The following is a 121,896-nucleotide window of genomic DNA, read 5'->3' as shown; positions in this document are numbered from 1 at the left end:
AGAAATAAGATTCAAAATGTGTGCCTGGATTAGCCAAGAAATGCCTACTTTTAGTAAGGGAAATACAGGTTTCATGCAGGGGTCTTCCATTTAAGACCACCCATTATTGACCCGTACATGGGTACACAGTCATCTGAATTCTTATCTGATATCTTTTCCATGATTTAGACAACAGCAGTGGCAGGCAGATTGTATTTTTTATGAGAGAACTTCTGAAAAAGAACTTCCTGGAAACCCTTTAAATATAAGAATACATTTCTTTATTATAATCCTATTCCAATTAGACAAAATGCAATCAAATACCAAAAGTAGACAACTCTAAAAAACAAAAAATGATGTATTTTAATGTGATTTTTCTTTATCTTTACAGGTTTTGTCCTACTTGGTAAGATGTATGTAACTCTAATAAAGATTAGTCTTGAGAAGATAGAACTCACAATGTTTATAATACATAATATATTATAATTTTTATGATATAAGAATACATAATAATTCTGCTTCATTGCCATTACCTCATTTCTATTCTTTTTTACCAAATGAACAGAAGTAAAAATGAGAGGAAGATGAAGCTGTATCTCCTAAAGTCTCAGTTTTCTTATCCCATTCACACATCTCCCAGATAAGCCCTTCTAAAAATATCTTATTAGTAGAAAAGCCCATTAAAGAGAATTCACCCCCTCATGCTAATCAGAATTAAAAGCTATTTCATCAGCCATGTCTTGACAAAAAAAGTTTGAGTTTAATAAATTCACATTTATAGAATTAATTCACTATACTGATAAAGACATAATGTGTAAATCCAAAAATTTTTCTTGTAAGAAGTGGTCAGTGTTTAATAAGATGCTGGACTTTACGCTTGGTAAATACCTCCAATGAAAGAATGTCAACTGAATTTGAACTATGGAAATGCAACAAGGTGGAGCAATCCACCGTGGGGGGAGGGTGTGGGAAGGGGCGGGGGGAATCCCAGTGCATAAAAAATGTATCACATAATGCAATGTAATTCATTTTTTAAAAAATGAAATGCAATAAAAATATGTTAGAAAAATAAAAATAAAAACAAACAGACAAAAAAAAGTGGTCAGTGTTGCCTGAAAGAAAATAAAAACTTGCCATTTGAAGTGTTTTCCATTATTAATGAAGAATCTGTTTTTTTGATGTAACTGATTATTTTAAAGCACTACATGATTACAGTAAACATAAATTAATGTATCATTATCATCTTTCACCCTTTATGTAGCAATAAATTATTCGGCCAAACAAAAGTTACTATTGTTAAAAACAAAATGATACAAGTGCATACTTGGAGTAGCACTTAGCTATTCCAGGATATATCTGTCTAATTCCAGCATTTATCTTTTCTCATTATTTCAGTAAGACTATATAGTTTTAGTGGTCAAGACATTATTTAAATGCTATTAAAGAAAATTAGATCTTTCCAACTATAGGTTATATCATTTGTAAGGTAAGAGTATCTACGAACTGATATTTGAGTTATAAATTCTAATTTCATCTTTTGTACTTTGAGAAAAGAGATTAACAATCTTATCCACATCAAAATGCTTGTTTTGAAGCATTGATTCCATCTCTTCAAATAGTTCTTTCTCCAGTTTCCTCATGTTGTCCAACAAAGTTTTAGCTTTTTCCTGAATAATTAAAAATATAAAAATAAATACAACATAAGTCAAATCAAATTCCAACCCACATCTACATACAAGTTTGTTCATTTTGAGTTGTTTCTGGCTTAGTTTCTCTCTTATTTTTCAGTTGAGGAAAGATCTCCACCCGCGCCCCCCCCCCCCATCACTCTGCCTTTCAACTAAATAAAATAAATTTCTTTATTTAAAAAAAAGGAAAAAGAATACAATTCTTTGAAAAAAATCATTGCTGTAGATTGAGTTAATACATTAATATCAAGTTATTATTTTAATAGACAAAAACAATTATACAGAGTAATCTATTAGCAAGATTTTTTAAAAACAACAGGACAATTGGAAATCTCATATTAATCATGTATGGAAGTCTACTGAAAATTGAGCTAAGTTATTTTTATGAGTTTAGATCTTCTATATTTAAAACCAGTATTACTAGATAAGGGAAACAGACCAGTATTGTTTAAGGGGTCAAGGAACTAAAAGCCGTTTTCTTTGGGACTGCCTCCATGTTTCAGCAAGACAGAAAAAGGAAAGAAAGGAATTATTAGTATTAACGAGTTACCATGGTAACTAGAAAAACAGAAGGCTAAAATAAAGTTACTAGAAAGTGAGCATAATTTTAAAAATCTGAACTATCATGGAAGAATGGAACAAAACAGATTTGCAACCTTAATATAACCTTCAGTACGAAACCATACAATTTCTCTCTCTTTGTAACTCCCCTGTGGGTACAGGGTCCCAAGGCATTGGGCCATCTTCTGCTTTTCAAGGCCACATATAGGGAGCTGGAAGGGAAGTGGTGCAGCCAGGACACAAACCAGCACCCATATGGGATCCCAGCACGTGCTAGGTGAGGATTTAGCCACTGAGCCATCACAATGGGCCCAATAAATAAAATCTTTCAAAAATAAATAGATGAAAGTACTATTGTAATTTTAAAAAGGAGGGGTACAGTGCCTTGGCCTGGTGGCTCGGGTTCTCGCCTTGAGCGTGCCAGGATCCCATTTGGGCGCTGATCCGGCAGCCCTGCTTGCAGTCCAGCTCCCTGCTTGTGGCCTGGGAAGGCGGTCTGGGACTGCTTGGGGTCCTTGGGGCCCTGTGCCAACGTGGAAGACCTGGGGGAGTATCTAGGCTCCTGGCTTTGGGTCTGCGCGGCATAGGCCGTTGCGCTCACTTGGGGAGTGAATCCTAGGACGGAAGATATTTCTGTCTCTGCTCCTCTCTGTATATATATCTGACTTTGCAATAAAAATTTTAAAAAATACTATCATGCTTGATATTAGTTACTATTATGTTTAATGTGCTAAATTTCTCTAAAACAGACCTCTTACATTACTAATTGAAGACAAAAGATAATAATGCTCTTTTGCACTCTGAGCTTCTAAAAATATTTCCAAATCTATTTTTTATATGAAGGAAGGAAAAAAGCTGAGAGCCTGAAATTCAATAAATGGAATGAATCAAACTTTCTATTTGATATGAAATTACACATAGGATCAACTAATCATACCTTATTATTATCTAATATTTCCAATGCCTGTTGATGTTTTTGGTAGAGTGGGTGTCTTCTGTCAGGCTTAAGGTGTGGTTTCTTTTTTACTGGGTCTTCAACTTCAAATGTGGGTGAACTGGTATCCAACAGTTGTGAAATATGTGGCACAAATATGAAAGGCTTAAAAACAGATCTAGAAAAGAGTCTTCATTAAATTGGTATGTCAATATATTTAAAATATTTAGCATCACTTTAAGACTTCCAAGATTCCCTATGGTTAGCAGTTTGCTATCAATGATGTTACATGTTCATTGTTCCTGTCATATTGGTGAAACCAGTGTTTGCCTTCCCTGATACTCTTGGGATATTCTTTGGAACTTTGTGTAGCCTTATATTCTTGTGAACTTAACAAAGGGCCTGGTGCATAAACAATGTCAATGAAGTACTAATTGACCATTTCTTCCTTCACCCTCCACAGCTGAAGGGTGATATTCAGTATCGGAGATTGACATCTGGACTCACGATGAAAATCATACCAATGTCAATAAGGTTCTATTCTATTTTTCTTGCAAATATCTTTAATAATATGAAAAGCTATTAGTAAGAAACAGTGAACACAAAAATATTTCTAAATGTAACATGCATTAAATTTTTTGAAAAATATTACTAGCTTATATCAAGACAGTCAATAAAATCCTCATTAAGGTATGACTTAAACTATTAATATTTTACATTTAACATGTGTGTATTTTCACAATATGAGTGCATAAGTAAATCCAGCACAATGATATCATATAACCTTCTTACTATTACCAGTAACCTAATGTTTTAATATCTAAAATTTGAATAAAGAGAACCAATTATTTTCTTTTCTTGACAATGTTAAACATTTGTGAGTAAAAGGCGCAGGGGTAAGTGTACACAAGAAACTATTAACATTTTATTCCCATTTTTAAAAAATGAGAACATCTATGTACCTATGGAAATTACAGAGTAAAACCTGAACAGAAAATACATTTGGAAATTTGTCTAACAAAAATATAGCTTGACAAAGTCATCAACTAATGGTTCTATCGTACCCTTTGACCCCTTGCTTGTTTATAGCATTCTGTACTTTACCGGTCAGGATCGGGAGTTCCTGTAAAGAAGTGAACACAGGGCAGGCTGGGGTCTTGAGGTAAAACAGAAACCATGCTTGCAGTTGTCATGAATCCACCCTCCATATTAATGCCACTTGGTTTATCTCGAAGAATCTCCATCATTGTTTCAAAATTTATGTTTCCTAGAGAAAACAATTTTTAAGAATCATCAAATATATATATGCATATATCCATAATATACAATGTGAAATATGGGTCTTGGTATAAATAAAATAAGATTAAAACAATATCAGTAGCTGTCAAATTTATTCCATGGTGATGGGAATATTTTAAAAAAACATACACAAAGTATGCAAAACCTCAAAACTACTGGAGTAGACAGGAAAAACTCCCTAAGAGGAAAGAATCAGTAATGCAGTAACACAAATCCAAATGCTCTTGTAGACATTTGAAAGCCACACTGAGTCAGTAATGAACTGACTATCTCAACAACTATTACCCAAGTCTATCCATTCTGGCAGACAAATATTAAAGATGGTATTGTGCTTAATTTCCAATCTTTCACAAGACATTCTTAACAAAATAACAAATCAAGGGACAGCACTGTGGCAAAGTCGGAAAAGTAACCAGATGGGTGCTGGTTCAAGATCTGGCTGCTGCAAATTCAATCCATATCCCTGATAATGGCCTACGACAAACAAAAGAAGATGGCCCAGGTGTTTTTCAGTCCCTGTCATCCAGGTGGGAGGCCGGATGAAGCTCTAGGATCCTGTCTTATGCCACTGCAGCCATCTGGAGAGTGAATCAGCAGATAGAAGATTCATTCATTCATTCATTCATTCTCTCTCTCTCTTTCTGTAATTCTGATTTTCAAATCTTTAAAAAATAAAAACAAATTATTTTCCTATAATAATTTCTGTGCCTGACATCAATGGCTTTATATAAGACTATGAATTATAAAGTGAGTAGGAATGAACACAAAACACACATTGGGTTCCTGGAATTTTAATGTGCACCATTCTGCTGAACTAATTTAATAAAGTTTTAAGCATCTGTGGGTTATGATGAAATTTTGTAGTAAAATATTGTACATGATTATAATTTACTTTCTGCTCTCATTTAAATTTTTAATATTTTAAGGGAAAAAAAACTGAGAAAAAATAAGAAAACAGAAAAAAACCTCTGTGGGTAAACATGTGTTTCTGGTTATAGAGAGGATCAGAATCCAGTATTTGGATGGTTGAACCAAAACAATTTGAAAGTCAGTGAGCCTCCCAACAGCTCTGCTTCTTGCTATCCATACCCATAGTCAATGAGGAAGCTCAGAGCTGACTGACCTCATGACAAAAGAAAAAGGTCTTAGCCTTCCCAAAGCAGTCCTCCAAAAGGAGACTATTTTTCTTCTCACAAGTGTTCTATTCTCAAAAATTTATGACTACCAATTTTCTCCTGAATAAAATTAAGACTCCTTCAAATTAAAACTTACAACTAAGCTGGACTAAATTGACCTTTTCATCCCCATCTATATGCATTTATGATCTTCATATTGAATCTAGCTTTAACATAAGATTAAAAGATCTACAGAGATAAGGATGGTGTTTTTCTCTAAGTTTCCGCCCATTTACCAAGTATCTATTAAGTGACAAGCACTGCATCAGGTACTGGAGATATAGATAAATCTAAATAAATAGAAATAAGTATTTGTGAATGTAAATAAGCAAAAATCTCCTGATCCATTTTCAAATGAAGGTACCACAGTTAATTCAATGAGGATCTTTCCAGAAAAGGTTCAGTATAGGTTTAACCGTTTTCCTTTGATTAGATACAAGAAATTTTTCTGAAGATTTTATTTATTTGGAAAGCAGAGTTAAAGAAATAGAGAAAGACTGAAACAGAGCTCTTTCATTTGCTGGTTCTCCACTCCCCTAATGGCCACTATGGCCAGGGTTGGGCCAGGACAAAGCCAGGAGCCAGGGGCTTCCAGATCTCATACATGGGTAGCAGGGGCCCAAGTATTTAGATCATTTTCTGCTGCTTTCCCAGGTACATTAGCAGGGAGTTGGATCGGAACTGGAACAGATAGTACTGGGACTGGCACCCTTATAAGATGTCAGTTTCACAGTCAGAGGCTTAACACATTATGCTGTAACACCAGCAGACAAAAAATTATAAGTTTTTTTTTTTTGAGGGTTGATTTTTTTTAATATAGATTTTTATTATATTATTTATGTATCTGAGGTGAAGGGGGATATTGAGGGAGAATCCCCACCCAGTCTCCCACCCGCCCAAGGTCCCAGATGTGGGGCATGCTGAGATACTTGCTCAAGTGGTCTTAATAGTCTTCCAGTTATGGATCGCTGCCAGTCATATCCCTCCCAGCTCGATTAGGTCATTGAAGAAGCCACTGATTGTCACAGTCCATCATTGAGTCTTCGTTTGCCCAGTATTTCGCTGCCCAACGTTTAGCTGAGGTGGTTGGTTGACCTGTTCCGTCCTCCGTCCTCTCCTAGCCAGGGCTCTGAGTCCAGCAGTTCGATTGGGGAGATCACCAAAGAGACTTAGAGGTATTCCCAGATCAGATTCCCGCATGTTCCAGCTAGCACTGGTTCCAGCACAGTCCATCGCCACAATCAGTTGGTGGTTGCAATCGCTGGGCTGGCTCCGTTCTCAGTCCCGACTTGCACTGGAACCAAGGGTGTTGCAGTCCAGCCTGGTTCTGCCCAGCATGCACTCGACTCTTTCATCAACCAGTGGGGTCTGCAGTCCAGTCGGGGCGACCCACAATAACCGCCACCAGGCCCGCCCCTCACCCTGGTCTGCAAGTATACATAGCAGACTAGTCCAGTCTGTCCCACTTCCCATATGGCTCCAGTACCTGTCAATGGGCATTAAAGCTTAGTTCCCTCCAACCAACCAACTCTCCAGCCCTCACGGATATTGCTGAGTGCCTCTCCTTCTAGCCACCCCAGCCCCTGTCCTAGTTTTCATGCCCTCTCGTGGGAGTAGTGACCCAAGAAGCGGAACCACACCACTTCCCTCTTGGGTCTCTCTCAGCCCCGGTTTATGATTTCTTTGGGTGGTTCTGTGGTTTGACTTGACAGAATTAGCTCCCAGTGCCAGCTTCTGCCAGCTGTCTGCGGTTAAGCCCAAACAACGTTCACCCACTCCAATTTATGCTAGAACTGGCAGGAATAATCAGCCCAAGCTGGCTTTTCCCTGTTCTAGTCCACGTGCGGCGCTCAGGTGTTGCAGCCCTGCCCAGTCTGGCCTGTCCCCATCCCATCCCACACTATCCAATGAGAGTAGCTGTCCGGCGAGGGGACCAGCCCCTCCATCCCCTCGCTGCTCTACCCTCTCCCTTCCTGGTTCTCACGCGTGTTGGTTGGGTGCTGCATTCTAATCCAGTACAGGTAATCTCTCCCTGGAATTCCGTATCATGCACTAGTTTTAGTCGCGACCGAACTTGGCCCGACCCACACTCTCCTCTGGTGCCCGGGTTTGCCAGTGGATGACATGAACTGATTCAGCCTGGTCCGCCCCTGACCCATGCCAAATGTATGCCAATGGGAAACTTTCCATGGCCCATTCGGGGCTGTTTCCTATCATACTTCTTGTGCTTATTTTGCGCATACCAGGGGGTCCATGAGCCAGCCCTTCTCAGTTCACCTTCTGTCCTAGCAGGAACAGTGGCTTTTCATGGCTGGCTTTCACCCCACTCTGGTTCCTGTTGCTGGATGACTCAGCCCATCCATGGCTCGTTCATACCCATGTATAGCTCACACATGGCTCAGTAGGGGACTGAGACCTAGCCAAGTCAGTCCCACATCCACCCTGGTTCTCCAGGACACCAGATGGTGCTGGGGTCTGGCCCAGCCTGGTGCATCCAATCCCTGCCATACTAGCGTCATGGGAGACCATGACTGTTTCCTAGCTAGAACGCAGCCCCCATTCCAGCACTCGTGTCCTTGGTGGGAACCTCAACCCAGTTAGGGTGTCCCCCCCGCTGACCAAATGGCCTGCTCCATGGCGGCAGATCACGCACCCAACAGTGAATGTTCTGACTCAATTGTCTCAGGACCTCTCCTGTCTTGGCCTCTACCAGAGACACCATGGCCCAGCATCCCCGATGAAAGTAGACCTGCAGGTGCAAGCGCAAAGAGTTACATGTCCCTATCACTGGCAGTCGCCAGGGATTCATGTTTCACCTATACTAAAGTTGGCCTAATTCATGAGTGTCCCTGAGCAGCTATTACAAATAATAAAATCCCCAGAGCTCGCCGCTGGGCGGCCAACAGGCAGAGCCTGGCACCAATTGGTGCACTGGCCGCCCTAAGCGGCAGGACGGAGCTGGATTAGTCCAGCTCCCAAATTGCCCTCATGGTTTGCGAACATATGGGGGTTCGCTTACCGGAGGGATCGTTGCTCCATGGGCATGGAGAAGACTAAAGGCTCGTCCACCGCCTTGCGGGGTGGTTTTGGTTGTCTGAATCGCTGCTTAGGTAGCTACTTGAGTCAAGGACGCTAAGTCACACTGTCTAAGGCAGAGGCCAGGACAAGTGAGGGACTGAGATAAGCTGAGTCAGAGCAACCACTGGCAGGCGTATGATCTACAGCTAGGAACAGGCCCAGTTGGGGAGGCATGGGGACACCTTAACTGGGTTGAGGTTCCCACCAAGGGGCGCGTGTGCTGGGATGGGGGCTGCATTCTATCTAGGAAACAGTTGTAGTCACCTGAGGCACTAATGTGGGCTGGGATTGGATGCACCAGGCCAGTTCAGATCCCAATACCATCTGGTGTCATGGAGAACCAGAGGGTAGATGTGGGACTGATTAGGCTGGGTCTCAATCCCCTCTTGAGCCATGTGTGAGCTGTATGTGGGTATGGATGAGCCATGGCCGGGCTGAAACATCCAACAACAAGAACCAGAATGGGGTGAAAGCCAGCCAGGAAAAGCCACTATTCCTGCTAGGACAGGAGGTGAACTGGGTAGGGTTGGCTCAAGGACTCCCTGGCATGTGCAAAATCTGCCATTGGGAGGGGTTCTGATGGAGGAGCCTGGGCAACTCCTCTAGCAGGACACAGTCCCTGCAGGTTAGCGCAAGAAGCATGATAGGAAACAGCCCAGAATAGGCCATGGAAAGTTTCCCACTGGCACACATTCAGCATGGGTCAGGAGCAGACTAGGCTGAATCAGTTCATGTCATACACTGGCAAATCCGATCACCAGAACAGAGTGGGGGATTGAGCCGGGTTTGGTCGCGACAAAACAAGTACACATTATGGAATGCCAGGGCGTGGTTGCCTGTATTGGATATGAATGCAGCATCCAACCAGCACACGTGAGATCTAGGAAGGGAGGGGCAGAACCGGCAGGGGGATTAAGGAGCTGGTCCCCTCGCTGGACAGCTACTCCCACTGGAGAGCGTGGGCTGGGATAGAGACAGACCAGACTAAGCAAGGCTACATCACCTGTGCGCTGCATGTGGATTAGACCAGGGAAAAGCCAGGCTGGGCTGATTATTCCTGCTGGTGCAAGCATAAATTAGAGTGGGTGAGGGATGTATGGGCATAGCCGCAGAAGCTGGCGCTGGGGACTGATTCTGTCAAGTCAAATCACAGAACCACATAAAGAGTGCATAAACCGGGACAGAGAGACCTGGGAGGGAAAAAGTGGGTTCCCCCTTCTTGGATCACTCTTCCCGTGGGAGGGCATGAAAACTAGGATGGGAGCTGGGATGGCTAGATAGAGAGGCACTCAACAACACCCGTGAGGCCTGGATGGTTGAGTTGGTTAGATAGAACTAAGCTTTAATACCCATTGACAAGTACAAGAGCCAAATGGGATGGGGGACAGACTGGTCTTCTGCTACACATACTGGCAAACCAGGGTAGGGGGTGGGCCTGATGGGGGTTATTGTGGGTCGCCCCAACTAGGCTGCAGCTCCCACTGGTTGATGTAAGGGCCGAACCAGACTGGACTGCAACACCCACTGGTTCCAGTGCAACTCGGGACCGAAAACAGAACCAACCCAGCAATTGAAACCACCAGCTAATCAGGGTGATGGACTGTGCCGGGCCCTGTGCTTGCTAGAACATACAAGAAACTAGTCTGGGAATACCTCAAAGTTTCTTTGGAGATCTCCCCAATAGAACTGCTGGACTCAGAACTCTAATCAAGAAAAGACAGACGACAGAGCAGATCATTCATTCATCTCAGCTATATGTTGGCAGCGAAATATGGGGCAAATGGAGACTTTATGATGAACCATATCAATCAGTGGACGACCTCATCGAGCGAAACTGGCAGCGATTCATAACCGGAGAACTATTAACACCACTCGAGCACATATCTCAGAGCATGCCCCACATCCGGGACTCGGGGTGGGCGGGAAACCGGGTGGGGCTTCTCCCTCAATATCCCTCTCTACCTCGGATACATGATGGAAACAATATGGACATAATAGTATTACCCACTTCCCTATCCCCCTGAACCTTTTTTTTTTCTTTTTCTTTCTTTAACTGTAATTAACTATGTAAAGATTGTCAACAACAATACAATAAAATAGATTAAAAAAAAAGAACAGAGATAAAGGATTAAATTCATTTTTACATAAAACATTACAGAAATAAGGAGAAAGAGAAGGACCAAGACTAAACAAATTGCTAGTTTGCCAATACCGAGAATGAAGCCAGGGTATTAAGACAGATATTGGGCCCAGCACAATTGACTAATCCTCCACCTCTAAGTGCCAGGATCCCATATGGGCACCGGTTCATGTCCTGGCTGCTCCACTTCCCATCCAGCTCACTGTGGTATGGGAAAGCAGTAGAGGATGGCCAAAGTCTTCGGACCCTGCACCTGCATGGGAGATCCAGAAAAGCTCCTGGCTCTTGGCTTCAGATTGGCTCAACTCTGACCATTACAACCATTTGGGGAGTGAACCAGCAGATGGAGGATCTTTCTGTCCACCTGATCTTGAAATCAACCAAAACAGTACAAAAGTAAATAACAAACTTTATATACCAATATTCCTCATGAAAACAGTTGCAAAATTACTCAACAAAATATAGCAAATAGAATCTAGCAATATATAAATAGAACTACATATCAGTCTATATAGAAAAATAATTTACAAACTTCAAAATGAATTACGCATGATAAAAACTCAGTAACTACCTTAACCTGATAGTTTATAAAATACATCTGCAAGGATTCCTTAAAAAGTCTATGTAAACTGTGCATTATGAAAAAAGTGTACATAGCTTCCACACTTTTGGATCAAAAATATTTATCTTTTAATTCCATTTGCCCACAAACTTTTGAAGTCTTCTCAGACAAGTAATTACATCTAATATTATACTTAATGGTAAATGCCCTACATATTTCTCCTTAAAAATGAGACCAAGACAAGGATATTGAACAAGGCAAGCAGATACATCACTTTTATTCAACATAATATTAGAAATCTTGGAGACAGCATGATTGCACAGTGGATTAAGATGTTCTTTGAATGCTAGCATCCTATAATGGAGTTCTGGTGACAGTCCTAGCTGCTCTATTTCTCATTCAGCTCTCTGCTAAGACATGGGAAAGCGTAAGATGGGTCAAGTGTTTGGGTCTTTGTCATCCACATAGAAGACCCAGATTAGCGTTCCTTACTTCTGGCTTCCATCTGGTCCAACTCCAGCTACTGCAGTCATTTAGCCAGTGAATCATTTGATGGAAGATCTTTCTCCTGTCTCTCCCTCCATGCCACTCCGTCTTTCAAATAACTCTTTAAAACAAAATTGGGGGATGGGCCCGGCGGCGTGGCCTAGTGGCTAAAGTCCTCGCCTTGAACGCCCCAGGATCCCATATGGGCGCCGGTTCTAATCCCGGCAGCTCCACTTCCCATCCAGCTCCCTGCTTGTGGCCTGGGAAGGCAGTCGAGGACGGCCCAATGCATTGGGACCCTGCACCTGCGTGGGAGACCTGGAAGAGGTTCCCGGCATCGGATTGGTGCGCACCGGCCCGTTGCGGCTCGCTTGGGGAGTGAAGCATCGGACAGAGGATCTTCCTCTCTGTCTCTCCTCCTCTCTGTATATCTGACTTTGTAATAAAAATATATCTTTAAAAAAAAAACAAAACAAAATTGGGGGGGGCTTAGCATAGTAGCCTAGTGACTAAAGTCCTCGACTTACACAAGCCAGGATCCCATATGGGTGCTGGTTCTAATCCCAGTGGCCCCACTTCCCATTCAGCTCCCTGTTTGTGGCCTGGGAAAGCAGTAGCAGACGGTCCAAAGCCTTGGGACCCTGCACCCATGTGGGAGACCCAGAAGAGGCTCCCAGCTTCTGGCCAGTGCAGCACTGACTGTTGTGGTCACTTGGGGAGTAAATCATTGGACGGAGGATCTTCCTCTCTGTCTCTCCTCCTCTCTGTTTATCTGACTTTGCAATAAAAACAAAATAAACCTTTTTTAAAAATTAGTAGTTTTAGCCAGTGCAACAAGATAAGAAAGGAAAAAGAATCGATCAGCAACAGGTTCCTAGAAGTGAGTTTAGCAAGATCACAGGATAAAATATCAACACATATTTACAAATCAAAACAAATTTGAAACGTTACAGTTCTCCTTTAAAGAACAATTGATCATGGCTCTGGTTTTTTGTTGTTGTTGTTTTGTTTAAGGCTCTGTTGAAAGAAAACTAATGTCACTGTTTTATTTAGGTAGACAATGTAAGTACTACGGGGATTTAATTTTCTCTTCTGGAATCTATTCTAAAGAAATAACTTTAACAGGCAGACAAAATGTAATGAACAGAGATGTTGATTGCAACATGATTTACAGTAACAAAAACAAACAAAAAATCCTGAAATTACCAACTGGTGAACAATACCATTTGTTTCTTGTCTGTATTTCCCTTCTACTAGCCACTACGACAGAAAGTCACAGACTGAATCAATAATGTCAGCTGCTGTGTGGTCCTATACTTCCCATAAAGTAAATGGTCACTAAAAATTTCTTTAACAAAAACAAAGTCAATAAGGAAGCATATTGATCAATGTGTCCTTTTATGTTCTTATATTATTATTGCTTTTTAATCTAGTTTAACAATCTTTGTCCTTTTTTGAAGTTTATTCTTTTATTTGAAGGCAGATTTACAGAAACAAGGAGAGACAGAAAGAAACATCCTCCATCCACTGGTTCACATCCCAAATAGGAGTGAAACCCACTAGTTTAGGTAGACAGCTGGGGCTGGTGACAGGCTGAGCCAGGGTGGACCACAGAACTCACCTGATAGGAACCTACCTGACATTCCCAGGAGTTGGGGCTGGGAGGAGGCCGGGTGGGACCTCCTGCACATGCAAGGGCCAGGACTGAGGGCAGACAATCCAAGCAGGGCCACTCCCCCATTTGGCACACATGAGATTTGGGGCTGGGAGAAAGCTTAGTAGGGGAGTTAGGGGATCTCCCCTGCTAGGTGACAGTTCCTGCTGGGGAGCACAAGGACCAGGGCTGGGGTAGGTCAGGCCAGGCCAATCTGCAGCACTCCTCAGTATTTGTGTTAGGTCTTAGAACAGGCTGGGCCAGGCCTCAGCACCTGCTGCCCCACCTGTCAGTTAGAGATGAGACTGTGTATGGACCAGACCAGGCCAGGTCGAAGTACCCACCAACATGAACAAGACCCAGGGATGGCTGGGAACAGGCCTGGTAGAACTCTGGGGACTCCCCAGCTGTGCTGCAGTTTCCACTGGCGAATGTGAGAGATAGGAATGTGGGAAGACTGGACTGGGCTGGACTGGGCAAGACTGCAGCACCCACTGGCATGTATGTGGGCTGGGTCTGGGGTGGGCCAGACTGTTACAATGTGCAACAGCCAGGATACATTGGAACAGACCAGGTTAGGCTGTGGTACCCACTGGTTCACATGAGAGCCAGGCTGGGCTAGGATGCAGCACCTATTGGTGAGAGCTGGAATGGGTGCAGACCAGTTGGGATAGGCCACAGTACCTGATGGTGAGTGCTAGGACTAGGGGCTGGCCATGTCAGTCTGTCTTGTAGCACCTGCGGCCACACACAAGATCTACTGCTGAAAGTGGGCCTGATAGGGGACCTGAAGAACTCCTCTGCTAGGTTGCAACTCCCATTGGTGAGTTCAAGAGCTGGAGCTGACAGCGACCTAGACCAGGCTGGGCTGCAACACCTGTTGGTATATGTGTGAACCAGGTTTGGGGGTGAGTTGGGCAGGGTCAATCCACAGTACACTTTGGCATGAGTGAGAGCCAGGACAGGGTGCAGGCGAGGCTGGCTTGGACCACAACACCTGCCAGTTCACATGAGGGCTAGGAGTGGGTCAGGGTGGGCTATGTTGCTGCACTCCCTGACATGAGCTGGGACTGGGAGCCGGTCAGGCTGAAACAGGCTGTAGCACCTGTTAGCATATGCTGGGAGTGAGGGCAGGCCATCTCAGATTTGGCTGTTAGCACCTGCTGGCACATGCAACGCCTGGGGCTGGAAGTAGGCCTTGCAGAGGAACTTTAGGAACTCCCTTGTTGAGCTGCTGCTTCCACTAGTGAGCCTGAGAGATGGGACTGGGGGTGAGCCAGGCTGGAGATCAGCTGGGCTAAAGTGGGCTGGGCTGCCATGCCTGCTGGCACGCAAGAGAGCCAGATTAGGTACAACCAGCTGGCAAGTGCCAGACTGTGTGCATATAAGGCTAGACCACAGTCCCCCTGGCAGGTGCAAGATCTGGGGCTGGGAACATGCCTAGCAAGGGAACTGTGGGCATTCCCCTGCTAGGTTGTACCTATCACTGGTGAGCACAGAACCAGGGCTGGAAGCGGACCAGGCTGAGCTAAGTCACAGCATCCATGGGTGTGCATGGGAGCTGGATGGGTGACAGACTGGGCCAGGCAAGGAAATAGCAGAGACTGGCGCATGCAAAGACCAAGGCTGGGGTTGGGCCTGGTGGGAGTTAGCAGGGATCACCCCAGCTAGGTTGGTATGCCTGAGGAATGGCAGGCTGGCTGGGCGTCATGTGAGATATGGGGCTGGGGTGGAACAGACCAAGCAGCTGCACCCACTCATATGTTCATTGGCTGATACCAATGACAGAATGAATATGATTCTGCACTGACTGCTGCACACAAGAGTCAGGTCTGAGGTCACCCCAGGTGAGGTTTCTTGGAGATTCCACAACTAGACCACTGGACTCAGACCCTGGCCACAGGGAAAAGTCACAGGCTGTGTAATCTGACATTAGAGTGCATATATCAGGGCTGGTTCTCCCCACTTGCTGATACCTGTGCAGTGGACAGCATGCCCAGAGGCACATGGGGGACATGACGGTCAGCTCATCTAGGCTAGTAGGGGATGTCAAATGCTTCATCAGAGGATGGAAGGCAGAACAGGTTGGACAGTTCTCCTGGCCAAGCTTTACAGCATGTTTCTGGGTCTGTGAATGCACTAAGGTGGACTTTATCAACAAATAGACCTTTGAAAGGTTTTCTCAACCCTGGAGCAATGAAATCAATAAATTCTCAAAACTATCAAAACCATTCAAGTAACACCCTTGGAACACTTTTCCTGACATCGGGGTCTCTAAGGCATCATCAAATGACCATTCCCAATTCCCAGGTGCTGGTGTAGTTTGACAGCAAGAAGCAATCCTCTCCTCCTCCCATGCAAACAGTAGAAAAACAAAGCTGAAACTTTGTCCCACCCACCTTCCTCCGTACTTGACTCCCCACCCTAATCAGAGGCCCATGTAGGCATGCATCCTTCTCAACTATGTAAACAATATTAAGAACAAAATTTAAAGTTCATACTGGTGGGGCTTGGGTCGGCTGGCCCATATCCTGCGGCCTGCCTTTTAAATGGGTGCTAGGTTCATGAACCCCAGAGGCAGGGGATCTAGCAGGGCTCGAGTCGCCTAGCCCGGGTCCTGGGTCCTGCCTGTGAAGTGGGTGTCCAGTTTGTGAACTCCAGGGGCAAGTGATCCTGTTGCCTGGCCCGGATCGTGGGGTCCACTTACTAGGTGGGTACTGGGTTTGTGAACCCCAGGGGTAAGGAATCCAGCAATGCTTGGACACCTGGCCTGGGTCCTTGGACTCACCTGAAAGAACATGTCCTACTTAACGCAAAAAGTGGAGCAGTGGACGCAGGCCCTGTTGTATAAGGAGAATATGGCACCTCATTTGGTGCTATAGCAGAAAAACAGAACTAACTGGACAACTACCCCAAATATATGATGACAGAAAAAACTTTCAGTGAACAGAGCCAATCGACATTGGGAGGGTGACATCATCCTCAGATCAGTGAAACTGGCAGCATTTCAGAACTATTCAAGCCACTTGGACAGAACCCTTGGATTACATACACATGGATACTCTGGGTTGATGAGATAGTGCTTCCTCATCCCTGGGTACTGGGACATGTGGAAAGTCATGAGTGGTTTCGCCTTTTGTCTCTCCCCTTCCCCCAAGAACAACAAGAAGAAATAGCAAATTTGGAAGCAATGAGTACACCCAATTTTCCCTAAACCTCATCCTTCCCACCCTGATCAACAATGTAATCATTCTTTAAAAATTAAATTTATTGGGCCCGGCAGCGTGGCCTAGCGGCTAAAGTCCTGACCTTGAGCGCCCCAGGATCCCATATGGGTGCCGGTTCTAATCCCGGCAGCTCCACTTCCCATCCGGCTCCCTGCCTGTGGCCTGGGAAGGCAGTCGAGGACGGCCCAATGCTTTGCAACCCTGCACTCATGTGGGAGACCTGGAGGAGGTTCCTGGTTCCCAGCTTCGGATCGGTGCAGCACCGGCCATTGTGGTCACTTGGGGAGTGAATCATTGGACGGAAGATCTTCCTCTCTGTCTCTCCTCCTCTATGTGTATCTGACTTTGTAATAAAATAAATAAAATCTTAAAAAAAAATTTAAAAAATTTATTTTTAAAAGTTCATACAATAAAATAAAATAAAATACAAAGCTCCCAGCAAGTCTACATCCAAATAGTGATTTGTGATATTTTAAAGTAAAAGAAAATTGACTTCCATATAAAATAATATTCTACCCTCATATACTCATGAAAACTACCAGCTATTTTATGTTAACAATAGATTTATATTAAGTCTACAGTCCCTTATAAAGTTTCTCCACAATATTTTTAAAACAATTTGTTGACTTTAAACACAACTTCCTGTAAGCACAATATCTTTATTACTTTTGAAAACGACAGGAAGAAAAACAAATGGTGCAGCTAAAAAGAGGCCCTAATACTAAAACTCAACAATAAAGGAAAAGCTTACCATTACATCTCTCTATCAGGCACATAGCTTCAGTACCCAGTGAGATTTAAAAATGATTCAAATCTGAATTCTTATAAATGGCAAGTTTTAATATAAAAAACAGTGTCAGAATCGTAACACTGTGATAATGCAGGTATTATAAAAATGTTTTCTGTATTCCAAACCTACAATTCTCGAAATGAAAGGAGGATTTACATGATCTCTTGAGGAGGATAGCTATAAGTAATCTACTAGCAAGCATTGAATAAGTATGGAGACTGCAGTGGCAGGGTTCAGTCAAATAAATGCAAAACACAGGGTGCAATTTCATTGCAATTTAAACTAGTTATTTAAAATACATGAGTGAATACAGATACAATGTGGATATACATGCAGCACAGTTAATAGCTCTCAGGTAGGAATAGTTGGAAAGAAGAGAGGTAGTCTCTTCTATCTAACAAAATCATGGAAAAAATTAACCATAATGTACTGGTTGGCAATTTTCTATAAAGCACTGGAAAGACATTTATTCTTTTGACAAAGCAGAAAAAGCTGTATGAACTGTAATTCACACTTTGGGAAAAAAATAAGTTTCATGTCAGATGCATTCATTACTACAGTCACATATGCATGTCAGATCTATGGTTCCGTGGTCAAAATGACAGAATTAATGAGTAAGAGGTAGAGGCTAATTAATGTATAATTGTTCCTGTTTTACTTCCTTTAGTCCAATTATTCTAAACCTTTAAATTCTTAACACTTTATTTCTATTTACGCATCCACTGTTTCTTGTCATCATAAAAAGATGATTATTTCTGTTTATTTGAAAGGCAGAGAGATAGACACAGAGCTTTCAATCTCTGGACTACTCTGTCAAATGCCTGCAACAGCCAGGGCTAAGGCAGGCTGAAACCAGGAGCCCACAGTTCAGTCTGGCTCTTCCACACAGGTAGCAGGGACCCAACTACTTGATCCATCACCTGCTGCCTCCCAGGGTGGACCCTGAAAGGAAGGTGGAGCTGGAAGTGAAGCAGGGACTTGCACCCAGGCCCTCTGATATGTGACAAGGGTGTGCCATGCCCAATCCCACCTCTGTGCCAAATTCTTACCTTGGGTCTTTATTTTCTAAGAATATCTGTTATTTTTACACCCTGAGCCTCTTATCTTATTGCCAGGGGGGAAAAAACTAAACAATAGTGAACTTTGTTAAACTGCCAATAAATTATAATTTAATTCAATGCACCTAATAACCTTTGTTGATTTATTCAGCACTTATCAAGTACATACAACAACTAGTACAAGACCCTATAGTGGGTGCCAAGAAGTATATGTATATTTTTTTTTCTTTAAGTTTCACAGGAGATAAATGAAGAGCACAAACATGACTTATGTCAACCATAAAATGGTGATGTAACATGACAACATAAGCAGGGGACCCTGCATAAACATGTAACAAGCAGGTTGCTGGAACCACTGCACCTGATCTACTTCAACAATCTTAACTTTGAAATCCTTGGCATGGCCTGAGTATAGCCTTTTACAGATACCAATCCACATGCAAAAACAAAAAGATGGACCCCTACCACCCACAGGAAGAGACACAGATTGAGTTCTTGGCTCCTCAGCTGAGGCCTGGCCCAGACGTGGCTGTTAGGGGCATTTGAGGAGTAAACCAGCAGATATCTTGGAGATGTCTATGTGTTTTTGTCTGTCTTCCTCTGTGCCTTCTAAATAATATACACTACCACAACCACCACACTGAGAGAGAAAGAAACAAACAAAAAAGCTCAAATCTGCACTTGATTCCTGAATAATTGTGTGTGGGGCTGACTGCAAGCAGCTTAGCTAAGGATAAAAGAAGGCAACTGAAATTTGAGCTGCTGAGCTGAGAATCTGCAGGTTGAATACAATCAATGAAAGTGTCTTCCAGAATTCATCAATTTCTTGTTAGTTTTGGAAGTTTATAGCTTTTAAGGAATCGGTTCATTTCCTTTAGTTATTAAATTATGAGCATAAAGCTGTATGAAATATTCTTTTACTGTCTTCTTAATACCTGCAGGGTGTACAGTATCTCTTTTATTCCTGATACTAACTATTGTGTCTTCTTCCTTTTTTGGTCAGTCTGTCGAGAGGTTTTTTTTTTTTTTTTTTTTAAAGATTTTATTATTATTGGAAAGCCGGACATACAGAGAGGAGGAGAGACAGAGAGGAAGATCTTCCATCCGATGTTTCACTCCCCAAGTGAGCCGCAACAGCCGGTGCGCGCCAATCCGATGCCGGGAACCAGGAACCTCCTCCGGGTCTCCCACACGGTCGCAGGGTCCCAAAGTTTTGGGCCGTCCTCGACTGCCTTCCCAGGCCACAAGCAGGGAGCTAGACGGGAAGTGGAGCTGCCGGGATTAGAACCGGCGCCCACATGGGATCCCAGGGCGTTCAAGGCGAGGACCTCAGCCGCCAGGCCACGCCGCTGGGCCCGAGAGTTTTTTATAATAATGCTCTCTTCCAAAGAATCAGCTTTAGGCTCAATGGATTCTCCTTGTTTTTCATTTTATCGTTTTCTTTCCTTTATTAATATCCTTTATTAGGATTTATTTTGTACTTTTTTAGTTTCTTAACATTAAAATGTGTTTATCACTAAAATGTTTATTTATTTTCATCTAACTTAAAGGCAGACAGACATATATAGAGAAAAATTTTCTACCCACTGATTCATTCCCCAAATACACACAACAGTCAGGGCTAGGCCAGGCTGCAGCCAGGAACCTGGAATTCCATCCAGATCTCCCATGTTGGGGAGCCACCATCTGCTGCCTCCTAGATGCACTAACAGGAAGGAGGAAAGCTAGCATTCACAGGTGGCTGATAACCCATTGCACCACAGTACTACAATGTCCACTCTCAAAATTCACATCTCTGATTTGCATCTTTTTGCTGTCTAACATAAGCATCTAATACTACAAAAAAGTATAAGCACTAATTTCACAACATTCCACAAATTTTAATATGTTGGTTTTGACTCTCATTCCATTTAAACATTTATATTTTACTTTAAAAATGTATTTATTGTAAAGGTTACAGAGATTTATATATATGTATGTGTGTGTATATATATATATATATATATATATAGAGAGAGAGAGAGAGACAGAGAGAGAGAGAGAGAGAGAGAGAGAGAGAGAGAATGAGAGAAAACTCTTCTATCAGCTAGCTCACTCCCCAGATGGCAACAACAGCCAAAGCTGGGTTAGGTGAAAACCAGGAGCCATGGGCCTGGTGCAGTAGCCTAGTGGCTAAATCCTCGCCTTGCATGCTCCAGGATCCCATATGGGCGCTGGTTCATGTCCTGGCTGTGCTGCTTCCCATCCAGCTTCCTGCCTGTGGCTTGGAAAAGCAGTGCAGGATGGCCCAATGCCTTGGGATCCAGCACCCGTGTGGGAGACCCAGAAAAAAGCTCCCAGTTCCTAGCTTTGGATCAACCCAGCTCTGAGCCTTTTGGGGCCACTTGGAGAGTGAACCAGTGGATGGAAGATCTTTCTCTATCTATCTTCTTCTCTCTTCCCAATAAAAATAAATCTTAAAACACCAACAAAACCACAGGATCCAACAACAAAACCATACTCCCTCGGGTATCCCACAGAGATATAGGGGCCCAAGCACTTGGACCAGCTTCTGTTGCTTTCCCAGCCCATGTGCAGGAAGTGCAACAGTCAGGACATGAACCAACATCTATTTGGAATACTGGTGTTCCCAAGCAAGCAGTGTTATCTGCTATGATACAATGGCAGTCCCCATTTGGGTGGATTTTAAAATATACATCTCTGGGTCTGGCACAATGCCTTAGTGACTAAAATCCTTGCCTTGTTTCCCATCCAGCTCCCTGCTTGCGGCCTGGGAAAGCAATTGAGGATGGCCCAAAGCCTTGGGACCCTGCACCCACATGGGAGACCTGAAAGAGGTCTGGGCTCCTGGCTTTGGACTGGCTCAGCTCCGGCTACTGCAGCCATTTGGGGAGTGAATCATCAGATGGAAGATCTTCCTCTCTGTCTCTCCTCCTCTCTGTATATATGACTTTGCAATAAAAATAAATAAGTCTTAAAAAAATAGCAACTAGTTGGAACTGTAGGTTTAAAAAAGTTCATAAAACTAACATACAGCTAGGAATCTTTCAAGTGTCCAACAGTTGGAGTATTGAGGCCTCATGCACAGCTAAGGAAAACTGTGTAGGGTGGAAACAACTAAAATTTTGCTCATATGATGGGTCCTCTAATTCATTTTTTTTTTCAGATCAAATAATCATGTGGTAGGTGTAGAAACACAAGGATGCTGGGATCTTCTGTGGTTTCCAAGAGACTATTACCTGTAGCCAAGGGCAACAGGAAGCACACTGCAGGTTTGGACTTTAGGCATGGAACAGAATCACATTTTCAGATCTGTAGTCTTGGGGAGGAGTCCAGCTCATGCTTGCCAAATGAGTCTTTCACCTAGGTATCTCAAAGATACTGAAACTCTAGCACCTGGACCTTATATCTGGTCCCGAATCCTCCCCCCTTTTAACTGTCCAACAAGGAGTTGAGGAAGATTCTGTAGGATGAAGACACCTCAAGTCTTGCTCACACTATGGTCTTCTCTTCATTTTTGGTATCGTGATTTCCTCTTATTGTATTTGAACTTGGCCATATTAATTAACCTTATGAAAAAAACTGCACAGATTTAAAAATTTATTGTAGACTATGGTTGTAGTATAGCACATTAAGCTACCTCCTGTCATGCCTGCATTGCAAATGGGGACCAGTTCAAGTCCTGGCTGCTCCACTTCCCATCCAGTTCCCTGCCAATACTCTTAAGAGTAGTACAAGATGGATTTTGAAGCAGAAAGAAGAAATTATTGTATCTTATCCATTTGTCTTCTTAACCAGAAGTTCTAGATAATGACTTTTGTCAGAAGAATTTAACCAATAAGAGTACTATCTGAAAGTAAAAGGATAAAAGCAACACAGCAATTAAAGAAGTCTTTTTCGAGGTTTCAATGAATTCTGAGAAGAAAAGTAATTGAATTATGTTTTAGATATATTTACAGGAACTTAAAAAATTAATTTGGGATCCACTAATGTGTTATGACTCAGGGAGTTAAGCTGCTGAAAGCAGTTCAGGCATCCCATTTGCGGACTGTTTGATGTCCTGGCTGTTCCATTTCCTGTCCAGCTCCCTGCTAAGGGCCTGGGAAAGGCAGCAAAAGATCGCCCACATGCTTGGGCCCCTGTAGCCAAGTGGAAGATCTGGAAGAAGCTCCTGGCTCCCGCTTTTGGCCTTGCTCAATCTCACCTGTTGCAGTCATTTGAGGAGGGAACCAGCAGATGGAAGAGCTCTTTCTCCTCCTCTGATGCTGACTTTCAAATAAATCAACCTTTAAAAAATAATCTGAGAATTTAAACTTTACTGTCAAAAAGAATCATTACCCTCTCACAATTGTGTAATAGTTCACTCACCTCAAAAATAACTTACAATATCATCATGTTTTCAGTTTGAATAAAAACCATATTTTATTAAATATATTTTCTCAAAGTGGATTTTATCACTCCTACAGTGTCTCTACACAAAATATGAATTATCATTCCTATAGTATTTGAATGCTAAAGTTACCTTTGTGTTTATTCAGCAGCTTGTAGCCTTCACAGTATCTGCCTGACGAAGCATTCATCTTGGCTGTATCGAGATAAGAGTATGTGGCAGCAAAATCAAACTCTTTCTTGCCATCCCACCAGCCTTGCTGCTTAGCATAGTTTTTCATGTCCGGGTGTTCCTGATCAATCTTGGTTGTTATAGAGAGCTGATTAGAAATATTACGAACTCCCTCTATTTTCAAAGAAAAGGAGGGAAAAGAGAAAAAAAGTTAGATTGAACAGAAAGTATCTATACATAACCATTCTTAATTATTATTTAATGTAAATATACTTAAAAATTTGTGCAGTGTGCATCTGCATCTATGCGAAATGATACCTGAATTACTTTTTTAAACTAAAATTTTTTAGATAATTGTGGATGTACCTCTGCCCAGTTTTCTCCAATAGTAACATTTGCAAACTGCAACATCTGAATCAGAATACTGGCATTGATACAACCAAGAAAAATAATACTTCAAAATCATAAAGAGCCTTTGTGTTGTCCATTTATGACAAACACACCCGCAATCATTCACTAACCCAGGCAGCCATTAGTCTATTCTCTTGTCTCTGCTATTTCAAGAATGTTAAGTAAATGGGGTCATACAGTATAAACTTTTGACTTTTTTACTCAGCATGATTCTCTTAATATTCATGCAGGTTACACAAGTATCAACACTTTATTCCTTCTTATTGACAAGCAGGATGCCATGGCATGAATGGACTGCAGTTTGCTTAATCACTCAGAAGTGAAACTTCTAATTGTTTCCAGTTTGGGCCATCAATGGAAAAACTGCTATAAATATTTGTGGATAGGTTCTATAAATGAATGTAAGCTTTATTTCTCTGGAATAAATGTGCACACTGCAATTGAAGTATCATAGGGTAACTGACCATTTAGTTTCTTAAGTAACTGTTGGGGCCACAACGATGGCTCAATGACTAATCCTTCACCTCCAAGCATCAGGATTCCATGTAGACACAAGGTTTCTGTCCTGGCTGCTCCAATTTCCTTCCAAATCCCTGTTTGTGGCCTGGAAAAGCTGTGGAGGACAGGCTAAAGCCTTGGGATCCTGCACCTATGTGAGAGACCCGGAAGAAACCCCTGCCTCCTGACTTCTGATTAGCTCATCTCCAGCCACTGTGGTCACTTGGGGAGTGAAACAGCAAAAAGAAGATATTTATCTCTCATCTCTGTAATTCTGACTTTCTAATAAAATTTTAAAAAATCTTTTTAAGGGGGCCCGGCGGCGTGGCCTAGTGGCTAAAGTCCTCGCCCTGAACGCCCTGGGATCCCATGTGGGTACCGGTTCTAATCCCGGCAGCTCCACTTCCCATCCAGCTCCCTGCTTGTGGCCTGGGAAAGCAGTCGAGGACGGCCCAATGCTTTGGGACCCTGCACCCACGTGGGAGACCTGGAGGAGGCTCCTGGTTCCCGGCATCGGGATCGGTGCGCACCGGCCCGTTGCGGCTCACTTGGGGAGTGAATCATCGGAAGGAAGATCTTCCTCTCTGTCTCTCCTCCTCTCTGTATATCTGACTTTGTAATAAACTGAATAAATCTTTAAAAAAAAATCTTTTCAAGGGCCTGATGCGGTGGCCTCGTAACTAAAAGTCCTCACCTTGAACGTGCCGGGATCCCATATGGGCGCCGGTTTCAATCCCGGCAGCATCACTTCCCATCCAGGTCCCTGCTTGTGGCCTGGGAAAGCAGTAGCGGATGGCCCAAAGCTAGGAATTCCTAGATTCTGGCTCCTGGTTTTGGATCGGCTCAGCACCGGCCGTTGTAGTCACTTGGGGAGTGAATCAACAGATGGAAGATCTTCCTCTCTGTTTCTTCTCCTCTCTGTATATCTGACTTTGCAATAAAAATAAATAAATCTTTAAAAAATCTTTTTAAAACCTTATTTTATTTGAAGAGCAGAGATACAGAGAAAGAAAAAGATCCATACACAGTAACTCCCCAAATCCTGGTAACCAATTGGGTCTGGGTCACAGAAAGCCAGGATGTGTGAACTCAATTTGAGTCTCCATATGAGTGGCAGGAATTTAACTATTTGAGCTACCACTTGATACCTCCAAAGGTTTGCAATAGTAAGAAACTAGAATTGGTGCTGGGATTTGAACCCAGGCACTCATATAGGATGCAGGCATTCCAAGAAGCACTGTGCTAAACACCTGCCCTCCGTCTCCGTAGTGCTATCATTATTTTTCATTTGAGCCATTCCAATTGAAATATAGGAATCATTTCACTGTGGGTTTTGTTTTCATTTCTCTTTCAGTAAATGATGCTGAACATCATTTCATGTGCTTATTTCACATTTGCACCTCTCCTTAGGTGATATTTCTCTTCATATCTTTCACTGATTTTCCAACTAGATTGCTTACTGTTGAGTTTTGTTCCTTGCATATTCTAGATATCACCCTTTCCTAGGAGTTGGTTTCCTAAAATCAAAATAAGTAACTTTAGAACAGAAATATAAACTCCAAGAATATTGTTGTGCAAAATACTAGATAGAAAAAATCATTTTAAAGAGATAATAGCACATGGCATAAATAATAAAAAATTATAACTGGTTTAGAATGACAGTCTGCCTAGTGAAAATCAATTATTCTAACAAAGTTGTTCTTGGGATGTTCTCATTATAAAACCCACATTTGAGGGGCCAGTATTGTAGTGTAGCACGTAAAGCTGCTATCTGCAGTGCCAGATTTCCATGCAGGTACTGGTTCATTTCCTTACTGCTTTACTTCCAATTAGGCTACCTGTTAATGGCTGAGAAAATCAGCAGAAGATGGTCCTAGTGTTTGGGCTCCTGCTGCCCATGTGGGAGATCTGTAACAAGCTCTGGACTGCTGGGCCTGACGTGATAGCTTAATGACTAAAGTCCTCGCCTTGAAAGTGCCGGGATCCCATATGGGCACCAGTTCTAATCCTGGCAGCCCCACTTTCCATCCAGCTCCCTGCTTGTGGCCTGGGAAAGCAGTATAGGACAGCCCAGTGCTTTGGGACCCTGCAACCATATGGGAGACCTGGAAGAGGCTCCAGATTCTGGGCTCCTGGCTTCAGATTGGCTCAGCTCCAGCTATTGCGGCTGCTTGAGGAGTGAATCATCGGAGGAAGATCTTCCTTTCTGTCTCTCCTCCTCCCTGTATAACTCCCTTTCCAATAAAAATAAATAAATCTTTTTAAAAAAGAAGCTCCTGATCCTGACTTTGAGCCGGCATAGGACTGTCCATTCCATTCATTTGAAGAGTAAACCAGAAAGTTCCTCTGACTTACAAATAAATAAATCTTTTTTAAAAAATTAGAGTTAATAATGTCATCAAAGTCAGAGAAGAGGACTTGTCTATATAATAGATGACTCCCTACAGTTTAATGATTTTGTTATTGGGCTCATTTTGTAACATAAAGAGAAACTAGTTGGCAAAGATAGTCTATAAATAGATAATCAGACCAATGAAGCTATTTATTTTGGATGGCAAGGTGATTTATTTATCTGGAAAGACAGAATAATACAGAGGAGGGTAAGAGAAGGGGAATAATAGATATCTTTCACTGATTTACTCCACAAATGTCCATAATAGACAGGATAAAGCCAAGAAGCAAGAATTCCAACCAGATCTCCATGTGGGCATTGGGAACCCAACTACTTGGGTAACCACTTGCTGCCTTCCAGGAACACTAGCAGGAGGCTGGATAGCAAGCAGGGCAAGTGGGACCTGAGCGGACCCATACTCTGATATATGACAAGGGCATCCCATGCAGCACCGAGCTCAGTCAATAGAATGTATTCATTAATTTCTCTCATTGATTTAACACATTTAACAACAAAAGAAATGGAGCCAGCACTGGGGTGTAGCAGGTATAGGTACCGCCTGTGATGCTGGTTAGAGATTAAGCTGCTCTGCTTCCAATCCAGCTCCTTGCTAATGAGCCTGGGAAAGCAGCAGAACACAGCCCAAGTGCTTGGGTTCCTGTACCCAGATGTGTTCCAGACTCCTAGCTTCAGCCCAGCCCCAACCCTGGCCACTGCAGTCATCAGGAGAACGAACCAGTGGATGGAAGCTTGCTCTCTCTTCTCTTTCTTCCTCTCTCTGTATAGCTCTGGCTTTCAAATAAATAAATAAAAATAAATACTTTAAAAAGTTCTTGATGATTCCAGCAAGCCAATTATCACATTAAGAAAAGTGGTCTAGGGCCCGGCATGGTGGCCTAGTGGCTAAAGTCCTTGCCTTGAACGACCCAGGATCCCATATGGGCACCGGTTCTAATCCCGGCAGCTCCACTTCCCATCCAGCTCCCTGCTTGTGGCCTGGGAAAGCAGTCAAGAATGGCCCAATGCCTTGGGACCCTGCACCGGAGTGGGAGACCCAGAAGAGGTTCCAGGTTCCTGGCTTCAGATCAGCACAGCACTGGCCATTGCAGTCACTTAGGGAGTGAATCATTGGACGGAAGATCTTCCTCTCTGTCTCTCCTCCTCTCTGTATATCTGACTTTGCAATAAAAATAAATAAATCTTAAAAATAAAGAAAAGAAAAGTGGTCTAAGTTCAATCTTCTCTATTATTAAACACCAAATATGTGAAACAAAATACAAAACATATAAAGCAAAATATCAAACAAAATGTCTTCCAAAATAAGTGGCATGCCCAGAGCAGTAGCCTAGTGGTTAAATCCTTGCCTTGCATGCTCCAGGATCCCATATGGGTGCTGGTTTGTGTAACAGTTGCTCTAATTCCCATCCAGCTCCCTGCTGTGGCCTGGGAAAAGCAGTAGAGGACAGCCGGAAGCCTTGGGACCCTGAACTCATGTGGGGGACCCAGAAGAAGCTCCTGGCTTCTGGGTTTGGATCAGCTCAACTCTGGCTATTGTGGACACTTGGGGAGTGAAACAGTGGATGGAAGGTCTTTTTCTCTCTTTCTCCTTCTGCTTGTAAATCTGACTTTCCAATTAAAAAAATTAATTAATGAAACAAACAAAACCATTTATTAATAAAAAAAGTGGCAATGTGTGCTTCTGGTAAACCATGTCCAAATCCTCCATAGCTCAAGGTGACCTTCACTAAGTCCCTCAGGACTCCTCTGGCTCACAGTGACCTTTCCCTTCTCAAAATGTTCACAGCATCTATGTACCATTCATGCCTTATTTAACATTTTCACACATATATCTTATCTCCCTAGTAAACCTGGGAGATTCAGGAGTCAGGCACACAAGGAGCACGTGACTGTGCTTTGAACAATGCTCTGCTGAGAGAACATTAAACTGAGTACCAGGAGAGACAGATTAAAATTTCAAGACTTTAATCCACCACCTTGAATTTCCTCACTTGAAAAACAAGATACTTGAAAAAGTTCATGCAAAAGTACAATTTTTAAAAATGTGTGGCTAGGTATTGGGTGCTGGCCTCCATATTAAAGTGACCGGGTTTGAGAGTCCTGGCTTCATTTCCAGTTTGGCTTTCTGCTAATGTGTACCATGGGAAAAAGCAGCTAATGATTCAGTATTTGGGACCCTGCAATCTGTGTGGGAGTCCTGAATTCAGTTCCAGTCTTCCTGCTTTGGCCTGGCCAGCCCTGGCTGATGTGGGCATGTGGGGAGTGAACCATTGGATAAAGCAGCTCTCTGTGTCTGTCCCAGTTTTTTTTTTCCGCTCCACCTTTCAAAATTAAAAAAATAAAAAAGATAGTGTGTAATGTCCATGAACTTTTAGAATTATTTTCACATCATCAAAACCACAGGAAAGGAAAAGCAAAATATTCTAAAACCATCAAACTGCTCTGTTTGGTTTCACATAATTATACTAGAGTTTAGCACAATGTTAGAAGAAATAGTAATGAGTTATTAAAAAGTAAAAAAAAAAGTGCACCATAAAGCAGCCAAAAGATTATTGTACAAAAAGTATATACCAATAACATGAACCTGATATCCCCAGAGATAACACCTCTTTTTTTTAATCTTTGAAAGCTCTTTGTAGTGCTCTTTCACCATGATTCAATCCTTCATGGCACACTGGTTTATAAATTTTAGAAGATAATTAGATACAATAATCACAGTTAAGGGTATATTTTGTTCACTGCAATACAAACCACATCATGAAAAACTTTCCATACCTTGCACTTTCTCTGCTGCCCAGCGCCTCCCTGCAGTCTCTAGAATCCAAGCTTCAGTCCTATCAGCTATCAGGAAACTGTTGTGATAGCTGAATTCCATCACACCCTCTGTGCAGTTGCCACCCTGGCCATGTTTTTCTAATAAATCAACAATAACATTGAGGGCTTTTTCAGCTGTATCAGCTCTCTCAAGGCCAAGTCTAAAATAAAAGTATTACAGTTCATAGATTCAGTGAAATTTATTTTTCTTTGATAAATTTCATGATCATGAGATTCTGTGTTTATATTTAAAGTAGAAATTCTTTCAAATTAACAGATAAAATAAAATCTACCTCTTAAAACATGGTCTTTTGAAGCTAGCTTAGAATCATGAAAATAAAGTTTTTAGACCCAGATGTGTTCAAATTCCAACTTGCTAACTTCTTCACAAGTTGTCAAAAAAAAGAAAGTTATTTGTCTCTGACCCTTAGGTATCTCATTTGTAAAACGATGCAAATGTATCACATGAGCTATTGTGGAAATTAGTTAAGGCATGATTAGGTAATTCACATTAATTTTAATTTCCAACTCCTCCCCTTCTCCCAAATAATGACAACTGAGAGTCATGAAATTGCATACTGGTAGTCTGAAGCACATCTGACACACTGTAAAGTATCAAAATCCAAAATTAAAAAAATAAAACTGGCAAGAGTTACATTAATATTTAAATTGAGACATATTCTATGGTGTAAAAATGTAACAGAAAAATAACCTCACGAGGTCCATGCCCAGGAGTGCTTCTTCATCACAAACTGGTTCTCTTCCCCACACAGCTTCATTCCCAATGCAAACTCCATGTTCATTGGCTCCCATTTCCGCCCCCCACAACCAAGCTGGGCGACTAAGTACCACAGCATACGTTGCAGGGGCTTGATCAATCTCTATGTAAGTACACTGTTTTAAAAAAAAGTCACAGAAAAAACATAGGATCAACAATAGAAAGTTATCAAAGTCCAAGCTTTTAAAATTAACCTGAAGACATGACCATTATCAAAGAGGCAAAATGAAACATTTGGATAACCAATTTGAAAATTTCAATTATAAAGACACTACCCCTAAAAGATACTATGAATTAAATCAGATATTTGCTGAATGTTTCCCACTATAAAGCACTCTATTGAGAATCAGTTGTAAAGACAAATCAACATAAATCTTGCTTTCAAGAAACTAAGACTTCTATATTAGTTAAGATAAACCACAATATAAAGTAAAAGGGCCATGAAGAAGTGAGAGTCACCCACCAAGTAGGCTGACAGTAGGAAAAGGAATGAGAACCATTGCATTATAAGACAGGCTGTGTTTACGAAGAAATAAAGTAGAAATGCTAACCCAGGTGAATACTCTGAGCAAAAGAAAAAAAGATAGGGGATAGCAGTACTATGACATATAAGTCAAGTCACCACTTGTAATGTTGGCATCCTATATAGGCACAGGTTTGAGTCCCAGCTGTTCTACTTCTGATCCAGCTCCCTGCTGTTTGCTCCTGGGAAAGCAGTGAGGGATGGCTCAAGTGAGTGAGTCCCTGCACCCACATGGAAGACCTAGAAGCAGCTCTGGTTCCTGGCTTCACTCTGGCCCAACCCTGACCATTACAGCCACTTGGGGAATGAACCAGTAGATGGGAGGTCTTTCACACTCTCTTTGCCTCTCCTTTTCTACCTGTGCCTTTCAAATAAACATAATGCTTAACAATATGGTCCCAAACACAGATAGCATCTACCATTTAATACATCTAAGTATTAGAATAGCAGAAAAACAAAATCCAAAAAAAATGTAACTTAGCAAATAAGATACAATAGGAAACTCTTTAACTGCATGTTGATATGTTATTATGGGACCCAATAAATCCTTTTATTTTTATTTGAGCCGCAGCGCACATCTGCTGGTTCACTCCCCAAAGGCCTGCAACAGCTGGGGGCTGGACTAAAGCTGGGAGCTAGAAACTCAAGCCATGTCTTCCAAGTGAGCAGCAGGAATCCAGTTACTTGAGCCATATGGCTACTTTCAGGAATTGCTTTAGTAGGAAGCTGGAGTCAGGAACTAGAGCTGGGTATCAAACCCAAGCCAATGTTACCAAAGACATGGGCATTAAAACCACGAGGCTAACTGCATGCCCTAACTGTTATTTTCAGTTTACTTTTGCTGTTTTACAACAATCAGAATCCTTTCTGTCCATCTAACCCTAACTGCCAAATTCATAGAAACAACTTTATGCTAACAAGATGTGTATTTCACCTACCTTTACACGTTCTCCAAGGCTATGAATTGCAGCAGGAAAATAAACTACTTCTTGCACTTCATCACAGAGTCTATCTGAATTCTTCCCAAAAATAATTCTGTTTCCAACTGTTGCTGGAGGTAATGCCACAAAAGTGTCACAGGAACAAGGCTGCATTTTTTAAACTGAAAATTATGTAGAATTTCTAAATAGAAAGAGAAACATTTTAAGTAGATATAAATCAAAGAGTTCTACTTTATGATAAAGAAATATCATTGCAAAAACTAATAAAGGGTGCTCATTAAAATTTTAAAAAACATATACTGTCGTATGGCTTGCACATTCATCATGTTCTATAAGAATTACCACGAATGGGCCCGGCGGCGTGGCCTAGCGGCTAAAGTCCTCGCCTTCAGCGCGCCGGGATCCTATATGGGAACCGGTTCTAATCCCAGCAGCTCCACTTCTCATCCAGCTCCCTGCTTGTGGCCTGGGAAAGCAGTCGAGGACGGCCCAATGCATTGGGACCCTGCACCCGCGTGGGAGACCTGGAGGAGGTTCCTGGTTCCCAGCATCGGATTGGTGCGTACCGGCCCGTTGCGGCTCACTTGGAGAGTGAATCATCGGATGGAAGATCTTCCTCTCTGTCTCTCCTCCTCTGTATATCTGACTTTGTAATAAAAATAAATCTTAAAAAAAAAAATTACCACAAAAATGACAATGAGAACTACCTGCTTCTAGTCTACAAGGCAAGTTTATTCTGCGAGATTTTTTTTCAACCGAAAACTTCTCTGAATTTCTTTTCACCATTTCCATATTTCTGGAATCCCTGTTCCGAGTTCTACTGTAATAAAGGATATATTCTACTCTGTGTACATAAACGTGAGTCTCCTTATTGGATAGTGAGATCCTTGGGGGTTGAAAGTATGTTTTACTAACCTTCATATTCCCATCACTGGAATTCACCTTTTTAAAAAGATTTGTTTTATTTATTTGGAAGGCAGAAAGATAGATAGAAAGAGATCTTCTGTTTGCTGGCTGCTCCCTCCCTGCAAATGGTCACAATGGCTGCGGCTAAGCTAGGCCAAAGCCAGGAGCCCAGAACTCTATCAGGGTTTCCCACGGGGGTTGCAGGGAGTTAATCCGTATCTGAGTGCCTTTTAGTCTTGGCTGCTCTGCTTCCGACCCAGCTCCCCGCTAATGCAGATGACTGCCCGAGTGCTTGGACCCCTGCTACCCACACGGGAGACCAGGCTCTGGAGTCAAAAAACAACTTGAGCAAAAACTCTCTGCAAAGAAGGTTAGAGTTCACCTTTGTTTCTGTACTTTTCTTTGCCTATTTCAACCTCTTATGTCCCGGGTCTCCCTCTAGTTGTGGTCCAAAACTTAGTCCAAGCACTCCATGAGCTGTGTGGGCTGTTTAAGCCCTCTCCTCAGGCCTCCGATAACAAGATAACTCTTAAGGGGCTGCTATGAGAATCTAATCAGACACCATGTGATGTGTTTACACAGTCACAGAAGGTAAAGTACTTCAATAAAAGTTATTACCGTTATTATTGAAACCAAAGCCTCATTCTTAAGTCTCCCCACCCCCCCGACATACAAACACCGGAGGACTTGGTTGGGGGTCACCTACAGCGGTGGTAACCCAGCCCACCCCAAACCCTGCAGGCCAGGGTGCAAGAGTTGTCACAGACAGCACCGGGCTTGAAGTGCAGGCCCGCGGCAGGGACGCTGGCACAGGGCACCACAGCCTGCGGCCAGCAAACCGCTACCGGCGCGGCTGGGCCCCGGAGCCCGGCCCGGGAGCCCCTCGGGCCGGCAGGAAGCCCCTGCAGATCGGCCTGTCTCCGTCCCACCTCAGCTCTGCTCCGCCCTCCCCTCACCTGGCCTCGAGCTGCCTGGAGTGACAGGATGAAGCGGAGAGGGAGGGGCAAGCTACCGGAAGCTGCCTGCTTTGACCTCGGAAGTTACGGCTGCGACCTGAGGCGCGGTTCCGCCTCGGCGGCTGCGTTTGTTTACGTCGCTCCCCGTGCTTGGGGGCTGCTGCCTCCCGATCCAGCTCCAAGATGGGGAAGTCCTTCGCCAACTTCATGTGCAAAAAAGACTTTCACCCTGCCTCCAAATCTAATATCAAAAAAGTAAGTGGAGAGACCCGCGGCGGGAGCCGGCTCGCCGCTCCCGGAGCTGCCGGAGATTCGGAAGGAGCGGGGGTTCCTGGTGATTCCCGGGAAGATGGTCGGTGCTGGCGTCCCTGGCTCCCCGCGGAGCAGCAGCGGGGAGCCGCCTTAGCGCTCCTCTCTGTCCGATGTGGAGATCTCTTTAATACTTAATCTGTTACTTCGTAACTTAAGGCAGACCCACATCGATTTCCATAACTTATGAGGTAGTGTAGTTCAAGGATTTGACATGCTGGGCACTTAATAAGATGTTGGTTGCCTCTACACAATAATTTGTGAAACGAATCGGTTAATAGTTTTTTGTTTTGTTTTAATAGCTTTAAGGGTTGGTATAATGTGATGGCAAATTCTGATCCTGGCTGCTCCAGTTCCAGTCCAGCTCTCTGCTACTGGCCTGGGAAGGCAGCAGAGGATGGTCCAAGTGATTACACCCGCGTGGGAGACCCTAACGAAGTTCCTGCCTCTGGCTTCATAACCTGGTCTGTTGTGGCCTTCTGAGAAGTGAAATAGTGGATGGAAAATCTGTCTAATTTTCAACTGAAATATAGTAGTAAACAAAGCCAATTATATATGTAAATATATGTAGTATATAACGTCTCATTTAATATATATATATACATATAGCTTCTTATTTATTTGAAAAGTGTGTTATGTATGTTCTCTTGCTTAAGTATGCAATGGAGCATCTTTGAAAGAATATACAGGGCAGGCCCAGCGGCGTGGCCTAGCGGCTAAAGTTCTCCCCTTGAACGCGCCAGGATCCCATATGGGAGCCGGTTCTAGTCCTGGCAGCTCCACTTCCCATCCAGCTCCCTGCTTGTGGCCTGGGAGGGCAGTGGAGGATGGCCCAAGGCTTTGCGACCCTGCACCCATGTGGGAGACCAGGAGGAGGTTCCTGGTTCCCGGCTTCGGATCGGCTCACTTGGGGGGTGAATCATCGGACAGAGGATCTTCCTCTGTCTCTCCTCCTCTCTGTATATCTGATTTTGTAATAAAAACAAATAAATAAATCTTAAAAAAAAAAAAAAGAATATACAGGGTCTGGCGGCGTGGCCTGGCGGCGTGGCCTAGCAGTTAAAGTCCTTGAGTTGAACGTGCCGGGATCCCATATGGGCGCCGGTTCTAGTCCTGGCAGCTCCACTTCCCATCCAGCTCCCTGCCTGTGGCCTGGGAAAGCAGCCGAGGATGTCCCAAAGCTTTGGGACCCTGCACCCATGTGGGAGACCAGGAGGAAGAGGTTCCTGGTTCCCGGCTTCGGATTGGCTCACTTGGGGGGTGAATCATCGGACAGAGGATCTTCCTGTGTCTCTCCTCCTCTCTGTATATCTGATTTTGTAATAAAAACAAATAAATAAATCTTAAAAAAAAAAAAGAATATACGGGGTCTGGCGGCGTGGCCTGGCGGCGTGGCCTAGCAGTTAAAGTCCTTGAGTTGAACGTGCCGGGATCCCATATGGGCTCCGGTTCTAGTCCTGGCAGCTCCACTTCCCATCCAGCTCCCTGCCTGTGGCCTGGGAAAACAGCCGAGGATGTCCCAAAGCTTTGGGACCCTGCACCCATGTGGGAGACCCAGAAGAGGTTCCTGATTCCCGGCATCGGATCGGCGCAGCACTGGCCGTTGTGCTCACTTGATGAGTAAATCACTAGACGAAACATCTTCCTGTCTCTCTTCCTCTCTGTATATCTGACTTTGTAATAAAAATAAATAAATCTTAAAAAAAAAAGGATATACAAGAAAGTATCATGTGCTGAAGAGTTACCTAGATTAGACATATTCATATAGAACGATATTTGTTCTTTTTTCTTAAATTATTCAGGGACTAAGTTCAGAGTGGATCTCAAATCTGATATTTTTCTTTTTTAATATTTATTTATTTTTTTATTACAAAGTCAGATATACAGGAGGAGAGACAGAGAGGAAGATCTTCCATCCAGTGATTCACTCCCCAAGTGACTGCAGTGGCCGGTGTTGCGCTGGCCCGAAGCCGGGAACCAGGAACCTCCTCCTGGTCTGCCACATGGGTGCAGGGTCCCAAGGCTTTGGGCCGTCCTCCACTGCCCTCCCAGGCCACAAGCAGGGAGCTGGATGGGAAATGGAGCTGCCGGGACTAGAACCGGCTCCCATATGGGATCCTGGCGTGTTCAAGGGGAGGACTTTAGCTGTTAGGCCACCGTATCGGGTCCAAGTCTAACATTTTTTTTTTTAAGATTTATTTTTTTATTACAAAGTCAGATATACAGAGAGGAGGAGAGACGAAGATCTTCCGTCCGATGATTCACTCCCCAAGTGAGCACAACGGCCGGTGCTGTGCCGATCCAGAGCCGGGAACCAGGAACCTCTTCCAGGTCTCCCACATGGGTGCAAGGTCCCAAAGCATTGGGATGTCCTTGACTGCTTTCCCAGGCCACAAGCAGGGAGCTGGATGGGAAGTGGAGCAGCCAGGATTAGAACCGGCGCCCATATGGGATCCCGGCACGTTCAAGGCGAGGACTTTAGCCAACATTTTTTTTTTTAAAGATTCTTTATTGGCAGTTACACAAAGAGCGAGAGATCTGTCCGCCGATTCACTCCCTAGTTGGTAGCAACTGCTGGAGGTGAAACAATCCAAAGCCAGGATCCAGAAGCTTTTTCTCGGTCTGCCCTGTGGGTTTAGGGTCCTAAAGCCTTGCGCCAGCCTTCCCGGCTTTTCCAGACCATTGGCAAGGAGCTGGATGGCAAACAGTGCAGCTGGGACTCGACCCCGTGCCCATAGAGCATACTGGTGCCACTGGTGGAGGCTTAACCTGATATGCAGTGGATTTGGCCTTAAGTTTGACATTTTTGCCTGACAGTTTAACTGTTTGAATACCATTATATAGAAATCAGACTTTTCAATTATTATCTTGTGGTGATGCCATTATGAACAAATTGGACTATGCTGTAAACATAGATGGTAGTGTCTTATACTTAAGAACGTCCTTAAGTATTTGAATTCAGCTATGTAATTTACATGTTTTAACCTCACTAATTTAGGTATGGATGGCAGAACAGAAAATATCATATGACAAGAAGAAACAAGAAGAGTTGATGCAACAGTATCTTAAAGAACAAGAATCATATGATAATAGGTAAGAAATTCCTATTGCTAGTGTTTTTAAAATAATGAATAATGAATGAATCACTTACTGAATCATCTATTAATTTAGCTTTTTGGAATTGACTTCACGAATATCAGGAGCCTGTTCTTTTTCTGTGAACGCTCGTCTTTACTGTCACATGTGTAAAGGGCCATTTTTTGTAACTTTATCCATAATTCACATGAAATTTTACCCATAATTCACATAAAATAATGATTTATGTAACTCAGTAGAGTCTGTGAGCAGGTCTCATATGAAGCAAAACTTAGAGAAACAATAAACATCCATACTTAAACTGCTGAAACCTGTTTTTTTGTTTGTTTGCTTTTAAGTTTTACTTCTTTGAGATGCAGAGTGACAAAGGGAGAGAGTGTGAGAGATCTCTCATCTGCTGGTTCACTACCCAGATGGTCCAAGTCAGTGCAGAGCCCAACTCAAGCCAGCTCCTAAGAACACCATCTGGGTCTCCTATGAGGGTGGCAGGAACCCAACTTCTTGTGCCATCCATCATCTGTTGCTTCTCAGGGTACATTAGCAAGTAATTGTATTGGAAACAGAGGTCAGATTCCATCCCAGGCATTCCAACCTGGGATATGGGCATCCCAAGTAGTTGCTTAACTTGCTGTGCTGAAACATCTTACAAAGGGATTTTAATATGCGCTTGAAGAAGCATGGGACAGCTTCGAAAGTGTCTTTATTCTACCTGCACATACTTGTTCTGTTAATAGTATGCTCATAGCTAAAATTCTTCATTGTTTCTTTTGGCGTGGTACCTGCCTTGTAACTGTTGTCATTTTGTATTTACCAGTCTTAACACTGAAACTAATTTCTCTTGGCTAACCAGTCAAATGAGTACTAGTGCTGTAGTTATATAGGTTATACAGAGTTAAAGAAGTTTCATTTGAAACTAGAACAGACAGTAAAAGTTCCACTCAGTCATTATTTTTCATCAAAATAAGAAATCTGTACCAAGTCATACCAAAATGTTACTGTCTTTTAAATTGCACATTGAGAGAAAAATTAAGGAACCAGAAATCATCAGTGTGGTTGGATGTTGATGAAGATAAGAATGTCCAGTGCTTAGACAAAATGCCAGCTGTGGAGCTGCTGGCCATGCATCTGTAATTTATTATTGTTGAAGTGTTTATTGCCTCCTCAGGAGTTGCAGCTCCTTATATGTTTGCTATAGCTGAACAAAGGAAGCAGGCATTTGTAAGCTTCTACCGAAATTAGGATTTCATAAAAGACTTTGAGGCGATTAATAAAGCTTAGTGTCTTAAGAGTGCCAAGTGATTTTGGGATGTAAGTGAAGATGCTGCTTGTGAAGCCCATATCCATATCCATGTCAGAGGCTGGATTGGAGTCACATCTCTGCTTTAGTTCCAACTTCCTGCTGACGCAAATGCTTGGAGGCAGTAGGTGAGAGCCTCGGTGCTTGAATCCATGTCATCTGTGTGGGAGACTGAACTGAGTTGCTGCCTGGCTCTGACCTGATACAATCCAAGTTGCTATGGGGCACATGGGAGATTCATATTTTCTCTATCTCTTTGTCTTTAAAATAAATAGGATAAAATAAAAATAGATAAAATAGTCAAAAAAGAAAAGGAAAACCTCAGTGCCATTAGATACTTGTCTTGCTAATGTGTATGTAACCTGGTTAACTGTACCTACTGTTTCATACAAGAAAAAAGTGTTGGAGGGACGTCTATGAGTGTATGAAAATGTAGTTTCTGCTCTCAAGGAAAGTCTAGTAAAGGATATGAATCTAGAGTTCAAAACTGAATATAGCAACTCATGTATTTTTTTGTTTTTTAAAGATTTACCTATTTTATTGGAAAGTCAGATCTACAGAGAGAAGGAGAGACAGAGAGGAAGATCTTCCCACCGCTGGTTAATTCCCCAAGTGGCCGCAACGGCTGGAGCTGAGCTGATCTGAAGTATAGAGCCGGGAACTTCCTCCAGGTCTCCCATGTGGGTGCAGGGTCTCAAGGCTTTGGGCCATTCTTGACTGCTTTCTCAGACCATAACCAGGGAGCTGGATGGGAAGTAGAACAGCTGGGACATGAATTGGCGCCAGTATGGGATCCTGGTACATGCAGTGTGAGGAGTTAGCCACTAACTATTGCGCTAGGCTTCCAAAATAAAATAATTTTTAAAAACTATTTTAAAAGTAGGATCTCTGAGATGCCACAGACACTGATTCCATTGTATTAGCCTGTTGTACAGTTTTTAAAAACAACTCTTCCTCAGTAAAGAATTTAATCTCATTGATTTTGACTCTAATAAGTGAGAAGTATTTAATCTTTTATAATTAGGAAGGACTAACTTTCTAACTTGATTTCAAATTTATGATGGCGTGTAATATTACAGAGCTATCCCTGTTTCAACAGTACTTCAGAGTTAAATCAAACCCTGTAAGACTGGCCATGTCATTTTTTGATTCTCTGTTGGATGAGGCAGAATCTCTCAGGTGGGAAGAAGATCTCAGAACTTGTAGAGTTAATTAGGAAGCAACACTATTTGTCTTCCATTCAGAAACTTCAAGTGTCATTCAGCCACTAAAATAAAATACTGGGACTTTATCTCCAACAAAGGTATTTTACCTTCGTGCTAGCACTGTGGCACACCTGTTTAAACCATTACATGCAATGCCAGCATCACATATGAGCACTGTTATGAGCACTGTTTGAATCCTGGCTGCTGCACTTCCATGTCAGCTCATTGCTGATGTGCCTGGGAGAGACGGGAGAGATGGCCCAAGTGCCTGGACCCTTGCACCCATGTGGGAGAGCTGGATGGAGTCCCAGGTCCCTGGCTTAAGCCGTGGCAGCCACTTGGGGAGTGAACCAACAGATCTCTGTTTCTCCTTCTCTCTGCAACTCTGCCTTTCAAATAGATAAATGTATGTATTTTAAAGTATTTTATCTTAATACCTGTAAGGCTGTTTTTGGAATGGGTAGCTTACAATTCTTTCCTTCTATGTAAAATTATTAACTTTGTGTCCTGTTTAGGTTGCTTATGGGAGATGAACGTGTGAAGAATGGCCTTAATTTCATGTATGAGGCCCCACCTGGAGCTAGAAAAGGTATTTCCTCTTTTTTTTTTTTCTTTTGGCTTTGGTATGAGTTAAGATACATTGAGAGCTGCTATGATGAATAGTTTTTTTAAAGTAGCAGATAATCTGTGAGGATGATTTAAAATAATAGCACAGTAATAGAATAAATACTAAATTTTTTTCTTTATTTAGTAATATTTTATGTTTTGTCTTTTGGGTAGGGAAAAAACTCAATATCGTAAGTGCATTTTTCTGCAATAATTTGCATATATTTCTCTTGTCCTTTCTAAAAATAATTATACATCAAAAATATCAGTATAAAGCATAAAAGTTTAAAATTTGGAAATAATGTGCTTATTAAATACTGTATTTTGTTTGGGATTGTGTTTTCTCCTTCCATGTTGTGAAATTTATCTTGTGAAACAACAAAAGTCCAATCAGTAAATTCTCAGAAATCACAATTAAATACCATGATGTTGTAATAGGCTCCATAAATTTTTACTGATGTTTTTTCCTAATTTTTTCCCCCATACTTTTGACATGCAATCAAGAAAATAAAGAGGTAAGCACTATTTTCTGTTTGTATTAACTGCAATTGATTGTGATTTTATAGAAAAATTGAAAGAATTTTCTCTGAACATTTCCAGAAAGAAGAAACAGAAGGAGAGACTGAGTATAAGTTTGAATGGCAGAAAGGAGCCCCCCGAGAAAAGTAAGGACTGGTGTATTTAGAAAATACATATTTGTTTATACTTTGTTTTTTAAAATCACAAATTATTGGACTAGATAGACTATAATGAAATGTTTAGAAATACTAAGTAGATCTTTTAGTTTTCTATACTCATGGAAGCAATAATATTTTTTAGTATTCTTAAAACTGTGAAGTTTTCCAAATTAACTCCTGTTTAATTTATTGTTATTTCTAATATTTTGTTTGTACATTTTCTCTACTTTATAGATACGCCAAAGATGACATGAACATCAGAGATCAGCCATTTGGTATTCAGGCAAGTGACACATAATTTTTTCTTTTTCTTTTTTGTTTTGTTTTGTTTTTTGTTTTAAAGATTTTTTTAAATTGGAGAATCAGACATACAGAGAGGAGGAGAGACAGAGAGGAAGATCTTCCATCTGCTGATTCACTCTTCAAGTGGCTGCCAACGGCCAGAGCTGAGCCAATCTTAGGCCAGGAGCTTCTTCTGGGCCTCCCACACGAGTGCAGGGTCCCAAGGCTTTGGGCTGTCCTCCACTGCTTTCCCAGGCCACAGGCAGGGAGCTGGATGGGAAGCAGGGCCGCAAGGATGTTGAACCGGCGGCCATATGGGATCCCAGCGCATGCAAGGCAAGGACTTTAGCCACTAGGCTATGGCACTGGGTCCTCTTTTTTATGATATTTGCATAGTTGATCAGGGTTGGAAGGGTAAAGGATTAGGGGATAGTGGGTGAAACCATTGTTTACACATTTTCTTTTTCTTCTTCCTGTATGTGGGGGGACAAGGGGATACAAGAGGAGAAACCCTGCCCAGCTTCCCAACCACTGCATTACACACGGGATGGGGAACTGCCACCCAATGTGACACATAATTTATAGGAATAATTTCTATTTCATAAGTAATAGTTGTCCAAAAGGAATTTGAGGTGAAAAAGGACTCTGTGGCTTGTACCAGGTAATATGAGAAACAGGGAGAAAATATATAGTAGGACTAATATAAGATAGTATCAGACTTTTGTAGTGAGGATTATAATAATATTGGTATCTGTAGTTTCTTTTTAAGATTTATGTATTTATTTGAAAGAATAACAGAAGGAGAGAGAGCAAAGAGAGATCTTGAATCTACTTGTTCCAAATGACCACGACACCAGAGTTGTGTTAGACTGAGGCCAGGAGCCAGTGTCCACCATGTGTGGCAGGAGCTCAAACCCTAGGACCATCATTCGCTGCTTTCTCAGGTGCGTTAGCAGGAAGCTGAATTGCAGGCAGAGCAGCCAGGACTCCAAGCTGAACCCTGACATAGGATGCTGGTATTGGAAGCAGCTACAGGCCCAGTCTCCGAGTTTTCAAAAAATTTGGGGAAATCACTTAAGGTTAAGAACAGATTCTAAAGCTATTATTTGTTGAGAACTAGAACATATTCACTAGAAGACCAAATTCTTACCAAAAAAAAAAAAAATTGTATTGGATGGGCCCAGCGTGATAGTGTACTGGTTAAGGTCCTCGCCTTGCACACCCGGGATCCCATATGGGCGCCGGTTCTAATCCCGGCAGCTCCACTTCCCATCCAGCTCCCTGCTTGTGGCCTGGGAAAGCAGTCAAGGATGACACAAAGCCTTGGGACCTTGCACCTGCGTGGGAGACCCGGAAGAAGCTCCTGGCTCCTGGCTTTGGATTGGCTCAGCTCCAGCCGTTATGGCCAGTTGGGGAGCGAACCATCGGATGGAAGATCTTCCTCTCTGTCTCTCCTCCTCTCTGTATATCTGGCTTTGCAATAAAAATAAATAAATCTTAAAAAAAAAATTGTACTAGAACTTTACCTTATGTGATCATTTACATTTTGTCTGTGTCTATTTTCCTACTAAAATAGCGAGTGGAGCAGCTGCAACAGAGACAAGCACCTATTCTGAAAAGCCTAAACTGTTTACCGTCTGAACCTATACAGAAAAACTTGGCCAACTCTGGGTTAAAAATTTGGATCATGAGTGGGTGCAGGTTCTTGGCATGACAAAGCTGTTGTGTTTAGAACATCAGCATCATGTGTCAAGTCCCAACTGTGCCCCTCAGCTCCAGCTCCTTACTAATGTGGTTGGGAATGATGTGGGAGACCTGAAGGTTTTGGCTTCTGACTTTGGCTTGGACCAGTCTTGGCCTCTGCAACCATTTGCGGAGTGAACCAAAAGATGAAGAAGTTGGCTTTCTCTGTCTACCTCTCTCTGTTTATTCAAATTTTGTTTTTTTGCCTTATTTTTAGATTTTTAGTTTTTATTTATTCAAAAAACACTGCTACAGAGGGCAAGAGACAGAAAGAGAGACTCTTTCCTCGTTCACTCCCCCAGATGATAACAGCCAGAGCTGTGCCAGCCTGAAGCCGGGACTCTGGAACTTCTGGGTTTTCCACATGGCTGCAGGGACCTAAGCACTTGGGCCATTTTCTGATGCTTTCCTAGGTGCATTAGTAGAAGGCTGAATAAGAAATATAGCAGCCAAGACTTGCACCTGTATTCATATGGATTGCCATTGTCACATGGAGAGGCTTAGTCTGCCATACCACAACACTAGCCTAGTCCCTCTCTCTTTTGGTAATACTACCTTTCAAACAAACAGCAAAAGCAAAGCAAAACATTGCTGGGGTGTTTGCATCCAGGGCCATCAGAGTATGTGAATTCAAGTCCCACCTCCAATTCAGGCACACTTTCCTATTAACTCAGATCTTGAGGGGACAGAAGTATTGGGTTTCCCATACAGAGAACCTAAATTGAAGTCCAGGCTCCTGGGTTTGGCATGGACCAGTCCTGGGTATTGCATTATTTGGGGGAGTAAAGCAGTAAATGGAAGAGCTGTCTGACATTCAAATAAATAAATAAAAGAAATTTGAAAACTTAGCAAGCAGCCATTTAATCTAGCATTTAATATACCTGTGTTCCGGGGCTTCCCCTGTGGTGCTGACAGCCCTTAATGGCGCTGACTTGATTCCTGGCTACTCTACTTCCAATCTAGCTCCCTGCTAATGTGCCTAGAAACACAGCAAAAGATGGACCAAGTGCTCAGACTTGTACACTCAAATGGGGTACCTGGTAGAAGCTCCAGGAACCTGGCTTTGGACTTACTCGGCTCTACCTGTTATAGCCATCTGGGGAGTGAAACAGCAGATTAAAAATTCTCTCTCTCTCTCTCTAAATCTGCATTTCAAATAAAAATGAATGAGTCTTAAAAAAAAAAGAAAGGAAAAAAAAGAAAGAATGGGACCTGGCACAATAGCGTAGTGGCTAACGTCCTCACGTTGCACGCGCTGGGATCCTATATGGGCACTGGCTCTGATCCTGGCAGCTCCACTTCCAATCCAGCTCCATGCTCGTGGCCTGGGAAAGCAGTCTAGGACGGCCCAAAGCCTTGGGACCCTGCACCCGTGTGGGAGACCCGGAAGAGCTCCTGGCTCCTGGCTTTGGATTGGCTCAGCTGCGGTCGTTGCGGCCCCTTGAGAGTGAATCAAAGAATGGAAGATCTTCCTCTCTGTCTCTCTTCCTCTCTGTATATCTGCCTTTCCAATAAAAATAAGTAAATCTTGTTTAAAAAATGAAAAGAAAGAATGAAAAGCCCCCATTAGAGTGCCTGGGTTTAATTCCCAGCTCTAACTTAACTCTGCCAGTGCAGACCCTGGAGGGAGAAGAGATGGCTCAATTCACTGACTTCTTTCCACGCATGAGGGGGACCTGGATTGCATTCATGTCTCCTCGGTTTGAGCCCTGCCCAGCCCTTAATGTTGCAGGCATTTTGGAGTGAAAGAATGAATGGGAACATTTTGTCTCTGTTTTTCAAATAAATAAATAAAATGAATTTTATGGATTGAAAACTTTAAAGAGTCAGCACATCAAAATTTAACTATGATTAATTCTTTTTTATTTATTTATTATTGTTGCTATTTCTTTGTTGTATTGCCATCAAACAAGAGGCAAAGAGAAACTGGATTCAGCATAGTTTTTGGGAAGAAATTGTAGTGAAAGGTTTTAGTGTTTACATTAAAAAAATTACCAAACATAGTACTAAAGTCTCTTTGTTTGGAGTTCTTTTTTTTTCTTCTTCTTCTTTTTTTGAAGATTTGTTTATTTATCTGAAAGACTGAGTTACAGAGGGAAAGGCAGGAGAGATCTTGATCTACTGGCTCACTCCCCAAATGACCACAGTGGCCAGAGTTGGGACAGACTAGATGACCCAAACTAGATGGCCAAAACTAGAGCGAAGAGCTTGTTCCGAGTCTCCTACCCATGTAGGCGTAGCAGGGATTCAAGCACTTTGGCCATCTTCTAGCCCAGGCACATTAGCAGGGAGTTGCACTGGAAGTGGAGTAGCTGGGGCTTCAATTGCCATCCATATGGGAGGCTTGCACCACACCCACTAATAGTGCTATAGAACTGGCTCCCTGTTTTTGTTTTTGTTTGTAGCTACTTATTTGAGAAGCAGAGAAAGCATTTCTATCTGCTCGTTCACTCCCTAGATGCTCACAATGACTTAAGGCAGAAGCAATCTGAAGCCAGGATCCAGAAGCTCCATCTAAATCTCTTGTGGTTGGCAGTGACTTAACTACTTGAGCCATCACCTACTGTCTCCCAGGGTGAGCATTAGCAGCAAGGTGGAATTGGAAACCGGAGCCACTTCCACAGTGGGATGTGAGCATCCCAGATGGTGTCTTAAATGTTTGCCAAATATCTGTCCCTGGATCTTTTAAAATGTGAATCTTTTAATTTAAACTTTGCCAAGATGTAAGATGTTGAATATTGGCCAGGTTATTTTGTCTTAGTAATAAATGTTATATTCACTGTTTCTCAGGTTCGAAATGTGAGATGCATTAAATGTCACAAATGGGGTCATGTCAACACAGACCGAGAGTGTCCTTTGTTTGGACTTTCTGGAATCAATGCAAGTTCAGTTCCTACTGATGGCTCAGGTAAGCAAGCACCTGACATGTTTTATTTGTTTTGGAATTTATGTCCAGGACAAATAAGTTAAGACGATATCATATTTGTTTCCTTAATCTTTCTGGATATAATGTTATTTTATTTTAATTTGGATTTTAAGTTTGAAATTTTCGGCCAGAGTTCCTATGGACTTTTTAAAAGATTCATTAAAGACAGATTATCAGAGTAGTAACCTAAAATTAGGAGAAAGAAATGGGTATTTATCATACTCATATCTCAATGAATTAGGCTGGAGATACCCAGCCTATAAAAAAATAGGTTGGACAGGCATGCCACAATAGCCTAGTGGCTAAATCCTCACCTTGCATGAGCCATGACCCCATGTGGGTGCTGGTTTGTGTCCCGGCTGCTCCACTTCCCTTCCAGCTCCCTACTTGTAGCCTGGAAAAGCGGTAAAGGATGGCCCAAAGCATTAGGACCCTGTACTGTGTGGGAGACCCAGAAGAAACTCCTGGCTTAAAATTGGCTCAGCTCTGGCTGTTGCAGCCACTTGGGGAGTGAACCAGTGGATGCAAGATCTTTATCTCTATAAGTCTGTCTTTCCACTGAAAATAAATAAATAAAAAAGAAAAGGCTGGACAGAAGGCTTCAGCTGTCATCTTTTTAAATGACAAAAACAAATTGAGTAAAAAAGGAAGCATTAAATGTGTTAAACCTGATTTTTACTTGAAAGTTGTAACAGTATAACTCAAGATTTTTTTTTTCTTTTAATGGCCACAACAGCTAGAGCTGAGCTGATCTGAAGCCAGGAGCCTCTACCAGGTCTCCCATGCAGGTGCAGGGGCTCAAACACTTGGGCTGTTTGCTGCTTTCCCAGACTGTAAGCAGGGAGCTGGATTGGAAATGGAGCAGCTGGGTTATGAACCAGCTCCAAATGGGATGCGGATAACAAAGGCAGAAGCCCAGCCTACTACACCATGGCACTAGACCCAAGGATTTATATTTTTGGGCTGTGGAGTTTTGTTTGTTTGTTTCAAGAGATCTTAAATGAAACACTAATATGTAGACATGTGAAAATACTTGAAAAATTTTGAAAGGTTAATTTTGTCCAAAAAATGTTTTACGAATATATGGAAAATATGATATATTTGCATAGGTTTCAAAAAATTGCATAGGTTTCAAAAAAATTTTGCACCAAAACAAACTGCACTTCTAATTCCATTTTTTATGAAACTGCTTATGCTCTTGCAATTAGAGTTGCTGTGCTGAGGCAGTTGCTGTGGGCGTGAAGCCCCTTGCTGTCAGCCCACCAGGTGTCTGATGCATCAGGGCTGTCACTGCCACCGCATCCAAACTGAGGGTCTCTCTCAATGCGTGCAGCGTCCTCTCTCCCGTAACCAGACTCAGGCCACAGGGCTGAGGATGCCGGTTCTCATACAGGGGCTCAGGAATTGGTCCAGTGTTCATTTTTAAGTTTTTTTTATTAATAAGTTTGACAGCTTGTGTTTCATGGAATTTAGAGCAGAGATCAGAATTTTTAGAAAAAGTACAACTAGAATATAATGGTTGATTTCTTTAAGGATAGTTATTCCAGTAAAATAAGTTAAGAAACAACTTTTTAAGTAAAAGGGAAACTATTTGCTCACTGGTCTCTCAGTCTCTGCCAAAAGAACATTCCCTGACAACACCTGCTGTCCCCTGCCTTACCCCTGTCCAACTGGTATTAGTCATAGAGCTATGTTATACCTGAAAAGTTTGTTCTGTTTCCTGGAAAGTTTGTACTCTTGCCATCTTTCCTTCACTGCAGCCTTGATATTTCTGCCCAACTGAAGAGTTGGTGGGACAGGCAAGGGAAGTAGCTGTCTTTGTTCCTCAGCCTGCTGTTATTCTGATCCTGCTTCCAAGAGGAGGAGTAGGGAAGGGCAGGTTCTGGACTTTAGTAAACAATGGCCTGATTTCTCTGGAGTGTGTTTTGCAAAGTCTACTCACAACAACCAGAAGGACTTTTCTATTTGGTTAAGCTCTTTAAGAATACTGAAAACAATTCAGCTCCACAGCGACATGCCCCCACTGCTATGTGAGTGCACATATTATGAAGCTGATCATTGGCACTTCTCCAACACTCCATTTGTATGTTTTAACCTTCTATTAACTGGATCGCTCACGCCACCACAATTGAAGTTATTGAACTCCACATATAGTGGGGGTTTGAAAGAAGTGCTACCTGTGGTAAAACCAACTTTTTCAGAATAAAGTAGAAAAATTGGTTACATTGTTGGCATCTATAAAGTTTTAACATTTGCAACCATGTTTGAGAAATTTACATATTAGTAATTCTGTATCTTAAATAAAGTGATCGCTTGGGTGGAAGCAATCATTGAAAATATTAACTTCATTGAACTACTATGGCTTCTATGCATGAGGTTAATAATCATAATGAATAAAACATTCATGAAAAAGATGAACACAAGGAAACAACAAAAGTCATAGATGATTTACAAAAGAAGGAATTAAAATAATCATTAAACATGAGAATGCCATCAAATATTTCACACTAGTAACCAAAGAAATGAAAACTAAAATAATATTTTATCTTTTTGATGATTAAATTTAGTAAAGAGATGAAAGAATGGTATGTCCAGTGTGGAAGCAAGTATACTAAAGTGTAGTAAAATGAACATTTTAATTTTTTGTTAATGACGGAGCAGACTATATCTTTTTTTCTTTTTTAAGATTTATTTATTTTTATTACAAAGTCAGATATACAGAGAGGAAGATCTTCCGTTCAGTAATTCACTCCCCAAGTGAGCCGCAACGGCCGATGCTGTGCCGATCCGATGCCGGGAACCAGGAACCTCCTCCGGGTCTCCCACGCGGGTGCAGGGTCCCAATGCATTGGGCCGTCCTCAACTGCTTTCCCAGGCCACAAGCAGGGAGCTGGATGGGAAGTGGAGCTGCCGGGATTAGAACCGGCACCCATATAGGATCCCAACGTGTTCAAGGCGAGGGCTTCAGCCGCTAGGCCACACCGCCGGGCCCAATAAAATCTATATCTTAAGAGCCATTTGATGATATATATCAAGCTCCTCAAACCATGCATGTCCTTTTACCTAGAAATTCACTCTCTACTAAATTTATAAATGATGTGGTAAGACAATGCCCAGAGATTTACATCGGTGAAAGACAAGAGCATTTTGCAGCGGAGGCAGAGGAGCAGCCTTCCCTTCTGAGGTGCCATGGCTTCCAAGAGGCCCTGTGCTCAGCGCTGAGGAGTGCAGGTGGCGCAGTGTGGAGCTGCTGAGCTGCCTGGGACGCAACCTTGCCCTGATACTCTGAGCTGAGGAACTGAGGCTTGGTTTGCTAATATCTAAACCAGAGAGTATGGTAATGCCTATCTCATCAAGGTGCTGTGAACACTGAGTTCGTTGTACAAAATGCTCAGAATAGTGCCTGACACATAGTAAGCACTTTGGGAAGTTTTTTTAAATTTTTAAAAATCAATTAACGCATCTCTTGCCAAACTTGACTACTTTACAGCCAATAAGACATACATTTATGGATATAGCAGTAGGTATATATAATGCTGTATCTCAAGATGTATGAAGATACAAGAAATGAGTAATAGCAAAATATGGGAACCAAAGCATTATTGTTGAAAAGTGTGCAGAGAGGGGCCAGCATTGTGAAAAAGCAGGATAAACTACCATTTGTGACACCAGCATCCCTTTTGGATTGCTGGTTCATATCCTAGCTGCTCCAGTGCTGATCCAGCTACATGCTAATGCACCTAAGGTGGCAACAGAAGACAACCCAAATAATTGGGCCTCTGCCACCCATGGGTCTGGTAAGAGTTTCTGGCTCCAGGCTTCAATCTTGCCCAGACCTGGCTGTTGCAGCAATTTGGGAAGAGAACCAGTAGATAAAAGGTCTATGACTTTTCCTCTCTCTGTTATACTTCCTTTCAAATAAAGGCATAGATTAAAAAAAAAAAAAAAAAAAAAGGAAACAGGTTAAGATAAACTACAAAATGTTAAGCTTTCAGTGATAACCGTGAAAATGGCCTTCTAGAATGACTTTTACAACCTGTAAGATTTAAAATATATGCCTTTTTTAAAATTGATTTTTATTAGAATGACAGATCAGATTTACGGAGAGAAGTAGAGACAGAAGGATCTTCTGTCCACTGCTCCACTTCCCAAATGGCCACAACAGCCAGAGCTGATCCAGCCTGATCTGAAGCCAGAAGCCAGGAGCTTCCGGGTCTCCCATGTGGGTACAGGGTCCCAAGGCTGTGGGCCACTGCTTTCCCAGGCCATAAGCAAGGAGCTGAATGTGAGTGGGAAGTGGAACAGCTTGGACATAAGCCAGCACCCACACGGGATCCCAGTTCCTGCGGATTTAGTGATTGAGCCATCATGCCAGGCCCCAAAATGTATACCTTTTACAGTAAGAGGATGACTCAGAAATAGCAACTGTATTTGAAAATTAATTCATTGAGCAAAAGTTTCATGTTTAATTTTTGAAATAATTGTATTTGGCAACTATATATTTGATACCTTGCACATCAGTCAGTAAGTTTCATTTTTGAATTTTATGTCCCAAGCTCACAGAAGACACAAGCCCTACTTCTAGATTGTAATTCAATCATAAACAACACTTGAGAAACACAATAGCAAGGCCAGAAAATTGTGGCATAGCGGGTGAAAGTGCTTGCTGTCTGTGACAATCACATCCCACATGGTCACCAAATGGTGTTCTGGTTTTTCTGCTTCACTGTAGCACTGGGAAAAGCAGTGGTAGATTGACCAGATGCTTGGACACCCTACACATGTGTAAATCTGGGAAAGGCTGCTCGCTCCTCCTGGCTTTATCCTGGCCCTCCTCTGGCTGTTATGACCATCTGCAGAATGAACCAGTGGATGGAAGTCTTTATCTCTCCCTCTCTTTATGACTCTGACTTGCGAAATAAATAGTTAAATCTTTTAAAACACACACATACACTAGTTTGTTATCTAGTCAAGGAAACGGAATTAAAGTATTATGGAAGAATTTACTTAGCAGAGAATAACTATTAAATTATGTAGTTAATATAGACTGAGAGACTAAAATGACCTTAACAGAATTAAAATTTAAATAGGTTGACCAAATTAGAAGAAAAACATAAGCACTGAAGATTTAACTTGAATGGCTTCAGCTATCTAGAATTATACCTGAATACCTCTACACTGGGCCAGGTGCAGGCATTGTGGTACAGTGGTTATGCTGCCCCTTGGGATGCCTGCATGTTTTATCCTAATGCCTCAGATCCATCCCACCTCGGCTTCTGATCCAACTTCTGTGCCTGGGAGGCAGCCAGGGATGACCCACCTACTTGGGTTGTTATCGCTTGTGTGAGATCTGGGTGGGAGTTCTGGTTCACAAGTTTGACCTGACCCAATACTGGCTGTTTGAACATTTAGGAAGCAAAGTAGCAGATTGGAGATCTCAGTTTTACTTTGCCCACAGCTAGCCTCTCTCTGTCCCTCTGTCTCCACTCTACCCCTCTGTTGCTCTGCCTTTCAAATAAAGAAATAAAACATTTTAAAAAAAGTTTGATGATTGATTCTGCAAGCCAGTGAGTGATTCCCAGGTATACCAAATTGAAAGCTTTACTTAACCTGTTTTACTTAGATGTTGATTCCCAACTCTGATCCCAAGGGACTAGAATCCTAAGAAGAGAAGTCTAGAAACTGAGCACTAAAATGTTGTTCATGATCTGAATGTTTCAGAAGACCACTTTTAGCAAAATGGTGCCAAGGAATAGTGTATGTGTGTGTGTGTGTGTGTGTGTGTGTGTAAAGAGAATATTATAAGGCCCAGCACAGTGGTCTAACAGCTAAAGTCCTCACCTTGCATGTGCCAGGATCCCATATGGGTACCAGTTCTAATCCCGGCAGCCCTGCTTCCCATCCAGCTCCCTACTTGGGGCCTGGGAAAGTAGTCTAGGATGGCCCAAAGCCTTGGAATCCTGCACCCAGGTGGCAGACCTGAGGGAGGTTCCTGGCTCCTGGCTTCGGATCAGTACAGTACCAGCCGTTGTGCTCACTTGGGGAGTGAATCATCGGACGGATGATTGTCTTCCCTGTCTCTCCTCTCTGAATATCTGACTTTCCAATAAAAAAATAAATAAATAAACCTTTTGAAAAAAGAACAAGAGAGTGTTATAAAGGAAAAGGAAAGATGGTGGTATATTCAAAGAGCTTTTTTTTTTATAAATAAAAGGAACACATATCAGTATTTCTAGTATTATGAACTATCTAACACTAGGTGAATAGCAAAATGAAATTTATAATATTAAGTAAACTAAATTATTTGAATCTATGATTCTGGCATAAAATTATAGGCATATAAATTAGGACTAGGAAGAAATGTGAAAACCTAAAATTATTTATTTAGTGAAATTATGGGTAACTTTTTAAATTCTCCTATTAAAATATGATTAATTAAAATTAGAAAAGAAGCCTAAAATTTATGCTTTTCACACATTGATTACCATATGATATTCTTTAGAAGACTAATGTTTTCCTTGATACTTTCATATTAAATTTATTTACAGAATAATTGGAACAACTTAAGAAGGGAATGTTGTAAAGGATGTATTCATGATGAGAAATAATTAGTAAACTGAATTCTTTGCTTTAGTCTTTATAGAATAAGATATTTGGAAAATTTCTAGTATAGTTTTTGTTGCAAATTCACAAGGTGTGAGAACAGAAAACTGACAAACACACAGGGCACTTTAATTTCTTACATTCTGTGTCTTACTTACCTAAGAATTTCTGGAGACATTGAACTCTGTGATAAAATATAAATAAGTTACACCAGCTATGATACTACAGAAGATGTGAAAGACTTATTTATTTGAAAGAAAGTGTTAGAAAGAGAAAGAAATCTACTGTTTAATGCCTCAGATGTCCCACAGCTGAGGCTGTTCCAGCTGAATCCAGAGTGTCCTAACCACTCCTTCCCCAGGAGCATTAGCAGGGAGCTAAATCACAAGTGAGTCAGTTGGGGCCAGCGCCCTGGTATGGTAGGTTAAGCCTCCGCCTGAGGTGCCAGCATCTCCTATGGATGCCAGTTTGAGTCTCAGATGTTCCACTTGTGATTCAGCTTCCTGCTAATGAGGATGTTCTGAGTCATTGGGCCATCCTGCACCAAAGTGGGAGATTCAGAGAAAACTCCTTACTACTGGCTTCAGACCTGCTGGGGAGTGAACCAGTTTTTGGAATCTCTCATGCTTACTAGCTCTCTCTGTCTCTCTCTCAAACTCTGCCTTTCAAATAAAAATAAATAATTTTTAAGTGGACCAATCAGGACTAATATGGGATGCTGGTGTTGCTGCTGGTTACAGTTTGCTGGGCCACAACCCTCACCATCAGGATTGAGAACCATCAGCTTAGGGCCATTTTCCGTGTGTTTATTTAAATTATGTTGTATGTATTATAAAATCATAGATTTATGCTTAGGAAATAATCATGGATACTTCGCAAAGATTTAGTTGCAAAGAATTTTGTGTGTGTGTGTGTGTGTGAAAGAGAGCAAGAACTCCTAAATATCTAATTATAAGATATGAAGTGAATAATTGTAGAATATTGTTGCACTGGGAGAATATTGTTGCAGTGAAATACTATATGATACAGTAATGTTGAGTGATATGAAGACTTTTCAATGTTACAAATGTTGTTTTCAACATTTCACCAAAGTTTGTTAAATCTTCAGGCAGACAGAGATACAAATACTGTAAGAAAAAGGATTGGAGAAAATAGACCAAATATTAATAGTAATTGTGTCTAGGTTGTAGGATTACCTGAGATTTGTAGGCTTGTCTTTTTGTTTATCTGTATTTCCAAAAGCAAAAGTACAGTAACATTTATACATTTTTAACTTCTTATTTCAGAATAGTTTTTAAATTTTCAAAGTAAAAATTGTAGAATTGTACCTACTCCATACTGGCTTCCCCTAGTAACATCTTACTTTAGCATATTTGTCACAATCTGTAAGCCACACCCACTTCTAGTTTTTTAAACCCAGACTTCTTTTATCCCTCCTGCCCCTCCCAGGCTATAGTAATTAACATTTTGTGTTCATACTGAGTTTTTCTAACCTCATAGATGTATAAATTTTTTAAATAACATTGTTTTAGAAGAATTAAAAAGTATACACAGAAATAAATGATTAAATTAGAATTGTGCGGAATAGGTGCAGCCTATTCAGAGTGTCTGGATTTCATCCCCACGTCTGACTCCTGAGTCCATGTCATAGTGATGTAGAACCCGGGAAACAGCAGGTGATGGCTCAGGGAGCTGGTTCCCTGCCACCTCAGTGGGAGACCTGTTCTAAGTTCCTAGCTCCTGGCTGGTACAGGCATCTGGGCAGTGAACCAAGAGATGGAATGCTTTCTCATGCTGTCTCTCTCTCTCTCTCTCACTCTCTCTCTCTCTCTTTCCCTCCTTCCCTCCCTCCCCCTCAAATAAATGAATAAATAATGAAAAATTATATTGCTCCATTAATGCCTTTAAAGTTTGATCCGAATTGAGCAGTGCTATTTAACTGCAGCTAATAGAAACTATTAAAGGTTTCTTAAAAACAAAATCAGAATCCTGCTATATCAAATAGGAAAGCAAATAATGATGTTGTACTCTGAATTTAAATGCAGTGAAAAATAAACTAACCAATTTCCTAATCCACTTGCTGATTCAAACTAAAAAAAATCTTTTCATTTAAAAAAAATCACCTATTGAATAATGTCTCACCAGTGAATAGAGATTATTTTTGCAATAAGGCAATTTCAGTGGATGTGGTTATCATGGGATAATCACACCCCTGGGGTACAGCCTTGTGCCTGTAATCTCCCAGGAGTGTAATTATTTCATGATAACCGCACCCCCTGGTGTTACATTATTTCTATTATGAAATTCTTAGTTTAGTATATAAAGTAACTTACTTTGATCACTGGAAACCGTGAGGTACTGTTAGAATGTTCCAGCTGTGAGGTTTACAGAGACCAGCTATAAGATTTACTTCTCCTTTACAAAGTTAAATTAGGCAATCAAAATGCTTCTTTGGGCTAAGCTGGTTTAGAATATGTTTTCTACTGATCACCTTAACTTTATAAGTTTTCATCCACTCTGGATACCTCAAAATTATATGTAAAACGTGTAAGCTAAAACATTTTTATATTACAATATAATGAAATGACTAACCTACCTGCCTCCTCTATAACCCTGTTCTTATCATTGACTCTTAGCACGTCAGTCACTTTGCGTTTTAATGTATATTAAAATTAAATGCTTTTTTAAAAATCCACAGTGGGATATTTTAAACAGAACAAGTATTTTTAACAGCTAAATGGAGTTCCACAGTACTGGCTTTGGTTAGCCCCAGATAATGTGACCATTTGGGAATGAATCATGTCCTCTCTGTCGCTCAGCCTTTCAAGTAAATCTTTGAAAAGTAAAAATAATAAAGATGTGTGTGCTTTCATGTATTCAGATATTTCATGTAAAATTATCTCAAGAAAAATATTTGTGCAGAGAGAACCTGATACAGCTCCTGGAAGTATAACTCGTGTAAGTGTGGGGGAGTGTCACTGAGGTTTGGCTTCTAGGAATCTCTAGTGTCTCATATTAGTCCATATTTTGCTTCCAACAATTAATCAACTACTTTTTTTTTAATTCCTTCCAGTTGCTGACTTCTGTATCAATTACTGATGACAGAACGCTGTTAATTCTTATTTTAAAAAATTTTGGGGAGCCAGTGTTGTGGCTCAACAGGCTGATCCTTCACCTTCAAATGTGTCATCGCATATGGGTACTGGTTTGTGTCCTGGCTGCTCTACTTCTGATTCAGCTTCCTGATTATGGCCTGGGAAAGCAGTTGAGGACGGCCTAAAGCCTTGGGGCCCTACACCCGCATGGGAAACCCAGAAGAAACTCTTGGCTCCTGGCTTTGGATTGGCTCAGCTCCAGCCATTGCGATGATTTGGGAAGTAAGCCAGATGAAAGATCTTTCCCTCTATCTTTCTTTCTGTCTATGAATCTGCCTTTCAAATAAAGATAAATAAATCTTTTAAAATATTTTTTTTTTTGCTTTATTTGAAATGCAGACAGACAGACATAACAAAGATCTCCTGTCTTATTTCACTCCCCGCTTGCCCACTACAGCCAGTGCAGAGCCAGGCAAGTCCAGGAGGTGGGAACTCAATCCAGGAATCCTATATGGGGGCTGAGACTCAGTTCTTCAGCTATCATCTGCTGCTTCCCAGGATGCAAACCAGTAAGAAGCTGGAATCAGGAGCAGAGCAAGGACTTGAACCCACATACTCTGATACAGGATGCAGATGTGTCATATAGTATCTGAACCACTATGCAAAACAGCCACCCCAAACTTAACTGTTTTAACTGAAAGGTAGACTGACACAGACAGGAGAGACAGATGTCTTCCATCCACTTACTTCTCAGTTGGTTTTAGCAGCTAGATACAGGCCAGGCTAAAGCCAGGAAGCATGAATTCTATCCTGATCTCCCACACACCTAGCAGAGGCTGATTCCCAGGCCATCCTCTACTGCCTTCCATAGCGGGAAGCTTAATGAAAGCAAAGCAGCCAGGACCTAAACCAGCACTTTGGTATAGGATGTTGATGCTCTAAGCACCAGTTGTACTTGCTGTGCCACTGTGTTGGCCTCAAACTGTAGCTCCTATATCATGGATCTCCCAGTCTTCATAGTAGCAACTCACCCTGTGTTCGCAATTCTCTGATAGATTTAAGACTTGTGGATTTTCTTTTTTTTTTCCCCTCCCCCAGCTTTTTTCTTGTTGTGAGGATAAGAAGTTTCAAGCTGTACTAAAACCCCGAAGTTTCAATAGAAAAGCAATATAAGGGGATAGGAGAGGTACAGTTAGTAAGCCGCTTCTTAAGATACTTGATCCTGGGCCCGGCGGCATGACCTAGTGGCTAAAGGCCTCACCTTGAATGTGCCGGGATCCCATATGGTCACCGGTTCTAGTCCTGGCAGCTTCACTTCCCATCCAGCTCCCTGCTTGTGGCCTGGGAAAGCAGTCAAGAACAGCCCAATGCCTTCGGACCCTGCACCCATGTGGGAGACCTGGAGGAAGTTCCTGGCTCCTGGCTTCGGATCGGCACAGCACTGGCCGTTGTGCTCACTTGATGAGTGAATCATCGGACGGAAGATCTTCCTCTCTGTCTCTCCTCCTCCCTCTGTATATCTGACTTTGTAATTAAAAAAATAAAAAAATAAATCTTTTTTAAAAAAAGACACTTGATCCCATATCAGAATGTCAAGACTACTCCATACTACTGACCCAACTTCCTAATACGTAACAGACCTGGATCATCCACAACACTGGATAGGCAGAGGATGATGGTCCACGTACTTGGGATCCTGTTTGCACGGGAGATCCAGGCAGTGTTTGGGCTTCTAATTTAAGCTTTTGCCCACTCCTGGCTCTTATGGACATTTGTTGAGGTAACCAGTGAATGGTAGATTGCCTACTTTCTGTATCTCCCTCTTCCTCTTCTCTCTGCCTTTTAAATAAATTTTGAAAAATAAAATAACTTTTTAAAAAAGTCTAACATAGGGGTCAGCATTGTGGCATAACTAGTAAAGCCACGGCCGGTGGTGCTGGCATCCCATGTGGGTGCCTGTTCACGTGACAGCTGTTCCCTTCCGATCTACCTCCTGCTGATGGCCTGGGAGAAGCAGTGGGAGATGGCCCCAGAGCTTGGCTTCCTGACACGCACATTGGAGGTCCAGATGGAGCCCCTGGTCCTTCTGACCATCTGGGATCCAGACAGCAAACCAGCAGATGAAGAGATTCTCTCTGTATAGATATTTCTTTCTCCCCCCACCTCTGTAATTCTGACTTCCAGATAAATCTTTTTTATTATAGTTTTTTTAAGATTTATTTATTTTTATTGGAAGGTCAGATGATATACAAAGAGGAGAGACAGAAAGGAAGATCTTCCGTCTGATGATTCACTCATCAAATGGCCGCATTGACCGGTGCTGCGTTGATCCGAAGCCAGGAGCCAGGAGCTTCTTCTGGGTCTTCCATGTGGTTGCAGGGTCCCAAGGCTTTAGACCGTCCTCGACTGCTTTCCCAGGCCACCAACAGGGAGCTGGATGAGAATAGGAAGCAGGGCCACCAGGAATAGAACCGATGCCCATATCGGATCCTGGCATGTGCAAGGCAAGGACTTTAGCCACTAGGCTATGGCTCCAGGCCCAAATATAATCTTTTTAAAACTTGAACTCATATAATTAAAAGTACAGTGTAAAAGTGGATTAGCATTAATTATTTAGTTAGCATGTTTCATATTTACTAATCATTTTGGAGATGGTTAGGTTTAAGTTACTATACATTTGTTATTTTTTCATAATTTTTGGACTAGCTGTAATTTTTTTTTTAAAGATTTATTATTATTGGAAAGCCAGATATACAGAGAGGAGGAGAGACAGAGAGGAAGATCTTCCATCCGATGATTCACTCGCCAAGTGAGTTGCAACGGCCGGTGCGCGCCAATCCGATGCCGGGAACCAGGAACCTCTTCCGGGTCTCCCACGCGGGTGCAGGGTCCCAAAGCATTGGGCCGTCCTCAACTGCTTTCCCAGGCCACAAGCAGGGAGCTGGATGGAAAGTGGAGCTGCCGGGATTAGAACCGGCACCCATATGGGATCCCAGGGCATTTAAGGCGAGGACTTAGCCTCTAGGCCACGCCGCCGGGCCCAAGACTAGCTGTAATTTTTAAAATATGCAGAATTGACTAGATACACTGTATCTGATTTTACATTTTTAAATAAAAGTGCATTTCTGATTCAAAATAGTATCACTGAGTGTACTACTAAATTCAAAATTGCTTTTGCTTTATATTCCTTGAATGTAAGTTCTAGTCATATCACAAATGAGTAAAGTGAGGATACTTGGTATTTCAAGTGACTCCACTCAATGTTGTTTATACCATAACTTTTAACATGTTTAAGCATGTGAAGGTTAATAAACAATTAAAAATAACAAGTGTGATTTTCTATTTGTTGCGAAGATTTGTTTGTGTAGCAGACCTCTTTCCCTGGGCTAGTTTTCTCTAACTCTTGCTTTACTTTTCTGGGGGAATGTTATGCTGCTCCGTAGCACCGACAGAGGTTTTCTGTGACAAGAGCTCCCACATGCTGCTCCTTTGTCTTTTCATCATCCTTCATGTTGGAGGCGATTTTGTTACTTGGGATCACTTGAAAAATTTACAAGAATAATTGTCTGATCATAAGCTTTGCTAGAAGGAGGACCGTGCTGGGGGGCTCTCTGTAAGCAGAAAGGTGATGAACTCCGTTGCCCTCTGACAACCTCCCCTGGATCCGTTACAGAGTTCTCGCAGGCAGCCTTTCCCTGAAGAGAGTCCTGCCAGTGTGTCTAGCATGACTCCTGCTGTAGCAGGCTGGAAATGCTCCAGCACAGTCCTGCTGCGGAAGAGCATTTGTGGGCCCAGTATCTCGGGAAAATTAACCTCCTCCTAAAACAAGCGGTGTTTCAGTCCCTCTTCTGTCACGGTAACAGGAGACTGACATTGGTTTGTTTGGATCCAACCCACTCCTGAAGGTAACTAATCAGTCCCAGGAGCGTCAGAGTGTAGTCCCAGGAGATAGCTTAGTCCTTTGAGGAGGTAGATACCTCAGAACTCAAATGATTTGTTTATTTGGAAAGCAGAGTTACAGAGAGAGAAGGTGACTTTCATTTACTGGTTCACTCACCAAATGGTAACAACAGCCAGTCCTAGGATGGCATGGAACCACATAGGTGGCCGAGGCCCAAACATTTGGCCATCTGCAGCTGCTGTCGCAGGCTCATTAGTAGGGAGCTGGTTTGAAAGTAGTGCAGCCACGACTCAGAGGGGTGTTCACGTGGGGTGCTGGCATCCCAGGCAGCTGTATAGTACAGCATAGCACTGTCTCCCCCGTCACTTGTCAACACCATTAGTATCAGAAATGAAGCATGTTCAGACAGCATTAGGCAGTTATTGTAACTAATAGATAAAAGATGGACCGTGGGTGCATGTTGTGCCACAGGTTAAGCCACCGCTTGGGATGTCTGCCTCTCACATCATGGTGCCAGTTCAAGTCCTGGCTGCTCTGCTTCTGACCACCTTCTTGCTGATGCAGACTGGGAGGCCACAGCTGAAGGCTTGGGTGCTTGGACTCTTGCCACCCACACAGGATGGAATTCCTGGCTCCTGGCTCCTGGCTTTAGCTGGCCCAGGCCTGGATGTTACTGCCATTCAGAGAATGAACCAGCAAATGGAAGTTATCCTGCCTCTCTGTCTCTGTGTCTTTTAAGTAACTAAAAATAAACATATAGGGGTGGCCAGTGTAGTGGCACAATAGGCTGATCCCTTCGCCTGTGATTCCAGTATCCCTCTGGATACCAGTTCCAATCCTGGCTGTTCCATTTCTGATCCAGCTCCCTCGTTATGGCCTGGGAATAGCAGCAGAAGATGGCCCAAGTGCTTGGGTCCCTGCAACCTCCTGAGAGAGCCTAAAGAAACTACCAGCTTCAGACCAGCTCAGCTCTGGCCTTTGTGGCTATTTGGAGAGTGAAGGTATTTGGGGGTGGGAAGGGATAAAGAAAATAAATATATAAACATTTTTTAATGACTGAGGTTAGGGTTTAATTTAATTTTCTTTTTAAGGCAAGGGAAAGCTAGTTAGCGGAAAAGAAATATTGACCTGTGTGATTTTTTAGGAAAGCCAGTCAAGTCCTAGTTCCCGGAAGGTTAAAGAGCTGCTCTTCACTGGGACTTCACATTTTGGTTTATTTTACTTTCGATGATTAATGGTGGTTATGTCATTTCAAGCTATTTCTGTCCATTAGAATTTAATGATTCAATTTATTACAGTGGCTGTTCCTTGAAATGTATCTTGACATGAACAGATTAATTTTCTTTTTCCTTAAGGATTATTTATTTTTATTGGAAAGGTAGATTTATAGAGAAGACATGGAAAAATGTTTCATCTGCTGGCTCACTCCCCAAGTGGCCACAGCGGCCGGAGCTGAGCCGACCTGAAGCCAGGAGCTTCCAGGTCTCGTATGTGGGTGCAGGGTCCCAAGGCTTTTTGGTTGTCCTGTGCTGCTTTCTCAGACTACAGGCAGGGAGCCAGATGAGAAAATGGAGCAACCAGGACATGAACCAGAGCTCATATGGGATCTCTGACACTTGAAGGGGAAGGATTAGCCAGTTGAGCCTCGGCGTCAGGCCCTGTAATCCTATTCTGTGGGTGAATGCCCTGTATTAGAGGCATGTAGAGCCTGGCAAGGCTGTGCCTCCTGAGATTTCAAAGGAGCATGAGGAAGCTCAGTCAGACCTAGCTCTAATTTGCATGACTTTTCTTATTACCATCATTCCATCTGTTCACGATCGGCCAGCTTCAGGGAAAGGAAATTAGTTTGTGGTTACCTGGGATAAGGAGAATGAGTGAAGCTTAGTCCACCCAGTAAATATTAATTCTTCTGCCCAAATCAATTTAAAGAACTTAACATAAACCTTCATCTATATGTGTTCACCTCACTTAGAATCCCTTTATGCTTTTTACTTTTCCTAAATTATTTTTTCTTATTTAGAGCAGAATGGCACAGACAGAAAGATCTTTCGTGTGCTGGTTCACTACCCAGGTGCCCACAACAGCCAGGGCTGGGCTATTACAAAACCAGGAGCTTGGAACTTCATCCTGGTTTCCTTTATGAATGGTGGGAACCCACAGATAGAACATCCTTTGCTGCCCTCCCAGCACATTCACAGGGAACTGGATTGAAAGCAGAGCAACAGGGACTAGAACTGGCACTCTGCTGTGGTGTGTAGTGTCCCAAGAGATGGCTTAATATACTGGGCAACAGTACACACCCCACTTTTCCTAAATTCTTTGAGAGTTTGAAAACCAAACCGAATTTCTATTTCTTTCTCTTCATACATTTCTTATGAAAGAGAGACCATATCTCAATTTATTTTTGTATCCCTGTGGCCTTTTATGAAATATGAGCACAGTAAACAGAAATTGAAGCCTTGGGCCCAGTGTGGTAACCTAGTAACTAAATCCTTGCCTTGCATGTGCTGAGATCCCATTTGGATGCCAGCTCATGTCCTGGCTGCTCCACTTCCCATCCAGATGTAGAGCAGATAGGGCTAGAGCAGTTGGATCAGAAGTGAAGCAACATGTGAAACGCTAGCATTGCAGGTGGCAGCTTAACTTGCTGTGCCATAGTGCCAGCCCACTTTGCTAACTATTGTAAATCTATTTATTATCTCTTCTGGGATAATGTTTAGTGATTAAGTACACATAGAGGTGTGTAAGTTCAGATCATCTACACAGGGCTTTTGTCACAGTTCAGTCTGTAATACACTGATACAGTTAGAATCTGTACTGTGATGCTCACACAGCTGGTTTAAAATATCCTGTGTAACCTCTTTTTTAAAAAAAGTACAATGTACCACTCTTAAGTTTGAACTTGATACTCCTATGTACTTGGGAACCTAACATCTCTGACAAGATAGAGAACATTGCCATCACCCTGGAAAATGTCCGTCTGTCCCTTTTCAGGCTGCACTCCACAACCACTGTTCTGATCCCATATGTTAGTTGTATCTGTTCTTGAACTTAATATATCATTCCTTGTCTGACTTCTTGGATTCAACACTTTTTTAAATATTTATTTTATTTACTTGAATGGCAGAGTTCAGGGAGAAAAAAAGGAGAGAGATCTTCCATCTTCTTGTTGCTCCCCAAATTGCTGTAATAGTGAGAGCTGTTCTCTGCTGCTTTCCCAACTGCATTAGCAGGGAGCTGAATTGGAAGTGGAGTATCCAGGACTCAAACCATTGAACCCATATGTGATGCTGGTATTGCAGATGGCGACTTAACCCATTACACCACAACATTGGAAATGATTCAGTGTCTTTTTGAAGTTTATGAATATATAATTTTTTTGTAAGAGCAGTCATATTCCCATAAAGCAGAATGCTACCTTCTCATATTTAATGTTTATCAGAATTCAAATGATTTTTCTTAGCCCTCTGGATTATTTGGTAACTACTGTGGCCAATGTGTCGCCACTAAAACATTTGCATATAAATTGACAATTTCAGTAATAAAGATATAATCAAATGCAAGTTGTTCTTTAACTCGTGATTGTTTAAGGCAAGGTTGTTGCTGATAAACAGTAATTTTTACTAGCATACAGTAAGGAGAGTTCCTTATTTTCTTGCCCTTGTGAATTTTTCATACACATAGGCTAAAATGAAATATTTAATATTTCCTGTAAATTGTGTGTTTTAATAGAGGTCAGTTTATTGTCTCCATTGTGACCCTGGGATGAAGGCAGTAAGAAAGCCCAGCGTTCCCGCCTCCATGCAGCTGAACTGGCATTGCATTAGGAAAATTCCCAGGATGGAGCATTTTATTACAATTCAGTACAATTGGTTCTTGCATAACCTTTAGAAAATCATACATAAAACATTCTCATCTATATAAATAAAAATCACCCACACACTTTATTAATAGCTTCGTTCATTTTTCCCCTGGAACTTAATGCTGCTTGTTCCTACCATGCCCCTTATTTTAGCCCCTTTCAAAGATGACTTTCTAGAAGCATTCTTACAGCAGAAATGGTAGGATAGTATTGGGAATCAGACAGAAGTGTAAGATAATTCCTGACAATTCCCGCTAGACATAGATTTCCCTCTTGATCAAATACTATGACTGGTACATCTTAAGTGTCCTTTTCACACTTAGTGACAGGGAGTGGCTCATTCACTGGAAACAGTTCAGGAAGGAACACAAAGACAGAAGATTGTGCTTTCATGGAAATAGTCATATTTCATTTGGGATAACATTTAAGCATCTTTCAAAATACATTTTTTAAATTATTTTTTATTGAAAAGGCAGATATACAGGGAGGAAGAGAGACAGGAAGGAAGATGTTCCATCGATGGTTCACCCCATAGGCGACTGCAACGGCCAGAGCTGAGCCAATCCAAAGCCTGAGCCAGGAGCCTCTTCCAGGTCTCCCACGCAGGTGCGGGGTCCCAAGGCTTTGGGCCATCCTTGACTGCTTTCCCAGGCCACAAGCAGGGAGCTGGATGGGAAGCAGGGCTGCTGAGATTAGAACCAGCGCCCATATGGGATCCTGGCACACTCAATGTGAGGACTTTAACTGCTACGCTATAATGCTGGGCCCTCAAAATAAAATTTTAAGATCATATTACTGGGGACTGGCACAACAGCCTAGTGGCTAAAGTCCTCACCTTGCTCGCACCAGGATCTCATATGGGTGACAGTTTGTATTTCAACTTCCTGCATGTGGCCTGGGAAAGCAGTCAAGGATGGCCCAAAGCCTTGGGACTCTGCACCATGTGAGAGACCCAGGAGAGGCTCCTGGCTCCTGGCTTCTGATTGGCTCAGCTCTAGCCATTGCGGCCACTTGAGGAGTGAACCAGCAGATGGAAGATCTTTGTCTCTTCTCCTCTATGTATATCTGGCTTTCCAATAAAGATAAGTAAAATTTAAAAAAGAAAAAAGTGTGAACAGAACACTCCTGACACTGCACTCCACTGCTACTAAAATGAATAAGATACCAAACATAAAAATAGGTGTTTTGCATTTGGATGTATTTGTGGAGTCTGTTTTATGCTTGTATCTGTATAATCAATTTTTATCTGCTCATTTTGAGTTCTCAGAGAGCTGCAGTCACTTCTGCCAATGTTATTTTAATAGCTACTGTTACTACTGTGATAACGAAGTATGAAGATGTCTTGTTGCTAAATGTAGTTCAATTAAACATAACTTGTTGAGTCTGGAGTCTAGACATAGTGGGTTAACTTGCCACTTACACCACCAAAACCCATTTGGGTGCCTGGATATTCCACTTCTGATCCATCTGCTTGCTAATATACATGGAAAAAGCTGATGGAAGCTTGCTCTCCCTACTTCCCCTAACTGTGCCTTTCAAATAAATAAATATTTTAAACACACACACACATACCACAAAAACAAATAAAAATAGTCATACCAGAGGCCTACATGGGTCTGCATGTGGCTATAGGCCCCAATGCTGGCACCCCCAAGCACATTTTTTTTTATCACAACTGCTATTGCTTATCTTTTGCATGGTAACATGTAGATGAACATGCAAATAATAAAAGCCCAGTAAAGCAGTAAAAAGAAATAGAGAAATCAACTAGTCAGTAAACTAGAGAATCCATTTTTGAAGGTTTCTTTATCCTTTCCCTACCCTTATGAATTCTTGTCTGCAGTAACTGCCTTACATTACAGGAGCAGACCCAGAGTGGTCCATTTAAGCCAGAGTGATAATTTAGGCCAAAGTCTTTAAGTAGCTGCCATTGAGAGGTTGTTGTTAATTTGCTACCTGCAAAAAGGCAGTGAAGCAAGGAAATACACAGGAAAGAGGAATGATCGACCTTGCATAACCTAATGTTGAGATAAGGGAACAGAGTTTAAAAAATGGTATTTCTTAAAATGTGTTTGTTGTTAGTCCATATTGTGAGACCAAATAAAGCTTATTTTTCAGTTTGGGATTTTACAAAAGGACCTTATGAAAAGTAAAATCAAGCACATCTATTTGTCAGTCTAAAATTGCATGTCACCACCTTGTGCTCACAGAAGTGTCAAAGTCTGGGTATAAGCACAGGTAAGGTTAAAGTGCCTGATGGTTACCTATAGGTGTGCGTGTGTGTGTTTGATAACAGCAAGCATATAGTAGAGTATTTCATGTTGATATTGATATTTGCATTTTGAATTGGCATCTAGATAATAAAGTTGCTGATATGCTTTAAAAGTGTCTGTTTTAAATAAACTTATACTGAGAGAATAACCATTAAAAGTTTAATTGTAGTTTTTTCTCATTTTGTTTTGATTTAATATTAAAAGCTGTGAACCAGAGAGCATCTAAATGTATCTTTTGCAATATGACAAAGTTACATAAGAAGAGAATCCCCTTGCACGTAAAGAAAAATGCAATTATTTTCTATTCTGAATCTCCAGACTGCTGTTTTAGAAAATCATATCTGATTATTTGCTCAGCAGAAGATTATTGAGTTGATTTAGCTGTGATTTTACTTAACAAAGCTTCAACTGCATTCCTACTGTGGAGTCTGTGAAAGGTAGCGAGATATAAACGATACATTCAAACTGTGATTTTTGTGAACAGGACCATCGATGCACCCCTCGGAGCTAATAGCGGAGATGAGAAACAGTGGGTTCGCACTGAAACGAAATGTACTGGGGAGAAACTTGACCGTAAATGATCCATCACAGGTAATGATCTTTTTATCAGTAAGCTGAAAATGTCTATAAATCTAAATGTGATTGCTTGAGAATTGCTACTTAACGTTTTCCAATATGCATATATCCATAGGAAAGTAAGATAAAGCAAGGAAAATACCTAAGATATGTTTTGATTTTGCCACTTTATTATTTTAACCTAAATGAGAAATTGTTTATAAACCTATATTTTAATAAAATGAAACTGCCTCTCTGGATTTCTGTGGATAAAATATCTAAGTGGTGATGAGCTAGTGGTTTTCTGCTTCCTGCTAACTTATACCTGACATGACAGAGGGCCAGTGGGAAGATGTATATGAAAACAAACCCCCAAAATTGTGGAAACAACTCTAAACTTCTTTATTGAACTGTTCATAATACAGAAAATGTTTGCATTGGAAAGGCTATATGAGTGATATCATATATTTGATATTGTACTATTGATATTTTGAAGGTTAAAATTATAGATACATTGGCCTTCCTATAAGACTAATGGCTTAGATTTTACATTTCATTAAATTAACAGTGAAATATTTAAACAAGCAAGTATCTCATTAAAGAGATGGAATTGGGAAGCCATGCTATACGTGAGGCTTTACCTGATTTCCCTATTGTCCTCTTCCTAACAAAGTTTGCTCGTGCTGGCAGAGCAGTCGTGTTAACCTCTTAGTGCAGGTGAACCACAAGAAAAAGTCTAAATTCCTTCCTATTTCCCAATTCAAAATGTCATAAGCGTCTACATACTATGAATATGTCCGTATTACCAAACTTATTTATAAATGTTTTCTTTCCTGTCTGATAACTTATCTGAAAAATGCAGCAATTTAATGATGTCTTGCTTTACATAGGAGTACGTTGCAAGTGAGGGTGAAGAAGATCCAGAAGTTGAATTTTTGAAGTCCCTAACAACCAAACAAAAACAGAAACTTCTCCGGTAATTAAGAATTTAGATTTGATGGATTTGTTTTTTATTTATGTTTCATCGTTGTGTCATATAACTCTAATCATAAGAGCTCATGAAGGTGCTTAAACCATGCATCACATTTTTTGGTTTATCCTTCAGTGATAGTATTATAATTCTTTCAGTAACATGAAAATAAGCATATGGGACTGGCATTGTGGTGTGGTGGGTAAAGCTGCTGCCTGCAACACCAGAATCCCATAGGGGTGCTGATTTGCATTCTGACTGCTCCACTTCCAATCCAGCTCCCTGTTTCCCAATGAGAAACAGCCGAAGATGGCCCAAGTACTTGGACCCATGGTACCCACATGGGAAACTTGGAAGCAGCTCTTGACTCCTGGCTTCGGCCTGGCCCAGTCCAAGCTGTTGTGGCCATCTTGGGAATGAAACAGTTCATGAAAGCTCCCCATCTCTCTAACTTTCCCTCTATTTGTAACTCTACTTTCAAACAAGTAAATATCTTAGAAAAAAAAAATGAAAGAAAAATAAGTACAAGATTAGGCCTGGCGCTATAGCCTAGCGGCTAAAGTCCTCACCTTGCACACACCGGGATCCCATATGGGTGCCGGTTCTAGTCCCAGCAGCCCCAGTTCTCATCCAGCTCCCTGCTTGTGGCCTGGAAAGGCAATCGAGGACAGCCTAAAGCCTTGGGATCCTGCAACCACATGGGAGACCAGGAAGAGGCTCCAGTTTCCTGGCTTCAGTTTGGCTCAGCTCCAGGCATTGCAGCCAGTTGAACTACCAGATGGAAGATCTTCCTCTCTGTCTCTCCTCCTCTCTGTATATCTGCCTTTCCAATAAAAATAAATCTTTTTTTAAAAAAGGAAAAGATAAGTACAAGATTATATATTCGGATGTTCAGATTGTGCTACAAAAGTATTGCACTTTTTTATAAAAAAGATTTATTTTATTTTTATTGAAAAGACAGATTTACAGAGAGAAAAATCTTCCATCTGCTGGTTCACTCTCCAAATGGCCACACTGGCTGATTCACTCCCCAGTTGGCTGCAATGGTCAGTTTACTCCCCAAGTGACTGCAGTGGCCAGAGCTGAGCTGAGCTGATCCATAGCCAGAAGCTATGCACTTCTTTTGGGTCCCCCCTTGGGTGCAGGGTTCCAAGGCTTCGGGCTGCCTTTCACTGCTTTCTCAGACCACATGCAGGGAGCTGGATAGGAAGTGGAGCACCCAGGACATGAACCGGTGCCCAAATGGGATCCCAGCACTGGAAGGAGGACCATTAGCCAATCAAATGACTGTGCTAAGCCCAAGTATTACAGTTTTTATAACACATTTGGAAATAGACTTAACTGTAGTATTAATTATTTGTATGTAACTGTATTTTTTATATACAATTTGCTGAAATTATGAGTATTTGCTTCTCATCTGTTTTGGCCCTGTAGTTTTCCAATATTTCATGAAGAATACTGAAAAGAATGCTTAAATTTAAAGTCAGTACAAATGTTGCTAAATAGACTTCCTTTGGATTGAGAAATCCAAGAAATGTCTGCTGAGTCCAACAGAGGGAGCTCATAATGTGTTCAGTGTGTGTAGTCCTGAGAATGCTTGGAGAGAGCGCAGCAGGACGCTGTGATTCAATGGATCTGGGATTGTGATGTACTCTCTGAGCATTCACATTGTGGACACAGCTGTCCGAATTATTTTAAAGAGTAAACGAGTGTTGGAAATTAGTATGTGTTTATTTTGTCTTACATAACAAAAAATAGTATCAAAAATTTTAAGTATATTCTAATGCATAATTTCTGGAGCAAATACTCTTCAGTTTTAGTCATCAATGTTGAGTAATATTTCCAGACTTTAAAATAGACATATATAAAATTAGTTTTTCATCTGAGGTCTAATGAGTATGACAGATCTTTCATACATTTTCATTTATAGTACTATAGTTTCAAATTCTTACACTGTGATTTTTTTCAAATTTGTATTGAATTTTTATTTGAAAGGCAGAGAGAGATGACGGAAATATTTCATTCACTCGCTCAATGCCCGCAAACATCCTGAGCTCTCACCTGTTGCCTCCCACTGTGTACATTAAGCAAAAAGCCAGAATCAGACACACAACCTGCTCCTAAACCATGGCCCTCACCAAGTGCCTACGTCACAATGGTTTTTGAAACAGTCATTACTGGGCCCAGCGCCATAACTTAGTAGCTAAACTCCTCACCTTACATGCATTGGGATCCCATATGGGCACCGATTCTAATCCCAGCAGTCCTGCTTCCCATCCAGTTCCCTGCTTGTGGCCTGAAAAAGCAGTCGAGGACAGCCCAGAGTCTTGGGACCCTGCACCCACGTGTGCGACCCAGAAAAAGCTCCTGGCTTTGGATTGGTTCAGCCCTGGCAGTTGCAGCCACTTGGGAGTGAACCAGTGGATGGAAGATCTTTCTGCATCTCCCTTCTCTGTATGTCTGCTTTTCCAATAAAAAAATAATAATAAGTCTTTAAAAATAAATTGTCATTACTAGTGAAGAGCATAGTCAGAGACTTGACTTAATGCATTTATTTTTTATTTAAACTTTATGTGTTAATAAACCTGAGATACCTCAAAAAAAAAACTATGTGTCCATGTCTTACATAAAGTAAAAAGGGAAAAATTATGTGTCATTTAATAAGTGATGTATTTATATATGGATTGACTTTTCAGTAGCTCTTAAGAAAATAAAAATTGCCTATTGACAATTCTGCAATTGTTGGTGAAAGGATAGTTTTTCAATTTGTTCCTCTTTTTCCCCAATTACAGGAAATTGGATCGACTCGAGAAGAAAAAAAAGAAAAAGACAAAAGATAGAAAAAAGAAGAAGCTTCAGAAGAGCAAAAATAAACACAAAAAACATAAAAACAAGTCCTCCTCCTCCTCTTCCTCTTCCTCCTCCTCCTCCTCTTCCTCTACTGAGTCGTCGGAAAGCAGTAGTGAGAGTGAGAGTGACAGTAAAGGTAAGAAAAAAGAAAAGAAAAGGAAGAAAAGCAAATATTCAAGGAATAAAAATGATTCTGAAGAGAAAGACAAATCTAAGAAGCGAAAACTTTGTGAAGAACTTTCTAGTAGTCACAGCAAGGAAAAAGCCAAGGAAAAGCCTGAGCTTTTAAAACAGGAACATTCTGGAGAGAATAGCAAACAGAGCCATTGTGATAGTGACAGAAAGTCCAGAAGCCATAATCATGGCCCAGAAAGAGGATCTGAAAGACGCGAAGGGAGCAGCAGAGGCCATAGCAGGGATGAGAGGAGGAAGAGGAGCCGGAGCCAAAGCCCTGTTGGCTACAAGCAAAGGGAGATGGGAAGGTGGCCACAGTGGAGCCCTCGGGAGGAGTGGAACGGAAGGAATGATGCCAGGAGCCGTGGCACACATAACCACAGAGAAGACACACACAGGAAGCCCGCAGGGATGCAACGGCCAAGCAGAAGCGGAGAGTGAGGGAGTGCATGTGACAGTTATCTGGGAATAAAACCATCTCCATTTTCTTAATGAGTACCTTTAGGAAGGGCTAATTTATGTACTATATGTTTCTAATAAAAAAAAAAGCTTTAATTTTCTATCTCTGCAAATTGTCGTTTCAAGTGTACAACTATAGGAGAACTGAAAGAATGAACTTCCCAAATACTTATACCCATGTATTTCAGGGCTGTAGAACTATTTTCTCTTCGTAACTGTGTTTTGTGCCCTATGCCAGATAAAAATCCCATATAACTGTGACATTTCTTTGTTCTGTAATATCATTAAAAGAATGACAACATATTGATTGGGTAGAATTTAATGTTCTTTTTAAATTTAAATTTCTGATTTTATTTGAAGCAAAGTACAGTATTGTTGAAATTCACTAGTGTGCATTAAACACCGATGTGATCGATATTGAAGACTTAAACTCCCCTCAAGTTTTGTCCTAGAGTTAGCTGTTCACACTGGGTGATGTGTTAGTTGTGGTGCCTGTATCATACAGTGTTGGAGCTCAGATGTCTGACATGGACTCCTTGACGCAGTGTCAGCCAGGCTGTGTTCCTCCTGGGGCTGGACGGGAACACCTGCTTGCTTGCTGACTAATTCTAGCGTCTAGGTGCTGCCCGCATTCCTTGGCACCTGGCCTCCTTCCCCCATTTTCAAAGCTCACACAGGAAAGCCAAGTCCTGGCATCCAATCACTCTGACACTCTCTCATCATGCATCCCTTTTCTGTTTACAAGGAAACCCAGCCACACCAGGCCCATCTGAAGAATCCTGGGTCATCTCCCTTGTATTTGATCAACTTGCAGCCTTAATTCCCCTTTTCTGTGCAGTGTAACATATTCACAGGTTCCAAGGTTAGGACCTGTGTACAATCCTGAGAGACAAGTACCTTGCCTCTCACAGATGGTCTTCCTACCAGAGGTTAACCATTCATGTAATGTCACAGCACAGTGCAAACCAGATAGATTTCTTGACTACCAGGATGTAAAGAATGTTTTAATTTAGCTACAGATTTTCCCGTGTGTTTGAAAGGATATAGGTAAAGGAAAACCACAGGAAAAAAATCTACATTTAACATTCAGTTCCAAAAACATTTCACATCATGGGTACAGTGCTTTTGTTACTAGGGTTCTATTTCTAAATGAAGAGCATGTTATTTAATACAAACATTGATTAGATAGTTAATTTTGTAAGTGCTGTAGAAAAGCAAGTTTGAAGAAGCAAAGCCATGATATGAACCTTTATCTCGGCTATTGACACGTAAAAACCCTCTCGAAGCTGTGTCAGGGTGTAAGCAAACCTTTGCTTAGATTTTTAAGAGTTGGAGGGGAGAACGAAGTTCCTTCTACAATGTTCTTTAATAAACAGTGCATCTCAAAGGTTCCTTCTTCATGTTAAAAAGAAAACAGTATGCATTTAAAGTTGATAGACTGCTAATTTACACCTTGATCTCATCAGTGTTGCCATAATTATTTTCTACCTTATAGCTTTTTAGACTTTATAATTTTTATAATATCAAAACCTGTGCAATACTTACTGCCTTAACTGGCTTCTGAACCAATATAGTGTTCACCAGGAGAAATGCTGAAATGCATCCTGTAATTAAAAATGAATTAAATACATTATCATTTCTTAGGTCCTTTTGCCTCATATGGTCCACTTCTAACTTCATTAATTTTAAATAAATTTTAAAAGAAAAGGGGGGATCCACCAATACGATGGGTCGGTGACTAAACCCTCATATGGGCGCTGGTTTGTGTCCTGGGTGCTCCACTTCACAGCCAGCTTCCTGCTTGTGGCCTGGGAAAGCAGTAGAGGATGACCTAAAGCCTTGAGACCCTGTACCCACGTGGGAGACCCAGAAGAGGCTCCTGGCTCCTGTTGCAACCGCTTGGGGAGTGAACCAATGAATGGAAGATGTTTCAGTTTCTCTTCTCTGTAAATCTACGTTTCCCATAGAAATTTTAAAAATTAAATCTTTCTTAAAAAGGATTTAGTCTTTAATTATCCTTTGCAGTTAAGTTACAGAATGCTCTGAAAGCTCCAATATTTCTTTCAGTTCTAAGAAAAATATCTAGTTTGTGAGGTAAGATGTTGGTTTGCTGTGTGGCTGTCAGCCTTGGTCATGGAAGGGTGCTGGACAGGCCTAACAGCCTCATGTACTAATGTCTAGAACAGAAGGCAGTTGTGACCACATGCAATCCCAGCATGCTGAAAGCCAGCCTCCAAGAGGCTTACCTTATCTGTTTTGCATATCATGATACAGGGGAAATGAATGCAAGGGGGTTTTTAAAGGAAAATTACTAGGCTTTTAATTCTACTTTGGATTTTAAAATGTAAAGTAGAAACTAGAGGTGAACCCTGTCATCAAAAGGGTGTCTAGTATGTGTGGAGCTCCCTCTGAGTACAGAGAAAATGAAAAATCCTCAATGTTTAATGAATCCATGTTCTGAGCACCCAAACAAGATTTCTCAGCAGTGATACTTTAGAAGACAATGAACCAGTGAACAGAAGGTCTTTCTGTATCTGCTTCTCTGTACATCTGACTTTCCAATTAAATCTTTTTAAAAAAAAAAAAAAAGTCTGATGAATTTTATCGTTCTTAACTCTACAGAGACATTCTTGGCCAGAAATGTAAGTATGCCTCCACGTGTTCATTTATCCTCAGGCCTGGGAGGCCCTTTGAGGTCTGAACCTCGTTTCCCCTGGCCTGACACTTGAACACTAGCAAATTCATTCCTGTAGGAGGTGCTGTCGATTTATAAATGGCCAGGAAAATCAGGCTGCTAGGTTAGGGCTTGTTTATCTGAAGGTCTGGCGGTAAATGAGTCTCGTTTCCTTTGATAACGGTCCAAACGACAGCAGCACCTGTTTCTTGGCTTACCCCACCAGGTAAACCAGGGACGCAGTTAGGAGCTGTCGTCGGAAAAAAAGCTTTTCCCAAGAAAGCATGGGAGAGACATTCCTTGATGCTCTGCCAGGAGCTGGATGCTCGGTGAACTCAGCTCCAGCCCGTAAGGCCCCCGACATTTAGCACTCCCAGAAGCTCCAACGGGTCCATACTCACCTGCGCCATGAGGGGCCTCTCAACTGCAGACCGCTGAGCTGCCACACCGGGGCAAGGCCGCTCCGCCAGGTCACATACTGCACACCCTGCGCCTAAGACCAGGACAAAAACTACTCTTTTAAGCTTCAGTAGCTGAAAGATGTTTAAACGTCATGTTTAGGTTTTCTGAAGAGAAAAATTTTTGCTATAGTTACCACTTTTTGCAAAGAGCTTAAAGGGAGGGCTGCAGGCCTTAAGAGTTTTTCAGGATCAAAAGGAAGGAAATCGCTATCAAAGTTGTGAGGGACCACCAAGCTCAGGACGGGATTGGGGTGGGACGAGGAACCCGGATGTTCAGGCCTTGCGGCTGAGCATTGTCCCAGGTGACGCGGGTTTTGGAAACCCGGCTCCCAGCCGACAGAGCGGGAGACAGACAGACACTTCCTCGCCGCCTTTCCGCACAGCAGCGAACCCCACAATTCCAGAGAGAGCCACGGAACGAGATGCGGGGTAGGCGCCAGCCTACGTCCCCACAGACACACCCGACGCCTGGACCCTCGGCGACCCTCGGGACTCCCGAGAGAGGGTGGGCACACACGGCGCGGCCCAGGGGACTCCGGGGGTTGGGAGGCTGCCAGAGAGGGCTTCCCAAAGAAGGAAGCCGGAGGCGGAGCGGGGCGGGGGTTAGGGTGAGAGGGCGTCCCGCTTCCCAAGCACACCCCCCAAACCCAAATGGAGCGGTTGCTGCCGAGCAAGAGGGCGCATGCCCCCTTCCCAGAAGAAGCGCCTCTCGCGCCACAAGGCCGCCCGACTGCCTGTACCCGAGGGGCGTGGGCCCTCGGGGTGGCCCGAAGCTCAGCCAGAAGAGGTGGCGCAGGCCGCGGACCACCGGAACTGCGAGCGTCCCGGGGCTCCGCGCGCCAGCTTCCCGCCCCAGCTCGCCGAGTTTCCGCCGCGCGGGCCTCAGGGCGGCTGGCCCTCGGGGCTCCGGCGGCTCCTGCGCCTCGGCGAGGGGCGCGCTCCGGGCTGCCCGCCTGCCCTCACGGCCGGCCGCGCCTGAGGCCTCCATGACAGTGTCAACTCCCGCCAGCCACCAGAGACGGCCCCTCCAGAAGTGTCTGATGCCCGCCCGACAGGACAGAATGCTCAGGATTCGAGGGCAAGGGTCTTGGAAAACCCACTCCAAATACTGAGATGTAGGCTGCGCCTCGCGGGGTCCCTGCGAACGGGCCCGCGAAGCTAGTGTTCACACGGACATTCTGGAACCTTCTCACCTAGAGTAGGAACACCCTGCGTATGTTTATATTCATACTATATGGGGCAGGCATGTCTAGTATTTACCTCATCCGTATTTCCATAAACTCCAGCGTCTGGAAGGGATGGGGGTAAATAACACTGAACGGTTAAAATTATGGAGAAGGGATAATAACTGATTACTAATTTGAAAGTAAATAAACAGGTGACTTTTTCAGATCAGATTCCCTCCTTGGATCGTTACAATAAATATCTCTGAAGGAAGCTCTCTATTTATGTTGTCATTGATTAATTCTTCACTACCTCATTTGATTTCGATTTAGAACGATTTGATTCTAATTTAATTAGCATGTAATTTGGATGTACATAATTACTGTAATTATGACATTCAGGTAAGGCAGCTTTAGGCTGAAAGGCAATTTCAAATTTTCTAGCAACCTACTTTGTACTGGGAAATGGACAAGGACTTTGCGCCCTGCTATCCAAGTAGTAATTAGCACATCTTTGAAATAGGCAGTGCGGCGGGGTTTGTATTAAAACAGCAAATACAAACCCAGCCGAGTTCCCCGCCGCAAAGGTGCCTGCTAGTTCCCGGAAAGGCGCTTCGATCCTTTGCAGTCGCCAGGACGTGGAGTCGGGGAGCCGGGGAGCTGGGGAGCCTCGGCCCTGGCTCTCGCGGCAGAGGCCGCCGGCGCTTCCGCCGCCTCGGGCGCGGGGTTTGAAGGTGTCGCTTTTAAAAATTAAAACAATAAATGCGGAGAGTGGGTGGTGTGCAGCGGAGAGGGTGGCCAGGGGAGGACCTCTGCGTGCCGGGGATTGGGGTTGCGCGGGTGGCGTGAGGCAGGACACTGGCCCGCGCCCCCAGCTGCTAACCCATCTTAGATGGGGGGGGGGTGCTTCGAAGGGGGAAAGGAGGAGTGTAAAAGGGGTCACTAGGGCGTCGCCTCCGAGAGCCCGCACCTTTTCTTAGGTGCCTGGAGGTCGGGCCTCTTGACGCCCGCCGGGCCGGCCCGGCCAGTGCCACCGCCGCGCCGGGGCCGGGGCCACGGCGGCCGTCGGGAGGACCCGGCGAGAGGCCTGTGCTTCAGGGCCGGAGTCCGGCGGCCCCGCGGCGGGTCCCTCACTCAGCTCTTCTGAGGTGGCCTGTGTGGGCGCCGCCGGACGCCTGCTCTACCCGCAGGCCGGCGCTCCCGGGTTAGCAGCGCGGGGGGCCCTCGGCTCGGGTCCCGGGTCCGGGGGCGAAGGGCGTGGCACGCTGCGCGCACGGTTTTTCCGCCTCCCGGGTCCTGTGGTCCCCAAGTCGGAGTGGGAAGACGCTAGAGTTGCCCGGCCGGGGAGGTTAGATGCGACCATCCTACGACCATGGCCCAGTGGGCCGTCGTTTCGTTTGTTTTGTTGGAGTGTGCAGCTCGCTGTTTCCAGACACCACCTCCGTCCTGGGGAACCCTCTCCTAAGCAGTGCTCCCCGGAGAGGACAGTGGGGACGAACTCCACACAAACACAAACCCTCGCTGGTCCTTACGGCAGTCCGGCTGGTTGCGGCCCGGGCCTGGACGGGAGTCGCGGCCCCGAACCCGAGCCCGGTCCGGGCGGTGCGCGAGTGGCCGCCAGCCGGGCCGCCAGCGCCGCCTTTCCCGCCGCGCAGCTCTAGGTGGCGCCCGCGAACCGCACTCTGCGCGCTCCTCTTGGCGGAATCAAGAGCTACTGTCAAACATAAAAGCAAATCAGAGTTTTCAGTTTTTTTAATGTGTTAAGAATGTTATTCCTTAAGAAAATTTGTAGCTAAATTATTCTCACTTAAAATAAACACTTAGTATACCAATTACACAAATGGGCGGGATTTATGTGAGATTTACTTCATCTGCATTTTTGTAGTGGAAGAGAGAGCCTTAGTGAATACAGATAATAGATGCAAATAAGATTAGAGTTAAAATAAATAAAGTTTCTGTCTCAATAAAAAGAAATTGAATTTCACAAGACTTGAAACGATGCGGCGGAATGGCCAGACACGCTGTTCAGGTGCCCACGCTTCTCCCATCCAAACAATGTTGGTCCTCCCTTCCCCCGCCCTCATCTCACTCATCATGTAGGGTCTACTAATTCACTCCAAGGGGGGAAAAGGCAGCGTCAGAAAAAGGAAGCTAGGGAAGGTGTGGACAGGGAGCCTGAGAGGGCGCAACGGCCCGCCAGAACCTGACGTTCGCTCCGGGAGCTTGCCGGGAAGCGCGTAGCGGGAAAACGGCCGAAACCAAGTCGCGCCTTCCACCCCCGGCCCAGGTCCTCACCCCACGACGACCTCCAGGCCACGGCCCGGGACAGGCTCAGCCAGCGGTGGCCCTTGGGGAGGCGTAGCTCTACTAGGGTCGCCAGAACTCGACTCGCGTCCTCGCTCCGGGGGGCCTCTCTCTTTCCAATTGGCTCGGCCTCAGCCGGTGGCCGCCAGCTCGGGTCAAAGTTCCGCGAGTCCCACCCCCTTCCTGGGGCGCCCCGGCTGGAGGGAGTAACAGGACGGGCCCCAAGGCGGGAGCCAGGGTGCCGGGCTCTGTCCCACAGGGTTTCGGCCGCGGGCGAGACCCTATTATCCACCCCCCCATACCGCGACGCCCGTCATCAGTTCGGGTGTTGCGCGCTCCAGTCTTTCCCCCACCCCCTGCACGCCCCGCCCGCATCCCCGCTGGACGCGGGCCCCAGCCGCAGCCCCGGGAGCCGCGGTGATGGACGTCCGCTGACCCGCGGGCCAGAGGCCTTGATCAGTGGCCTGAGGAGGGAGCCGCGCGGCCGGCGGGACCTGCGCGCCCAGACCCTTTGATCTGCCCTTTATTATCCACGGGAAACAAAGCGGGCCAGGGCCCGACGCCCGGGCGCCCTGGCTCCCCGGAGCCCACCGCAGCTGCATTCCCGCACCACAGGCCCGCACTCTCTCGGCCTCCGGGGTACCCGGCCAACAACAACAACAACAACAACAAAACCGGCCGGAGCGAATGCGCCCCGGGCGAACCGAGTCAGAAGCCGCGCGCGGGCGCGGGAAACCCCGGTCACGAGCCCTCCGAGCGAACGCAGAAAATGGCGAAAGTGACGAGAAAGTTGAGCAAAGAGAAGCGGGGCCGCCGGAGAGTGCGCGACGGGAAGAGTCTGAGGAAGTTCCCCACACCCCGATCGCCCCGCTGGGACCCCCGGTCCCGAGGCTCCTAACCCACCCACCAGGCTGGGATGAAGCATTAGCTTGATTCTTTTAATCTTTTTTTTTCTTTCTTTCTTTCCCGAGAATCAAAACCTTCAACCAAGTAGTTCACTAGACGGACGATTCTCGAGAAAGAGAAAGAAAAAATCTGTTGGTGCTGTCTTCGCCTGCCTTCTCCATTGTTTGGGAAGCGTTTTGGAAATATTTTTCTTCCGTGAATATGTGCTTTATTTTCTAAATGGAATTTTTTTCCGAATTGCGAAATTATCTCATTTGCCCAATTTTCTCTTCGTCTTTTCCTCCCTCCCTTCCTTCTTCCCTTTTCCAAACCAAGGCTGTTAAGTTGGTGGTCAGAAGACAAAGAGAGTGAAAATAATTTTCATTTCAATAATTGCCTTCTGGTCAATTTAACTGTGCCTTATTTTGAAAGAGACTGTCTAAATGAGATTCCTGTCCCAAATGTGTTCCCAGGCCTGATCCCAGCCTTTAATTATTCCAGAGTTTTTTTTCTTCAGAATAAGACGCCGCACTGAGTAATCACAAAGAAGTCGGAGAGCATCCTTGAACCCTTTCAGAAGCAGCGCCACTGATATTCAAATAACCTGCGAGGGCCATTTGCGGGCGCGGGGACCTAGCCATTTCCAATTCACTATTTGCATAGATCAGCCGTCTTTGAAAAGGCCAGGAGCAGTTGTCTTCCATAACATGAAAAAGCCCAGTTATCAAATCAAGTGCTTAGTTTGGGGGCTTTTAAAACGTTTACATTTTATCTCAGGTTGCCCTTTACGTTTGACATGCAAATTTGGTGCAGTTAATTTAGACAATTAAAAAGATCTTCAAGGGAGCTTTGTCACACAGAATATTTGGAGTTTTCCCGGTGGACCAGCTGAGATAAAGTTGGCCAGAACAAATGATGTCTAGGAGATTAATTAGATATTTGATAAGACATGAATCCCTAATAAGGGAATACAAGGCACAGGGGGCTGCTGTGTGCGCTAAGTCAAAATTAATAACATTTAACAAGATTTTCATTTAGGCATGAAATGTCTTTTCCGGGTACTGACTCTCCCCATTGAGTCCCCTGAGTGGCCTCCTAACGCCCAGGGCCTTGGGAGCCAAAAGACTTCTTTCTAAAAATGCTTTTTTTTTCTTTCCCCCCTTACAGATTGTTTTTTTTTTTTTTAAAGCAATTTAAAAACAAACAAATCCACCGGGGAGGTGCAGGGACCCTTCCTAGTGAAGGCCTTTTTAAAAGGCCTCTGGAGTTGTAAATGTCACCTTTTGAGAGCCCTCCCATTAAGGAATACAATTACACATTCTTATAGCCCAATTTAATTTATGCTGTTGATATACAAATAAATAATTTTGACTTCTCAAAAACGTATATGTATTATGGCTTTTATAACCCACATAAACTTTACATCACCTACAGCTAACATTAAGGGAATTTCCCCCCCAACAACAACAAAATAAAATGTTGACCCACGTGAAGGTTACTGAGGGGTGGAAAGGAAATGTATTGTTCAGAGTCCTTTAATAACACCAAAATGAAAATAGGATGTCAAGAATTTCTTCATACAGATAAACGCATTTAATTTCTTTAGATGACCTTAACTTACGCGTTTGAGTGAAATGATAACTCAACATCTTAAATATCTTTTACATATATACTGACTTTCACAAAGTGCATCAGAAAATTAAAAAAAAACTTCCTGAATTTCAGGAATTCACCGAAAAAAACCTCTATTCGAATGAACATTTACAAGAAAATAAAAAGAGAACACATTCTTTTGAATCCTATTTTTACAGATGTTATGAAATACAAAGAAACTGTCGCTAGACTTCCAGTATAATTTCTCACCTTAAGCCTTTCTTTTACGCTTCCCTTTTTTAGGAAAAAAGAAAAGTATCGCAAGTAGATATCAAGCAGGACTTGGAGCATTTAATATATAGTATAATCCACACAAAGGGTCCGTGCTGATGGGTCGCGTCTGTTCCCCAAGGTTCCGCCAGTCGTTAGCTGCGCGGCTCGCTGCTGGAGTGGGGATGGGGGCAAGACGCCTCTGAGAGCGCCGCGGGCAGGAGCGAGCGTTCCCGTGTATTGCTGTGCGCTCGGGACTTGTGTGCGAGTGTGCGTGCGCTCATGGCTATGGGTCTCCGGGGTGCGTGTGCGTGAGTGTGTGTCTAAGCGTGTGCAGTTTTCAGAAGTGTTAGTGTCGGAGAAAGGTTCTTTTTGTTTGTGCCGCGGGTTCGATTCTCGTCTAGGCGCCGACGGCGGGAGGAGAGCTCCAGGCGTCGTGGGCGAGCCTTGCGCCCCAGAGCCCCGGTGCCAGCTCCACGCAGCGTGTGCAGCCCGGGCCCGGGGGAGAGGGAAGGGGCTTCCCTGGAGCCGCCACCCCCAACCCCCGCCCCGTCCGTCCTCCCGTCCGCTGCCAGCTTGCCCTCCGAACCTCTCGATCGCTCTGGGTTGTCTCGGTTAGCGCACTTGTGCACGTCGCCCGGCCTCCTAGGAGTCGTTGGGGCCGGACGGGGCTTCCTTGCTTCCCGCAGAGGCCGCAGCCGCCGCTGCCGCCGCCGCTGCTGCTGCCGCCGCTGCCGCCGCCGCTGCCCGGGCAGCACTGACGCCGGAGTCGTGCAGAATGAGGTCGGGGGACTCGGAGCGGGGCGTCTCCAGGTTGCTGGCGTCCGTGTCACTGTCGCTTCCTTTTTTGCCCCCGCCACCCCCGTTGTGCGTTTTAATGTGTTTGCTCAGGTGATCGCTGCGCATGAAGCGCTTGTTGCACACCGGACAGGCGAAGCGCTTCTCGCCCGTGTGAGTCCGCAGGTGCCGCTGCAGCTCGTCCGAGCGCGTGAAGCGCTTGCCGCAGAAGAGCCAGTTGCACACGAAGGGCCGCTCGCCCGTGTGCCAGCGCAGGTGCGCCTTCAGGTGCGATGTCTTGCCGTACACCTTGCCGCAGCCCGGGATGTGGCAGCTGTGCAGGCCCTTGCGCCGCAGACTGGCGCCGGCCGGGCCCAGCCGCTCCGCCTCCTGGCAGTTGGGGCAGTCGCAGGTGGCGCGGCCCGAGTAGCGGCGGGCGGAGCGCGCCGAGCTCCCCCCGGCGGCGGCGGCCGCGGCGCCCGAGATCATGGCGCTGGCGGCCGCGGCAGCCACGGCGGCGCTCGAGTCCGAGTAGGAGGGTAGCACCGGCTTGAAGCCGTCCTGGGCCAGCAGGTGCTGGCTGGTGGAGAGCAGGTGCGAGGCGGCGGCGGCCGAGGAGCCGAGGCCGGTGGAACTGAAGGCCGAGTGCGTGAGCGAGCTGAAGTCGGGGTTGTAGGTGCCCAGTTGCGAGTGCAGCGAGGCCTGGGGGGCGCCCGAGTGCAGCGAGCTCTGCAGCCCCCCAGCAGGGTTCTGCACCTCCAGCCACGACCCCGGGCTGCTGTGCACGTCCCACCACGACGACGCCGCGCCGTTGGTCACCTCCCCCGCCGCCAGCGTCGAGTGGAAGCCCGACTTGTACCAAGACTCGTACGGATGCGCCATGCCCACGCGGGGGTAGAGGCCGTCGGCCGCCGTCGTGTGCACCTTGGAGATGAAAGCCGACTGACCGCCTGCTTCTTGCGGGGACACCCCGGCCGCCGCCGCTGCCGCCGCCGCCGAGTTGGAGAAGAGGCCGCCGTAGTCGCTGCTAAAGGCGGACGACGTGGGCGACGTGGAGGCCAGGCAGAAGGCGCTGTTGGCGGCGCCCGAGCCGCCCGCCAAACCGGCCGAGCCGCGGCCGCTAGTGGCCACCGCGAAGCCCGAGAGGCTGGAGCCGAGGTTGCAGCTGGACGAGGAGCGCTTCCAGGGATGGAAGCCGCCTTTGGCGAAGGCGCTTGATTCCGGCAGCGTCGTCAGCGGGCTCGTGTTGCCGATCTTGTTGCAGGTCGCCGCCAGCATGGCCAACGGGGTCGTTCCGAAGCGCGGCTCTTCCTAAAGTGGGGGGTGGGAGGGAGAGTGGGCGAGGGAGGGAGCGAGGAGGAGGAGGGCAGGAGAAAGTGGGGGGAAGACACAAAGTGCACCCGTGAGCAGCCCGCTTCCCCCTCGGCTGGTCCCGGGCGGAGGAGGAGCCGTGGCTCCCCGGCCCGTGCCACCTCCTCGCCACGCGTTGGGCAGAGGCGGCGCCACGGCTGGCGCGGGGGGGCTAGAGGCGAAGAAGGTCCCGGCGCCTGAAACTTGTTGTTCGGTACCGGCTACGAGTCAAGGCTGCGTCCGCCGTTCCTGCTACCCGGTGCCTACACCCGCACACTTGCGTGTGGCCGTCAGCCCACCCCTCGGCCGACAGGCCCCTTCCCCGCCCCACAAGGCGCCCTTCCGGGCCGAGCGCGAAGGTAAACACAGCCTAGAGGCGCGGGCCGCCACCGAGGCCCTGGGATAGGCGCGACTCAGAGCACCCCTTCCAGGGGTGGCGACACCGCTTTCTCTTCCTAGATCAGGGAAAATGCTGATTTTCATGTTTACACATGGACACGCTGCCGCTGAAAATCATCGGAGGATAAGCAGCCCAAAGTCACGGGCAAACTGGGGAGCCGCGGAAATGTAAATGTTTATTAACGTGATTACGGAAGATTGCAAAGAACGATGAAGGCCGTAGGCTGGAAACACCACTGTCGCGCAATTTCAGCCATCCCCAAAGCAGGGGGCGGGGGGGATGGGGTATAAATCACAACGGGGGGGGGAGGGTAATCTCTGGTTTTTTTTTTCTTTAAAACCAAAGGGAAAAGGAACGGGGGCTTGCTTAAGAGATGCTTTTCTTGCAGACCTTTCCCAGGTTCCAGGAACTTAGAAACCAGTACCGGAAATGTGGAAAGTGCAAAGAGAAGCTCAAGCTGCCGCCCAGACAGCAACAGTTTCTTGGGAGCCGCAGACCCTGACAAGCCATAGCGAAAAACCAACTCCAGGTCGGAATGAGCAAATGTGTCGCGGCGCTTGCGACTTACCCCGAGTATAGACGTGGCCATAGCAGGTCTCTGGGCTGCGTGGCCGGGCCAGGAGCGGGGCTGAGCCTGGCGGCTGCTCGGCAGAGCTGCTCTGGTCCCGCGCGCGGCTTCGGCGTCCTCGCGCTCGCGCCGAGCGGACTCCGGGCTCCCGCCGGCTAAACTCAGCCTAAGTGCGAGGAGCACCCGCTTTGAAGTGCCGCTGGCTGCGCCTCTCGCCCAATGAGGGCGCGGGCACAGCAGACGGGAGCTGCCCCGCAGCCAATCAGACGCGCCGAGGGGCCCGAGCCCGGGCTCCCGGCGCGTGCCAGTCAAGACGGCTAGCAAGGACCAGAGTGGGGCTGGGGCGGGGGTAGTGGGGGAGGTAAGCTAGGGAATGGAAAAAATTACAGTGCAATTAAAAATTTACACACACGCACCGAGCCAGGTTTAAGTAGCATGGAGATGGAGCCGCAAGCCCACCCCCACCCTCCCGAGCCTCCCCAAGGATGTTGCAAGTTGGGGCCGATAGTTCTGCATTCGCCACTTGTGGCAAAGGGGGCAGGAGAGGGATTGGGGGTGGGGAAGGGAGGGAGGGGGCCGAGGCGAAGGCTGCGCTGGCCGGGCCCAGGCAGAGGAGGATGTAAGCGCTCACTGTGTGTCCCGGCTCTTGGCTGCCAACACAACTTCAGCTCGCGTCGGTCCTTCTGGGTCGCGATTTCATCCGCGTCGGTCGTTTGCAGGCACTCAGGTCCTTTTCCCTCCCGGCTCTGGTGTTAGTCTGAATGGCACTAAGGAGGGGGCGCGAAGGGCTTACTCCGAGAGGAGGCAACATAAATAGGCCTCTTGGTACAAGTCTACACCCGCTGATTCGTCGGGATGACCTGCAGCCTGCAGCAATCCGCCACCCCATCCCCCCACGCGGCCGGTCTAAGTGACTTCCTAATTGTCGCTGTGGCCTCTGACCCGGGGAGGGAGGGGGTAATACAAGTGCCACTCACGCCAGGAGCTCCTGGTGGTAATTGAGGGCACCCTTTTGTACAGGTTTCACCAGCGCCTAGCTACCAGCTTAACCCAGTTGTCAAATATGACTAAACAGTGGGACGTGCTGATTATCTGACGGGTTTGGCTGGGGGCTGGCATGGGGGTGGGAGGCATCAACCCATACTGCACGCTGCACGAAGCCGCTTATTTTCACATTGTAACAACTTTGGAAACACAGACTGGCGCGAGCGGCGTCCGCCCCCATTGCCACCCCCTCCGAAGCTGCAGTTTGCTCGGCTGTTTGTTTAACCCACTGAAGATTTGCATGTCGCCTCGCATCCCGGAATCAAGAGTTTTCAGGGCCCCAGCTCGGATCCACTCCCATTCCAGACCCCTAGGGTCTACAAGAGGAGAGAGGGGGTGGTCTGGGACCCTGCGACTTGCTTTCGCACAGGGACGCCAAGGGAGCCTCTTTAAGACCTGCAATTCGCTCCAGGGCCGAGGGCCAGGGACTGGGCTACACGTGGGCGCGTCCACCTTGTGCAGGCGGGAAGCGTGCAGACGTCTGCCCCCTAGACCCAGTCGGTGTGCAAAGAGGAGTCCACGGATGGACAAGGGCGTGTCCTCCAGTCTCTTGGCCAGCGCGAAGCTGTTTGTGTTTCTAGGCTGCGCTTTCTCTTTCTTCTCCAGGAAAGCCAGGAGCTATCTGCTTTCGAGCCAGGAGTGCCAGCGCCCTCGGGCAGACCCGGGTGCTGGTTTGAATGTATCCCCGATCCTCTTCCAATCCAGATCCCGGGTTAAATATATTTGTATCGCTAATCGACCCCCAAATTATTCAGCTTTCGGAGGAGGGAGAGCAAGGGTGGAGGACGTGTTAGTGTCCCCCAGCGTCTTCTCTTTTGCGAGATCCCTTGGCCCCAAAGTGCCAACACCCTGGGAGCCTCTCTTCGGCTCGGACCAGGAGCTTGTGAGAGTCCTGGTGCATTCCGTTGGCGCAGAGGGCCAGAAGGGTCGCGGTGCTCTTCATCGAAATGCCTTTGGTTTTTGTTTGTTTTCTTTTCTTTTGGTTCAAGGTTGGCAAAAGCACCAAAGAAATTATGACTGAGAAAAAGAAAGGAGAACCATATAGCTCTCATCGGAGCGCCGCGCTCTCCCTTTTCCACCACGTTAGAGATCGGAGGGGGCGGAGGTGTGAAAACTACCCCCGGGGGAGGCGAGGTGGAGGCTACAGTAGGAACTAAGGCCCCCGGAAGGACCCGGCAGGCTCGGCCGCGGGGACTCAGAAGCCCTTCCCAACAGGTGACTGATGCCCTAGAGAGGGGAGCCGGTCCCCAGCTTCCCGTGGAGTCCTGGCGTCGATTCTCTGTTAGGTGACAGCGAGGCGGTGCAACCCCGAGAGCGAGAGTGCGCAGGATTTCCCCATCCACCTCCTTCCCCATCCCCCAACACACCCTCTTCTTAAGGAAACCAAAGTAATAAGACAACCTGGAAAGCCGCTTAGCCCCGGTGACATTTTCCAGCCAACAACCATTGCAGGGTGGCTCTCGGAGGCGCCTCGGGCTCCCGGTGCCTTGTTCGCCTGTCCTGCCTAGCCTCTCCCGCACCCCCCGCCGACTATTTCCGTGAGCCACAGTAGTCAGGCTCCCGACCTGGGCACCCGCGTGCTCTTGCCGAGGCAAGTCACCGCACACAAGTTCGGGAACGCTTCCCCGCGAACGCGGGCGGATACTCGGGCCGCTTGTTGTCCAAGGTGGGACCCCACCGAAATCTTCCCAAGCAAGTCCAGTTGTGCGTGTTTTTTTTTTTTTTTTTGGTTTGACAGATTTTTTCTCCCCCATCCTCTAAAAAAAAAAAAATCTAGTTTTTAAACAAAGATCAATGTGTTATGCTAAAGTGTTGAGCTGACTGTTAAAACATTTGGGGAAATAATGACAATGTAACAAAGGCCTGGTTTGGAGTGAATCATCACCCTTTTAAAAGTTAAAGCAATTTTCAGGAGAATAGCTTTCAGCAAACGCTTTACATTATTCAAAAACGGCCAAATAATGCTCTATTATAGCGCCTGAATGCTGCCAGTCAGGCCCTAAGTGCAATTTGTGCAAAGGCCCCGGTGCCTTATCTCCACTTCTTTATAAAGAGGTGAATATAAAACAATTTCTTCCAAACCCAGACAGAGAGCACGAAAATTGCTTCCCTTTCTGCAATCAGGGCAATTTAACTGGAGTGCAATTAGCACTATTAAATGTCGATTCTGCATAAACAAATCTGACTGAGCAGCGAAAGTGGGGTGAGAACCTGATATACACTGAAACTGATTTTTTAAAATTATGTATCCGGGTTCTTTACAATTGATCCGTGACGTTTTCATCTCTGAATATATTTACATCGTAAATATACTATAGTTAAATCAACATTTTTGGGGGGGGGAGAATTCAATAGGAGTCCTAATAAAGAAGAATAGGGTAATTAAAGGGAAGAGTTCACTTCCTTTGAACAAATATTGTTTCTCCCATCTCGCCTCTCCCGAGAGCTTTGATGTGAGCAACTGCTCAAGTTGCCGTGTTCAGCAGGCAAAGCCGAGGAAACAATTCCGTCGTTAGCGCTGATCGGGAGGATTGGCGCTCCAACGCAGCACACGAAACGCCTTCCGCCTGATGCCCAAGCAGGGCGGCGACCCTAGAGCTGGTTATTTTCTGAACCATCCGATACAACAGCTGGTTAGCTTCGAGGTGGCTGCCCGGTCTCCCGGGAGCTTAGACCTAAGGCAGAGTTTAGCGGCAGACACACAGTACAGGGCGGAAGGGGGAGGGGATGTGGGGCTGGCGGAGCCCCAGCCGAGAACCTGGGGGGGGGGGACGGATGCTTGGGGGAGGAGAGCGGCAAGGTCCAGGGCTCGGCCCGGCAGACTGGCCCTCCACGCCTGGGTCGCCAGAACCTGGGCGCGGAGAGGAGGGAAGGGGTGAGGAACACCTAAGAAGAGTTTATCTGACCTGTCCTCCCACCTGCCTTTATTTATTTATGTGCTAAGCCACTGAGCTCCTCTTTTGAATCATTTGTGCAATTAATTATGCTTTCATTTGCATGATCTACACCAGAGCAACCATGATCAGGTCAGCTCAGTGTGGGAGTTGGGCAGATACATGAATAACTGGAGTTTAAAAGAGGGAGGGAGGGCTCAACCTGCCCCAGTGGATCCCCATCACCTCGCAGCAAACCCAGCCCGGTTCCTGGAGTCTGTGAAGTGGGGTGAATGTTTTCCCCAGATGGAGCTTGGCGACTGTGGGTGAAAATGAAATGCAGTCTTTGATTAGAGGGAGACCTTTTACTGTGAACACATATTTATGTTTTTAAAAGCGCCAGCATTGAGATCAAATGGATCAAGAGGAATTAATTGAAAAAGTGAGAAACTCTCCCACAGTTTCTGTCTAGTTTTAAGATTTGTTTTTACAATGTCCTCATTCTAGCCCAACCCTTGCAAATAAAACGGCCAGGAAGAATCCACAGGCCAATAGGAGTTTTTTTTTCCCTCTCTTGTCTCAGAGGTGCCTCTACTAGTTAGTAACAGTGGCAGATGCAAATCCTTCTCTGTAAGGTCTGCTGGAGAAATTGAAATACCCTCATCTATTAAGTACAGTCCAAATGTTTGCTACACAACTAATTTTCTGCTGCTGGGTGCGTCTGGGACATATATTTTAAGCTTGCCTTGATCTGTTTATCTGAGCCAAAAATGTATTAACAATTAAAGGAAAGACTAGTGTGTCAAAGGAAGGAAGGTGACTGTAGACTCTGTGATGATTTTAATGACTGCAATTATTGGAAGATTATTCAACAGCATCATAGATTTGTTTACTGCATTACTGGGAAACTAGGGGGAGGTTGTTGGTGGTGGTTGGTGGGGGGGCGCTCTTCAGCCAGAGGTGGTGCCTCGGTCTCTCCCTCCCTTCCTCCCCAACCACCGTGGGAGGTTGGATCTAAGCAAGGTGCTCGGTGTCGGTTTTTTTGAAGAGCAGATGCACTGATTGAGCCAACCCTAAAGACTTGGAGGACCCTAAAAGGACCTGGAACGAATGCTGAAAACAGCCAACCAAAGTGCGCCAGGTTCTTCAGTTTCAAGCTTTGACCAGCAGTCGTTGGGGTGCCTTCCTTGCCTCCCCCTCAGCTTGGAGAAGGCACTGCAGCAGCGGGACGGCGAGTTGTTTGCCTGCGGAGCCACTTTTAGGAGATTGCTTTGAGAAAGTTTGTCTTTTCTTCTTTCTATTTAGCACACCCTTCTCCGGATATTACTCCCTATGGTAACTCTCGAGGTGGCCCTATTAGAAATAAAAACACCTAACTCAAAGCACAACAGTTAGTGACTAAGCAAGTTTTGACTGTACATTCATACACAAGTATGCAAATAGGGAAGGTTTCTCCCCAGTCCTAAAACAATCAATACAGGGCACTGCGAGCTTTGCTCATTAATGAATGGCCTGATGTGGAAGTGAGGTGGGGGAGGGGATGCAGTGTGCGGTAAACACCTCGGGAGCGTGTTCTCCCCTCCCTTCTCTGGGCGCCCAGCCGGTAGGGCGGGTGGGGCGTGGAGGTCACTGCCCGCGCTTCCAGCCTGGGTTCCGCAGGGCCCCAGTCTGCAGCTCGAGGTGGACTTGGCTGGAGTTAAGGACCTTCCCTCTCGAAACGTGAGCCTGCAGGATTCTGCAAGTGGCAATTAGGAGCCTATTACAAGCCATTAGATTGATCAATGTACCTTAAACAATGCGAATGATTTATAGGCCTGATTCCTACCGGGAAGGGAGACAAAAAAGACAGCGGTGGGGGGAGGGGAGAACGACTCCCACTTCTTTTACATCCGTAGCACCCTCGTGGGGGGTGGGGGAAAGCCAAGCCCAGCCTCCGATCCCCCACGGCTCACATTTATTGAGAAAACTTTTCTAGTAGAGACTCGGGTTCCCCGGCTTGTCCGGTGGGTGGCGAGATGCAAATGTTTCGCCTCTCTTCTCCGCTTCCTAAGTTAGACCCAGGGCGGGAGGAGACGGTGGGTCACCGGGACCACCCTGCCCGGGGCCGAGGGAGGAGCTCGCCCACAGCGGGCCACCTGCCCCTTCTACTTCCCCAACCCCAGCCGGGGTTGCTCGGAAGAGCGGGGTGGCCTTGCTGGCTGCTGGAGCCCCGTGACCTCCACCTACGGCGGGAGTCCAGGGCCCTGCGCTCTGGACGCTGGAGGGCGCGACGTGGGCAGGGCGGCGGCCCGGCTCGAAAGTTGGGGGGTCCCAGGTCGTTGCCGCGGGGTGGAGGTTGGATTCCTTCAGCTCCTCTCTGGCTAGCGGTGGCGGAATCCAAGCCGGCTCCTGGAGTCCGTCCGGCGACGCCTCCTGGTCGGCAGGCGCTGCAGCCTTCGGCTTCCCACGACAAGGACACTCAGGCCCGCGTCCCCGGGAGCCTGCGTGGGGAGGAAAGAAGCATTTAAGCTGTCCCGGAGGAGCTCACCTCCTCCTCCAGGTTCGGCCAGCAGCTCCGACCCGGGGGAGGGGGCAGACGGTGGAAAAGCCCTGTCCTGCGAGGGACCTCCCCAGCCTTCTCGCTCTCCGCCCCCACCTCCGCCAGCCCTGTGCTCCCTCCATTTTCAGGCCTTCCCTCGGAGCCTCTCCTTACCCCGGCCCTCTCCCGCCCCCAAACCCCGCGCCCAGAGCCCTGGCAAGGCGCCCTGTCTCTTCCTGGTCTCAGTAGCGTGGCGGGAAAGGACTTCGTCCAAGCTTGCTCATGGGCGTCTGGGACAAATCCTTTTGTGTCTAAAGGTGGAATCGGAAGCGTCCCGGGCTGAGTGTGGGACACGGAGGGAAGAGGAAAAGTCCAAAAGTAGCAGGCCTGTGCCTTTTGCTGGCCTTCTGCGACCGGGGGCCCGGAGCCGCAAACCCTCCCCGATGGCTGCAGCTGCGTTCCTCTGCCCTTCCTCACCTAACCTTCTCTGACTTCGCTCCTTCCCGTCCCCTCCTAAAGAGGCCTGCTCCTCGCGGGTGTGTTAGGCGTGGGGGACTATGCAGCAGTGGGAGGCTGAGAAACAAGGCCGGATCCCCAGATTGCCTCAGGAACCCTAGCGTCCCGAGGCTTCCCGGGAACAGGCCTTGCCCTCGGCCCTCCTGTCCCGACTTCCTTGGTCTCAGTCACTTCAGCGCCCAGCCACGGAGGGGCTGGCCTCCCCTGTTACACCTAGCGGTGCCAAACCCACGCCCTTCATCTTAACTGGCTCTGGGAGTATTAAATGCCGGGGATCAAGAGGATGGGGGCCCTTACACTTGAGCCACGTGCGCCTCCCCACCCCGCCTCCCATCGTCTCAGCCCCCTAGCACAATGCACTCCAACAGCACAGGCACACTCACCCTGCGTCGCAGCCAGGCATCAGCAAGAGGTGACACTGCCACGGGGAGGCGGGCTCCAGTGGCTTCCCTAGGAGCCCGGGTATTCAGGTTTCTCCCAAAGCCAACTGCGAGCTTCCCTCCCCCGAGGGCCAGTGGCCTCGACGCGGCTGGGCCACCTCCCGCAGGGCTCCCGAGCCGCTTCCTGCTCCGCACCCTGCTCGGTCACTGGCAAGCCGCAGTATTCTCCCCCTGCGCACCTCCCCCCTCCGCAAGCGCCCTTCTCCAAGAAGCCGCCCCCACGCCTCCCATAGGCTCCGTTACATCTGGGATGCATTGCCCCTTAATTGTCAACCCCATCATTGTGATCAAGTGAACGTTGCTAATCTCTACATTTATTGTTTGGGTAAATAGAGGCTGCGTTCAATCAATAAGCAGGGCCCCCAGCCCTCGCCTCGCCAAGTAACTTAAGTCAACGGTGAAGGCTTCAGTGTGTGCGTAATTACAGAGCACGCGGAACGTTCACTCCAGCCTGATTCGGCATCTCTCCCGCAGCCCCTGGGAGCCGCAGGAGCAGAGACACGAGCAATCTTCATCCTCTCAGGGCTTGTGGGCCGGCTCCTTCGGGGCAGAACAAAATGACACGGCGGCTGTGCCACTAGGCTCTGGCTCGCGCCCTCGACGGAGCGCCCCGCGGGAGCCAGGGGCCAGAAACCGAACTCGGACGTCCTCCCCCCACCCCGACTTCCCCGCGGCAGGATCCCGCTCTCCGCTCCCCCTCGCTACGGCTTCCAACCTCCTTCCCCGCCCCGACCGGCCGCAGTGAGGAGGGTGGTTCCCAGCCAGGGGTGCCCCCCGGGCTGGAGGTCGGCGGGGGCGGTACTGCGGAGGCGGGGTTGCCCGGGACTCCCACCGCCGGACCCCAGCGCGCGGGCAGCCTCGCCCCCCCGCCACTCGGGGCTGCGGAGTTCCGAGCGGGTGGGGGTGGGGGAACTCCCCGAGAGCACAGGACTCAGGCGCGCACGGTGATGCTCGGGGAGCTTCTCCTTCAGCAGCTATTGTTCGTTAATTAAGAGGACCTTCGCCAGGCGCTTGGGAAAGGAGCGGGATTCGCCCAAGGGGGAGGGCGGGCCGGGGGAGGGGGCGGTTCCCTCCCGGCCGCAGCCGCGCTAGGTCCGAGGGCCCTGGAGTGAGGGCCTCCGGACCTCGGCGGGGAAAAGGTGAGCGGGGATTATTGCAGGGGGTGCTGCGGCAGGAGCCGGACCCCTCCTCCCTAAGCCCTGGAAGGCGGCCCCAGCGGCTGCCCCTCCGCTGGAGAGTGGAACGCTTCCTCTTTGGCAGCTGTCGCCTCGAGGTTTCTGTGGGTCCCTGTAGTTCCCTCTCCCTCTCCATTCCCGGGAAAGTTGGATACAAACAACCAATAACTCCGGTTGTAACTGGACACCCGCCTTGCCTGAGTGTGAGGAGGCTGCTAGCAGTCGGCTCGTGGCTGGCAAGGTTAGAGTATCGCGCGCAACCGCTTGAGCTGAATAGCAACCGAGGCTGCAGTTCAGGGCCCTTGGAAATGGATGGAAGCTGGCTGTTTTTAATTTCTGGAATTGAGCAGCTCTCGTATAAGATTTTCTCCCCCCCTCTCTTTCTCTCTCTCCACCCCCCTTCTTTATTCTTCCTTTAAAAGTTGAATAGCATTTGGAACAGGGAAGAGGGAAATTAAACACAAATGTCAACGCAATGCCGAAACGCTTTTTCTTTCTATTTATCCCTTTCTAGGACTCGGCTCCGCCGGCCCCAGGCTACTCCCAAGCCTGTGACCCGATGGATCTGAGGCAGCGCTTCTAACCCGGCGCTGCAAACCCAGAGGAACAAGGCTTCACAGCATTTCCCTGGCTGATTGTTAAGCTAGGGAGAGGGAAATAAATAAGGCCAAGAGGGCTGGAGGTGCATCCAGCCAGGCCCTCTGGAGGTCTTCGGAGCTTGGAGCCAGCCAGGGTGCAGCCATGGGTGAATGAAACCACTGGCTCACAGGCTGTGTGAGAAGTAAGTTTCTAAACTGTGGTCAGCAGATCTGCCTGTGGGAAACAGGAGTAACAATAGCAAATGTTTATGGAGCAATTGTTATTTACCAGGCCTTCTGGAAAGTATCTTCCATGTATCATCTCATTTAAGCCACACAATAATCTTGTGAGCTATTACAGATACCTTTTGTTTTTTGAAAACATTATTACCTTAGAAAATGCACCGTATAAGTAAATATAAAAGTAGCAAGAACATTTTAAGGGACCTGTGTGTGTCCATCACCCAAAACCAACTCAAGGGCAAACTTGTTTTATATCTACTCCACCCATCTATTCATGCCCCATTTTGGAGCAAATCCCAACTTTACCACTTTATTAGCCAACATTTCAGCACAAATCAAAATATCAAAGGCAATATCTCCCATAAAAATCCACAGCGCAATGTTCTAACCATAGCTGAAATCATTTAAAATCATTCCTTAATATTATCAAAAACCGAATCAATGTTCAAGTTTCCCCAGTTGCCTAATAGTTGTACAATTAAAAACACAGCCCTTGATAATCACACGTGCTATGTGGTTAATATGTCTCCAAAGACTCTTAATTTACAGGTCCCTCTCTCTCTTTTTCTTGTTTTCCTTTTCACATTGAGGTTCTCCCTCTTTTTATCTGTCTCATATACTGGTTGAAGTCAGGCAGTCATTTGTCCTGATACTCCTTTCATAAATGAAGACACTGGGGCTCCACAGATAAAGGAATTTGGGAAAGGGCAAAAAAGAAATTCAGTCTCAGCTGTGTCTGACTCCCGAGTCCAAGCACAACGGCTTTATTATAGTCCCTTTAACTCAAGTGATGAAAAGCAAGACACAGGAAAAACACAATCACCCGTAAAAGATTTCAGAACATGCATGACTCCCCCAAGTAACCAGTTCCTTTACGAAGTACTCACAGAAAACCGCTCACTGAAAGCACAGGCAGGATTTGAAATTTGGGAAAAGAAATTGAAAACAGGATAACACAGTATCCTCCTTATGTTTTGAATCTGACTAAATAATTCCTGCATGCAAATGTATCCATCACATGAAGGGACCTTTATTCCCAACACATATTTAGCAAGGCAAAAACATTCCTTACACAAGTCCACCGGTTTGATTTTTCTCTTCTTCATCTTCCTCCTGTTCTCCCCTTTCTACTGTTCTCTATAACTAGATAAGGAGAAAACATCTCTTTCAAGTAGTTATTTAAAAATACCAGTCAAATGAACAATTCTGTAGTTTGATATGTGATATCTGGCTTTTGTTGCAATAGTTTTGAAACCACAGTTACCCTAGCAACTGAATACATTTTTTTTTCTTTAAAAAAATTTTTTTTAGCTGTCTGGAAGAGAGAAAAAAAGAAAAAGAAAACTTCTTGCCAGAATTTTCCCATAATAGCTTCCATTAACTGCAGTAACTTCTGTTAGAGAGGCCAGCACTGCCGTCTCCTGCTGTCACCAGTCGTTCACTGATCTAGCAGATCTGTTGTTTGATAAGGCCAATTTGAGCTTTATAAAACATTTATTTTTTTTCACCTCCAAGGAGCAAATACCGGTGAGGATGGGATTCGGCGCTGATCACTGGATACCATCCAAGGGCCCCAACCTGCCAGTGGAGCTTTACGGTGAGAAGAAAAAACTAAAACTAATCTAAAGACTGCATTTAATAAAAGAATGGGGGGAAAAAAGAAAAAAAAAGAGGGAGGATGGTTAAAGGACATTAGATCAGTCTCTTGGGACTTAGCAAGAGAAAAAAAAAATGAGTAGAAGAGCCAACAGAATACTGTGGAAATCTCTGGAAATACCTGGTTGGTGTGCAGTTGCCAAAAAGGGTGCTGATGTTAGTGAGAGAAGGGCTGAGAGAAGTGACACACGCTGCACTGGATTTTGTAGAGCTGCTAAGTCATGTGTTGGCATTTCAAGGAGGTGAAACAGAGAAGAGTCAGCAAGAGAAAAAAGGTATACATTAGAGCTTTTTGGAGTAACAAGACTCTTGGGCCATGGGGGAAAACATTCCCTTGGCAGTGAACAATATCCTTCTTGCGGTCATGCCTCTACAGTAGATTTGAGAGTCCTTCAAAACGGAAAAAGCATATTATGTGCATTATACACACAGCATCTCTGCCTATAGGACCCCAGAGACAGGTGCTCAATTATTCTTAAAACAGTACATTCCATCTTTCCCAACAAATTAGTCAGCTTGGGGACCAGTGCTGTGGCATAGTGGATAAAGACACTACTTGTAGCATTTGCAACCACTATGGGTACCAGTTTGAGTCTCAGCTGCTCCACTTCCAATCCAGGTCTCTGCTAATGTGCCCCGGGAAGGCAAGTTAAAGATACCTCAGATCCTTGGGTTCCTGAACCAAGTGGGGAATCCAGAAGAAGCTCCTGGCCCAGCCCTGGCTGTTAGGGCCATTTGTGGAGTAAATCAGCTGATGGAAAACCTCTGTCTTTCCCCACCTCTCCCTGTAACTCTGCCTTTCTCATAAAATAAATAAATCTTTTAAACATCTAGCAAGCTTTTACCTTTGTGTACCAAGATAAATTTATATTTTAACTCCATTTTCCAAAAAACTTTCTCAAGTATTCTTATAGCTGTAGGTATCTTTTTCAATGTTTATTTTTAAAGACTTATTTATTTATTTATTTGAAAGGGAGAGAGGAATTTTTCATCTTTTGTTTTAATCCCCCAAAGACCCAGGGCTCTTGCTTCCAAAAGCCAGGAAACATCCTGGAACTCCATTAGTGTCTCCTGTTGTAGGCAGCAGACTCAGGTACTTGAACCATCATGTGCCACCTCTCAGGGTGCATGTTAGCAGGGAACTGGAATTAGAAGTGAAGTCAAGTCTCAAAACTAGCATTCCTATAAGGGATGTCAGTGTCCCACATAGTGGGGTGTGTGTGTGTGTGTGTGTGTGTGTGTGTGTGTGTGTATATATATATATATGCAAATATAGATTGAGTATCCCTTATCTGAATTGCTCTGAACTGGAAGTCTTTTGGATTTGTATTTTTGTTATTTTTTTACTTTGAAAATGTTATATGTACTTAGATTTCTTGGAGACAGAACCCAAACCAAAACATAAAATTCACTTTTGTTTCATATATACCTTATGCACATAACCAAAGTGCACCCATACTTTGACTGCAGCTTATTCCATGAGACTAGGTATGGAATTTTCATTGTGGGGTCATATCAGTGCCTGCCCCCAAAATTTTGGTTCTGCAGCATTTTGGATTTTAAATTTCAGGTTAGGAATGCCCACTCTTTCAAGTAAAATAGAAAAAAAAGAGCCAAACTAATAATATCAGGGTTTTTTTCCTTAATGACTTGAACCATTAAAAACACCCACTGCTTTTTTATTGCCCATCTGTGAGATGCCGCACCTGGATTACACTGCCATCTTTGGAGCCAGAGAATGGACTGTATCCCATACTTCCATAAGATCGAAAGCTGGAGAAAAGTGGGTCTGCAAAGGAAAGTCTTGGTGATATTAGCAGAGGTGGAAGTGAAAAAAAAAATGCTGGGGTGGATGGTCAGTGTAGCTATTACAATTCCGCATGGAAAAGCCACATCCTATATCTGAGTGCTTGGTTCTGTTTCCAGTTCCAGCTTCCTGCTAATTTGCACCATGGGAGGTAGCAGGTGTGCCAAGCTGGGTCGCTGCCACTAACGTTGGACACCCAAATTGAGACCTAGCTCTTAACTTCAGTTTGGCCCAGCCCTGGCTGTTGCAGCTATCTGGGGAGTACATCAGGGGACCCGAGATCTCTGCCTGTCTGCCTGTCTGTCTGTCTGCCGTTGAAATAAGAAAAAAACAAGAAGTTTGTGTAATAACTACCCTAAAATTTAGTGGGGAAATAGCATTTTATTGGGGCCAGCATCTTGGTGTAGCAGGTATAGTGTGGCATGCCACATGGGCACTGCTGTGAGTACCAGCTGCTACACTTTTGATCTCGGCCCCTATTTGTGGCCTGGGAAAGCAGTGTAGGAGGGCCCAAGTCTTTGGATTCTCACACCCACGTGGGAGACACCTGGAAGAAGCTCCTGTTCCTAGCTTTGGACCAGCCCAGCTCTGGCAGTTATGGCCATATGGGGAGGGAACTAGTGGGTAGAAGATCTCTCTTTTTCTCCTTCTCTATCTATAACTCTGCCTTTCAAATTAAAAAAGTAAATCTTTTTCAAATACTATTTTATTTTTTTAATCTACAATTTTGTGGGTTAGGTATTCAAGTAGGGTACCCTGAATAACTTGTGTATGTGCTACCCTATTTGAAGCTGCAACAAGGAAGATTCAAAGATTGAGCGTGATTCAACATTTGGGGCTGGAATCGTCTGTCACATCTCCACTCACATATCTGAAAGATGGTGATGTCCATAGCTGCAACACCTAACATATGATCTCTTGGTTTGGACAAGTTTGGAATTCTTCTTTTTTTTTATTTTATTTTTATTACAAAGTCAGATATACTGAGAGGAGGAGAGATAGAGAGGAAGTGGAGCTGCCGGGATTAGAACCAGCGGCCATATGGGATCAAAGCAAGGACCTTAGCCACCAGGCCACGCTGCCGAGCCCAAGTATGGAATTCTTCATGGCACACATCTGAATTCCTATAGTGAATGTCCCCAAAGAACAAGATGAAATATTTGGCATTTTTGCTATCTCACCTTGAAATTGTCCCTTCTCCATAATCTCTCAGATGAGGCAACCACAAGTGTTGCTCAGGTCTTCCTTCACCTCTCCACGAGAAAAGAGTTAAGGTCATTGTAAAAAGAATTCTCAGGATTCAACATACTACTTTCAGCCATTTTTAAGAAATACAGTTCTTAATAATATAGGTATGAAAGGTCTTCAAAGAGTTCATGGAAAGTACATATTATGAAAAACTATGCATAAATTTCAAATACTTTTTGCTTGTTTCTTCCAAGCTCATTCTTCAAATGTCCACTACTGTTGGGGTGGGGTCAGTGTTTCCGCCTGAAGCTGGAACTCTATCCAGGTCTTCCTTACAGGTGACAGGGACTCAACCTTTAGAGCCATCACTGGCTGCCTCTCAGGCAAGAAGCAAGAAGCTTATCTGGGGCCCAGCGGCGTGGCCTAGTGGCTAAAGTCCTCGCCTTGTACGCGCCAGGATCCCGTATGGGCACCGGTTCTAATCCCAGCAACTCCACTTCCCATCCAGCTCCCTGCTTGTGGCCTGGGAAAGCAGTCGAGGACGGCCCAAAGCTTTGGGACCCTGCACCCGCGTGGGAGACCTGGAAGAGGTTCCTGGTTCCCGGCATCGGATCGGCGCGTACTGGCCCGTTGCGGCTCACTTGGGGAGTGAATCATCGGATGGAAGATCTTCCTCTCTGTCTCTCCTTCTCTCTGTATATCCGGCTTTCCAATAATAATAAATCTTAAAAAAAAAGATTTATTTATTTTTTTATTACAAAGTCAGATACACAGAGAGGAGGAGAGACAGAGAGGAAGATCTTCCATCCGATGATTCACTCCCCAAGTGAGCCGCAACGGGCCAGTACGCGCCGATCCGATGCCGGGAACCAGGAACCTCTTCCAGATCTCCCATGCGGGTGCAGGATCCCAAAGCACTGGGCCGTCCTCCACCGTTTCCCAGGCCACAAGCAGGGAACTGGATGGGAAGTGAAGTTGCCGGGACTAGAACCGGTGCCCATATGGGATCCCGGGGCGTTCAAGGCGAGGACTTTAGCCGCTAGGCCACGCCGCTGGGCCTATAAATCTTTTTTTTTTTTTTTTTTTTAAAAGAAGCTTATCTGGAGTGGAGCCAGGATTCAAATCCAAGCATTCCAATATGCAGTGCAGGCATCCCAAGCAGCACCTTATCCATTAGCCCAAACCCATGCTTCTAAACTGGTTTTTAAAAACTTTATTGTATTCATTTGAAAGTCAGAGTTACAGAGAGAGGGAGAGAATTTTCCATCAGTTGGTTCACAACCCAAATAGCCGCAATGACCAGGGCTGGGCCAGGTCGAAGCCAGGAACCAGGAGCTTCTTTCAGGTCCTATACATGCATTGGGGGGACTCAAGCACTTGCGACATCTTCCACTGGTTTTCCAGGCACATTGATAGCAGACAGCTAGAATTCTAACTGGTGTCCAAATGGGATGCTGGTGTCACAGGTAGTGGCCTTACTCGCCCCACCACAATTCTGGCCACAAAACCCATTATTTAATTACCTTTTTCAAGAACTTTTTGAAGTACCCACATATACATTAAAGTGTAAAGAATGTTTCCTGAGTGCAGCAGATTAACATGTGAAAGTTATTTTTTAGAACATGTTTTTAATTTATTTTAGAGGCAAAGACAGACAGAGGGAGACAAAGTTCCAAGTCACCAGTTCACCCCTCTTTCCTCCAATGCCTGCAAAGGCTAAAGACAGGCAGAGGCCACAGCCAGAAGCTGCCAACACAATTCAGATCTCCTGAATGGGTGGTAGGAACCCAATTACTTGAGCCATTCTCATTGCCTCCCTAGGTCGTATTGGCAGGAAGCTGGAGTCAGGAGTCAGGAGTCAGAGCAAGGAATCAAATCTAGACACTCCAGTGTGGAATGTGGGTGTCTTCAATGCTAGGTTTAACACTAGCTTTGGTAGTTGGAAGTTAAAATCTTTCCTGGAAGGTTAAGGAGTAAAGCATGATTGCACATATTTCTGATGCTTTCTTTATTGGGAATTATTTTTGATGGATTTATCTTAAAATTTGCTTACTTGAAAAGCAAAGTACAGGGGCCTGGCGCAGTGACCTAGTGGCTAAAGTCCTCACCTTGAATGTGCTGGGATCCTATATGGGGACCGGTACTAATCCCGGCAACTCCACTTCACATCCAGCTCTCTGCTTGTGGCCTGGGAAAGCAGTCAAGGATGGCCCAAAGTCTTGAGACCCTGCACCAACATGCTCCCATGGAGGAAGTTCCTGGCTCCTGATCGGCACAGCACCGGCTGTTGTACTTACTTGGGGAGTGCATCATTGGACGGAAGATCTTCCTCTCTCCTCCTCTCTGTATATCTGACTTTGCAATAAAAATAAATAAATCTTAAAAAAAAAAAAAAGGAAAGAAAGGCAAAATACAGAGAGGGTGGGAGAGACATAGATTCCATTTGCCGGTTCACTCTCCATTATGGCCACAACGGCCTGGGCTCGGCCAAGGCTGAAGCCAGGAACCTGGAATTCCATCAGGATTTCCCATGCAGGTGATAGGGACACAAGTGCTGGGGCCATTTTCCACTGCTTTCAGGGAGCTGGGCTAGAAATGGAGCAGCTGAGACTCGATCTAATCTCTGCTCACATAGAATGCTGTGGTTGCAGGCAATGGCCTAAGCCACAGCACCACCATGCTGGTAACGCTATTAACTTCTTGAAAGCATAATATTTCCTATGTCTGGCTAGTAGTTTGCTTTCACATGTATAATTTGGGCAATTGCATTACATTTTATTAAACTTTCCATGAGAAAATGAACAGCAGCAAGTTCAGATATATCAAAACTATAGAAGTTTCTGATTTACTGCAAATGAGGGTGTTCCGCTAGTAACCCACTCATATTTCTTTAAAGTAACATTCAATATGCTGATTCAATAGAGAATTATTTGGCTTGGCGCAATGGCTCAATGGCTCAAATTCTTGCCTTGCACACTCCAGGATCTGGTCTGGGTGCTGCTTCGTGTTAAGGATGCTCTACTTCCCATCCAACTCCCTGTCTGTGTCCTGGGAAGGCAGTAAACGATGGCCCAAAGCCTCAAGAACCTGTACCCACATGAGGGACCTGGAAGAAGCTCCTGGCTTCTGGTTTCAGATCAGCTCAACTCTGGCCATTGCAGCCTCTTGAGGAGTGAACCAGTGGATGGAAGATCATTCTCTGTCCTTTTCCCTGTAAATCTACCTTTCCAATAAAAATAAGTAAGTCTTTTTTTAAAAACAGAAAATTATTGAATAATAATTCCCTTTTATTCAACTCCATTTGATAGCTTCATGCAAAGACTTTGAATATTGAAAATCAGCCTTCATCCTTGAAAGAAACCTTAATCTTTTTTGTTGTTTCTGTCTTTTCCCTTTTCCTTTAAAAAAATATGAAAAGAGACTGAGTAAATGTCCTAATGCTTGGTTAACAAATTAAAAACCCATGTTTAAATGCTTCAATATTCTGGTCCTGTTTTTCTATGTCATCAGGGGTTGATTTACCAGCTGTAAAATTACATAAGAAACCTTTCAAATGTAGAACTGTTGACAATATTTGAACTTCTGTACGTAGACTGTGATCTCCTGATAATGACTGCATCAGTTCTGATAGTTCACCCAGACGAGCTCTGCCGCTGTGGATGTTTTCTGAGATCTGAGTCAGGTCGCGGGGCTGGGCTTGTTTCAGCACTCAGTGCTCATTTGCAGGTTTCTCCAGATCTTTTCTAAAAACCTTATGAATAAGTCACTTCTTTTAAAAAGCCGATTTAGTATACTTAGGTACCCTATCAATTTAGCAGGCAGAACACTGGGTGGGTCTTTTGGTCCAGTGGTTACGATCCTGCTCGGGACTCCAGCAGCCTATCTCACAGTGCAGGGTTTATTCTCAAATACAGCTGTCTGTTAATTTGCATCCTGGGAGACAACAGGTAATGACTGATGTAATTGGATCTTTAACACCCACATGGGAAGGCCTGAACTGAGTTCTCAGCACTGTTGCAGGCACTTGGGAAGGGAACAAACGGATGAAACATTTTTCTCTCTGCTGTTCAAATAAAATAAACCAGCATTAAAAAGAACATTCCCTGGAACTATACTTGTTTCTTCAATTAATATCTCATGTACTCGAATGTATTCATATAGCAAAGCAGGAAGAACACTGGGAAATACAGTCTTTATACATCATGGTTTTCTTTTCTTTCTTTCATTCTTTCTTTCTTTCTTTCATTCTTTCTTTCTTTCTTTCCTTAGATTTATATATTTTTATATGAAACAGAGAGAAGGAGCTACAGAGAAAAAGGACTTCTTGTCTGCTGCTTTACTCCTCAAATGGCTAGAAGAGCCAGGGCTGAGCTGATTTGACCACAGGTCCCAGGAGCTTCTTCTGAATCTCCCACATGGGTTCAGGGTCTCAAGGATTTGGGCCATCTTTTGCTGCTTCCCCAGGCCATAGGCAGAAAGTGGATTATCAGGGATTCAAACTGGTGCCCAGATGGGATGCTGGTACTTGAAGGCAAAAGGGTTAGCTAGTTGAGCCACTGTCCTGACTCCCAGGATCATATTTCTAGCTAAAAATTGTATCACTGAGTGCTGTGTTGGACTTTTACAAAAAAAGCTTATTTATGTTTATGAAGGCAGAGAGACAGAAAGCAGTATCTTTAATCTGGGCCAAAGACAGGGACCCTGGAACTTCAGCTGAGGTTCCTACATGACCGACAGGGACCCAAGTGGTAGATCCGTTGTTTGCTGTCTCCCAGGGCATGCGTTAGCAGGAAGCTGGATCTGAAGTGTATGTGGGACCAAATTCCATGTGCTCCCCTGTGGGATGCTGATGTCGCAAGTAGTGGGACTGTTTGAACATTTCGTCCCCTTCACTTTCATGCATTGGAAGCTTAATCACCCACAGTGTTGCAGGGGGATAGAGCTTAATGGGAGGCATTCAGGTCACAAACACTTCACTTTCACAGGTTTGACACTGCCCTGAAAAGAGTTGGCAAGAGTCGGCTCCTCTCTTCAAGTCTTTCACCAGGTGAAAAACAGCAGTCTTCCTCTCTGGATGCTGCAATATTCCAAGGGTCAGCTTGGAAGGGAAGCTGGTAAACCTTTATTGTTTCCTTCCTTCCTTTCTCTCTTTTTCTTTCTTTCTTCCTTCCTTTCTCTTTGGGTTCATCCATGTTGCAGTATGTGTCAGTATTTTATTCCTTTTTATGACTGAAATTTATTCCACTGGATGTGTGCACTATTGTTTATTCACTTATCTGTGGTTAGACTTTTAAAAAAAAGACTTACTTATTTGAAAGGCAGAGTTATCAAGAGAGGAGGAGAGAGCAGGAGAGTCAGACCAAGACAGAGAGGCAGATCTTCCAGCCACTGATCCACTCAACAAATGACCACAACTGCCAGGGCTGGCCCAAGCTGAAATCAGGAACTTGGAACTCCATCTAGGTCTCCTGTGTAGGTGGCAGGGGCCCAATGATAAAGGCCATCTCCTGCTGCTTCCTCAGGAGCATTAGTGAGAAGCTGGATCCGAAGTGGAGCAGCTGGGACTCAAACTGGAACCCATGTATGTGCTGGCATCTCAGGCAGTGGCTTAGCCTATGATGCCACAACACTGGCCCTGTGTTTAAATTCACTTATTTGAAAGACAACACAGAGATGCAGAGAACAACAGAATGAGATCTTCTGTCTAATGATTTACTCCCCAGATTCTTGCAACAGCTAGGACTGGACTAAGTGGAAGTCAGGAGTTGGAACTCAATCCAGGTTTCTCAATGTGGGTGACAGGAACCTAAGTACTAGAACCACCGCCTGATACCTCCCAGAATACACATGATCAAGAAGCTGAAATTGGACACACATCTGGAACTAGAACCAATCAGCCACTTAACATCTGTTCCAAAAGCCCTTCCCACTCCTTTTTCAAAAAGGCTTTATTTAGGGCTGGCATTGTCTCACTGAAGGCTAACCTTTTGCCTATGGTGTTGGCATCCCATATGGGTGTTGGGTCAAGTCCTGGCTTTATTTCTGATCCAGCTCCAGGCTTATGGCCTGAAAAGGCAGCAGAGGATGGCTCAAGTCCTTGGGTTCCTGCACCCATGCGGGAGGCCTAGAAGAAGCTCTTGACTTTAGGTCAGCTCAGCTCTGTCCTTTGTGGTCATTTGGGGAATGAGCCAGCAGATGGAAGATCTATCCCTCTCTCTGTAAATCTGCCTTTCAAATAAAAATAAATCTTTAAAAAGCTTTATATATTTCCTTTTTAAGAGATTTGTTTTTATTTTAAAGGTAGATTTATAGAGAGAAGTGAGATAGATCTTCCATCCACTGGTTCACTCCCCAAATGGATACAATGACTAGAGCTGAGCCAATCCAAAGCCAAAAGCCCGGAGATTCTTCCAGTCTCCCGCATGATTGCAGGGTGCCAAAAGCCTTTGGCCATCCTCCATTACTTTCCGAAGTAATGGAGCTGGATAGGAAGTGATGCAGCAAGGACTAGAACCAGCACTTGTATGGGATGCTAACACTGCATGGTGGAGGATTATCCTGTTGAGCTACAGTGCTGGCCCATGTGTTTTTTTCTCCTAAAAATGCTTATTTTCATCTACTTAAAAGACCCGGGGGTGTGGGAGGGGAGAGAGAGAGAGAGAGAGAGAGAGAGAGAGAGAGGTCTTTCAGCAGTTCCGAATTCTATCCAGGTTGCCCACAGCACTTAATGGCATCATCTACTGGCTCTCCAGGTACATTAGCAGGAATCTAGAATGGAAGCATAGGAAATGAAATTTCAACCAGCACTTCAATATGGGATGCTTCCCTGGCTTGTTACACCACAGTATTGCCCCAGTGCTAATGTTTTTCATATTGTTCACATCAAAAGTTAGAATAAAAATTCCTAAATCCTAAGTGATAATATCGATTCCTTATAGCCTTGCCTAATTCATTTAATGCTTTGAGTCTCAAAATTTTCATACATAAAATGCAGGTGATATTAACTATCTTAACCACTTTAACAGCTCTACAGTGAAGTTCAAATATAAAAATTCCTATGAAAGTGCTTTTGAACCTAGAATGTAGTATGATGTCCCATTTTATTGATGATGTGCTTGTTGCCTTTTGTAATAATTATTAATGTGAGAACAGAGGTTCTGTGTTAGACTATTCATTGCTGTATTTCCAGTGACTGATTAAATCCCTGAAACATAATAAATACATGTTTAATGAGAAAAAAACCCTGAAACTGACATAGACTCATAATAAGAGAGACTTGGTGACTCATGCAGTGAGAAAACCGAGGCCCAGAATAATTAAATAACCAACCTGAGATGTTAAAATTAGGTAGCATAGGCTTGGCACAGTAGCCTAGTAGCTAAGGTCCTCGCCTTGCACGTGGCAGTTCCCATATGGGTACTGGTTCGTGTCCCAGCAGTCCCGCTTCCCAGCCAGCTCCCTGCTTGTGGCCTGGGAAAGCAGTAGAGGATGGCCCAAAGCCTTGGGACCCAGCACCCATGTGGGAGACCTGAAAGAAGTTCCGAGCTTCTGGCTTTTGATTGGCTCAGTTCCAGCTGTTGTGGCTACTTGGGGAGTGAATCATTGGATGGGAGATCTTTCTGTCTCTCAACCTCTCTGTAAATCTGACTTTCCAATTAAAAAAAAAAATAGGTAGCTTCCAGTACAGTGGAAGCAGTAAAGGCATAGTCATCAAAATTACAAAGAAAATGTTAGAGATCCAGGGAGAATGTTATTCCCTCCTTAGCTATTTTGGAGAAAACATGCCCAATTGTAGTCACATCATGTCTTGTCACAGTCCCAAGAAACAGGGCATTCTCTAGCAGTATTTAGATTCTGTCCTATTAGCTACTATTTCCAAACAGAAGGCCAAGATTTTGGTTCTTATGGCCCCTACTGTAAGAACTGGGCCTGCAGAAGTAGCAACTACTAGCAATCTTTTCTTTAAAATTAACATGATAATTCACCTGATCTTTGCAGTCATGAGCTATGGGTTATATCTAAGTACTTCATGGGAAATCCTCTACTGCCGCTGCGTGTGCATCACTGTGCCAGCCGTGCTGTGACACAACAGGGCTAGCCTGGCATCCTGGTTTTGGATGAAGGGGCTACTTTGGTGTGTGAAATATGGGCACTCAACACTCCCCTGGCAAATCCCAACAGACAACAATCATCCAGCAGCCACATTTCAGTGATAGAAATGATCATGTATTTGTTTTGGCATATAAAATTATTAATTTTTGTTCATGAATCTATGGGTTGGCTAGGCTGTTTTTGCTGATCTGAGCCAGCCCAGGTTCACTCAGGTCTGTGATTAGTTGGTGAATCAGCTGGGAGTTACTTGGGCTAGACTGGGCATGGGTGAGTCATTCATCCCTGTGTTCTGGTCCTTGCTGTCCTGGTGGAGGCAAGGTTCTAAAAAGAACAAGCAGGAGGCATGACAGTTTTCTTAAGATCTCTGGGCAGAAACAGTGTATTTACCTCTGTTATGGATCTATTGTTGTTGAGCCAATTACGAGGCAAATAAAGTTCCAAGAGTAGGGAAAATAGATTCTACCTCCAGATGAGAGAAGCAGCAGTCACATCACATGGGGCATTGGTTTCAGAGAAGACAATTTTGAGGTATTTGAGGGCTACATCAGTAACAATGAGATTTTGCTAAGGATATGTTAAAGATTTCCTCTTGGAGCGTCTCTAGTGAACCAAACTTCTAGATTCATGTCTTTCTTTTTAATATTTATTAATTCATTTCAAAGGCACAGAAAGAGGGGGAGAGAGAGAGAGAGAGAGAGAGAGAGAGAGAGAGAGAGAGAAGCAGAAATGGAGAAATAGATATTTTCCATTTCCTGATTCACTGTCCAAATGGCTGTAAAAGCCAGGGCTGGGCCAGGCTGAAGTTGTTGAAGGTCAGGAGTTTCTTCTGGGTCGCTCATGGGGTTGGAGGACCTAACCACTTGGACCACCTCCTGCTGCTTTCCCAGGCACATTAGCAGGAAGCTGGATTGCAAGTGGAGCAGCAGAGACTTGAACTGGCCCTCATATGTGATGCTGGTAGTGGCTTTAGTTGCTACACCACAACTTTGGCCTTAGAGTTTAAATTGGGGCAAGGAGAGAACTTCATTGACATAGTGGAGAGAAACTTGAATTCAAAGGCTAGCAACAGACTGCCATCTTTATTTTGAAGTTTATAAACCAGACATATTTGCTGTTTTCCTATGCTTTCCAAAATTCGTGCCTAGAAAAAAATGGATTCCTAGAATCCAAGTATCAAGTTCTTCACAAATAACAGCTCATTTAATCCTTACAATTGCCATGTGAGGTATTGTCCCAGGTTTATGGATGAGGGAACACAAGTTTAGGTGGGTTAAACTGATTAATCCAGACCTCAACTGTAACTGAGAGAGTGCATTTAAACTCAGCCCACTGTTGGGGTCCAGTGCAGTGGCCTAGTGGCTAAAAGTCCTTCACTTTGCATGTGCTGCTGGGATCCCATATGGGTGTCGGATCATGTCCTGGCAGCTCCACTTCCCATCCAGCTCCCTGCTTGTGGCCAGGGAAAGCAGTCAAGGACAGCCCAAAGCCTTGGGACCCTGCACCCGCGTGGGAGACCTGGAAGAGCTCCTGGTTCCTGGATTCGGATTAGCTCAGCTCCAGCCATTATGATCGCTTGGGGAATGAATCATCAGACAGAAGATCTTCCTCTCCATATATCTGACTTTCCAATAAAATAAATAAATAAATCTTTAAACTCAGCCCACTTTATCTTTAAAACCAATGGAAAGACATTACACACAATGCTGTTCAGAGTCCTAAATGCAGAAGCTTCCTCTACCTTTGCAAATCACACTGCACACCCATGCAGAGGTCTAAAAAACACAACACCTTCAATTCAGTAAGAGAATTCTTATCTCTAGTTAATATGCTAAAGCAAGTTGGCATTATATCATAAAGCAAAGATTAACAAATTTTTTTTAAAGATTTATTCATTTTATTACAGCCAGATATACACAGAGAAGGAGGAGAGACAGAGAGGAAGATCTTCCGGCCGATGATTCACTCCCCAAGTGAGCCGCAACGGGCCGATGCGTGCCGATCCGATGCCGGGAACCTGGAACCTCTTCCGGGCCTCCCACGCGGGTGCAGGTTCCCAATGCATTGGGCCGTCCTTGACTGCTTTCCCAGGCCACAAGCAGGGAGCTGGATGGGAAGTGGAGTTGCCGGGATTAAAACCGGCGCCCATATGGGATCCCGGGGCTTTCAAGGCAAGGACTTTAGCCGTTAGGCCACGCCGCCGGGCCCCAAATATTTTCTTTAAATAAAGAGATAGTAGACATTTTAGGTTTGTATAGTTTCTGAAGCAACTCTCAATTGTTCTTATAGCAAAAAAAAAGGCCAGAAATTATTATGTTAAGTGAATTAGTGTGGTTGTGTGCCAACAAAACTGTTTTCAAGGTGACCAGCTAGATGAATCAGAGTAGATAGCAAGCCAGGATTTAGCAAAAAATATTCCAAAGTCCACCAGCATTCTCCAAAGGCTCTCAAAATTATAACAATAGTGTATATTACAGTTCATGATATAAGTGATATTTATAAAAATAACACAATATCATAACTGCCACAGCAGTATACAAAAATACATGTTAAATATATCATTTAGTGCCATTGTAAGCTGGTAGTGCCAGCAACCCATATGGAGCCAGATCATATCCTGGTTACTCTACTTCCCACCCAGCTACCTGCTTATGGCCTCTGAAAGCAGCAGAGAATGGCTCAAGTTTCTGGGACCCTGCACCAATATGGGAGACCTGGAGGAAGCTCCTGGTCCTGAGCTTCAGATTGACTCAGCTCTAGCTGCTGCGGCTATTTGGGGAGTGAACCAATTCATAGACTCCCTGTGTCTCTCACTCTCTCTCTGCCTCTTCTCTCTGTAATTCTGCCTTTCAATAAAAAATATTGCTCTTAAAGATATCATTTAACTCATTAATTAATGAAGAAACAATAAGATATAAAACCATTTCAAAGGAGAATCATCAAACAAGGATAGTAACATGAATTTGCCAACAGATGAAAAGCAGCTGATCCATATTTACAGGGAGGGGCAGGTGTAGTGCCACAGTAGGTAAAGCTGCCATCCTAGACACTAGCATCCCATGTGGGAGCTGGTTCTTTTCTTTGTTGCTCTGCTTTCAATGCACCTTCCTACTAACAGCCTAGGGAAAGCATAAGTTGGCAAGAGCATTTGGGATCCTGCCAACCACAAGGGGACCCCAAATGAAGCTCATGGTTCCTGGTTTTGGAATGACCCAGCCCTCACCATTGTGGGCATTTGGGGAATAAGCAGTGGTTAGAGAAATCTGACTCTGTGTGTGTGCACGCGTGTCTCTCTCCCTTTCCCTCTGTAATCTTTTCAAATTAATAAATAAATCTGAGGCCCAATGCGATAGTGTAATGGTTACGATCCTTGCCTTGAATGCACCGGGATCCCATATGGGCACCAGTTCTAATCCTGGCAGCTGCACTTCCCATTCAGCTCCCTGCTTGTGGCCTGGGAAAGCAATCAAGGACGGTCCAGAGCTTTGGGACCTTCACCCACATGGGAGATCCAGAAGAGCTCCTGGCTTCTGGTTTCGGATTGGCACAGCACCAGCTGTTGTGGTCACTTGGGGAGTGAACCATCGGATGGAAGATTTTCCTCTCTGTCTCTCCTTCTCTTTGTAAATCTGCCTTTCCAATAAAATAAATAAATCTTCAATAAATAAACAGATAAATAAATAAATCTTTAAAAATATTTACAGGGATTAGGATATTTGTATACAGAATGGCCAAGTGTATCTTCTTCAGTCATGATTTACTGCCATGTGTGAGGAATAAGGTTTATTTGTATTACTCTCAGTTTTCTAAAACAGAGCTGTGTGTAACATTGCACAATGTCTAGTGAAAAGATGTCAGTAATCTTCAACTGTTCAGAATTTTCCCTGACAATCTTTTGCCATTTTTTGTAATGTTACATTTTAATCTAAGGTTTCAGAAAGAGTAGATATAACACTGAAGACCAGAAATGATTCTAGGAGCCATGGACAAAATTTTTAAAACCTTAATAATATGCTTATTCACTGTAGACCACAAAATTAAAATTTGTCAAATTTATGATTTCAAACACCTTTTTTAAAAAAGTATATAGCTCATGATGGCATTTTAGAACATCACTGACAAAAGATGATTCTAAAATCCTACGAAAAAGTTTACGCAAGATCAAATGAACATTGGGTATTCGAGAACAAAAGGAAAGTGGCTTCATTTCAAGTTTGGGGTGAAAATTATTTTAAGTGTAGAATTTTATTTCTATTTGAACTCTTCAATCAAAAGTGAGAGCAAAGCACGGTTTTTCTTAGAAATTCAATAACTCAGCAAGTTTAACACTCGTATAAATTCCAGGTAAATTAAAAACTTAAGTGTGGTGCAGACCCAATCCCAGGCATGATGAGGTAACACAGACCAGATTTACCTTCTTGAAATAACAGGAAAAATATCATCTAACATGTATGAAACAATGGCTGTCAAGACATGGAATATGAGATAATGATGGTCAGGGAGATGCGGGGATGGAGCTGGAAGAAGCCCAAGTAGCAGTTTGGCTGCAGTTGGCAGAACAAAGTACCAGAGAAGAGAATGTTCTCAGAGTTGGAGTGAGAGCAATTGTGAAAGCGAGAGCAAGAGTGAGCGAGAAAGAGCCAGAGAGACAGAGTCCCCCAAGTGTTCAGAGGTTCTTCAAGTGTTCAGCAGGGTACTTGTCAGCATGCACATGAGAGGAAACTGCAAGAGAAGATGGAAAGAACCACTCACAGGTTTTCATAGGGCCAGGAATAGTACCAGTTCTCACCAGCCAGAACTGAAAATCTCAAAATTCACAAGATACTTACTTCAAAGCTATCTCTGAAGGGTATTCCTTCAGTGGTAGGAAAAAAAATCAGTCCTAGATTATTTTGGTCTCACCTAATGGAGCTTAAAAATAAGACTTGAAATGATCAAACTGATTCTAGGTAACTTGGTTGAATCCCAGAACAAAGCTCAAGAATATTTATGGGTATATGAAAATATACAGCACCCAAGAGAGTAAAATTCACAATGTCTGGAATCTAATAAAAAAAAACTATAAAGCATGTGAAGAAGTAGGAAAATTATAAGGATAAAAAGCAATAAATGGCAATTGGATAAAATGGAAACAGATGACAGTCAGTAGACAAGGATATTAAAGCAGTCTTAAAACCGTATTTCTTATATTCTACAGCCTAGAGTAATAGTTCTCAAAAGAAAAGTGATCCCTACAGCCCAGGTGTCATCTGGTAATGACTGAAAATATTTTAGTTGTCACAACACAGAGGTAACGATGGTACTGGAATGAGGTAGGTAGTGTTCAGGGTTACCTGTAAACATTCTGCAATGCAGAGAACAATCCCCACAACAAAAAGTTACCTAGCTCAAATAGCCAATAGTGCTGAAGTTGAGAAACGCTGATCTTGAGGAAGGATTGAACATGTTAGTAGAGACACAAAATCAACTTCTAGAAATGAAAAGAACTATGACCGAGATGAAAAATAAAATGGATAGAATTTACAACAGATCAAACATTTGGATAAAAACACAAGTGAAAACAGGACCACAGCAATATGAACAATGTAAAATTAATCCCAGAGAAAAATAAGACTGGGAGAACAAAGAAACAGTTAATTAGCAGACTGTGCGACAATTTTAGTTGACCCTAATTGTATACACACACAAAAAAATTGAAAACCTAAAGAAGGATGGTATTGACAGAAAAATATGAGAAAAAATAAAAGTTGTGATTTTTCTAAAGTTTCCTAAAGCTGTGAAATCAGAAATCCAAGAGGTTTAGCAGACCTTAAGTGCAAGAAACATAAAGAAAACCACACCAAGGCAGCATAATAACCAAATTGATTAACACACTTATATAAAAAAAAATACTAAAAGCAGTTATGGGAGAAAAACAAGATATGCAGGGAGAAACAAAGATAACTGTTACAGAATTTTTTATCGAAAATAATGTAGGAAGGCCTGGCACAATAGCGTAGTGGCTAAAGTCCTTGCCTTGGGCGCACTGGGATTCCATATGGGCGCTGGTTCTAATCCCAGCAGTCCTGCTTCCCATCCAGCTCCCTGCTTGTGCCCTGGGAAAGCAGTCGAGGACGGCCCAATGCTTGGGGACCTTTACCCATGTGGGAGACCCGGAACAGCTCCTGGCTTCGGATTGGCTCAGCTCTGGCGTTGTGGTCACTTGTGGAGTGAAACATTGGATGGAACATCTTCCTCTTTGTCTCTCCTCCTCTGTATATCCACCTTTCCAATAAAAATAAATAAATCTTTAAAAAAATTAAAAAAGAAAATAATGTAGGTGAGATAACAGTGGAGTATCTTTAAATATTCAATGTAAAATAGCTGTTAACCTAGAATTTTTTTTAACTTATTTTTATTGGAAAGCCAGATACACAGAGAGGAAGATCTTCCGTTCAGTAATTCACTCCCCAAGTGACCGCAACGGCCGGTGCTGTGCCAATCCGAAGCCGGGAACCAGGAACCTCTTCCAGGTCTCCCAAGAGGGTGCAGGGTCCCAAAGCTTTGGGTTGTCCTCGAGTGCTTTCCCAGGCCACAAGCAGGGAGCTGGATGGGAAGTGGAGCTGCCGGGATTAGAACCGGTGACCATATGGGATCCTAGTGCGTTCAAGGCAAGGACCTTAGCCACTAGGCCACACCACCAGGCCATAACCTAGAATATTTTTAAAAATGAAGACAGAATGGGGGGCAGCACTGTGACATAGTGGGTAAAGAGTGCTAGGTCAAGTCTTGGCTGCTTTAATTCTGATGCAGCTTCCTTTTAATGTGCCTGTGAAAGCAGTGGGAGTCGGCCCAACTGCTTGGATCTCTGAACCCATGTGTGAGACCTAGAAGAAACTGCTGGCTTGTTCTAGAGAGAGACATCTCTGCTGCTTCACTTCCCAAGTGTTTGCAACGGCCAGAGCCAGACTTATCTGAAACTGGGAGTCAGGAGTTACTTACTGACCTCCCATCTGCATGCAGGGACCCATCCTCACTGCCCTGCCAGTCCACAAGCAGGGAGCTGGATACAAAGTGGAGCAGCTTGGACTTGAACTGCAGCCCATATAGGATACCAGGACCTCAAGCAGAGGATTAGCCTGAAATGCCAACACACCTTGCCACAAATATATTTTCTTATGAAGCATGTTCTCATCTATGCTATTTTGACTCCACCACTTCACCCAGAAAAAGCATTTTGCATACCTGACAAATATTGTCAATGACTATGTCCTACACTAATCTAAAAGGCATCATATTAAGTTTTAGATAGTTGAGTTTGCAATAAGAAATACTTTCACTTCTCAAAGTCTGTGACAACGAGGATTTATTTTTCACTCACCGTATGTATCCACTGACTCAGCCTGATGTGCGTGTATTTCAGGATTCAGATGCAAGGACTAAAACCTGTTGAGGACATTGATTACCGTGGCAGAAGAAGAAGAGTATAATGGTCCTTTACTTTTCATTTGCCAAATCATTAAATCTAATGTTAACAGCATGAGAAAGTATACACGTATATAAAGGCTCTGCAAGTCACATGGAAATGTGTACGATATACAATTCTTTTACAGGAAGTTTTGGGGAATAATTAAGAGCCAAAACGCATTTTTTCTACAGTTATTAAACAGCATGTACCCAAAAAAGAAATTATTCAAACTGTTCTGCTCTGGACATTTAAGTAATAGTAACCCAATGTTTTAGGTAATGTTCTTTCACATTTTATTACTGCAATTTCATTTTAAGAATGAAATACATATTTACAGTGAAATACATATCGTTTCTCAGTGTTATTGTGGTTTCGGGTGGAAAGATGAGGGTGAAAATTCTCCGTAACAGGACCAATCACTGACAAGTTCAGCTAGACAGCGACCAATCTAACAGCAGTGCCCCAACACATTTCTTCCTACACATAGCTCATATGTTCTTTTCCAAATGTGAGGCAGCTATCGCCCTTTTACTGTTTGTAAGTCTAGCATTTAGAATTTATCCATCACTCAAAATTGTTTCTCCAGAAGTACTGACACCAATGTTTTTCCAGCATTCCATGAAGATGCCACATTTTCTGAATTTGAATATCTATGCATATTTTTGCAGCAATTCTGCCTGTAGCTATCCCCACAGCCCCACTTTAGTTCACTGTATACAAGCTAGCTGGTTATCCTGGTACCAAACATATGTTTTGGGCAGGGAACTTTTCTTTCTTTGTTTCTTTTTAATCTATTAATTTGTTTGAAAGGTAGAGTTACAGAGAGAGAAAGAGAATCTTTCATTCCCTGGTTTACTCCTCATATGGCTTCAGCAGCCAGGGCTGGGACAGGTGAAAAACAAGACTTAAACATTCCTTTCTAGTCTCTCCCATGGATGGTAGGAGGCCCAAGCACTTGGGCAATCTTCTGCTGCTCTTCCACGGCCATTACCAGGGAGCTGTATCGGAAGTGGAGCAGCTGCACATGAGCCAGAACCCATATGGGATTCTGGCCATCATGGGTGGTAGCTTTATCCACTATGCCAAAATGCTGACCTCAGGGAATTGTTTTTGGTAAGCTCTATCATCATATAGATTTTCTAAGTCTTTATTTATGATTCAACATCTTGGTGTGCTGTATGATCTTAAAATATTTTTTAAAGTATTGAGCTCCACCACAGTTTTAAGAACGTTCACTTTTATCTATTGCTTAATACCATCCCATTTTTAGGTTTTCATGATATGATGATCTCCCTGAGAAAATTGTTTAATTTTATTGGTACATTTGAGACAGTCACTCCCCTCACTCTCCTATTAATTGTGGACAGAAACCGTCTGCTGTTATTAGATGAGATGAATCATCAAAAGGATTCTTAGTAATGGGAAGAGCTGATCGAATAGGTAAAGGCAAGATGGTTTATTGGGCTTTGAATGCACTTTTCTTCTTTGCCAAGCACATGAGTGGAAAGGTTCAGGTTTCCAAGAAGTAAAAACCAACAATTAACTAAGGGGATGATCCAACTATGAAGCATCAACTTTGAACTTGAAGCATCATAAATTCTGCTTGCTGTGGTGTTACATGGATCACTTATGGAAAACTAGACCAAATGTAATTGCTGAAGAAGCCAGTCTTCATTGAAACCTTTACAAGTCACCAATAAAAAGGCTTCACAGATCTCAAGAGACTTTGAGAAAGAATCTGGGATCAAAGGTAAAGAAAGTCTCATCGGTATCAATGTGAAAGAAATGATGAGGGGGGCCTGGCGGCATGGCCTAGCGGCTAAAGTCCTCGCCTTGAACGCCCCGGGATCCCATATGGGCGCTGGTTCTAATCCCGGCAGCTCCACTTCCCAACCAGCTCCCTGCTTGTGGCCTGGGAAAGCAGTTGAGGACGGCCCAATGCTTTGGGACACTGCACCCGCGTGGGAGACCCGGAAGAGGTTCCTGGTTCCCGGCTTCGGATCGGCGCGTACCGGCCTGTTGCGGCTCACTTGGGGAGTGAAACATCGGATGGAAGATCTTCCTCTCTGTCTCTCCTCCTCTCTGTATAGCCGGCTTTCCAATAATAATAAAATCTTTTAAAAAAAAAAAAAAAGAAATAGAATTTTCTAAATTCATATGGAACAGCAAAATATTCTATATAGCCAAAGCAACCTGGGGCACAAAGAACAAAGCTAGAGATACCTAATTTTTAAAATTTCATACAAAGCTATAATGTTCTAAGCAATACTGGAACCAGTGATGTGCAGCACGTTAAGCTGCTGCTTGTGATGCTGGCATCCTGTACGGCTGCTCCACATATGATCCCTGCCAGTGTGCCAGAGAAAGGAGCAGAAGATGGCCCAAGTTCTTGGGTCCCTGCCACTCATATGGGAGACCTGGATGGAGTTCCATGCTACTGGACATTGCAACCACTTGAGGGGTAAACCAGCAGATGGAAGGTCTCTGTCTCTTCCTCTTTCTCAGTAATTCTGCTTCTCAAACAAGTAAATAAATAATCTCAAAAAAAAAAAAGAGTATGGTGCTAGTATAAAGATAGAAAGACCAGTGCAACAGTATAGAGAGCCCAGAAATGAATCCATGCACAAACATCAAACTGATCTTTGACAAGAGAGCTAAGGATATACAATCAGGGCAGGAGGGTCTCTTCAATGTATGGTGCTGGGAAGACTGCATAAGCACATGCAGAGAATGTAATTAGACCTTCATATTATGTCATATGCAAAAATCAATTCAAAACAGATTTAATATTTAAATGTAAGACTCCAAGGGATTTTGGAAACAGGGAGGGCATTAGCATTAGGAAAAGGGAGAACTCCTAACAAGGTGATGGTGGGTGTCAGGACGTTGGCTCACACTCTGAAGGCAGATGGTTTCTGAGAGATTCCCCCATTCTGGTGCTGCTCCATGCCTGCATCATATTCTGGCTGGCAATCTGAGCAGTTTCACCAAGTACCTAACTCAGACTTGGCAGGAATGTGGCAGGAGCAATGGTGTTGTGTGGACTGAAGCCAATCTGGGATGGAAAGCTAGTTTTCTGGGGAAGGAAAATGTTCTCTGTAAACTCTGAAAAGGAAATCTCCCACCATTTTCTCCACAGAAGAGGAGTTGATACTCCACTCAGACTCCAAGAAACCTGATAGACCACAATTACCCATGGGCAGCTTGCTGTGATTAAAGACATGAATTTTGTGCTTCCCTTTGCTTTTGTACAGTGACAAAACTTCTGCTCCAAGCAATGACACAGTTTGTTCTTTCTATGTATTTTCTCCTCATTTTTGGTACCAAGGAGTAAAATGAGCTCAAGACTGCCTCCTTAAGAGAAGGCTGGGTCGTCTTTTTCCTTTTTCATTAGGTGCTTTTGCTCCTAGATTAAGTCCTTTCCAGGGAGACTGTGGGCATGTCTGGTCCAGGTAAAACTACTTACATTATTGAGAAGCTTAAAAAAGAAAACCCAAAAACCTTTCTTGTGCCCTGGAAATTTTTATGAAGAACAGGATACACTGACTTGAACCTGTTTCCAATCTGGCTGTTCATTTTGTTGATTGGAGAGAATTAATTCACTCTCCCACAGGCAACATCAAAGAAAAAAGGCAGGATTTTCAGGGCTACCAAATGTGTTCAGTGGCGGTCAGATTCCAGGTCTTTACGTGGTAGACTTTCATTTGTTATAAATGTTTGCTCAGACTCATGATGAGATAAGCAATATACTGGGCAGTGGACCTTTGGTAAACACATTAGATAATCCATGCTGTACAGGTGTTTTACATACATGAGGCTTTTATGTGCAAAACTGGGGAGAAAACAGCTGTTCCACAGCCCTTCCTATCCCAGCAGGCTTTTTCTTTTAAGGAATAATGAATATATATTGCTCCCTGCACATTTTCTATTTCTGCTGTCACAAAGATTGTATGCAGGAGGCTTGTGCATCCAGAAGATCCATTTGATGATAGGTGAATACTACCAATTAATTTGCCTGAATTTCCGGAAGTTGCACCCAACTATCTTGTTGTCTTTGAAGTGCTGCACAAGATGGCAAATTGTCTACTGCTGGCCTCCTGCAGTCTATTTTGTGGTAGATGAAAGAACCAGCATCATGTAAATCACTATAGTGTTCAGACTCTCCTGATACATTGCTTGCTCAAGGAACAAGTATGTGTAGGCTAGGTGACCCATAAGTCATAATGGGACAGGAAAGGGGTAGAGTAAGAGTAAACTATGGAACTCAAACTTTGGCTTGGTGGCAGAACACAGTGGAGGGTGTCACATGTGGAGCTAATTGCTAGGATGACTGGATGTACCTCTTTGAGCAATCTACCACCTTGTGCCAACAGCCATGAGCCCAGATGGTAGTCCTAGAATTCAGCTGCTCACCAGAAATTGTCCTGCTAGTTTGATGGTCTTGTCTGATGGGAGAAAGAAGAAAAGAATGTAAGACTGAATTGAGAACATTCCTGGGGACTTCAAAGGAGGATATGAATGGGGAGCATTTCCCATTTTGGCTTCTTCGTGCCTGGTTTATGACACAACTTAGTGCTAAGGATTCTCAAAACTGACTTACAAGGGTGACTGCTTCAGGTAAGCATCTTTATTCACAACTCATTGGAATCTAATGAATTTGTTTTTGTGTTCAACTGAAATACATTTCAACGATCGATGCTTTATAGCATCATTAAGCCCTAGATTCAGAAATGGAAATTTCTTTTCCCAGGATTAATTATTTTAAAGGATGATTGGACTTTATCGTTATGTGGATCAGCCAATGGTGATATCTATACTTATAACTATAAATATTTATTGACTATATAGTACTTGCAAAGATGAACCGAACAGCAGATCATGTAAGGAAAGAGATTAAGGCCTACATATCACATATCCTTATGTGAAATATCAAAATGTAATGTCCTACATGCATGTGTCTGAACTTTTTTTCCCAGAGTGTTAGCATCATGGAATAATATAAATGTATCCTAAAAAACTAGTTGTACTGTGTGTCCAATTCTGTCAAAAATTGCTAGCTTTAAATAATCACTTCTATTGAACACCATTTAAAATACATTATTAACATTAACAAAATATTCCACACACTTTCTGGGTTAGCCACTTTCTCCATTTTCTCCTTTTGTTCTTTAAAAGAAAACTCACAAAGAATTCAAACGGAAAATTCAAAGAATATATAAAATCTGCCCTCTTAAAGTGTATAGTTTGGTGGTTTTCAGCATATTAGCAATATTGTATGACCAACACCACTATATTAATCTACTTTCTTTTTCTACAGATTTGCCTGTTCTGTACATTTTGTATAAATGAGTTCATAAAATGTATGGCCTTTGGTGTCTGGCTTCTTTTACTTAATTTTGTTTTCAAAGTTCATGAATGGTTCAGCTTGAAGCAGGTCTTCATTCTATTTATTTGAGAGGCAGAGACAGAAAAAGAGAGAGAGCTCATTCCCATTCCTGGTTCATTTCTCAAATTCCCTCAATGGCCTGGGCTGGGTCAGGCTGAAGCTGGATATTTCATACAGGACTGTCATAGGGGTGGCAGGAACCCAACTAGTTGCACCATCACAACTACTCACCCCGCCTCATGGCCCATGTTAAGAAGAACCTGGAACCAGAAGCTGGAGCTGGGAATTGAACATAGCTGCTGTGATGTAGGCCACAGGCATTCTAGCTGGCATCTCAACTACTAGGCCAAACACCAACTTTTCTTCATCCTTTCCAATGACTGAATAACATTCCATGACATGATATACCATATTTTGCTTATTCATTCATCAATTGATGGATATGGGCTCTGTTTCTTTTTGGCTATTGTGAATAAAGTTGTTATATGAACAACAATTGATGTACACATTTATGTGTAAAAATTCATTTTAAGCTGTGTTGCTTGCATACTTAAGTACTAGAAGAATTTCTGGATTCTATAGTAAAATATGTTTAACTATTTGAGAAACTGCTACATGGTTTTACAAATTAGTGAGCTATTTTATGTCCTTACCAACAATATATGAGAGTGCTAATATATGAGAGTGCTAATATATGAGAGTGCTAATTTCTCCACATCTTTGCCCAACACATATCAGTCTTATTTATTGTATACGTCCTACTTGTCAAGCAGTGTATCAATGTGATTTTGGCTTGAGTGGTCACCTGCTGCCTCCCAGAAAGCCCAGTATCAGGAAGCTGTAGGAGCCAGGAGTCTGGACTTCAAGTTCATATCTGAACATTCTGATATGGGATTCAAGTGTCCCAAGCAGTAAATCTGGTATACCAAATGCCCACCCCATACCCTTTTGGCCCATTTTAAAATTGAGTTGTTTTTGTATTATTAAGTTGTGAGTATTCTTTACATATTCTGTATACTAAATTATTATAAGATACCTCATTCTTAAACACTTTCTCCTCTTATATATGACCTTTTCCCCCAACTTTTTTGATAGAACCACTGTAGCACAGTCTTTACTTTTTTCCTTTGATTGCTTGTGCTTTAAGTATCATGGCTAAGGAACCATTATTTAATTCAGGTCCTTACATTTAGGTCTCTGAATCATTTAAAAAATACATTTATGTATTTGAAAAATATGGTGACACGGTGAGAGAGAGACAAAGATCATACAGTCAGAAGATCTAGGCTCCGATTCACTCCCTAAATGCCCACAATAGCCTAAACCGGGAAGCAGAAGCTCCATCTAGTTCTCCCAAATGGGTGGCAAAAACTCAAGTGCTTGGACCATCATGAGCTACATCCCAGGCACATGAGCAAGAAACTGGAGAGCAGAAGGACTCAATCAGACTATCAAATGGGGGATGCAGGCATCCCCGGTGGTAAGTGAACTGGCTATGCCAAAATGCCTGTTACTCTGATCCATTTATTTAATTTTTGTTTAAAATGCAGAGTTAAGGGAGAGAGAGAAGGAAAGGTAGAGGGAGTAGAGAGAGAAATTTGGGGGAGGAAGAGGGAGAGGCAGAGAGAAATTGAAAAATCTTTCATTCCTGGTTCACTCCTCAAATGGCCAGGCCAAAGCTAAGAGCTGACTCAGAATTCTTCAGCTGGTGATTGACGTTCTGAGCCAGGAATGAGTAGATGTGAAGTACTAGTTACCAGGAGATTTTTTGCCTTATTTTAGCATTGTTTTCTTTTCTTGTTTTTATAGCAAAGATAGCACAGCCAATATTTCAGCCTATTTTTTTAAAAGCAATTTTATAAATGCTTTATTTTTTAAAGCAATTTTTAGGCCTGTTACTGTGGCATAGTGAGGTAAGCCACTACTTGTAGTGTTGGCATCCCAAATAGGTGTTGATCCAAGTCCTGGCTGCTCCACTTCTTTTTTTTAAAGATTTATTTATTTTTGGAAATTTATTATTTACTTATTATTGGAAAGGCAGATATATATAGAGGAGGAGAGACAAAGAGGAAGATCTTCCATTCACCGGTTCAATCCCCAAGTGGTCACATTGGCCAGAGCTGAGCCAATCCAAAGCCAAGAGCCAGCAGCCAGGAGCCAGGAGCTCTTCCAGGTCTCCCACATGGGTGCAGGGTCCCAAAGCTTTGGGCCATCCTTGACTGCTTTCCCAGGACACAAGCAGGGAGCAGGACGGCAAGTAGAGCTGCCAGGAATTAGAACCGGCACCCATATGGGATCCTGGCGCATTCAAGATGAGGATTTTCACCACTACGCTATCTTGCCGGGCCCTGGCTGCTCCACTTCTAATCCAGCTCCTTAATAATGGGTTGGGAAAAACAGCAGAAGATGGTCCAAGTATTGTGACCTCTATACCAATGTGAGGAATCTGGAAGAAGCTCCTAGCTTCCGGCTTTGGCCTGGTCCAGTCCTAGACATTGTGGCAAATTTGGAGAGTGAACAAGTGGATGGAAGATCTTTCTCTGGCTCACTTTCTGACTCTGTGTCTAATTCTGCATTTCAAACAAGCAAATAAATCCTTTTTATAAAATAATTTTCTTTCACCATACATTTAAAAATTATTAAATTTGAGAAGCAGAGAGACAGAATTTCCATCTGCTGTTTTGTGAACCCTATTTAGCTGTAATGGACAAGATTGGGCCAGGCAGAGGTTGGGAGCCAAGAACCAATTCAAATCTCTCACATGGGCAGCAGGGACCCAAACACATGAGCTGTTGCCTGCTGCCTCCCAAGGTGCACATTAGTAGGAAGCTTGAGTGGAGAGCATAGCCAGGATTTGAACCCAAGTACTCCTATAGAAGATGAAGGCATCCCAACTAGCATCTTAACTGCTAGGGCAAACGCCTGCTGCTTAGCTTGACACTCTTATTTCATGTAATTTATTGATTTGACTTTGTCAGGTGTGGTTGTTACGTTTAAATACTTTCATGCTTCCATTACCCCATGATATTTCCTTGGCTTATGTGTAGCTAGAAGTGTGGAGTATTTTTATTCAGAACTAGTCAATAAAATTATTCATCCCAACTAAACAAGTTTGAATTCATCTACTTCATTTAAAAAAAAATAGCACAGTCTCCAACTTTACATTTCTGGCCAAGGAAATAGTGGTTCTCCTTGAAAATGTAGGGGGAAAAGTAGCACTCTCAGGCCTGTATCAAGACTCCTCAAGACCTTCAGCCCTAAGGCTGTTCTGCAACCTGGCTGCTGTGGAACTGGGGTTCTTTCTGACAAGCAGATATTTCTAGCAAAAATGTGATTTTTTTTAATGTGCCATAACTTTGTCACCAACAGACCACAAAAATCTATTTTTAAAATTCTTTTACATACGTAGTAGATTCTGCTGTGGCACTGTGTGCTTGCAAAGCTTCACATACATTTTAGAAAACACTGATGAAGCCATTACTGCTCTGCCCATTTGTTCATAGTATATATCATTATTCAAGAAATTTAAGAACCATAATGATGGAAAATCACACAGAAAGAGAAGAAAAGGAACATGGACTCTGTCAGAAACAAGGGCTACATTTTTATTCAAGAGGTCCCTAATGATGGAAAATCACAGTGAAAGGCAGAAACAAAACCAGGATTCCATAAAGGCCTGACACACACCAGCAGTATAAGTAAGAGAGCAGAGCAGTCATTGCAAACGCACAGAAATAAAGAAAAACAAAATTAACGAGAGACAAGCTGAACTGGGGCTGACGCACAAAACAGCAACAAATCATGGCAAATTCTGAAGATTAATTTCAAGGAATCTTCTGAAAGAAGCAAGGAGAGCGACAGCATCAATATTAATGAAGCTGAAATGGAACTCCAAAAGAGCCACAGCATAAATTGGCACATGAAATGTTTTGTTTTTAAATGGATTGTAGATTGGCTCACAGGATCATCAGGAAAATGAAGGGACACTCACAAGAACATCCTAACAGGGCCAGCTGTGTGATAAGCAATTAGAACATCAGTGCTAAAATCTCCAAATGTACAAGAAAAACATCAGGACTGAAATAAAAGAAAAAGTCAATAGTCCGCAGATGAGGTAAAAAAAGAGAAGAATACATTTTATTGAGTGGATAGCCTTCAC

The 121,896-nt window shown here is 44.2% G+C and overlaps 3 protein-coding genes across 5 annotated transcripts; 1 reads left to right on the top strand and 2 right to left on the bottom strand.

Annotated features, from left to right (window-relative positions):
• Nucleotides 1-1,397: 1,397 nt before the first annotated feature.
• SCRN3 (secernin 3) lies at nt 1,398-31,848 on the bottom strand. Of its 2 annotated transcripts, XM_036493075.2 has the most exons (7): nt 31,565-31,769; nt 30,038-30,219; nt 29,287-29,486; nt 23,154-23,366; nt 4,267-4,429; nt 3,166-3,340; nt 1,398-1,646 (listed from the first exon to the last, which is right to left on the bottom strand). In XM_036493075.2, exons 1-7 carry the CDS (start codon nt 31,718-31,720, stop codon nt 1,476-1,478), a joined length of 1,260 nt encoding a protein of 419 aa, XP_036348968.2. In that variant the 5' UTR covers nt 31,721-31,769; the 3' UTR covers nt 1,398-1,475. The 2 variants fall into 2 exon arrangements, 1 of the variants encoding a protein (XP_036348968.2); XR_009245464.1 differs by lacking the exons at nt 1,398-1,646; nt 3,166-3,340 and adding an exon at nt 3,520-3,659 and having other exon boundaries at nt 4,182-4,429; nt 31,565-31,848.
• A 1,648-nt stretch (nt 31,849-33,496) lies between these two features.
• CIR1 (corepressor interacting with RBPJ, CIR1) lies at nt 33,497-70,593 on the top strand. Of its 2 annotated transcripts, XM_058664656.1 has the most exons (10): nt 33,497-33,684; nt 36,737-36,831; nt 39,852-39,925; nt 40,447-40,457; nt 40,543-40,607; nt 40,854-40,902; nt 45,435-45,552; nt 65,789-65,895; nt 66,750-66,835; nt 69,622-70,593. In XM_058664656.1, exons 1-10 carry the CDS (start codon nt 33,613-33,615, stop codon nt 70,292-70,294), a joined length of 1,350 nt encoding a protein of 449 aa, XP_058520639.1. In that variant the 5' UTR covers nt 33,497-33,612; the 3' UTR covers nt 70,295-70,593. The 2 variants fall into 2 exon arrangements, with proteins under 2 accessions (XP_058520639.1, XP_058520641.1); XM_058664658.1 differs by lacking the exon at nt 40,447-40,457 and having other exon boundaries at nt 33,642-33,684.
• Nucleotides 70,594-79,318: 8,725 nt separating this feature from the next.
• On the bottom strand, nt 79,319-82,924 carry SP9 (Sp9 transcription factor). Its single transcript, XM_004577048.3, has 2 exons — nt 82,758-82,924; nt 79,319-81,750 (listed from the first exon to the last, which is right to left on the bottom strand). Exons 1-2 carry the CDS (start codon nt 82,776-82,778, stop codon nt 80,308-80,310), a joined length of 1,464 nt encoding a protein of 487 aa, XP_004577105.1. The 5' UTR covers nt 82,779-82,924; the 3' UTR covers nt 79,319-80,307.
• Nucleotides 82,925-121,896: the final 38,972 nt, after the last annotated feature.

This window comes from Ochotona princeps, chromosome 5, assembly GCF_030435755.1.
Source record: "Ochotona princeps isolate mOchPri1 chromosome 5, mOchPri1.hap1, whole genome shotgun sequence".
Classification (NCBI taxonomy): Eukaryota; Metazoa; Chordata; class Mammalia; order Lagomorpha; family Ochotonidae; genus Ochotona; species Ochotona princeps.
The sequence above is the reverse complement of the archived record's forward strand: the minus strand, read 5'-3'. Positions and strand labels throughout refer to the sequence as shown.

What these genes read in the sequence shown, in the direction of transcription:
- SCRN3 (XM_036493075.2), bottom strand. Translation starts at nt 31,720, where the DNA reads ATGCAGCCTTGTTCCTGTGACACTTTTGTGGCATTACCTCCAGCAACA. An exon ending in GCCTTGGAGAACGTGTAAAG is followed by an intron (nt 30,220 to 31,564) that starts GTAGGTGAAATA and finishes TTTTTAAAACAG; the next exon opens with TGTACTTACATAGAGATTGA. An exon ending in GGAACTCCCGATCCTGACCG is followed by an intron (nt 3,341 to 4,266) that starts GTAAAGTACAGA and finishes ACTCTTTTCTAG; the next exon opens with ATCTGTTTTTAAGCCTTTCA.
- CIR1 (XM_058664656.1), top strand. Translation starts at nt 33,613, where the DNA reads ATGGGGAAGTCCTTCGCCAACTTCATGTGCAAAAAAGACTTTCACCCT. An exon ending in AGTTCCTACTGATGGCTCAG is followed by an intron (nt 45,553 to 65,788) that starts GTAAGCAAGCAC and finishes TTTTGTGAACAG; the next exon opens with GACCATCGATGCACCCCTCG. An exon ending in CAAAAACAGAAACTTCTCCG is followed by an intron (nt 66,836 to 69,621) that starts GTAATTAAGAAT and finishes CCCCAATTACAG; the next exon opens with GAAATTGGATCGACTCGAGA.
- SP9 (XM_004577048.3), bottom strand. Translation starts at nt 82,778, where the DNA reads ATGGCCACGTCTATACTCGGG. An exon ending in TGGCCACGTCTATACTCGGG is followed by an intron (nt 81,751 to 82,757) that starts GTAAGTCGCAAG and finishes CCCCCACTTTAG; the next exon opens with GAAGAGCCGCGCTTCGGAAC.